We start from the raw sequence: 144,179 nt of genomic DNA, 5'->3' as shown, positions 1-144,179 counted from the left end.
TAAGTTGATGTATCTCATGCGAAAGCGTAATGGACATGATTCAGAAATTGAGATAGATATTGTTGAGTGAAACGAGATGTTTCTTTAGTGAAACCCCTTTCGTAATTTTAGTGCCCCAGAGTCAGAGGAGACTGCCCAACAACTCGGATGCCTGAACCGCGTATCACGCAGAGGGACAGTAATGGCAAGATAAATAAATCACAGTGCTTACGGAAGCTTACATTCATTACTCCTTCGCTCCATATGCAAGTGGAAAAGGGCTGTGCTTCTATAATACTAATGCAAAGTACCCTCTGCCATGGACCGTGCTGTAGGTCGTGGTGCATAGAAACCAGAGCTCCTCCGACAAACTTTCAGAGGTAGTTTAAAGACAACTTCTGAGCATTTTCGTATCAGGGATATGAGGTCTCCGGCAGTTCTCTACAGAGTAATAGTGTAATTATGATTTATTCGGTTTGTTACCGCAATCACCTACTTTCTGTGAAAATACTATCACTAACAGTGAATTAGCTGGGTGGCTGCCGTCGGTACGGTAACAGCTCAGCATAGTGCCGTTGTGCTACTCTTCAATAGCATTCAGTGAACTCATGTACGAGGTGCATATCGGCCACCTCTTCGTCAGTAAGCCTATTCGTAGTAATACCGTCGACATTTCAAGTGTTGTGCACTATTTTCAGTGCAATACAAATACAAAGAAAACTGGAGCAAGAAACCAAACGAAATGTAATAAATCTGAAATGAGCTGCCGGAGACTATGGGTCCCTTATACCAATCTCAGAAAGTCTGTCGGCGAGGTTCTGGTTCTTCAACCTACACATTGAGGATGCCTCCAAACGTCGTATCAGCCCCCCCCCCCCCCCTTTTGCCGGCGTAGTGTGGCAACTCGACATGTTGTGGACTCAGCAAATCGTTGGAAGTGGCCTTCAGAAACATTGAGTCATGCTGCCTCTGCAGCCGTCCGTAATTGCGAGTGTTGCTTTTGCAGGATTTTGTGCACGAATTGGTCTTTCGATTACGTCCCATAAGTGTTCGTTCTATGGGATTCACGTTGGGTGATCTGGATGGGAAAATCATTAGCTCGAATTGTCCAGAATGTTCCTCAAACCAGCCGAAATTACTTGTGGCCCGGTGACATGGTGCACTGATATCCATAAAAATTGCATCGTTGTTTGGGAAGATGAAGTCCATGAATGGCTGCAAATGGTCTCCAAGTAGCCGAACATAATCATTTACAGCCAATGATCGGTTCAGTTGAACCAGTGGATCCAGTCCATTATACGTAAACTCAGCCCACACCATTATGAGCCATCAGTCAGCACAGTGCCTTGTTGACAACTTGGGTCAACGGCTTCATGGGGTCTGCGCCTTACTCAAACCCTACTATCAGCTCTTACCAACTGAAATCGGGCCCCGTTTGAGCAAGCCACAGTTTCTACTTGTCTAGCTTTCTAACGCGTACGTTCTTCGTACGTCCCACATTGATGTCTATGGTTATTTCTCGCACTGTTCCTCATCTGTTAGCTCTGGCAACCGTACGCAAACGCCTCTGCTCTCGGTCGTTAAGTGAAAGCCGTCGGCCAATGCTCCTCCCGTGGTGAGAAATAATGCCTGAAATTTGTTATTCTCGGGAACTCTTGTCTCTGTGGACCTCGGAATATTGAATTACCCTACTATTTCCGAAATGGAACGTCTCATGCATCTAGCTCCAACCACCACCCCACATTCTAAGTCTGTTAATTCCCATCTTTCGGCCATAATCCCGTCAGAAAATCTTTTCACATGAATTGCCTGAGTTCAACTGGCATTTCCGCCAGTACACTGCACTTTTATACCTTGTGTGCGCGATACTACTGCCATCTATATAAGTGAATATCTCTAGCCAATGACTTTTGACAGTCTATATGTCGCAGGAGATTTGTGGAAATTAGCAGTGGAGTTGTCCAGACATTGACGTGAACATTTTTCCATGCGAAATTTTTTAGCTGAACCAACACTCTATGTTTCTGGTTAGGTAACTCACTACAGTATTAAAACTTCAACTGGCAACGAAGCAGGCACTTGTGGAACGAACGCATATTTTATGGTATTTTCATATTGATAACTTTGAGATCTTATGTGTTAGCCTTACTTTTATTGTTTTACTTCAGGCCCATATCTAAAACTTTTCGTCAGATATTTTATTTTCGTTTTCCTCTCAATCCAAGTTGCTGACAGATATGAGAAACGCTCCAATTATATGCAAATGATCTGTACAGACAACAAAAATTGTTCCTGTGGATGGAGGATATACACGAAATAGGTGTTGGGAAGGACTGACACAAGAATAAAATCTCCTAAGGTCGCATATGAATTACTAATAGATAAAACTGTATCTGAATGAGAGTTGTCGGACTCCTTTGACTTGACTACAGTAAAATGTAGATTAGTAGGGAACCTCTAGACAAGTAGAGTTCCGAAGTAGTCTAAGGGTAACGTACTCAGATGAAATGTGATGCGGTTTAATATGGATGCAATGAGAAACATATCGCAAGGCACAAGCTGAAGCCTCTCCTATCATTGAAGCTGAGTTTCATTTACATCATTCTTTCGTTGCAGAAGCACGAAACAAGATATTGGACACCGAAAAGCTCCTCTGTATGAAACAGTTTAACGCAGAAATATCTATTGCGCGAGCATAGCGCATCGTAGCGTAGTGCTGCGAGATCAAATTGGATTTGTCAAGTGATTTATGTATAATACTGTTTGGATTCCTTTTTGCGCTAAGACTGAAACTTTAATATTACATATATTTGAACTGTTTTTACATATCGATATATTAGAAACAACAATGGTGAATAACTACGCCCTTGCCGCAGTGGTAACACAGGTTCCCATCAGATCACCGAAGTTCAAAAATGGTTCAAATGGCTCTGAGCACTATGGGACTCAACTGCTGAGGTCATTAGTCCCCTAGAACTTAGAACTAGTTAAACCTAACTAACCTAAGGACATCACAAACATCCATGCCCAAGGCAGGATTCGAACCTGCGACCGTAGCGGTCTTGCGGTTCCAGACTGCAGCGCCTTTAACCGCACGGCCACTTCGGCCGGCGCATCACCGAAGTTAAGCGCTGTCGGGCTAGGCTAGCACTTAGATACGTGACCATCCAGTCAGCCGACGCTGTTGGCAAGGGAGGTGCACTCAGCCCTTGTGAGCCAAACTGAGGAGCTACTTGATTGAGAAGTAGCGGCTCCGGTCTCGGAAACTGACATACGGCTGGGAGAGCGGAGTGCTGACCACATTCCCCTCCATATCCGCATCCTGTGACGCCCGTGGGCTGAGGATGGCACGGCGACCGGTCGGTGCCGTTGGGCCTTCATGGCCTATTCGGGCGGAGTTTAGTTTTAATTGTGAATGACTGTATGACTGTTGCAATCAAATATACGAAAATACATGAAAGGAGGACAGTTATTTTCCACAGATAAGTACCACAGAGTCGTGTGTTCTGGAATATAATGTATATCGACGACAAAAACCCTATTCTGCGCATCTGAATACTCTGTCCATAGATATTCGTACTCACATACAAGTATTACGTTTACGTGGGGCACCCGAATCCCGTTTTCATAAACCCATTTTCCAATACCGCTTCTAGGTGGTTATGTAAACACTTCAGTTCTGAAAATGCGATATTACCTGCTGGATTTACTCTTCACCAATCACCGAACGTGGTTAGCACACTGAACTGGCATTTTGGTGAACGACGGTCGAAATCCCCTCCCAGCCATGCACATTTAGGTTTCCTATGCTTTTCCTTAACTCGATTATGGCAAATAAAGCCATAGTTTCTTTCAAATGGCACAGTCGATTTCCGTTGAGATCATTCTCCAACCGAGCTTGTGCTCTATCTCTGATGATCTCGTTGTTGAAGTGATGCGAAACTCTTATCTTCTTTTACGTTCTTCCACGGTCGATATTCACTCTCATATAAACACTGTAGCATTTTTGAATCGTGCTTGCGTTCTCAAGTTCCTACTTACTTTTAAAAAGATTGGTTAAAATGGTTCAAATGGCTCTGAGCACTATGGGACTTAACATCCGAGATAATCAGTCCCCTAGAACTTAGAACTACTTAAGCCTAACTAACCTAAGGACATCACACACATCCATGCCCGAGGCAGGATTCGATCCTGCGACCGTAGTTGTCGCGCGGTTCCAGACTGTAGCGCCTAGAACCGCTCGGCCACTGGTTAATATGGACGAAGTGATTGTATGTGGAGTGAGGGAAAAGGAGTATCCCACTGAGCGGTAAGTTATTCACGTCCTTTGTTTAACTGAAGAGGACCATGCATTATATTTATAACATGGAAGGAAACACAGCTGCATCAGGAAAACTGAACTGCGTGGCAGCAACCCCTATATTCTGCACAGCTGGCTAATCAGTAAATTGTTATACCCACTCTCTCCTTTAGTGTGAGAGGATCTAATACGGATTGTAATAAAAATTTGTTAATTCTGTACATAGGAATATGACTGTGTCTTCTCTGATTCAGAATTCTTCAAAATGTTGAAACAGAATAATCTTTTCCAGTGACCGCTTCGCACTCGTGTAATTCTCTTCCTCCTACTAATAGTCACCTGACGTCCATAAGGATATCGTAATCACTGTTCATGAAAACTAATACAAAAGCAATGATAACATCACCTCGGCGTGCGGACAAAATCGGATACTTGATTTACAGACACCATGCTTTGAAAACAATCGCTGCTCGATGACCAATACACTGCTGTCTAGTAAACAAAAAAATACGTGCTGACAAAGGGTCAGGCAAGGTATACGACCACATCAGCGCATTCTTCCCAGATGGGAAACATTGTCAGAGACGAACATATCGAAGGGTGCATTGCAGGAGTTTATTCAGTTCAAATTTATTTGAAAGCTGCCTACAACCTTTCTCTGTAATAGTGCTAAAGAGAGTGCGCCCTTCAACGTCACCCTTGGGCTCGGAGACTCTGAACAGCAGTGTGTCGACACATACCGAAAGATGGCCAGATGTGAGCTGTAAAGTTAGTCAAATTGGCTCCAGATTTCACCATACTTCTGCCCTATGCTACAGTGGACGTGTTACGCGATGGGAAGGTCGTCACACACCCCCTTAACCACATTTCACCTCTTTTCTTGACGCCTCTGCGATGCAGGTCAGAACCGCGATGCCCAGTGTTGAAATTACGCGGCTTTCTCATGGGTGGCTGAGGAAAACGTTTCAGACGCGTCGTCGCTCAGAAAGTGATATAAAAGGCCCCAATAAAACCACCCCTTGCCTACAGGCGTCCATCTACACAGATCTCACGGTGGTAAACGACAGTGTTCCGTGAGATGCAGAACGGAACAACGTTCTTAGCTTTGACACAGCTGATACCCCCAGACTATTCCCCCTTCTCTAAGGACATCATGGGGCTGCAGCCCCATTTCAGGTGATCTGGCTCCTTTGGAGGGTAGTGCGACGAAACTTTTTGCCCCATTATACTGGGTGAAACCACTGTGGACATTCAAAACCTCTCAACAAAGGATGTTTATGGTTTTTCAGCCCCCATGTTTCAGGCCCTCCTTATGGCGTGATTATGGAGGGCGGGGATTGCGACATTGACAAGTGAAATGGCAAACGGTCCCTCTAAGTTCATTCTGTTCAGCAACACCCTCAGTGCCACCTGCTCGTCTTTGTTGAGCACTTTAAAAATGTGCATGTACAGGAACAATCCCTGACTGAGACCCAGGCAGGCAACCCTTTCGATACACTACCACTGAGTGACTCTAGCTAGTCTAAGGGCTGCTTGCAGGCATGCCGAATCTGAGGGGTGTCGAAGGTGTTGCCTGCCCACAGGCGTCTAGGAATCAGCCAAGGGTTGTCTCTGTATATGTACATTTCTAGAGTGCTGAGCAAAGGTGCATGGGTCGGCACCGAACTGGATAGTCCTACAGGGATGCTTTGCCATTTTCTTCATTCACGTTCCAATGTCACAGCTCGCCACCATGATCATGTCACAGGAGGGTACAAAGGAAAAGAACTGAGAAAGCCTAAAAATTTTCTGCTGTCGATCTCATTCAGATTTCTCCGAATGGTTTTGAGTGATCCCTAGTTGTTCCACCTTGTACACCAGAAGAAAATTTGCAGTCACACTGCACTGCAAAGGGGTTAGGTCACCTTAAATGGGGTTGTAGCCCCATGATGTCCTTAGAGAAGGGGAGAATCGTCTGGGGGGGGGGGGGGTATCAGCAGTGTGAAAGGTTGTCAAGAAAGTCGATATGTTGCACATCGAAACACAAATTGTCGTTTTAGGCCGCAAAATATGCGTAAATGAATGTCACAAGAGTGGTTTCATTGACTCCCTTTACGCCACCTGCCAGGGACTTTTCGTGTCGATTCAGAGAGACGTATGCCTAAAGTTTTTCCCTCAGTTATCCTTAAGAAAACCGCGTCATTTCAACACTGGGCATCGCAGTTCTGATCTCTATCGTAGAGGCGTCAAGAGAAGGGGGTGAAATATGGTTAAGGGGGTGAGAAGGGGGTGAAAAATGGTTAAGGGGATGAGTGGCGACTTTTCCATGGTATGGGATGTTGACAGTGGCGTTTGGCAGCATTGTGGTGAAATTTGGAGCCAAATGCGTCCCACGTTACACCTCACGTGAACGTCTGAGTTCTGGTCTTTTCTTCGCATGTGGTGATCAATTGCTGTTCGAAGTGCCCCGAGCCGAGCCCGAGGGTGAAGTCGTAGGGCGTCAAGCTTTTGCACCGTTACAGAGAAAGGTTGTAGGTATCTTGGAGCCAAATCTCAAACATCTGCATCGCAGTGGAGAAAAATAGAGGAGGTTTCAAAAAAAATGACACTTTAATTCTTCTGCGCAGTGTTTTTCTCGTTACATACGCCGCGTTCCGTACCTGACAACGATGTCGATAGGCCGCCATAGTCTGCCAATGACGCCATCTGGGTGCCATGTGAAGAGGCATAAGTTCTGCACACTGCTCTCCTGGCTGTTGTCGGCTTTCCACACCCTGCAGCCGCTACTTCTCGGTAAAGTAACTTTACAATTGGCATCACGAGGCTCAGTGTGCACCATTGCAGTCCTCCCACCAAGGAAAAGTCCCTGACAGATTCAGGAACTGAACACGTTAGCTCTGCAGACTGCCCATTTACAGAGGCGCTCTATAAAAGTATAATGAACAGAACGGCTATACAATAGCGGACTGTATCTTTTGGATTCTTTTTGCCGTTCTCCTTATAATATGAACAAACGGAAGGGAAACCAGCGTTCAGTGTCCCTTGAACGACGAAGTCACTCGAGACGAAGGTAAAGGAACCGTCCCGGCAATTGCCTGGATCCATTCAGGGGAATCAGGGAAACCCTAACATGGATGGTCAGAGCGGATTTGGACCTTCGTACTTCCTAAAACGAGTTATCATTGTATCACGTTGCCCGGCGCTTTCCGCAAATACCATTGCTGTTAAGGTCATGCATGCTGGTACCCTGGGTCTTGAATACGGAGTAACGATTCGAGTCTCATGTTGGAACAAAAATTAATCGTTCACGAACATATTACGGGGACAGCATGCAGAGCTCTATGTCTTGCATAGAGATGGTATTGATATCTACTGGGGTCACTGTGATTAACAGCGAAATCTGACACGGATGAAAGTATACGATAACAACAGCAAAAAAGTTCCAATAAAGATGCGTCAGGAAACGATCCGTTTATGAATTAACTTCGAAAGTGTGGTCACGAGCCACCATTCACATCAGTATCAAATATTGCCATAGTCAGTATGAATCTATATGAAATGCGAAAGTCCTCATCGAGCTGTTCTTTAATTTCGCCCGTGGCCCATGTTAGGTGCATGATGGCGCCCCGATAAGTTTGCTGCTAATGTGAGGCGGCATATAAAGCCCCGGAATCGTCGAAGATCTATAACCTTAGTTTTAAAGATCACTTGAACAGAAAAATATGTTTTTTGTCAGGGTCATCATAAAAGGGTAGTGTTACAGGACTAGCCGTTGACGCACTGAAGAACTGGAACTGTGAACTGTACACTCTAGTCAGGAGTTACGAGTCGATTGATGGAGTGTTCAAAAGAATCAGTAGCTGACCGTAGAGACGAATGCAGTATTGCCTCCAAAAGGGAAAAGGATACGTGGAACATCTCATTTAAAAGGTACGAGAGTACAATGAACTTTAATATGTGACGCTTTGGGGCAATGCTCTATTTCATATTAAGGTAGCCCATGGCTGAAATTTGAACCCAGTTATATGGAAACTTAATTGAAAAGTTTACATTTCAAAAACGTTGTTACTAACTAGGACAACATTTCACACTCAATTCATTGGCGTCCCGTAACCACACAACCACAGTTATCTCGCAAACGCCTCGTTTACAGAACCACATTTACTGAAACATTTCTACTTCTTTTAAAATTTCAAAAAGAAAAACAGCCTTGATTGCAACTAATTGTTATTTAAACCCCGTTTCACCTTTTTGGGGCATCATCACATCATGTAATTTTCTGCCAATAAACCTTTGTCAAAAAACGTGAGAGATAGGACATAGACCTTAACAACACCAGCATCCGCAGAAGTAGCAGAGCGGAAATAGGATCATTCTCACAACTCCCCACAAATAGGACATCTGTATACACAGCAGTAGTCTCCTCAGAACAGACATTTGAACAGATGTGTGTATACACATACATATCCACGTTCGGTTGCTACCGGAAAAGCGACGTCAGAGCATCTGTTCTGTCCAGAAACGAAACAGCGAGAAAAGCAATAGGGAAGCCATGGTACTACAAATCTTGATTGATTTGCCAGAAAACTTGTGGTTAATACTTAATGCAATGTAAAGAGGATACTTCTTATTTATTACCTTGCAAATACTGAAGGAGCTACTTTCATGCGCAAGCCTTTTGTACGGAACCCGTACACAATATGTGGACAAAGGTCTATGATGTAAAAAAAAACAACGTTTATCCAGAGAATACTGCTCTCCACGAAAGTGCCGCGCGGGGTAGCCGCGCTGTCTCAGGCGTCTTGTCACGGTCCGCGCGGCTTGCCCCGCCGGAGATTCGAGTCCTCACTCGGGCATGGATGTGTGTGTCGTCCTTAGCATAAGTTACCTTAAATTAGATTAAGTAATGCGTCATCTTAGGGACCGATGACCTCAGCAGTTTGGTCCCATAAGTCCTTACTACAAATTTCAAAATTTTCTCCACCAAAGTTCAATATCCATCGATATTCCTATCTGGTACAGGTCCACCACATTTTAGCAGTATTCTAGAATTTGTCGCACGAGTGTCTTGTAAGCAATGTCCTTTTCGAAATCATTGCAGTTTTGTAGTATTTTACCTATGAGTCGAAATATGTCTCCTACTTTGTTAATGACTCAGCATATGTCATGTTCCATTATATCTCTCTACAGAATGTCATAATATGATATTTCTGTAAACTGACTGATTTCACTTCTGACTCATTGTTACTGTAGCTATAGGATAGTACGTTTTGTAAAATCCACGATTTTTCACTTCTGAACATTTAACGCATGTAGGAAATCTTAGCACCACTCTGAAACCTGATCCTAGTCTCGTAAGGTTTGATCAACTTCTTTCAGGCGTTAACTCCATCAGCTGCGAAATATCTGTGGTTACTACTACTTCCCGAAGTTCTTAGCATGTTCATAAAAGAGTGTAATCAAAATGTATTTCTGAGTTGGCAATTCGTGTAAAGCTGATTTCCCCAATAATCCTTAAGTACTGTAACTCGGCTGGCCTGAACGGCTTCTTCATGGCAGTATCTATCCCGACTGTTTCGACCTTGGAATGTTTATTGGTAAAATTAGTACTGGCCAGCTTACGGAAATAGTTATTGCTGTAACTGTTGTCACCAGATTTTCTTATAGTAACGTAATGTACTGCTCACTTAAAAGTGGAAACCCATGTTCTCCGTTTTTCGCTTTAAGAGAGATAACTACTTTGAGTCTAGACTAAGACAACTTGTCTGCAGCAATAGGTCAGTTGTGGGATGCTTGCAAATTTCTGATTGGCAACTGCGTTTTGTAGACACAACGGACAGTGCAGTTGAAGAGTCGGAGCTCTACTGGTAGAAGCACACAACTAATGACAGACCAGGGCAAATATACACTCCTGGAAATTGAAATAAGAACACCGTGAATTCATTGTCCCAGGAAGCGGAAACTTTATTGACACATTCCTGGGGTCAGATACATCACATGATCACACTGACAGAACCACAGGCACATAGACACAGGCAACAGAGCATGCACATTGTCGGCACTAGTACAGTGTATATCCACCTTTCGCAGCAATGCAGGCTGCTATTCTCCCATGGAGACGATCGTAGAGATGCTGGATGTAGTCCTGTGGAGTGGCTTGCCATGCCATTTCCACCTGGCGCCTCAGTTGGACCAGCATTCGTGCTGGACGTGCAGACCGCGTGAGACGACGCTTCATCCAGTCCCAAACATGCTCAATGGGGGACAGATCCGAAGATCTTGCTGGCCAGGGTAGTTGACTTACACCTTCTAGAGCACGTTGGGTGGCACGGGATACATGCGGACGTGCATTGTCCTGTTGGAACAGCAAGTTCCCTTGCCGGTCTAGGAATGGTAGAACGATGGGTTCGATGACGGTTTGGATGTACCGTGCACTATTCAGTGTCCCCTCGACGATCACCAGTGGTGTACGGCCAGTGTAGGAGATCGCTCCCCACACCATGATGCCGGGTGTTGGCCCTGTGTGCCTCGGTCGTATGCAGTCCTGATTGTGGCGCTCACCTGCACGGCGCCAAACACGCGTACGACCATCATTGGCACCAAGGCAGAAGCAACTCTCATCGCTGAAGACGACACGTCTCCATTCGTCCCTCCATTCACGCCTGTCGCGACACCACTGGAGGCGGGCTGCACGATGTTGGGGCGTGAGCGGAAGACGGCCTAACGGTGTGCGGAACCGTAGCCCAGCTTCATGGAGACGGTTGCGAATGGTCCTCGCCGGTACCCCAGGAGCAACAGTGTCCCTAATTTGCTGGGAAGTGGCGGTGCGGTCCCCTACGGCACTGCGTAGGATCCTACGGTCTTGGCGTGCATCCGTGCGTCGCTGCGGTCCGGTCCCAGGTCGACGGGCACGTGCACCTTCCGCCGACCACTGGCGACAACATCGATGTACTGTGGAGACCTCACGCCCCACGTGTTGAGCAATTCGGCGGTACGTCCACCCGGCCTCCCGCATGCCCACTATACGCCCTCGCTCAAAGTCCGTCAACTGCACATACGGTTCACGTCCACGCTGTCGCGGCATGCTACCAGTGTTAAAGACTGCGATGGAGCTCCGTATGCCACGGCAAACTGGCTGACACTGACGGCGGCGGTGCACAAATGCTGCGCAGCTAGCGCCATTCGACGGCCAACACCGCTGTTCCTGGTGTGTCCGCTGTGCCGTGCGTGTGATCATTGCTTGTACAGCCCTCTTGCAGTGTCCGGAGCAGGTATGGTGGGTCTGACACACCGGTGTCAATGTGTTCTTTTTTCCATTTCCAGGAGTGTAGCTGCAAGGAAGGTAACTGCGAAAAAGCTTGGATAACAAATCGACGAAAATGTAAAGTAGAAAAATGTTCAAGGACAGACTGGAATACATCAACGAAATAAATAAATAGGAAGCGAAGGTGAAACCACTGCAGAAAAAATAAGTGATGAAACAGAAAAAGAAACCGTCGTCAAAACGAGTATTGTAGGATATAGAAAAGTCAAAACAAACTTCCGTGAAATTAATAACAGGTACTTCAACACTAAGAGTCCAACGGGTATTGAATTCCACTGTTAAACGCAGAGGAGAGAGCGAATAGGTGGACAGAGAACATAGAGATAGCCATGAAGATGAGCAATTGTCTGACGACGTGATAGAAGAAGAGTTGCGCGACAGGGTTCATTATGTATTACAATATACAGAGAAAATACCACCAAGTGTTACATTTTTGCGTACAACAGACCCTTTACACCAAATATAAACAGTTCCACCTCGAGGCCCCTTACGACGTCCACAAATTCCAACTACAAAAGGCATCGTAGTATAATAATGCACTGCACTGTACCTGTATCCTTACTCAAACATTCACCAACTTTGAAAGTACAATAGGCAATGACGTCACGATTATTAAAACTTCTTCAATAGGACAACTGGTCTACATAAAATACGAATTCTTGGTACATTCCACCCTATTGACTTGTTTTAGCACCAGCGGACTTCTAAAGAAGTGCGTCGCTCGAAGGCCCTTCATCCCGAATGAAGAGGATTTAGCAGCCGTAGCTGGTTAATCTTGCAGATATTCCAGAATCCAACTTCTGGGTTCTTCATCTGTATCTACATAAATACTCTGCAATTCACCTGGCAAAGAGTTCATCGAACCACTTTCAGCTGGCTAGTGTGGCCGAGCGGTTCTAGGCGCTGGTCGCAGGTTCGAATCCTGCATCGGGCATGGATGTTTGTGATGTCCTTAGGTTAGTTAGGTTTAAGTAGCTCTAAGTTCTAGGGGACTGATGACCTCAGATGTTAAGACCCATAGTGCTCAGAGCCATTTGAAGCATTTTGAACCATTTTCACCATAATTCTCTACGCCCAGTCTCTAACAGCGCACGGGAGAAACGAACACATAAATATCTCCGTACGACCTCTATTTCTCTTTATTTTACTACAACGATAATTTCTTCCCAAGTAGATAGGTCAAAAAAATATTTTCGCTTTGGGAGAACGTTCGAGACTGAAATTTCGTGAAAAGTAAACTGTCGTGAAAAACGCCTTTGCCCCCCAACTCGCGTCTCATATCCGTGGCACTCCCTCCCCTATTTCGCGATAATACAGAACTAACTCTTCTTTGAACTTTTCCGGTGTGCTCCGTCAATCTCATCCAGTAAGGCTCCCATACTGCACAGCGATACTCTAGCAGAGAACACTGTAGCAGAGGACGGACAGGCGTAACGTAGACAGTCTCTTTAGCAGACCTGTTGCGTCTTGTAAGTGTTCTGCCAAGAAATCGCAGTCTTTGGTTCGCCTCCCCACAACATTTGCTATGTCATCTTTTCAGTTTAAGTTATTTGTTGTTATAGTTCCTAGGTACTTTTTTGCGTGTTCTTCCGTTACTTCTTGGTAGAACAGTTCCATATTTAAGATTGAATAACAGGTACAATGTTCAGTTCTACTGATTTTTGCTTATTTCATACTAGTTTTCGGCTTATTGGGCTATCCTCAGGAAACAACTGACTAGCGTCTGAAAGAGACACTAGTTCTTACGTAACCAAACATTATTAGCAAAGATACAATCCACTTGCATAGAGTTCTATGCATCAAACTTGTTTCTTAACGTTGAAATTACACTTCAAAATGGACTACGTTAACCACAGTAAATAATTAAATTACACAATATTACAGGTTAGATTGTTATAGTTCTAAAGTTTGTGAGATCTTAACATTGGCTAAGAAACTGTTCATCTACAACAACATCTACATCTACGTGATTACTCTTCTATTCACGATAATGTGCCTGGCAGAAGGTTCAATGAACCACCTTCAAGCTGTCTCTCTACCGTTCCACTCCCGAACGTCGCGTGGGAAAAACGAGCACTTAATTTTTTCTGTGCGAGCCCTGATTTCCCTTATTTTATAGTGATGGTCATTTCTCCCTATGTAGGTGCGTGCCAAAAGAATGTTTTCGCAATCGGAGGAGAAAACTGGTGATTGAAATTTCATGAGAAGATCCCGTCGCAACTAAAAACGCCTTTGTTTTAATGATTGCCACTCCAATCCACGCAGCAAGAGAGGGGAAGAAAACCAATGTGCACTCCGTGTGCATACCGGGGGGAGTCATTCCAGATGTGGAAAGGGTCCTTCCGGATGCCATGAAGGGTACAGGGTGCACCCATCTGCAGGTGGTCGCTCATGTCGGCACCAATGATGTGTGTCGCTATGGATCGGCGGCTATCTGATTTGGTGAAGACTGCCAGTCTCGCTAGCGGGATGAAAGCAGAGCTCACCATCTGCAGCATCGTCGACAGGACTGACTTCGGACCTTTGGTACAGAGCCGAGTGGAGGGTCTGAATCAGAGGCTGAGACGGTTCTGCGACCGTGTGGGCTGCAGATTCCTCGACTTGCGCCATAGGGTGGTGGGGTTTCGGGTTCCGCTGGATAGGTCAGGAGTCCACTACACGCAACAAGCGGCTACACGGGTAGCAGGGGTTGTGTGGCGTGGGCTGGGCGGTTTTTTAGGTTAGATGGCCTTGGGCAAGTACAGAAAGGGCAACAGCCTCAACGGGTGCGGGGCAAAGTCAGGACATGCGGAGACCAAGCAGCAATCGATATTGTAATTGTAAACTGTCGAAGCTGCGTTGGTAAAGAACCGGAAGTTCAAGCGCTGATAAAAAGCACCGAAGCTGAAATCGTTATAGGTACAGAAAGTTGGCTGAAGCCAGAGATAAATTCTGCCGAAATTTTTACAAAGGTACAGACGGTGTTTAGAAAGGATAGATTGCATGCAACCGGTGGTGGAGTGTTCGTCGCTGTTAATAGTAGTTTATCCTGTAGTGAAGTAGAAGTGGATAGTTCCTGTGAATTATTATGGGTGGAGGTTACACTCAACAACCGAGCTAGGTTAATAATTGGCTCCTTTTACCGACCTCCCGACTCAGCAGCATTAGTGGCAGAACAACTGAGAGAAAATTTGGAATACATTTCACATAAATTTTCTCAGCCTGTTATAGTCTTAGGTGGAGATTTCAATTTACCAGATATAGACTGGGACACTCAGATGTTTAGGACGGGTGGTAGGGACAGAGCATTGAGTGACATTATAATGAGTGCACTATCCGAAAATTACCTCGAGCAATTAAACAGAGAACCGACTCGTTGAGATAACATCTTGCCCCTACTGATAACAAACAGACCCGAAATTTTCGACACTGTATGTGCAGAACAGGGAATCAGTGATCATAAGGCCGTTGCAGCATCCCTGAATATGGAAGTTAATAGGAATATAAAAAAAGGAGGAAGGTTTATCTGTTTAGCAAGAGCAATAGAAGGCAGATTTCAGACTACCTAACAGGTCAAAACGAAAATTTCTGTTCCGACACTGACAATGTTGAGTGTTTATGGAAAAAGTTCATGGCAATCGTAAAATGCGTTTTAGACAGGTACGTGCCGAGTAAAACTGTGAGGGACGGGAAAAACCCACCGTGGTACAACAACAAAGTTAGGAAACTACTGCGAAAGCAAAGAGAGCTTCACTCCAAGTTTAAACGCAGCCAAAACCTCTCAGACCAACAGAAGCTAAACGATGTCAAAGTTAGCGTAAGGAGGGCTATGCGTGAAGCGTTCAGTGAATTCGAAAGTAAAATTCTATGTACCGACTTGACAGAAAATCCACGGAAGTTCTGGTCTTACGTTAAATCAGTAAGTGGCTCGAAACAGCATATCCAGACAATCTGGGATGATGACGGCACTGAAACAGAGGATGACACGCGTAAAGCTGAAATACTAAACACGTAAGGAATAGGAAATTCTATTGTTTTTATTTCGTGTAGCAGTATGTGACATTGTGGTGGTGGCTGGCTGATTGCGTCATGTGAAGCTTAAAGATAGGGATGTACTCAGCTGTAATTGATCATTTAGAACCACCTGGGGATTTTGAGCTAAATGTTTGTTTACATCAAGTGCTTCTAACAGGCTGAGTTTTCTTCCTTTGTTGGTTATATGCAATTGAACTGCCATCATTTGCATTTGTGTAATTTATCGTGTAACCGAAATTTTACGGATTTCTCTTAGTACCAATGGGGATGACCTCGTACTTTTCATTATTTAGGGCCAATTTCCACTTTTCGCACCATATAGCCATATTGTATAATCATTTTGCAATTGGTTATGATATTCTAATGACCTAACTTAGACGGTAAATGACAGCGTCATCTTCAAACAATCTAAGGTGGCCGTTCAGATTGTCTTCTAAATCTTTCCCATGGATTAGAAACAGCAGAGGGCCTATAACACTTACTTGGGGAACGCCAGACATCCCTTCTGTTTTAATCGATGACCTTCCGTCATACGAACTGTGAATCACGAATCTAGTCGTACAACCGAGACTATATAGCCCATACGCACGGAATTTCATTAGGAGACGTTTGTGACGAGCGGTATCAAACGTCACGGGGATTTCTAGACATATGGAATCAATTTGAGATCCCTGTCGGTAGCACTCATTACTTGATGAGAATAAAGAGCTAGTTGTGTCTCATAAGAACAATATTTTCTGAATCAGTGCTGACAGTCTGTCAACAGAGTGTTTTCCTCGAGGTTATCGATAACGTTCGAACGCATTACATGTTCCAAAATCATATTGCAAATCGACGACAGAGATATGAGTCCGTAATTGGTTGGACTACTCCTACTTATTGTCTTGAGTACTGGTGTGATACAAAGGGAACTTCATAAAAAATAGTGCATATTTTTTCCCAAAAAAAACAGTATTTCACTGACAAGCCGTAAGATGTTCGGCTTTCCTTGAAGAGGAACAACAGCATTTTGTTACAAAATACGAATAGACGTGCAATCATCTCAATCCACTAAATGATATTCTAAGTTGATTTTATGCTCGGAATAAAGCGAGTGGCAAATAATGGATGAGTTGTCCCATTTGGAAATGTACCGTGTATGAAATCCAAATGATGCGATTAGATGACAGGATGAGGCGAGAGTAGACGCGAAAGCTGAGCGGTTTGTTACAGGTGGGAGTGTAGTCGGGTGGCAGCAAGTCCTGTGGTATGCGCCTTTGATCGCGGAATAATAGTCGTTGTGCAACTGATTCATATGAAAGGGTGACACATTTCGTATGAATCAGTTGCACAACGATTAGGATTCACGGTATCCAGTTTTATGGCACTATACGATAAGCTTGTTGACTCGAAAAAAGCGTATGGGGCCTGAAGATAGCAAAATGAATTGCCGAAACTGGTTGCGTTCGAAAAAAAATAAAATAACATAAAGTATACGGCTGGTGCTAAAGTTTATTGAACTGGGATGTATAGTATCTGTTTATGGCGGACCGTGTGACCTAGTAATGGGAGTTAAATGAATATCTACTTGGAGATGATGACGAAGTGTGTTGGTACAGGCAGATGAAGATAGGTGCAAACTAAAGTAGACCAGTCACACAAAACTAGCATTAGGAAAAGCAGATGGCTGGCTAAGATTCAGTGGCAGAATTTTAAGGAAATGTTATTCATGCACGAAAGAAGTGGCTTAGAAAACACTCGTTCAACCGATTCTTGAGTATTGGTCATCAGTCTGGGAGCCTTACCAGATTGTATTGACAGAGAAGATACATTACTGGCCATTAAAATTGCTACACCACGAAAATTACGTGCTACAGACGCGAAATTTAACCGACAGGAAGAAGATACTGTGATATGCAAATGATTAGCTTTTCAGAGCATTCACGCAAGGTTGGCACGGGTGGCGACACCTACAACATGCTGACATGAGGAAACTTTCCTACCGATTTCTCATGCACAAACAGCAGTTGACCGGCGTTGCCTGATGAAACGCTGTTGTGATGCCTCGTGTAAGGAGGACAAATGCGTACCATCACGTTTACGACTTTGATAAAGGTCGGATTGTAGCCTATCGCGATTGCGGTCTATCGTATTGCGACATCGCTGCTCGCGTTGGTCGAGATCCACTGACTGTTAGCAGAATATGGAATCGGTGGGTTCAGGAGGTTAATACGGAACGCTGTGCTGGATCCCAACGCCCTCGTATCACTACCCGTCGAGATGACAGGCATCTTATCCGAATGGCTGTAACGGATCGTGCAGCCACGTCTCGATCCCTGAGTCAACAGATGGGGACGTTTGCAAGACAACAACCATCTGCACGAACAGTTCGACGACGTTTGCAGCAGCATGGGCTATCAGCTCGAAGACCATGGATGCGGTTACCCTTGATGCTGCATCACAGACAGGAGCGCCCGCGACGGTGTACTCAACGACGAACCTGGGTGCACGAATGGCAAAACTTAATTTTTTCGGATGAATCCAGGTTCTGTTTACAGCATCATGATGATCGCATCCGTGTTTGGCGACATCGCGGTGAACGCACATTGAAAGCGTGTATTCGTCATCGCCATACTGGCGCATCACCCGGCGTGATGCTATGGGGTGCCATTGGTTACACGTTTCGGTCACCTCTTGTTCGCACTGACGGCACTTTGAACAGTGGACGTTACATTTCAGATGTGTTACGACCCACGGCTCTACCCTTCATTCGATCCCTGCGAAATCCTACATTTCAGCAGGATAATGCACGACCGCCTGTTGCAGGTGCTGTACGGGCTTTTCTGGATACAGAAAAAGTTCGACTGCTGCTCTGGCCAGCACTTCTCCAGATCCATCAGCAACTGAAAACGTCTGGGCAATGGTGGCCGGGCAACTGGCTCGCCACAGTCACTACTCTTGATGAACTGTGGTAACGTGTTGAAGCTGCATGGGCGGCTGTACCTGTACACGCCACCCAAGCTCTGTTTGACTCAATGCCCAGGCGTATCAAGGCCGTTATTACGGCCAGAGGTGGTTCTCACTACTGATTTCTCAGGATCTATGCACCCAAATTGCGTGAAAATGTTATCCCATGTCAGTTCTAGCATAAATATTTGTCCAATGAATACCCGTTTATCATCTGCATTTCTTCTTCGTGTAGCAATTTTAATGGCCAGTAGTGTATAAGGGGTGGTCAAAAAGTTTACGTTCGAAGGCCGTATAGTCCAGAATCGGTGAGTAAATCAGGTAAAATCACCGTGAGCATTGAGACAATCATCACATCAATGCACCAGGTTCAAGATAACCATTTGGTAAAAGTCCGTGTCCTGCTACGTGAAGAAGGCCGTAATTGTCCGTTGCCCACCCTCGTCCGACAGGAGTCATCGATCCCTCAATGCCTTTTTTTAAGGGACTGAAGGTGTGATAGTCGCATGGGAGGAAATCAGGGCTACAGGATGGGTGTTCGAGTGTCTCCAGGTTGAGTTGGCGTAACTTCTATGTTACTACTTTTGCGATATGTGGACGTGCGTTATTATGAACTTGGTGCACCATTCGACAATGTTAGTTTTCGTCAGACATGCTCCTATGGATGTCTACCGGTTGTCCTTTGGCAGCCAAGGAAAAAGTAACAGCACGTTGGTCCATTTGTTAATAACGTCACCATAGTTCACGTTTCCGCATTAACCGCACGTCTGAGATACACGAATGCCACACTTATTCATTGCTACATGTCGGTGTTATGTCCCCGCATCGGAGTCGCATATACACTTGAACAACGCTCTCAAACGGAAACTTTTTGACCGCCCCTTATACAAAGAAGAGCGGTGCGTTTCGTCACAGTATCGTTTACTTAGCACGAGAGCGTTACGGAAATGCTCAACAACCTCAAATGGTAGATGCTACAAGAGAGGAGTTTTGTATCACGGATGGTTTTACTATTGAAATTTGGGGAGCAGAAGAATCGGGCAACTTATTTCTTCCTCCCACATACGCCTCGCCAAATGATCACAATGAGAAAATCAGGGAAAGTAAAAGTTTACTGACAATCATTCTTCCCATTCACTATTCACATCTTGACCAAGGGAGATGGGAAACTATGGCGGGTCCTGAAGTACCCTCCGCCACACACCGTAAGCTTACTCACGTAGTATAGATGTTATGTAGGTATATCAGAACGCCATGGTTGGAAATTAAGGAAAAAGCGTTAGGACTGTAGATGCCATGTTTATGGCCCCTGCATTGTGCGTGTAAATAAATCTGTAATCTGTCTGAGAGCGGAAAAATGTTCGTGTCGGAGAACATAAAAGGCGAATACGCTCCTGGTTAAAAGATCTTCCTCAGCACCTTCAAAAATTTTCCCAAAAATTTTGGCATGTGAACATATTCGCGCTCTTTTTTAACATGCAAGTTACCTCAAACTCGCACAAGCTTCCCTAGTAGCTCATTCACACCCACTAGTGCATCGCTGTAATTTGCTCTTACCCATCCATTTCCAGCTGCCCTTTCTCAATCACTCATTCAGTCCAACTCATTGTCATCATCTCTTTGCGTCTGTCGTTGTTTCCTGCGTCACAGCCACAGTCTCCTTCGTTCATGTTACACAACTAGCCTCCTCTCATTGCCACTGTCTCCCCCTTATTGCTAATATCCCATTCTCTCGTTCCTACCGCTACTGTCTCTTTTCACTTTCAGTATCTCTCTCTTCCTCGTTGTCTTTGTATATATTCTCTCATTATCACTGTCTCTCACCTACTTCCTCCATCTCTTTCTCTTTATTCCTCCCCTCCCCTCTGTCACTGTCTCCTACATTCTTTTCCTGGCACTATTCAGTCACTGTCAACTATGTTCCGCCGGCCGGAGTGGCTGAGCGGTTCTAGGCGCTACAGTCTGGAACCGCGCGACCGCTACGGTCGCAGGTTCGAATCCTGCCTCGGGCATGGATGTGTGTCGTCCATAGGTTAGTTAGGTTTAAGTAGTTCTAAGTTCTAGGGGACTTATAACCTCAGCAGTTGAGTCCCACAGTGCTCAGAACCATTTTGAACTATGTTCCACTGTCACTCTGTTCCTCAGTCTCAAACACACTCCTATTGTTTCCTTCGCTATTCCTATGCCACAACCATTGTCTACTTAAATCCAATATCTATTATTTTCCCCTCACTTTCCCACTGACTGTTTCCTCCTCGCTCAGCATAAAAAAGCACAAATATGTTCGCATGCCAAAATTTTTGCGAACATTTTTAAAGTTGCTGAGGAATGTAGAGTGAGGCAGTTGGTATCCTATTTTCCAGTCTGTCTTTTAAACATGGGCATAGTCTCTTTTTCTGTGCTTCGATAAGAGCATTTTTCCACTACTTTCCTTCTTTTTCCTGTCACAGCAAGGCATATCGCTCTTATGGAAAGAGCTTTATCGGTCAGTGAAATTTTGATAGTTTACTTATGTGAGACTGAAATGATTTTACATACACAAAAACTATGCTTGTACTTCAGTACTACAACATAGGGTTCCCAGAATCCTTCTGATAATAACGTAGACACGTTCCAGCATATTTCTCCGTACTACATCGTTTTATAGACTAAGTTTTCGCCTCACACCGGATTTTACGAGTACAAGTAGGGCAGCTTTGAATCTCTGTATCTCGGAACCGGATAAAGATATCAAGAAAATAATTTCAGTTGTTCGAGATAGGCATCTTAGGAAAATATCGCAAAAATTACAGCCATTTGCTGCGCACAGCCGTCTTGGAATCCGCGGCTCAGTTTTGGTACCCAAAAACCATGTTTTTGGGGTGTTGGCACTTCTAGACAAATGCCTGGAGAATATATCGTTAAAATTTGAGCAATTTGCTAAGGTTATTTATTTTGATATCAGCTGCTAACGGTGAAAAATGCTGAAAAACTATTTTTTCGAGAACCACCCATGACTTAAATGGTACATCTGTAAGTCTCTCAAGGCGCAATGTAGATCACATCTAATGCAAAAAGAACCAAACACTTTGTTCCATTTGCCTAAGCTGCAGGAAATGTGTAAGACTCAGTCTTTGACCCTTCAGCGTAGGATAGTTACAGCAAGATGATCCTTCTGTTGGTTACACAAATGATCTGTAAGCCAAGGACTATCCAAAACACTTAACTATATTTTTCTATTATTAATAGAACCCGAGGTATATGCCCTGGAAAAAATTAGTTTTTATGCGAGGCAGTTTGGAACATATTGGTAGCGCATGCTGTCGCTTGTGTGCCGATACGAGTGGAGAGATAATTCATATTGAAGTAGGTTGAGAACCAGATTTGATTCAAGTATTTACGGCCCCTGGCTGTACGAATCAAAAGCAACAAGTAAGACAACAGTTAACGAATACGGCAAAAGTGCCGCCTGTCTTTAACATTCGTCGTCTTTGCAGGACGAGAAAGCGAAACGTGTGCAACCTTGTGGCTACACGGTTAAAAGGAAGACTGCTGACGCAGGCGGGTGCGGGCACTATGGCGTTGCGCAGGCGACGAAACAACGGAGCACAAACAGCTTCATCAGCCCTGACGAACGAGCCGCCAGGTTACTGCAAGGCGCCGCTTTCGGGGACGCTCGCGCGCCGGTACAAACGAGTTAGTACCTTAGAACCTTGCAGCCGATGCTTATCGGTAATAACATAGAAAGGAAACTCGTATTTTCCACTCACACCGGCCCTGCAAAGTACAGGTTGTACGGCATCCGAATTGCCAGCAAGAGAAGGGGGCACCACATGGAAAACAGCTTCTGTGTAATTTCAAACATTTCATTGGATGATGCGTGACCTCCACTTTAAGTTCAGACACATTAGCAAACAACTATTTCGCTAATAGATGTGATCATATAATCATGCAGGTCCAGGTTCAAATGGCTCCAAGCACTATAAGACTTAACATCTGAGGTCATCAGTCCCCTAGACTTAGAACTACTTAAACCTAATTAACCTAAGGACATCACACACATCTATGCCCGAGGCAGCATTTGAACCTGCGACCGTAGCAGTCGCGCGGTTCAAGACTGAAGCGCCTAGAACCGCTAGGCCACCGCGGCCGGCGCGACCGAAGCAACAGCGCGGTTCCGGACTGAAGCGCCTAGAACCACTCGGCCACAGCGGCCGACTTATAGGAACAGGTTAAGCTAAATAGCTTAGTTGGGGGGCGGGGGGGTTGTTTGGGGAAGGAGACCAGACAGCGAGGTCATCGGTCTCATCGGATTAGGGAAGGACGGGGAAGGAAGTCGGCCGTGCCCTTTCAAAGAAACCATCCCGGCATTTGCCTGGAGCGGTTTAGGGAAATCACGGAAAACCTAAATCAGGATGGCCGGACGCGGGATTGAATCGTCGTCCTCCCGAATGCGAGTCCAGTGTCTAACCACTGCGCCACCTCGCTCGGTAAATAGCTTAGTGAACGCACCATAGAATGAGTATTATGTCTCGCCGGCAAATGGGTCTTTAGAATCGGAGTGTCGGATTACGTGGGCAAGGAAAGGGGAGAAACTATCTCCGCGATTACTCTAAATCGCTTAGAGAAAGTTGGAGAAGCGAAAACCAGAGTGATCGGCCGGGAATTTGAAATCCCCCCCCGGAGAACAGGCTCATCACTGGGTGGTTCTCAGACTGCAGCCAAACAGAAAATACAGCGGGTTTATATGACGGTAAAGTAGACTTTCAGAGATGAAATAAAACAAAGAAATAATTAAGTGAGGTTTGTTAGTTGCATGTTCCATAGATGATCTGAACGATTCTTTTATCGAAATTATGTGGAACGAATGATTTACAGGGTACGTAAACGGGATTAATGTTAACTTCAATGAATATTTTATTTTTTTATATCCACCCACGCAATTACGATTGCATGCTAGGTGATAGTTTTTTACAAGCTACAAGTTTTTAAATAAAATTTAGCACTTGGAAAAGGTTTTGTCCAGGAGAAATGATTTTAGGTTAGAATTAAAACTTGCTTTGCTATCTGTCAGACATTTTATGTTACTGGAGAAATTATCCAACATGTTTATTGCTGCATGTTGAACACCTTTCTGAACAGTTGTAATTACAGATAATAAAGGTAGTCTTTTCCTCTGTTGTTCTAGGTACTCTTCTCAAATTGTGATGGTTTATTTATGGCGAATTTCATAAGCATATATGTGTCTTGCTATGGTGCAGTTAAAATGTACAACTCCTTGAAGAGGTACCTACGTGACGCCGCGGGTGAACCCCATATACTATTCTTTCTGCACGCTTTTTTACACTCAATTCTTTTTTTCTGAGTGGAGAGTTACACTGGAACATTATTGCGTAAGACGTTATTGAGTGGAAACATGCAAAATACGTCAAAGGAAGATTCGTTAGTTCCAAGACTACTAATTATACAAAGAGCAAAAGTAGCTTATCTTAATTGTTTGAGCAGCTGAGTGATAAGCTTCTTCCACTTCAACCACTTCAACTTTTCATCAAGATGTAAAGTTCAACTTCGGCACATTCTGACCTGTTTACTGACTCTTGTTCATGCGCTACGTCAATTATTGGAGTGACTGTTGTGCGAAACTGAATATAGTGCGTTTTCTCAAAATTTGGGAAGAATCCATTTTCACAACTCCACTTCATAATTCTGTAAAAACATCCTTTACAAATCTTTATATTATTTTCTGTCCAAAGGGATTTGTTTTAACACCGGTATCACCTGCAAAAGTACCAATTATGCATGATGAATGTTGAAGTGAAAAATTATTGACATACATAAGGAATAGGAATGGACCTAAAATTGAATCTTATGGGAGACACAACGTGATTTCTCTCCGGTCACTAAAATTTTTTCCCCTTCCAACATTGTTTATACCGTTCAGCAAAATGTTATTCTTTCTGTTTGTTAAGAATCATGGCGTGTAAAGACATCAGTTCCATAAAACTTTTTCTTCTAAGAATGTAACATAATTTACACAAGCAAACGCCTTGAAAAGATCACAGAAACACTAAGTGGCGATATTTTATTACTTGAGGCTTGTAATATTCGGCGAGCGAATGTATAAATACTGTCCTGAGACGAGCAACCCTTTTGGAATCCAAACGGTGATGTGCTACGTAAAATGTTTCTACTTAAACATGAGACTAGAATTGAGTACGTTAATTTTTCAAATATTTTGGAAAAACACGTCAGTAAGGAAATTAGGTGATAGTTATGAACATCTTTGTCAGCTTTCTTAACAAGAGATTTAACAGCATATTTTAATCTGTCTGGAAAGAATGCCTGTGTCAGTGATTACATATATCTCTAAGAACATTATTTACTAAGTTACAACTTTCCATAATTCTGATTTGAATTCCATCAACATTATATAAGCTTTTTCTGTTAGAACTTCTGTTTGAAAACAGCCTAAGCTTTATGTAAAAGTAGTTAATCACACTAGCGAGACTTTGCAAGCACCCTCAAATGGGGATGGTTGGGCCGGAAGGGACCTACGCAGAGTTCTGAAGCCATACCTTTTAAAATATATTATTTTTTCTATGTAAACTGTGAAGGTGAAGTCTAACAATGTTATTTCATTAATTTAAAAACTAACTGACGCTACACATCTTAATTTTGAGATCTTCATCTTAGCAACGTCATTAATGTTATTCAAAGACTTACAGTTTTAAACATGATTGTTTCTCAGAAACCGTATACTAGTTTCAACATAGGATTATACAGATAACCGGTTGCAAGTAACTGTTTGGTACAATGACTTACGTTTCGACAAGTACTACAGGTGTCTTCACCGCAATGAAATTTTGAGAAACCCTATAAACTAATACAAAGAAAATTTAGTATGACAAAAAAACGCATTAACCAGGATAAAATTGTCATAACGTGCAAAGATAACTTACGTAAAATTACATTGCGAAAAAGCAATGGTCAAAATTTATATGCTCAAGTCTAAAATAAAATAAAACACATTCCAGCATTTTCTACGTGTGCCTAGCTAGGAACGTCATGAGACTGATCGGCCCAGTGGCTATATAAGAAAGCATTTTTCCATTCAGCCGTCCATCGTGCACTTTCTGTACCTTCATCACCTGACAATCTTAATGAAGAAATAAATATAATAAAAACTATTGTAGTTAATAATGGCTATAGTCCCACGTTAGTTGACAATGTCTTCAAAGTTGAAACTGACGCTAAAGTGACCACGTAACCATTTTAGGCAGCAGTGGTGTAAGGAGTACAAAAATATTTTCTCGATTCAATTTTTAGGCCCCTACTTCGTATACGAGGGTGAGTCAAATGAAAACCTTAAATATTTTTTAAAATATTATTTATTGTGCAGAAGTGGTACAAAGCTGTATCACTTTTTATCATAATCTCCCCCACGCTCAATGCAAGTCCTCCAGCGCTTACAAAGTGCATAAATTGCTTTAGAAAAAAATTATTTTGGTAGTCCGCGCAACCACTCATGCACCGCGTGGCGTACCTCTTCATAAGAATGGAACTTCTTTCCTCCCATTGCGTCTTTGAGTGGTTAGAACATATGGAAATCACTTGGGGCAAGGTCTTGTGAGTATGGTGGATGAGGAAGACATTCAAAATGCAGGTCTGTGATTGTTGCAACTGTTGTACGGGCAGTGTGGGGCCTCGCATTGTCATGTTGCAAAATGACACCTGCTGACAGCCATCCACGTCGATTTGATTTGATTGCAGGCCGCAGACGATTTTTAGGGAAAAAAATGGTTCTGAGCACTATGGGACTCAACTCCTGAGGTCATTAGTCCCCTAGAACTTAGAACTAGTTAAACCTAACCAACCTAAGGACATCACACACATCCATGCCCGAGGCAGGATTCGAACCTGCGACTGTAGCGGTCTCGCGGTTCCAGACTGCAGCGCCTAGAACCGCACGGCCACTTCGGCCGGCATTTTTAGAAGATCTGCGTATGATGTACTGGTGACAGTGGTCCCTCTAGGCATGTAATGCTCCAAAATGACGCCTTTTTCGTCACAAAAGAGAGTCAGCATAACCTCCCCTGCTGATGGTTCTGTTCAAAACTTCTTTGGTTTTGGTAATGAGGAATGGCGCCATTCCTTGCTCGCTTTCTTCGTTTCCGGTTGGTGGAAGTGAACCCAGGTTTTTTTTTGTTTGTGGTTTTAGGGCGCAAAACTTCTATGGTCATTAGCGCCCAAAGAAAGAACCCAGGTTTCGTCCCCAGTAACGAATCTTGCAAGGAAGTCATCACCTTCTCGTTCAAAGTGCCGAAGAAGTTCTTCACAAGCATCAACATGTCGTTCTCTCATTTCAGGAGTCAGCTGCCGTGGCGCCCATCTTGCAGACACTTTATGAAACTGGAGCACATCATGCAAAATGTGATGTGCTGATCCATGACTAATCTGTAAACATGCTGCAATGTCATTCAGTGTCACTCGGCGGTTTTCCTTCACTATGGCTTCAACTGCTGCAATGTTCTGTGGAGTCATAACTCGTTGTGCCTGACCTGGACGAGGAGCACCTTCCACTGAAGTCACACAATTTTCCAACTTCCTACTCCATTCGTTGATTTGCTGCTGTGACAAACATGCATCACCGTACTGAACCTTCATTCGTCGATGAATTTCAATAGGTTTCACACCTTCACTACACAAAAACCGTAAAACAGAACGCTGTTCTTCCCTGGTGCAAGTCGCAAGTGGGCGGCCATCTTTATACTGATACTGTGACGGTATGTGTGCATCTGCACTATGCTGCCACCTACAGGCCATTCTCCACGCTGTTTGTAGCACGTTTACCAACTTACAGGATAACGACGCGAAATTTCAATTTGTTATTACAAGTTTAAGGTTTTCATTAGACTCACCCTCGTAAAATTCATCGTCTTCTGATTAAAAACTATGGATTCAAAGTTATCTTTTCCACGAACAGTAACTTGCAAAAAAATCTCAGACACTGTCTCAAGTCTACAGTTGCTTCTATACACAATTCAGGAGTATATAAAGTCACACTTGTGATACGTGTCCGTTTTATTGTATAGGACAAACTGGAAGGTCTTTTAGTGTCCATTTATTATATAGGACAAACTGGAAGGTCTTTTAATGTCAGGTACAAGGAACATTTACAGGGTCAAAAGAGACACGGGTGTATACCGTTCCACTTTTGTTGATCGTTGCTGATTTCTGGACATCCATCTTACACAGAGAAAAGAAAGATCATTGACACGACGAGCGCAAAGAGCTGGAGATTTTAAAGCATATTTCTAAGAACGGTGACCTAATCCTCAACGAATAGTTACATCTACGTAACAAAAATTTTTCAGTGGGTTCAATTCACTGCTCGAGGAATTTTGATTCCTCCACCTTTTACTATATTTTCCTGCTACTGATTCGGAAACATAATTTTCTTCGAAAGTCATAGACGTATGCTACTGAAGTTATCTACGTGCAGATATTTTCTGGATTTTACAGCTGTTTGTATAATTTTTGTATATTATTCTGTCTTTTACGTAATAGTAAATCCTGTATAGCCTAATGAATGATTCTTAGTTGTAATTAATCTGCCTGACTACTGTGTATTTTCAAAAATACAGTACGTTCTCTTCGTTTGTATTTTGTTTTTAAAATTAACTGTTGTTTTTTCCAATTATTTCTGATATAATGTTTCAGATGAGCACATGTCACTGTCTGCGCCGGATAGGAGGCGCAACCAGTATTATTTTCGTGGTAGCAACGTAAGCCACAGGGCCGACAAGACTGATGATGTTCCTAGCTAGGCACACGTAGCGAAGACTGGAACGGGGCTCATTTTATTTTTGACTTCAGATAGCTGCTCTAAATTCGGGCCATCGCTTTTTCGCAATGTAATTTTACATAAGCAACCTTTGTACGTCGTGACAATTGTCATCTTGGTTAATATGTCTTTTTGTCTTACTTAATTTTCCATGTATTATTTTACAGGGTTTCTCAAAATTTCGTTGTGATGAAGACACTCTTAATAGATGTCGAAATCTAGGTCAGCGTACCAGACAGTTATCTGCAACCAGCTGTCGGTATAATCCTATGTTGAGATTATTCAAAGACACTAAAACTACTCATCACAGATGAATTATTAGTTTTATTTAGCTAGGAAGCAAAATTGTAAAACTGAAATAATATTTTTCGATGACAATCTGCTTATGTCGTGCATTCACTGAAACTGACCATGTGATCAAGGCATTCCCGTTCTTGTATTCACCACGTAGGGATAGTAAGGTAGTCACTATTATATATTTGTAAGTACGCTAATAATCTCACCATTAAGCGCCCTAAATCCATAAACAAACACGTACACACGTAGTACCATAACTCGAATTATCAGCAAGCAAAAGTTACAGCTGGCCACATCTAAGGATTGCCTCGAAACTACACTCATGTTCAGAAAAAACAGAACACCTTGGACGACTAGAGATACGACGTTCATATCCACAGGATATATACATTAGTGTGTTCAGCAGAAATGATTAGCCTTTCAGTCAACTCGGTTCAGCAAGTTTGCTTAGGAGGCACAGGGTCTCCCATGGGCCCTTATAACTTGTTCCATGCGTGTAAGTTGCGAATAGCGTCTGTGATATAGCCATCTATGCTGCATTCACCTGGTTCCAGAGTTTATCTATGGTGGTTGTCATTGGGTCCCAGTGCTGCACCCGCCGTTTCATCATATCCTACACATTTTCGATTGGCGGCAAGTCTGGTAATCTTGCGGACCAGGACAAAAGACTGGCATTCTGCGACACAAAGAAGTCACGTGTTTGTGCAGCAACATGTGGTCGTTTATTGTCTTGCTGAAAAATGCCGTGTGGGGTGTTGTGCAAAATGGATACTGCTACGGGTCGCGGGATGTCATTCACGTGGGTCACACTTGTCACAGTGCCCTGGACACACACCAACTGTGATTTGTGGTTGTACCCAACACCACCCCACATCATAAGGCCTTCTGTCGGCGCTGTACATCTTGTCCGAATGCAGTCAATGTGATGTCGCACCCCCTGTCTGCGGAACCTGAATTCTTCCGAAAACACTAAATGATGCCATTCCTGTCCTCAGTGACGACATTACATACACCATTGCCGTTTAGCATGATTCTGAACATTCGTCCAAGGCAGGGGGAGAAGTGGACGACGCGCACCCAACCCGTGCTGTAGTAAACAACGTCGAACAGTCACCACCGATAGTGTACGATGTGTTACGCTGTGTCACTGATGCGCCAGAGCCGAGCAGGCAGCAGTCTATGCTGCAAAGCCATTCGCATGAGGTATCGATCTTCTCGGGAGGTGGTCTGGGTGCGATCTGACCCATCTCGTCGTGTTCTATGGACTTCCGTGAAACATTCTATACATATCAGTTGCACTGCCGAAACACTTCGACCCATATGAGCAACATTATGGCGGACGAATCATCACATTCTCTCATGCCAATAATGCGCCCTGTTTAAAACTCACTGTTTTGACGGTGAGTTTCGCGCATACGCCTGCGAGGCATCTTGCACGTCTGCTCAAGTCAAACTGATCCATTACCTTCGTTTTTTAGCGATAACGAGAGCCACCGGCACATTTTAACTGTAGGTGGTGTTGTGCGCCGCGATATCGATGTTGACCTTGAGCCCGCGGTCCGACAGGGTTCAAACGCTAATCACTTCTGCGGAACATACGCTACTGGCCATTAAAACTGCTATACCAAGAAGAAATGCAGGCGATAAACGGGCATTCATTGGACAAATATATTATACTAGAACTGACATGTGATTACATTTTCACGCAATTTGGTTGCATAGATCCTGAGAAATCACTACCCAGAACAACCACCTCTGGCCGTCATAACGGCCTTGATACGCCTGGGCATTGAGTCAAACAGAGCTTGGATGGCGTGTACAGGTACAGCTGCCCATGCAGCTTCAACACGGTACCACAGTTCATCAAGAGTAGTGACTGGCGTATTGTGACGAACCAGTTGCTCGGCCACCATTGACCAGACGTTTTCAGTTGGTGACAGATCTGGAGAATGTGCTGGCCAGGGCAGCAGTCGAACATTTTCTGTATCCAGAAAAGCCAGTATAGCACCTGCAACAGGCGGTCGTGCATTATCCTGCTGAAATGTAGGGTTTCGCAGGGATCGAATGAAGGGTAGAGCCACGGGTCGTAACACATCTTAATTGTAACGTCCACTGTTCAAAGTGCCGTCAGTGCGAACAAGAGGTGACCGAGACGTGTAACCAATGGCACCCCATAGCATCACGCCAGGTGATACGCCAGTATGGCGATGACGAATACACGCTTCCAGTGTGCGTTCACCGCGATGTCGCCAAGCACGGATGCGACCATCATGATGCTGTAAACAGAATCTCGATTCATCCGAAAAAATGACGTTTTGCCTTTCGTGCACCCAGGTTCGTCATTCAGTACACCATCCCAGGCGCTCCTGTCTCTGATGCAGCGTCAAGGGTAACAGCAGCCATCGTCTCCGAGCTGATAGTCCATGCTGCTGCAAACGTCGTCGAATTGTCCGTGCAGATGGTTGTAGTCTTGCAAACGTCCCCATCTGTTGACTCAGGGATCGAGACGTGGCTGCACGAACCGAAACAGACATGCGGATAAGATGCCTGTCATCTCGACTGCTAGTGATACGAGACCGTTGGGATCCAGCACGGCGTTCTGTATTACCCTCCTGAACCCAGCGATTCCGTATTCTGCTAACAGTCATAGGATCTCGACCAACGCGAGCAGTAATGTCGCGATACGATAAACCGCAATCGCGAAAGGCTACAATCCGACCTTTATCAAAGTCCGAAACGTGATGGTACGCATTTCTCCTCCTTACACGAGGCATCACAACAGCGTTTCTTCAGGCAACGCCGGTCAACTGCTGTTTGTGTATGAGAAATCGGTTGGAAAGTTTCCTCATGTCAGCACATTGAAGGTGTCGCCACCGGCGCCAACCTTGTGTGAATGCTCTGAAAAGCTAATCATTTGCATATCACAACATCTTCTTCCTGTCGGTTAAATTTCGCGAATGTAGCACGTCATCTTCGTGGTGTAACAATTTTAATGGCCATTAATGTACTAATGTACACGTCCTTTGAATATGAACAGCCTATCTCTAGTAGTTCAAGGTGTTCTGTTTCTTCTGAACATGAGAGTACTTATACAGCCCACTGTTAAAGGGAAAATACGTTGCATTATAATCTTATAAAACTTAGACCTCAGGACAGAACAAAATTTTGCGACACACTCCGTAGTTCGTGCCACAACAGTAAAACGTCGTGGCATATCCGTTGGGAATGCTTAATCTACGTTATGCTTAGTGGTGGAATCTGGAAACTTAACACTGCACCATTTGGCAAGAAAGTACGATAACACAGGTGTATCTAAATGAATTCATGACGGAAGCGTGCGTGATAAATTTGCCTAGGGCTGCTGAAACACTGTTGACAGATATACTGTAAAAACGCACTCTGCCTCGGCACCAGATCAGTGAATGAACAATAATATATTAATAGAATCGAAAAACAACACTTATTGTTCTGGACTAGCTCTAATCTCAGTGTAAATAAATAGTCGTCTGACTTTGGGAGCCGTGCGAAGTGGTCGTGCGGTTTGAGGCGTCATGTCACGGATTGCGCGGCCCCTCCCACCGGAGATTTGAGTCCTCCCTCGGGCATGGCTATGTGTGTTGTTCTTAGCATAATTTAGTTTAAGTAATGTGTAAGTCTAGGGACCGATTCCCTCAGCAGTTTGGTCCCTTAGGATTTCACATACATTTGAACATATGTTTTTGAGAGTATTCTCGTTTTCGGACCGCTTTGCTGATGGTTCACATTCAAATGGCTCTGAGCACTATGGGACTTAACATCTGAGGTCATCAGTCCCCTAGAACTTAGAAGTACTTAAACGTAACTACATCGCACACATCCATGCCCGAGGCAGAATTCGAACCTGCGATGGTAGCGGTCGCGCGGTTCCGGACTGAAGCGCCTAGAACCGCTCGGCCACATAGGCCGCTGGTCGGCCTACACCATTTGGTGCGGGGGTACATCAAAAAATGTCATTTGGTGATAGCATCAATATGAAGCGAATAATCTCTCACCTCAGTACATTTTGTGGTACATTTGCAAATAATGTCTTTCAGAAAATTATTAAGTGGTTCTCTGCAAATGGACTCTCACTAAATTTTGAGAAAATGCAGTTTATACAATTCGGTACAGTAAATGGCATAACACCATTGATAAATATAGACTATGAACTGAAATCTGTTTCTAAGGTAGAACACTCAAAATTTCTGGGTGTGTGCATTGATGAGAAATTGAATTGGAAAAAACACATCGATGATCTGCTGAAACGGTTAGGTTCAGCTACTTATGCTATTAGGGCTACCGCAAATTTTCGTGATATACATATCAGTAAATTAGCCTACTATGCCTATTTTCATTCACTGCTTTCATATGGCATATATTTTGGGGCAATTCGTCATTATGAGAGAAAGTATTCATTGCACAAAAGCGTGTAATCAGAATAATAGCTGGAGCCCACCCAAGATCACCTTGCGGACATTTATTTAAGGAACTCGGGATATTCACTGTACCTTCGCAATACACATATATTCACTTATGAAAATTGTCATTAGTAACCCATCCCGATTCATAAACAACAGCGAAGTGCGTAGCTACAACACTAGAAGAAAGGATGAAATTCACTATTCTGGATTAAATCTCACTTTGACACAGAAAGGGGTGAATTATGCTGCCATAAAAATCTTTGGTCATTTGATAAATAGTATTAAAAGTCTGACAGATAGCCAACCAACATTTAAAAGCAAATTAAAAGAATTTCTGAATGACAACTCCTTCTACTCAATAGATGAATTCTTAGATATGAAGTAGTAACTGTAAAAAAATTAATTAATTAATTAATTAATTTGTCTTATGTTAAAGTGACACGTTCCACATCATTACGAAACGTCGTATTCGTGATCTATGGAACAAGGATTAATGTATGTATGTACGTATGTATACATGTATGTAATAGTGCACGCTGGACCACAGTGGAACGGAACATGCAAATAAAACCATCATGCCAATATGTAATACCTAAAACATGGTTTAATGAGACAGTATAACGACGAATGTTTCCTTCAAACGTTCGAAAATATACACAATTTTAACTCCGTGATCTATTACTTCCACTGCTTAAAAAATCTTTCGAATTATATGCACATAGCCAATCATAAAACAGTCTTACTTTCAATTAAAAACTGCTAATGATTAATTCTCCCACAGAAGAAATAGGCGTTATAATGTGGGCCCCGGAAAGCTCGGTACCATTACCATGTGCTGTACGAGAAAACCGTCTGTGCCCTCAAGCAACAAGCAGATAACAGGCAACCGCTTTGACATGCAGTGGGGCATGTCGGAGGGATGGCCAAAATGAGCTTCAGTAGGTGCTATTGCAATACACTGCGGTGGAAAAAGTCTTGGGGTACTTCCTTATATCGTGTCGGATCTCTTTTTTCCCGGCGTAGTGCAGCAACTAGACGTGGCATGGACTCAACAAGTCGTTGTAAGTCCCCTGCAGAGATACTGAGCCATGATGCCTCTATAGCCAAGCACAATTGCGAAACTGTGCCGGTGCAAGATTTTGTGCACGAACTGACCTCTCGGTTATGTCCTATAAATGTTCGATTAGATCCATATCGGCTGATCTGGGTGGTTAAATCATTCGCTCGAATTGTCCAGAATGTTCTTCAAACCAAACGCGGAAATTCTTGCTCAGTGACATGGAGCACTGTCATCCATAAAAATTCCATCGCAAATGGCTGTAAATGGTCTCCAAGTAGCAGAAAATAACCATTTCCAGTCAATGATCGATTCAGTTTGGCCGAGGACCCAGCCACAGCCCATTAACGTCAGATTTTGCCGCAGTGTTCCAGCTGATTCGTTCGTCGTACGTCCCACATTGTTTTCTGTGGTTATTTCACTTAGTGTCACTTGTCTGTTAGCACTATCAACAGTCCGCAAACGTCGCTGCTCTCGGTCATTAAGTGAAGGCCATCGACCACTGTGTGTTGTCCGTGGTGAGAGGCAACGCCTGAAATTTGCTATTCTCGGCACAGACTTGACACTTCGAATTTCGGAATACTGAAGTCCTTAACTACACTCATGCTCATAAATTAAGGATAATGCTGATACATGGTGAAACAACGCTCTGGTGGGCGGTTTGCGGGTTTAAATCACCTCGGGGTATGACCATGCGGTGCTTCTGACTTGCGGTCGTCGCACGGTGGCGCTGGCAGCGGTCCACATGTGCAGAGGTGTATTGGTGCATGTCAGAGTACGGTGCAGCGAGTAAGTGTGCAGACGTTTTCAGACGTGTTAATGGTGACTGTGTGTTGGAAATGGCTCAAAGAACACGTACTGATGACGTTGTGAGGGGTAGAATACTAGAGCGACTGGAGGCTGGTCAAACACAACAGGTCACAGCACGGGCCCTCCGTGTGCCACAAAGTGTGAACTCAAGATTATGACAACGATTCCAGCAGACAGGAAACGTGTCCAGGCGCTACAGTACGGGACGTCCACAGTTTACAACACCACAAGAAGACCGATATCTCATCATCAGTGCCCGCAGACAGCCACGGAGTACTGCAGATAAACCTTGCTCGTGACCTTACCGCAGGCACTGGAACAGTTGTCTCCAGACACACAGTCTACAGACAACTGAACAGACATGGTTTATTCGCCCAGAGACCTTCAATGTGTATTCCACTGACCCCTGGTCACAGTAGAGCCCGTAAAGCATGGAGTCAAGAACACAGTACATGGGCATTGGAACAGTGGTCCCAGATTATGTTCACGGACGAGTCCAGGTATAGTCTGAACAGTGATTCTCGCCGGGTTTTCATCTGGCGTGAACCAGGAACCAGATACCAATCCCTTAATGTCCTTGAAAGGGAGGTCGTGGTTTGATGGTGTGGGGTGGGGTGGAATTATGATTGGTGCACGTACACCCCTGCATGTCTTTGGCAGAGGAACTGTAACAGGTCAGGTGTATTGGGACGTCATTTTGCACCAGTATGTCCGCCTTTTCAGAGGTGCAGTGGGTCCCACCTTCCTGCTGATGGATGATAACGCATGGCCCCATCGGGCTGCCAACATGGAGGAGTACCTTGAAATAGAAGATATCCGACGAGTGGAGTGGCCTGCCTGTTCTCCAGAGCTAAACCCTATCGAACACGTGGGATGCTCTCGGTCGACGTATCGCTGCACGTCTTCAAACACCTACGACACTTCAGGAGCTCCGACAGGCACTGGGTCAAGAATGGGAGGCTATATCCCAGCAGCTGCTCGACCACCTGATCCAGAGTATACCAACCCGTTGTGCGGCCTGTGTACGTGTACATGGTGATCATATCTCATATTTATGTCGGGGGTACATGCGCAGGAAACAGTGGCGTTTTGCAGCACATGTGTTTCGGGACGGTTTACTCAACTTATCACCAATACCGTGGACTTACAGATATGTGTCGTGTGTCTTCCCTATGTGCCTATTCTATTAGCGCCAGTTTTGTGTAGTTCCACGTTGTGTGGCACCACATTCTGCAATTATCCTTAATTTATGTGTATTAGTGTATTTCCGAAATGGAATTCCCCATGTGTCTAGCTCCAACTACCATTCCGCCTTCAAAATCTGTTAATTCCCATCGTACGACCATAATCATGTCAGATACCTTCTCACATGCATCACCTGAGTACAAATGACAGCTCCACCAAAGCACAGCACTTTTATACTTCGTGTATGCGATACTACCGCCATCTGTATATGTGCATGTCGCTATCCCATGTCCTTTGTCACCTCTGTGTATATCTGTACTGATGAAAAGCTCTCAGGATCCCAGCTGAGTGCCAGAGTTAAGATAAAACGACGTTTCTTTCGCACGTATCTGTCCTTTTCGCCAGTATCGTTGCTAGAAGTTAATTCTGTAATATTTAATGTTTATATTCTGTAATATTTAATGTTTATATTCCATCGCCTACCCCCATGAGCCATGGACCTTGCCGTTGGTGGGGAGGCTTGCGTGCCTCAGCGATACAGATGGCCGTACCGTAGGTGCAACCACAACGGAGGGGTATCTGTTGAGAGGCCAGACAAACGTGTGGTTCCTGAAGAGGGGCAGCAGCCTTTTCAGTAGTTGCAGGGTCAACAGTCTGGATGATTGACTGATTTGGCCTTGTAACACTAACCAAAACGGCCTTGCTGTGCTGATACTGCGAACGGCTGAAAGCAAGGGGAAACTACAGCCGTAATTTTTCCCGAGGGCATGCAGCTTTACTGTATGGTTAAATGATGATGGCGTCCTCTTGGGTAAAATATTCCGGAGGTAAAATAGTCCCCCATTCGGATCTCCGGGCGGGGACTACTCAAGAGGACGTCGTTATCAGGAGAAAGAAAACAGGCGTTCTATGGATCGGAGCGTGGAATGTCAGATTCCTTAATCGGGCAGGTAGGTTAGAAAATTTAAAAAGGGAAATGGATAGGTTGAAGTTAGATATAGTGGGAATTAGTGAAGTTCGGGGGCAGGAGGAACAAGACTTTTGATCTGGTCAATAGAGGGTTATAAATACAAAATCAAATAGGGGTAATGCAGGAGTAGGTTTAATAATGAATAAAAAAAATAGGAGTGCGGGTAAGCTACTACCAACAGCATAGTGAACGCATTATTGTGGCCAAGATAGACACGAAGCCCATGCCTACTACAGTAGTACAAGTTTATACGCCAACTAACTCTGCAGATGATGAAGAATTTGATGAAATGTATGATGAGATAAAAGAAACTCTTCAGGTAGTGAAGGGAGACGAAAATTTAATAGTCATGGGTGACTGGAATTCAAGAGTAGGAAAAGGGAGAGACGGAAACATAGTGGGTGAATATGGATTGGGTGAGAGAAATGAAAGAGGAAGCCGTCTGGCAGAATTTTGCACAGAGCATAACTTAATCATAGCTAACGGTTCAAGAATCTTAAAAGAAGGTTGTACACATGGAAGAATCCTAGAGATACTAGAAGGTATCAGATGGATTATATAATGGTAAGACAGAGATTTAGGAACCAGGTTTTAAATTGTAAGACATTTCCAGGGGCAGATGTGGACTCTGACCACAATCTATTGGTTATGAACTGTAGATTAAAACTGAAGAAACTGTAAAAAGGTGGAAATTTAAGGAGATGGGACGTGGATAAACTGACTAAACCAGAAGTTGTACAGAGTTTCAGGGAGAGCATAAGGGAACAATTGACAGGAATGGGGGAAAGAAATGCAGTAGATGAAGAATGGGCAGCTCTGAGGGATGAAGTAGTGAAGGCAGCAGAGGATCAAGTAGGTAAAAAGACGAGGGCTAGTAGAAATCCTTGGGTAACAGAGGAAATATTAAATTTAATTGATGAAAGAAGGAAATATAAAAACGCAGTAAATGAAGCAGGCAAAAGGGAATACAAACGTCTCAAAAATGAGATCGACAGGAAGTGCAAAATGGTTAAGCAGGGATGGCTAGAGGACAAATGTAAGGATGTAGAGGCTTATCTCACTAGGGGTAAGATAGATACTGCCTACAGGAAAATTAAACAGACCTTTGGAGAAAAGAGAGCCTCTTGTATGAATATCAAGAGCTTAGATGGAAACCCAGTTCTAAGCAAAGAAGGGAAAACAGAAAGGTGGAAGGAGTGTATAGAGGGTCTATACAAGGGCGATGTACTTGAGGTCAATATTATGGAAATGGAAGAGGATGTAGATGAAGATGAAATGGGAGGTACTATACTGCGTGAAGAGTTTGACAGAACACTGAAAGACCTGAGTCGAAACAAGGCCCCGGGAGTAGACAACATTCCATTGGAACTACTGACGGCCTTGAGAGAGCCAGTCCTGACAAAACTCTACCATCTGGTGAGCAAGATGTATGAGATAGGCGAAATACCCTCAGACTTCAAGAAGAATATAATAATTCCAATCCCATAGAAAGCAGGTGCTGACAGATGTGAAATTACCGAACTATCAGCTTAATAAGTCACAGCTGCAAAATACTAACGCGAATTCTTTACAGACGAATGGAAAAACTGGTAGAAGCCGACCTCGGCGAAGATCAGTTCGGATTCCGCAGAAATGTTGGAACACGTGAGGCAATACTGACCCTACGACTTATCTTAGAAAATAGATCAAGGAAAGGAAAACCTACGTTTCTAGCATTTGTAGACTTAGAGAATGCTTTTGACAATGTTGACTGGAATACTCTCTTTCAAATTCTGAAGGTGGCAGGGGTAAAATACAGGGAGCGAAAGGCTATTTACAATTTGTGCAGAAACCAGATGGCAGTTATAAGAGTCGAGGGGCATGAAAGGGAAACAGCGGTTGGGAAGGAAGTGAGACAGGGTTGTAGCCTGTCCCCGATGTTATTCAATCTGTATATTGAGCAAGCAGTAAAGGAAACAAAAGAAAAGTTCGGAGTAGGTATTAAAGTCCATGGAGAAGAAATAAAAACGTTGAGGTTCGCCGATGACACTGTAATTCTGTCAGAGACAGCAAAGAACTTGGAAGAGCAGTTGAACGGAATGGACATTGTCTTGAAAGGAGGGTATAAGATGAACATCAACAAAAGCAAAACGAGGATAATGGAATGTAGTCGAATTAAGTCGGGTGATGCTGAGGGAATTAGATTAGGAAATGAGACACTTAAAGTAGTAAAGGAGTTTTGCTATTTGGGGAGCAAAATAACTGATGATGGTCGAAGTAGAGAGGATATAAAATGTAGACTGGCAATGGCAAGGAAAGCGTTTCTGAAGAAGAGAAATTAGTTAACATCGAGTATAGATTTAAATGTCGTTTCTGAAAGTATTTGTATGGAGTGTAGCCATGTATGGAAGTGAAACATGGACGATAAATAGTTTGGACAAGAAGAGAATAGAAGCTTTCGAAATGTGGTGCTACAGAAGAATGCTGAAGATTAGATGGGTAGATCACATAACTAATGAGGAGGTATTGAATAGAATTGGGGAGAAGAGAAGTTTGTGGCACAACTTGGCAAGAAGAAGGGACCGGTTGGTAGGACATGTTCTGAGGCATCAAGAGATCACAAGTTTAGGATTGGAGGGCAGCGTGGAGGGTAAAAATCGTAGAGGGAGACCAAGAGACGAATACACTAAGCAGATTCAGAAGGATGTAGTTTGCAGTAAGTACTGGGAGATGAAGAAGCTTGCACAGGATAGAGTAGCATGGAGAGCTGCATCAAACCAATCTCAGGACTGAAGACAACAACAACAACAACATATTCCATCGCTCATTTCCGAGTAGACAGTTGCATACCGTACCTTATGTGCAAATTAATATATCTACCAAGACTGATAAGCCAAAACATTATGACCACTGCCCACCGCGACGTTGGATACCGCCTGGTGGCGTTGCGGCCACGTGGCGCGCTAACAAAAGTACTGTGAGCGGAGCAGACCCAGACGGGGGATTACCATGGCGAAGATATGGGCTGCAAATGGGGAAATCCATTGACATAAGCGACCTTGACAATGACCAGATTATTTTTACACGGAGCCTGTGAACGAGTATCTCGAAGACGACGAAGCTGGTCTTATGTTCACGTGCTACTTTCGCGAGCATCTATGGAATAAGGTACATCTACATCTACATGATTACTCTGCCATTCACATTTAAGTGCTTGGCAGAGGGTTCATCGTAGCACAATCATACTATCTCTCTACCATTCCACTTCCGTACAGCGCGCGGGAAAAACGAACACATAAACCTTTCTGTTCGAGCTCTCATTTCTCTTATTTTATTTCGATGATCAATCCTACGTATGTAGGTTGGGCTCAACAAAATATTTTCGCATTTGGAAGAGAAAGTTGGTGACTGAAATTTCGTAAATAGATCTCGCCGCGACGAATAACGTCTTTTCTTTAATGACTTCCATCCCAACTCGCGTATCATATCTGCCACACTCTCTCCCCTATTACGTGATAATACAAAACGAGTTGCCCTTTTTTGCACCCTTTCGATGTCCTCCGTCAATCCCACCTGGTAAGGATCCCACACAGCGCAGCAATATTCTAACAGAGGACGAACGAGTGTAGTGTAAGCTGTCTCTTTAGTGGACTTGTTGCATCTTCTAAGTGTCCTGCCAATGAAACGCAACCTTTGGCTCGCCTTCCCCACAATATTATCTATGTGGTCTTTCCAACTGAAGTTGTTCGTAATTTTAACACCCAGGTACTTAGTTGAATTGACAGCCTTGACAATTGTACTATTTATCGAGTAATCGAATTCCATCGGATTTCTTTTGGAACTCATGTGGATCACCTTCGTTATTTAGCGTCAACTGCCACCTGCCACACCATACAGCAATCTTTTCTAAATCGCTTTGCAACTGATATTGGTATTCGGATGACCTTACTAGACGGTAAATTACAGCATTATCTGCGAACAACCTAAGAGAACTGCTCAGAGTGTCACCCAGGTCATTTATATAGATCAGCAACAGCAGAGGTCCCAGGACGCTTCCCTGGGGAACACCTGATATCACTTCAGTTTACTCGATGATTTGCCGTCTATTTCTACGAACTGCGACCTTCCTGACAGGAAATCACGAATCCAGTCGCACAACTGGAATGACTCCTCCAGGAACTGAATCAGAAGGCTGTCTACTCTCGCTATATTATGAACTATTTTCGCTAATCAAGCAGGTACTGTAGAATGACAGTGAAACTACCATTAGATGCTAAATGGTTGGACTTCCACTACTCTTCAAAGATCGTGGGGTTCGGAGGCTTGTCTGCTATGGTAAGTCGGATACATGGTGATCCCTGGCATCTCTGCCGAAAGAGCATAGTGCTGGTGCACGCACAAGTGTTTCGGAGCACACCGTTCATCGTACATTGTTGAACAAGGAGCTTCGCAGCAGACCATCCCTATGTGTTCACATGTTGACCCTACGACATCGTCAATTACGAGATCCGTGCTGCAGTGGTTTGAGGAGCATTATAGTGAGCTCATGTTGATTTATCGGCGACCAGATTCGCCAGATGTAAATCCTATAGCACCCATCTGGGTCGCTGTCGGACGCCATCGACACTACCGCAAATCAGCGGCCCGTTATTTACGCGAATTACATGACCTGTGAGTAGACATTTAACACCACATACCTCCACAAATCTACCAACAAACTGTCGGAGTCCTGATACACAGAATCAGTGACGTATTTGGTTCCAAAGACGGACAAACAAGCTATGATCGTAATGCTTTGGCTCATCAGTGTTTATCCTCAGTTCAGTTGTCTTCTTCTATGCGGAGGAGAAGACAACGAAAATGAAATAAGTTCTTGTGCGCTATTAGTATCGACCAAAGAGGAAACCAAATCACATTAACTATTATGCACATTGCGGAAAGCTCAGTGGTGTTTCAGTATAAAGTACGTTATTCCTTGCTGTTACTAATTAACCATCAGTTCTAATATTATGTGTTTTGAATTTTACCTACAATGTTGCTTATATACTCAGTGTTCAGTTACAAGCGTTACATCCCAAGAGTGGTATAATTACCGCGGGATGGATATACCTCTGTTTATCCTCAAGTTAGAACAGGTTTACAGGGTTGATTGTATTTCACTGCTTATCCTAATACGATTTAATTATTCTAGTTGCAGTGTGAGGTCGCCTGGGTACGTATTGGTGTAAGTGTTCGCTGTTTGAGTGAATGGTGTCTCGGTACTGCTGTCTGTGTTGGTGTACGAATTGGAATTGCTGTCTTACGTGTTTCGTGTGTGTTGCAGTGTTCTTTATACGGCCGTGTCTGTTTTCGTCATTTAATGTCCTTGAGACATCATCAGCGATTTTATTTATTATCTCTCAGTCGCCTTTGTCTCTTATTGCCTGTATCATGTCATTGTCGCACCAAGTCGGTGTCTGGTGTGGTTCTCCCTATTGGTGACATCGGAAAAGGTCAGAGAAAGGCAGCACAGCACGTTTTGTATTATCGTGAAATATGGGAGAGAGTGTCACAGAAATGATACAGGATTTGAGCTGGACGTCATTAAAAGAAAGGTGTTTTTCGCTGCGACAGAATCTCCTTACGAAATTCCAATCACCAACTTTCTCCTCCGAATGCGGAAATATTTTGTTGACACCGATCTACATAGGGAGGAACGATCACCAAGATAAAATAAGGGAAATCAGAGCTCGTACGGAAAGATATAGGTGTTCATTCTTTCTGCGCGCTATACGAGATTGGAATAATAGAGAATTGTGAAGGTGGTTCGGTGAACTCTCTGCCAGGCACTTAAACGTGATTTGCAGAGTATCCATGTAGATGCAGATAGATGTAGATGTGTTCGTCAAAGGACAGTCGCTCGTCAAATTGGACACAAAGATATCTGCGTACGCTAATGTCGAGTAGTTTTATGGTTCGATTGCTTTGTAGTGTTCCTTTGAGTCGTATAAAACTGTTTTGTGTAGAGCCCTCTGAAGTTTACTATGTTTGCGTCACTGGCTGATGCTTGTGAGCAGCTGTGTTGACCGGTGGTCGAGTTGCGCTCTTGAGTCCGCGGAGACCACCATCAGGAGGTCAACTGTGTATGCTATCGCCCCGTTCGCATGGTTATCCACATCCATTTGATGCATCGGGGGTTCAAGGGCAATATCTCAGAAGACAAGGCCGCACATTGATCCTTGCGGGCAACCTCTGGTGATTCTTATAATCAATTTCTGACTTCCCGCGCGGCATTCTAACACCCTGTTTCTACAGTGGTTCGAAAGTCTATCGTAGAGGGCCTTAAGGTACCTGCATCAAACATTGAGAGCCACCAGAGATTATCAAATACACCCAAAATGTAGAAGAATAGCAACTGAGTATTTGCTTCATGTGTTATTAACTGTGGGTAGTACCTTATTTCGTGTCTCGTCTACACAATTTCCCGCCCTGAAGCCCAATTGGTGTGGACTAGGGCCAAGGAGCTCCCTGTGCGATTGCAAGCGATAACACAAAGTCGCTCCTGGAACTCGGCTAAGGTTTTCATTAACCATACAGGCCTATACGTTTTTGGATCTGAGGGATTCTTTTCCTCTGATTTTTTTAAAATTATGTCGGCATTTGCTGTTTTCCAGGCCGCAGGTACCCATCCCAACCGTAGCGCTTCGTTGACTAGATCCGTCAGATATGGAACAATCTGTGGAACGACAGTTGCCAGTGTCTCGGAGTGGATACCATCTGGCCCGGCGGCTTTTTTTGTTTTTTAGTTTGGCTATCGCAAGCGCGACCTCCTCACATGCAAAGGGAATAATGACGGCACCATTTTCATAGCAACAGTTCATTAAGATTCGCTGTCAAGTATGAATCTGTTCTTCCGGCCATTGCTCGTCATCTGGAAGGGGTTTGTTCAGTAGGAATTCCGCAGAACATCTCCATCCCTCTTACGGTACCGTCATCTCGTCTCATCGTTGTTAAGGCAAGTGGCGTCTTCAGATGCTCCGCTTGTATTTTGAAGGATCCCCCCCCAGCGTCGCGCCAAATGTTGGTTTGGAGCTGTTTCTGCACGTGCGTGTTCCAATGTTCTTGTCGTGTTTTTTGTGACTATTGTTTGTAGCGTTGTTCTGCTTTCCTGAACTGTGTGAGCTTCACATCTCTGTCCCTTGCTGTTTGTCGCTCTTTGATACCATTTCCGTTTGTTCCTTGCTCCTTTGCACAACCTTGTTTATCTTCTAGTCCATGGTATGTTTAGCTTGCGTCCTGTGTATCCGGTCGGAACTGCAACCCTTTGTGCTTTTTGTAGTAAGTCAGCCAAAACTTGCACTTAATAATCCAGTGACCCCTCAACTGCATGTAGGGGGAGGGTTCAGTCATTTGTCTTAGTTTTGCCCAGTCCGCCTTATGAAATAACAATCTCTGATGTCTGTCCTGTGTAGGTGAGTGTATCTCAGTATATGTGAGTAGCACCATCCATGACATCCCACCACGTTATAAATGGCATCTGCAATTTCAATTGTTATGTCAACCCTGCTGCTGGCTCCCGACGGCGCTATTAGGTGGGTGGCCGATTCGGATTGTTGGCGATGTAGAGGCTGTGTTCATTTAGCACCTCCTGTACTTTGTACCCAGCGTCATTTGTTTTATCAGAGTGCCATATACTGACCTAGCATTTATGTTACTGCTATCACTAAGTTTGTTATTGGCATAGTCGACAACGTCTCTGATCTGAAATGTCGTTCAATGTCGTGCGAGTAATGCGCGTATAACTACGCAATTATCCACTTCTTGCTTTCGTGCACTATTTTCACTGTTACGAGGTGTTCAGTACATAGGTGAGCAGTGTAACTGTAATGTTTCGATTTGTGACAACAGTAGCAGACTTCGCATTGGATTTAAGGTGGAAGGAGGAGAGAGCCAAACGAAAGTCTCAGTTCTAGGGATGATATGAAATTCGGAAGAAGATAAAGTCTCAGTGAGTCAGCAAGAAGTCACTGAAAAACTTTCAGAGACGGCTGCAACAAAAGGAAATTTACTAAGAGCAACAGCAGGTCTTTTTGACCCTCTGGGATTAGTAACACCACTATCCAAAATCGTAGGAAAAATTCTGTTTGAAGACACTTTGTTGCTCAGGCTAGGTTACCACAAAGCCCTGCCTCACAACCTACCTATCAGATGTCGCACTTAGATGACAAACCTTCCTGAGCTTTCTAACATTCTTCCAAGGTGGCTGCAACTGTCAGATCGAGAGCTCCTGTATTCATGTTTCTTGTGATTCATCTGAGACAGTATATAGTGCTGTCATATATTTTATTTCCGCCGATGAAATTCCAAACTAATGTGTAGTAAGAGTAGATTAGTGCCCGTGAAGAAAATAACACTTCCTCGGCTAGGACTGTTAGCAGCATTGATGGGGACGAGGCTACTACATTACTATCATAAGGTCATAACCTCTAATCTAAACAGAGCGACATTGTGACTGTGTCGTAACACGTGGGTGGATAAAGTATGATCCTGCCACTTGGAAAACATTTGCTTGCACAGAGTCACAGAACTGCAAACACTCGCCACACTACCTGAGTAGACACTATCCAGCAAAGAAACCCTTGCGGATTTAGTTTCGAGAGGATCGACACCTCAGACGTTGTGAATATTGGACGTATGGTGAAATGGACGACCATGGCTATCACAAACTCCTAATTTATGGCCGAGCAATTATCACACATGTGTTGCACCTAGAACATTATCGGAAGTTACAGAGACCTCCTCAGGCTTTTCTCATTCAGACTCCACAACCACTTATGAACGTTAATAGATTCAGCTCTTACTGGAAACTATTACAAACCATTGCTTACCTTCTCTGCTTCAAAGGAGAACTTCAGAAAACAGACACTTGCGAAGAGTTCACTGCAGAGGAAATAGCACAGGCTAGTTTTTGTTGGATTAAGACCGTGCAGCAATACTTGTCATGAGAAATCATCACTTTAAGCAAAGTCCTATCGCTTCCTAGCACATTAAAGATAAAATGCTGCTACCCATATTTAGATAGTGGCCTATTACATTTTAGAGGTCGCGAGCAACATGACAAAGTCTCTAAGAATGGCATCCCCTTATTCTATAAGGAAACCATCACTTCTTCAGACTTCTGATCATGTACATACATCTCAATCTACACCATCTTGAACTACGAGTGTTTGTTTCACGACTAATAATGTCCTTTTGGATACTACAAGCCCATAATGTGATCAAAATGATCCAACATAGTTGTTTTGCCTGTAAAACTCCTCATACTATTGTTGGACAACAGAGAGAAGCACCATTAGAAGCTTAGTGAAACCAGACAAGCTGACTGAAGTTTCCAGAATTTCTTCATTGGGCCCCTATACTCAAAAGCAGGCATCACTATAAGTATTACATTCTATTAACCACTTGTGCTGCAACTAGAGCTATTCATTTGGAACCAGCTAACAACTCAAAAACACACCAATGTTTATGAGACCGTCCAAGGTTTATATGTTGGAATGGCATCACTATTTACAGTAATACCACCCAAATTTTTATGTAGCCAACTTAGAGATAACAGAAATATGGACCACTATCTCTGCTGACAAGACATGCCTGTTTGTCACACAATGGAGTATCACATGGAAATTTATATCATCATAATGTCTTGGTAGGGAGGATGGTGGGAATGTATGTTAGGCTCAAGTAGACAATGCCCCGATAAAATGCTAGGGCTATGGCTAGGGCTAGGGTGCTGTAGCATGAATGAGTTAAGACTTACAAACCATATTTGTGAACACAGAAGTCACCCTTCGTACTACACTTGTCACACAAACTGAGGACAAGAGTGTTCCCTAGCTCACTTTCTCGTTGGAGGAAGACTTACCACATTATCCATGGACCTTGGGCTACCAAAAGCAACAGTCTTGGTAAGGAAATTTAAGCTTGAGACATCTGAGGACTTCTGGAAGCTCTGGAGTGAAGAGAACTTATTGATCCACCAACACACTAAAACTGGCAAACCACTAAAGGTCTGGATTGGAAATATTGCACTTCTATAGGAAGACGTCTTTCCTTGCCTCATCTAGGACTGGGTAAGATTAAAATAATTACAAATAGGTTAAGATTGGCTACCAACGTCTGTCATCCTCGTAGCCACAGATTTAAGGGATGTTATTAAGCCAGCTGCTTAGCCTACTGGAAATTGACCAGGTGGTGAGGATATGGGAGATTAGTGACGCTCTACTTCATTGTCCTGAATGTTCTATCATTGCACTTACATTTATGTTATGTCATTGCTGTCATATTGCTATAGCTAAGTTATTAAACACTTTGGTTCGAGTGATCAGTCTCTCACTTTCTTTTATTTTCAACTCATTGGTAACAGTCTTCAAGCCTGATTCTTCAAGCTTGCATGTCAATGTATTTAAATGTCAGTGGTTTTGGGATACCAACAGGAATTAGGTTTTCATTGGTTGTTATGCATGTGAATACAAAACAAAAATTAAGTGCAGCTTTTATGCTGACACTTCTCAATCTTTCTTGGTGCAATCTAATATTCAGTTTTCTGGGCTTGTAATCAAGTTTATGTAACCACCCAATAGTATTATTATTTTTAGGATACTTCACAGCCTTATCTGTTCGTGATATTCGGAGTCAGGTAGTACTCTCAGGTGTGAAATGCTTTCACAAGTATTACAACATTTATAAGGCACAAAATGGGTATGAACAGAAAAAATAAATTTAAAAGCATACTTTACTATCTAAATGAAATGTATTCACAGTTTCATATATGGACTACCATCAGCAGTATAATGGACTGATGAAAATGAAAATTTGTGCTTTTCACAGGCTGTCACTTTACTACTTGGCTATCCAAGCACAGCCTACAGCCAGACCCACACTTCCCTGTCATCAACCCTACGTCTACAACCTGTACTCTTACATCCATTATGTATATTTCCATACAGGAAAGACAAATTTACTTTAATGTTGCTTGCCCACTGTCAGCAGATAAATATGATATTGGAGTGCCTGCGTTAATCTGAATTACAAAGTAAAGTTCCTTTGGATGTGCCTGAATGTACAAAGGAACTTTACATTGTGATTTGGATTAACACAGGCACTGCAATGTTGTATTTATCTGCCAACATCAGGCAAGTGACTGAAGTAAAATTATCGTGCCTGTATGAGAATGCGCCAATGGCCTTGCCGCATGTGTAACACCAGTTCCTGTCAGGTCACCGGATTTAAGTGCTGTCGAGCTGGGCTACTTGGGCTTGCTTGGATAAGTCACCATCTAGTCTGCCGAGTGCTTTTGGCAAGTGGGGTGCACTCTACCCTTTTGAGGCAAACTGAGGAGCTACTTGATTGAGAAGTAGCGGTCTGGTCTGAAACTGACATACAACTGGGAGAGCAGTGTACTGGCTGCGTGCCCCTCCATATCCGCATCCAGTGACGCATGTAGGCTGAGGATGACATGGCGGCTGGTCAGTACCATTGGACCTTTCAAGGCCTGTTCAAATGGAGTACGAGAATGTACATAATGGATGTATGAGTATAGGTTGTAGACGCACAGTTGATGACATATGGCAGTTTGGGTTTGGCTGTGAATCGTGCGCTGATAGCCACATAGGCAACCACATTTCATTATACAGCTGATCACAGTTTTCATAACAGCTGTAGTTGCTGCAGTGTCTGCTCCTTTGAACGTGCATTACATTGTAAGTCATGTTAACACAGGTACTGCAATAGCATATTGCTATTTGCAAATCCAAGCTTTCAGAATAAATCAATGTACCATATAATGGTCCATTTTGTGACACACTTGCACTTGTAATTAATAGTCTAACTTTCACTAATATAACACAAATACAATTTCTGTACATACAATTTCTGACTATCTGAGCAAGGTAAGCAGCCGACTTTCTTTCTATCAGAATACAAGTCCTAAATTACCACGGAAAAGTATAACACTCTATTTGAATGAGGTGATAATCACTGTGTGTCAGTAATAAATACAGCACACACGAGCAGTTTCTGATACAAGTTAAGAATATTTTAATATATTTCTTTGACTAGTTTAATGTCTCAGAAGAATGCACCGATACATTATCTAACATTTCACACATTTTATTTCCACTATCAATTACATGCATAACTTTATGCTGTAAAAAGGAACAGCTTTTGACTGAATACCATTTTGATTTTGCCTTGGAGAGTTTGTCAGCATAATCATTCCAGTAGTCCTTTGTCTTTTTAAATACAGTACACTCACTTATAAACTTCATGCTAGTGACACTTTCTAATTATAATCAGTTTAGCTAATCTGTTCTGTTAACATTTCAACACAATTTTTTACTGTCTAATGTATTATTTGGGATGTTCCAAATAACAGTTCCATCACAGTGTCCTTCACATTCACTGATTTATTCCTTTTGTTTTCAAATAATTTAGCCTGTCAGATATTCAGAGTTTATTGTACTCATTAATTCCTCTTTGATATTTTTCTAACCAGTGCATTTTTACTATGCACTATCACAACTACTACATAATACTTGTTCAGTGTGGTTTGCTATGTATGTAAATGACATAATACTTATATACTTTGACTTGAGAACTGGATTGTATACTGAATTAACCCACCAACTTTTAGAAGACACAATGATAATTTTTTCAAATATTTTAAAGGAAATTCTATTGAAAGTGTACAAACATCCTACTAATCTAATCTTACAAAAATTTTCTTTGTTTTTAATTGGATTCAGCACTTATGTACAAAATTCAGGTTTCACATTCATGTATGTTCATAAGGCTCTACAAGAACTGTGTAAGAACAACTGAACCCCCCAAAAAATTAGTTTATTTTATTTTAGGTGCACAAAGTCATAATACTAACTCTGAATTCATACAACAGTACAGAAGAGATTCAATAAAGGAAAACACAGTCTGCCCGTTAAAAATTAAGGTTTTTCTTCATCATCAGGGACACGTCTGTTGCTGCTTCTTCTATCAATCATTGTAGTTTTGCGACGAACTAGTCGAGATGTCACATCATTGCGTCTTAGAGACATCAGAATCTGAACAGAAACAAATTTGTCATTAGCCATTTCAACTGTATTTTAGTAGTATATCAAGTATATGTTTAAACTAAATTAAATGCCTTCAATAATTCCATAGATAACTTAAGTGGAGCACTTTGAACATAAGGGTAGTTCATTTCCTAAGCGTATAATGAAATATTTCTGGAGCCACAAACGACTTTTTATATAAAAAATGAGTACTCAACAATACCCAAGTACATATTTATTCTAGTTCTATTAGTCCCCCTCCTCCACCACCCACCCACTCATTTCCGTCCAAGTGTCCCTGCCCCTTCTCTCTGTCCACTTGCTCCTACCTCTTCCCTGTATCTCTTCATCTTCCCTTTCTCTATTTCCTCCTCTCCCTCTCTCCATCCATTTCTTCCTCCAATTATCTATGCCCATCTCATCCCTTCCCCTTTTCTCTTCACATTATCACCTCACCCTAATAGGAGGTTGCTGGTTGTTACTTCCACAGTATTTCTTTTCAGACAGTATGTAATATATACAAAGTATCCATGGGTTTAGCAGGAGCTTTTTATCATGGCTGTCTGCATCTGAACGTGTCCTGTAGTTCACATATATTTAATATATTTCACACACTTTGAATAAAATAATTTTAGCTATTAGGCCACATCACTATAAAACAATAAAGAAACTAAATTACCAATGCTTTGACTGATTATCTGCAGCCCTCTTCATGGCAGTTCACTGCTGGATACTGGTGAATGTCTTCACTTCTATGAATTCTATTTTGGTTACATGGCTGCTGCCAATGTCACATAGCGGTATGATGCTACTTAGTAAGTGATTTAGACAACTCTCCGATTGATAGGCAATAGCAAATCAGCAGCTTGTGTCCAGGGAGTAATTTTTTCCCACAGCAAAGTATCAAGACCACACAGCCCCTCTCTCAGGGCCATTGTTTGTGCTGTTAAATGCTGCTGGCTGGTGAAAATAAATGGTCCACCAGGCTGGAACCATTGGCAGCCATGCCATAGGTGGCTTTTAGCCATCCTTCCTGTTCATGTTGTTGGAGTATCTGATTATTTCAACACCCTCTTATTTTCTGCTGCTACATTCAAGGCTGCTGAGCAAGTTCACACAGTTCTTGGAAACTGATAGAACAGCCAACTTTTTATTCTTTCCCAGTCATATGTAACATTCATGCTCCTACATTCAAATGCTAATGGATCTTCTGGTTTGACCAATGTAGACTTCACCACAATCACACCAATGTTCATAGAGTCTCTCAGTATGGAGAGCATCCACAGGATCGTAAGTGAGCCTCAACAGATCTTTGATCTTGTGGGCCACTGTGGAATATGGGTTTAATTCCTCTGCAATGTAGAACCTTGTCTACATGGTTAACATCACTAATCCAGTGAGCTTGGGCTGTCAGCGTACATAGCACAGTATTCATCTGTCCTCGACGATTCCTGTAGACCATCTTAGTTTACTGCTAGGTGTTCTGTACACCTCCACATCCAGAAAAGGAACCACTCAGTTGTTTTCCATTTGTAGAGTGAAATGTCTGTTCTTATATAAGATGTTGAGGTGCTCATGAAATCTACATAGTTCTGTTTCCTCAAGCAGTCACATGATGAATGTGCCTTCTACGAAATTATGCTAGGAGTGTAGGTGCAGTGACACGGAATTTAGCCATTCGAAAGCTTCCATGAATATGTTGGCTGCTACAGGTGAGAGGGGAAGCCCTTTACATTCTGTTTGTCTCATAAAATTTGCCCTGCCAACTAAAATATGTTGATAAACACAATTGCACCAGAACACAGATGTCTTATGGATTAGCTCCTGCAGGGTGTTTATTGTTTCAGCTGTGGGCACATTGGTAAACAAAAATTTTATGTCAAAGCTAACCATAAGATCCATTAATAGTACTTGCTGTTCCCATATAAGGTGGATGAAATGTTTATACTATGTGTGGCCAACTAGACTGCTCAGTTTGTGGGCCAGATATTTTTGCAGTAATATATGGCAAGTTGATCCCATTGACAACCAGTCTCCAAGGACAGCTTTCCTTGTGAAACACTTTGACAATCCATATATTATTGGCAGCTCTGGAATTTTTGACATGAGCCCCCAAGCTACATCAACAATGACTCAAACTCTTCAGAGGGGCTTGTGCCTGCCTCAGTGTGTTCTCTGTGGAGTCAGTTTTAAGTACTTTGTATATGGAGTCAAACAGCAACTCATTTATTTTGGCTTCATATAGTGTTATGTCCAATACTACTGCAGTATTGCCTTTGTCCACTTAGTGTGACTTTCTGCTTCAGAGACTATGTATGCTGCAGGATTCTAACTGTTTCTTGTTGGATCTTCTCTGCTTCTACTTGGGGCAGTTTCTAGAGCGACACTTCAATTCCTTGTACAATATCCTCTGTTAGTATGTGCTGGAGCATCACAGAAAAGTTTAAATGCTTCCAGTGCCACACAGAATATATGGAGTATCAAAGGTTCACAATCATGCAGTCTGGTTAGCCACAGGGAGTCTTGTTAAGGATGCATTTCATCCAGCTTATATGTGAACAGCAAGTTCTAGCTACCCATCTTGCAGTCAGCTTTGACATAAAACTGTTGTTTACCAATGTGCATTTAGCTGAAACTGTCAACATCCTACAGGAGTAAATATCATCAGACATCTGTGAGCTTGTCCAGTTGTGCTTTTTATCACCATAGTTTAGTTGGCAGTTAAAATTTAATGATCAGACAGAATGGTAATGGGTGTCCCCCTTTCATCTGTATCAACTGACGTATTCATGGAAGCTGCTCTAAATCCATTGTGCCCATGCTGTTGCCTGAGGTACATGGACAGTACATTCATCGTATGGTCACAGGGGGAAGCAGAAGTACCCTGATTTGATGATAACCCCAACAGCTATGTAAGAACATGCAGTTCACAATAGAAATGTGAAAAAACAGAGTGATTCCTTTAGTGGATGTGGAGATGTGCAGAAAATCTAGCAGCAAAATAGGAAATAAGTTCCAAGGGAAACTGATGCATGCCAATGGCTACCTGCATGCGGATTTGCATCACCATCCAGCACAAAATAACACTGTGCTATGTATGCTTACAGCCCAAGCTACCAGATTAGCGACACTAACCATATACAACATAAATTGAGTGAGCTCCAGACAACATTCCATACAAATGTATGTCAGAGACCTGTAATGAGCTATGAGATACAGCAGATATAGTTGCCTAAGATACAGAAGAAACTCTTCCTGTTGTCTTGTTACCTTATTGCCCTCATACCTTCTATGAGAGGTGTCAGTGACCGTGTAGGCAAGGTTCTCCATCATGGAGAAGTTAAACCCATATTCCAAAGTGGCCACAAGATGAGAGATCTGTTGAAGCCCCCTAAGAATCTTGTGGATGCTTTCCACACTGCAGACATCCAAGAATTTGGGTGTGAATGCAGTGAAGTCTGTGTCAGTGAAACTGGAAAACCTATTTGCACTCCTAAAACTGAGCATGAATGTTACCTACTGCTGGGACAAAACAAAAAGTCAGCTGTAGCATGCACACTACCAAGAATGAGGCCATTCTATCAATTCTCAAGGACCTTGCGTGCTCGCTCAACAGTAGTGGAAAATGAGAGGCTATTGAAATAATCAAACACTGTAACACCAAGAACAGGGAGGATGGCTACAAGTTGCCCATGGGCTGGCTGCCAGTGCCTCCAGCCTGGCAGACCATGTGTGTTTGCCCACCAGCAGCACTACCACCACCACTCGACTCAGGTTTACAGTGGCCATGAGAGAACTGCCTTGAGGCTTTAATGCTTCACTGCAGGAAAGCACTAACCCTTGGACACATGCTGCTGATTTGCTACTGCCAAACAATCACCATTAGGATTTGTCTAGCATCAATTACTAGAGTGACACAGGCAATAGCCTGCCAATAAGCTGTTATCTGCCAATTACCTACTATATTTGCCTTCCAATCAGTCACCAAAGAAGCTCAGGCAATAACCTATCATACAAGCATGCTCTACATAACAATCTTTCTTCAAATTGTCCAATGACATCCAACATGCATCAAGCTGGTAGCCACCAAATAACCGAAATAGACAGTATGTAAGGGAGTGTATTCACCAGTAGCTAGCAGTTAGCCACCTTGAACAGGACCGCTCCGAGTCTGCTGAAACTTTGAAAGTTTAGTTGCTTTAACATTTTGTAACATGGCCTAATATTCAAAGTTATTTTATTCGGCATGGCAATGGCTGTAGTAGCTTATAAACTTATAGTTCACATATCTTTATGCACGTATTTCACCTCTATCTCTATCAAAATTTGTGCTGCAGTTTCATTTTCAGGCAACACCACATTTATGACATCATATCTCCTGAATTATGTGTCATACAATGACACAGACAGAGGTGACAAAAGTCACTGGATACCTCATAATACGATGTCAGACCACCTTTTGCCCAACAGCGTGCAGAAACTCAGCAAAGTATGGACTCAACAAATCATTGCAAGTCCCCTGCAGAAATACTGAGCCCTGCTGCCTCTGTAGCCATCCATAACTGTGAAAGTGCTTCCAGTGTAGGATTTTGTGCATGAACTAACCTCTTCATTATGCCCCATAATTGTTCAGTGGAATTCATGTCAAGCAACATGGGTGGCCAAACCATTCACTAAAATTGCCCAGAATGTTCTTCAAACCAGTCACAAACAATTGTGCCTCATGACATGGTGCACTGTCAACCATAAAAATTCCACTGTTTGGGAACATGAAGGCAATGAACGAGTAAGTGGCCTCCAAGTACTCTAACATATCCAGGACCCAGGCCTTTCCATGTAAACACAGCCCACACCATTATCGAGCGACCACCAGCTTGCACAGTACTTTTTTTTGACAACTTGGGTCCCTAACTTTGTGGGGTCTGTGCCATACTTTAACTACTGTTAGCTTTTATCAACTGAAATCGGGACTCATCTTACCAGGCCACAGTTTTCCAGTAATTTAGGATCCAACTGATATGGTCATGAGCCCAGGAGATGCACTGTGGGTAATGTTGTACTGTTAGCGAAGGTAATATTGTAGGACACCTACTGCCATAGCCCATTAATGCCAAATTTTGCCACACTTTCCTAACGGATATGTCTGCATACTTCCCTCATTGATACCTGTGTTATTTCGTACTGTGCTGGTTGTCTGTTAGTACTGTCAGCTCTACGTGAATGCCGCTGCTCTTCGTCGTTAAGTGAAAACAATTAGCCACTGTGTTGCCTGTGGCAAGAGGCAAGGCCTGAAATTTGGTAGTCTTGGCACCATCTTGACACTGAGGATCTCAGAATACTGAATTCCCAAACTATGTCTCTAGCATCTAGCTCCAACTACCATTCCATATCAAAGTCTCTTAATTTACATCATGTGGCCATAATGTCATCAGAAACCTGTTCACATGGATGACATGAGTACAAATGAGAGCTCCACCAGTGTACTGCCCCTGTATACCTAGTGTACACGATGCTACCACTATCTGTGTGTGTGCATGTTCATGTTGCTATCCCACGACTTCTGTCACCTCAGTGTAATTTTGCCGGTACATCCAGTGGTATAAGCAGATATTGCCTCCGAAGTGTGGCATTAACAGAATTAATAGTAAAGAAGTCATTTTTCCTTTCATCATTTAGTGTTGTAAGCAAAGAAAAGTCTGAAAGTTTGAAATTATGTGTGAAGTTTGTTGCAACTCATCACGTGCTCTCATTGTTCAATACTGGATGAATTTTAATGTGGCTGTTTGCACATTGTAAGCCACCCTTTGTTTTCATGTCCACTCATCCTCCCTTTGAGATGTAGATGGTTCTTACCCCCAGAGTGGTTCCTTCCACAGGAAGTGATGTATGCAGCGAAAACACACACACACACACACACACACACACACACACACACACACACACACACACACACGTGTGTGTGTGTGTGTGTGTGTGTGTGTGTGTGTGTGTGTGTGTGTGTGTGTGTGTGTGTGTGCGCCCGTCCTTTTTTCCCCCTAAGGTAAGTCTTTCCGCTCCCGGGATTGGAATGACTCTCGCTTAAAACCCACTTCCTTTCGTCTTTCCCTCTCCTTCCCTCTTTCCTGATGAGGCAACAGTTTGTTGCGAAAGCTTGAATTTTGTGTGTATGTATGTGTCTGTTTGTGTTTCTATCGACCTGACAGCACTTTCATTTGGTAAGTCACATCATCTTTGTTTTTAGATATATTTTTCCTACGTGGAATGTTTCCCTCTATTATATATATATATATATATATATATATATATATATATATATATATATATATATATATATATATATATATATAATGGAAGGAAACATTCCACGTGGGAAAAATTATATATAAAAACAAAGATGAGGTGACTTACCGAACAAAAACGCTGGCAGGTCGATAGACACACAAACAAACACAAACATACACACAAAATTCAAGCTTTCGCAACAAATTGTTGCCTCATCAGGAAAGAGGGAAGGAGAGGGGAAGACGAAAGGAAGTGGGTTTTAAAGGAGAGGGTAAGGAGTCATTCCAATCCCGGGAGCGGAAAGACTTACCTTAGGGGGAAAAAAGGACAGGTATACACTCGCACACACGCACATATCCATCCACACATACAGACACAAGCAGACTCTTTGTTTTTAAATATGTCTGCTTGTGTCTGTATGTGTGGATGGATATGTGCGTGTGTGCGAGTGTATACCTGTCCTTTTTTCCCCCTAAGGTAAGTCTTTCCGCTCCCGGGATTGGAATGACTCCTTACCCTCTCCTTTAAAACCCACTTCCTTTCGTCTTCCCCTCTCCTTCCCTCTTTCCTGATGAGGCAACAATTTGTTGCGAAAGCTTGAATTTTGTGTGTATGTTTGTGTTTGTTTGTGTGTCTATCGACCTGCCAGCGTTTTTGTTCGGTAAGTCACCTCATCTTTGTTTATATATATATATATATATATATATATATATATATATATATATATATATATATATATATAAATAAAATTTTAGACTTTTTCAGAAGGTAAACTTTTTTTAGGCAACAAAAATGTCACAGGTGTATCATTTCTCCACTAGGAGTTTATGAAGGTTTTGACACTAGTCATGTTCAGAGATGGTGTTCAAACTACTATGTTATGAACGTTGTTAGACCACTAGTGTCAAATTAGTGATGGACCCTTGTGGGAAAACAGTGCACTTTTGACATATTTATCGCACAAAAACACACTAAAATTTTGCCCACACCACTATTGTTACATCTTGTGTATATGAAACACAGATAGCGGAAGGACCTCTTGTTGGAGAAGTAAAATTTTCAGTACAAGCAAAAATGTTTAACACACATACCTTCACTTTTTATATATTTTAATAATTTAATTCAGTGTGCACATGTTCATATTTATTTGAAAGTTGTTTGAATCTAACAGGAGTCAATAATATCACTAAAAGTATGTTCTGAAAACAGACCTCTTGTCATTATGGGAAAATAATGTTGGCCCAACAAGAGGCCCCTTTTCTAAATCTCTCAGCTGTGTAAGGAGTGCTTCATGAAATAATATCTACTAAATTTTACAGAGATTTTAAGAAGCTCAGATTAGTTTTGCATTAAACAACATTTTGTGAGTATAATAATACCAAAGAAGACAAGTGGTCCCTTTCTACATGACAGTTGTCAATGTCTATGAAAGTTACCAATTTGCAGCTGGCAGCCTTATAAACACCAAATGACAGCTGACATTACTGTGGCAACAAAATCTACACCTGCAACACACATTAACTGTGCTGTTGCTGCTAGAAATGTAAAATGTGAAGTTGCCATGAATACCGTGAAGTGGCTAAGTCTCTCTAAGAAAAGTAATAATAATAAAGCACCTCACACAACTAATTAAATTCAGTTTCAGTTTATCTTTAGCTAATAGGGTAGTGTACTTAGCAAAACTTCATGCACTGCACCTGTCCCAAAGAAAATGGACGTGGAGGGTTTTCTGATGCAGTAATTCCAGCAGGGATGGCCAGACAACAAAAAAGTTCTCTCTTCAAAAACATCAGGACCTACTGCAAAGAGACATTCTGTGTCCAAGTACAACCAGAACCAGAAATACAAATCGGTGACAATGAGGATCCGGACATAGAATCTGATTAGCCAGATATTCCAGAATAAAAGAAGGCTCAAAAATATTTTAGAAGTAGAAAATCAAATCCTTTGGTCACTATAAACATGGGATCTCAAGTAATCTATTGTGGAGGTTTTATGAATTAAAAATTTTGGTCCCATAAATGGGTCAGAGTGAAAATTTGATCTAAAAGTTGCCATGACAGAGCAAAAATAGCAATATTTTGACAAAAATGTGATGTGCTGGGTACAGTAATTTTCTCAATTTAAAGCAAATTTCTTTTGTTTTAAAATTTGTATACTGTAATTTGCCGTAGGTCTGAAGGGGTTAACCGCTTAATGTGTAATGTTAACTTAAAAACATGTGCACCATTTGACAATGGATATTTTGAGGTAATGTACATATGTAGAATTTGTTTCTTGAACATGCCAAAATAAACAATGGTAATTAAGTGAAACTTTAAAACATACTATCTCAAAACACACCTATTTTTCACCAACAATATTCAATCTGTTGTAATTCACTCAAATATAGAGACAATTTTTTTTTTCAAATTGTTCAGAGTTTAATGCTGAACATAGGAATTACAATACCTCAAAATCCAAAGTGTTTGATGAGAGGCCCCTTTCCACTTTCTGTGTCACATATACAGTTCACTAAACCTTTTTAGGAGTTTGTCCATTCATTCACTTTCACATGTTATAATTGCAAAGTATTATACAGAAGCAGTGTTCCTAATAAATAATCTTGTTATTAACTCATTTAAGATGCTCCTGATTTCTTATCATAAATATACTCTGTATGACAATATCAACAACTTGTAATGAAGCAAACTGGGATCTCTCTACTTCCTCTCTTGTTTTGCCATCTGCCTCCTTAAATTCATTTTATTTTCATTTTTGCCTAATTACCATTAACATGCATGAGTATAACCTGCATTTCCATAAAAGAGAAAGGTTGGCCCTCAGTCTTAAGGAATATAGCACCAGGTCTAATTTTGTGCTTAGTTCTGTGTATGTAATTAATCCCCTAATTTATTTTGACCATTTATAGTTAATATCTTTTGCTACAGATCATTTAAGTGAAATCAGTAATTGTTTCATGACTTAAATTAGTGTGTTAGTAACACACTTCTGTATTTCGCAAAACACTGTTTAACTATAACATTTTTTCTCTTTTCTGGAAAAGATTACTCCCATGCTCTGCAGTGGGACACACTAACATCATCTTTCCGAGTTTGACCTCTCACTCATTATGGAGGATTGCCAACTCAATTTTTCAAACATGTAAAAGGGAATTTGTGGTACACAAACTGGAAACCAAAAATTGTCATTGTGGTCCTGGTGTCATCTGATAGTGTGTTGTGTCATATTATGAAATAATGTCTGTGTAGTCATAAGTATAAAGAAATTAATCAACAGTGTAGCACTAGCTATTTACATTATTAAATAACCTTTACAAAACCAAATGAGGTTGTGCTGTTTTAAAAGGATCAATCAGCTTTGAATCAGGGTGATGGACACTCCAAACTCCATTTGACCATTCTGATTCAGTTTTTCTCTAGTGTGTGTAAATTACTTCAGGAAAATGGCAAGACGGTTCCTGCTATGAGTTCATGGTGAACTGCCAGTCCAGTCCTTGTAAAATTGGATCTGCAAGTATGTGAATGTTAATATATAATTTCTTTTTCTATAAATTGTGCACTTCCACTATTGCTGCTGCTGCTGCTAGTACTAGTACTACTACTACTACTACTACTACTACTACTACTACTACTACTACTAGACCTACTATGTGTATTAGAAGCATAGATTTCATAATGCTGTAGAGATAACCGAACGTGCTCTAAGGTAGTTTCATTCCTCTGCTCATTTCTCATCCTGTTATGCACTCATTATATTCAACTTCCCTAATTATGAGTACACTTGTTGGTTCTAAGATTTTATTTAAAAATAGTAAAATTTTCTTTTTTAATATTGCTTATTATTTTAGTTTGGTTTTAATTTACTTTCATGCCTATTTTCAAGCTTGCTGTATTAAATCTTACCATTATTTTTATGTTTAGGCCAATTGCATTAGAGCTACACAGCATAATGTTTGTTTATTTACTTGTCCATAAAAAGCTTTTTTCAGAACTTATACTGCACACAAGGTATTTGACAGAAGATTCTTTTACATTTTGATACAAAATTTGCATTTGTTTTTCACCAGTATTCTGAATGGTTCTGTGTGGCCCACTATAAATTCCACTCTTTTACCAAGCCCTTCATCTCAGGGTTGCACTTGCACCAACATCCTCAGTTATTTGCTGCATGTATTCCAATCTTTGTCATCCACTACCATTTTTACCATCTTGAAGCCCCCTCTAGTACCATGGAAGTTATTTCAGGACATCTTAACACATCATATCATCTGTCCCTTCTTGCCCGTGTTTTGTTCATGTTTCTTTCCTTGCCAGTTCTACAGAAAACTGGCCATTTCTTATCTTACTAGTCTACCTCAATTTTGAGATCCTTCTACAGTACCATATCTCAAATACTTCAGTTATCTTCTTTTCCATTTTTCCCAGTGTCAATGATCCACTACCATAGAGTGCTGTGTTCCAGGCCTACAATCTCAGAAATTTCTTTCTCAAATTAAGAATTACATTTGATATGGACAGTTATTTTGCCCAATAATGCCTTTTTTGCTTGCACTAGTCTACTTTCATTTCGTTCTTGTTACATCCATTTCATGTTATTTTGCTTCCAACAAGGTTAACTCCCCATTGTAACCCCCCCCCCCCCCCCCCCATCAGATTTCATGATAAGATGACCTATTGCATAGCCTGTCAAAAACAGAACACAGATCAAGCATGAAAACAGAAAGATTTTGTACTGAACTGTGAAAATAAAAGCAGAATCAAAATAACCATTGTATAGTATGACAACTGTCAAGACTATAAAAGGAGAAGACATTAATGATCAGATGGAAAGTTCATAATTTTTTGAAAAACAAAAAAAAATTATGGGGCGTGAGGGACGTTTCAACTCAGATCTCCCATTTCACATTGTAACACTGCAACAACTCAACCATGATACTTACACATTCCTCAATGTTGCACATCTTGAGCTTTGATCATTCATTTTTTCTATTTTGCTTCTTTCATAGTTTCATATACCTTCTTGCTGTTTTCATGCTTTATCTGTGTTCAGATGATGAGGAGATGTTGCTTGTAATCAGATGAGAGATGTTTAAATCATCTGACTGTGGATACAGTCTGGCCCAGGAGCTCTGTCGGGGCAATGTGCAAGGGCGCTGAGGAGTTCCCACTCAGTAAATGGGGCGTTATAGGGTTCACTGTGATGTGTAGTGAACGAGAGGACTTTCTTTCCATCTGTCATTTGAGGCTGCACAAGGCTAGGGGGTAGTTCTCTGATGCAGAGGCTCGAGCATAGTGCTCAGCAAAGTGCTCGGCAATTGCGTTTGCATCGGTAGGTAACATGCCATTGATTTTAATGCCAGGGACACCTGTTGGTGTCTGGTACCAAAAAAGATGTCTGATCTTTCATGCAGACTTGGGAAGGTAACATATGGCATCCAATGGTCGACACGTTCCTCTCCCACCCCTCCTGTTTCCGTCGTTTTATAAGCTGGCAAACGCAGGTACAGAGCCACTTAGAGGCTATTAGGTTCTCTAGGGACGGTGCTGCTTATGTTACTGTAAAGCTTGCTGATGCTTTTTAATTGCCTCAGCGACTTCCAGCAACCACCCAGGGATTATCTTTCGCCAGGGACTCCCTAAAGAATGAGGAATCACGTTTTCCGCCACAGAAATGATAGTTGTAGTGACCTGCTCAACCACAACATCGATGGCACTATGTGGGGGAGATTCAGCGTTGACAGCGTAGGTAAATCTTCCCAATCTGCCATGTTTAATCTCAGTAGGCGTCCATGGGCATGATGCTGGGGGAGCGACAGGAAGATGGAGCGACAGGAAGATGGAGCGACAGGAAGATGGAGCGACAGGAAGATGGAGCGACAGGAAGATGGAGCGACAGGAAGATGGAGCGACAGGAAGATGGAGCGACAGGAAGATGGAGCGACAGGAAGATGGAGCGACAGGAAGATGGAGCGACAGGAAGATGGAGCGACAGGAAGATGGAGCGACAGGAAGATGGAGCGACAGGAAGATGGAGCGACAGGAAGATGGAGCGACAGGAAGATGGAGCGACAGGAAGATGGGGAAGTGGTCACTACCACACAGGTCATCATGTGCTCTCCAGTGGATAGATGGGAGAAGGCCAGGACTGCAAACCAAGAGATCAATGGCCAAATATGTGTCATGTGCCACACTGAAATGTGTGGGGGCACCTGTATTTAAGAGGCAGTTATGACAGTAAATTTTTGACCTCCCTACCTCAGCCAGTAAGCTTGGTGCCACCCCACAAGGGGTTAAGAGCGTTAAAATCTTCCAAAAGTAGGAAAGGTTTAGGGAGTTGATCAATCAGTGCAGCCAATATGCCCAGGGGTACTGCACCATCTGGAGGAAGACATACATTGCAGGCAGTTATTTCCTGTGCCGTCCTTATCCTGACAGCCACAGCTTCAAGAGGGGTTTGAAGGGGCACAGGTTCACTACATACTGAGTTCAGAGCCGCAAACTCCACCTAGCACTATTACAGTCACTATGGTTCCTATAATATCCCTTACAGCCACAGATGGCAGGGGTCTGCATTGGCGGGAACCAGGTTTCCTGGAGGGCAATGAAGAAAGTAGGTGTAAAGCTTAACAGTTGCCATAGCTCAGCAAGGTGGTGGAAAAAACGCCGCAATTCCACTGGAGGATTATGTGATCGTGAGACTGGGAAGGCATGAAACACTCAGTGAGGCAGTCTACGCCTCATGGTCACCTGCTGCCACCAGATGAGTACCTGTGCAATAATGTCCATTGTGTCTGAGGGCCCAGCCAGATCTAGGTCCTCAGCAGACACCAGAATCTCCACCTGATCCTCAGACACAGAGCTTCTAGGTAGTGGTGGTGTGGGTGGCACCACAGTGCCTTGGTTTTTGTGGGTCTTCTTCTTTTTAGGTTTCTCTCACTGCTCCTTAGGTTTGTCTGGTTGGGAGGGCTTCACTGATTCAATTTCAGGGACTGAGGAGGACTGAAGCCCTATGACCAACTACCTGTGGTTGCTTCAGCCACTGGCAGGTATCAGCTTTGCCATTGGTAGGAACCTGGGAAGGGAGTGGCCCAACAAGGGATCCCTTCCTGGCGAGAGGAGCTGAAGAAGACTTAAAGATTCTCTTCTCCAGCTGAGAAGTAGGGACTGACATCCCCAATCATTGGGGGATGGGGTGATCCTGAAGTAGGTTGTGCAGGAGCAACAGGGAGGTTTGTACCACCCACCATAAAGGGGGCAGATGGAGTCTGATGGCTCAGAACCAAATATACACAGTAGAACACAAGATGGTAGAAATGTTGTCACAGCAGCAATGTAGGTTGAAGTCATATGCACAAGATGTTTCCTCTCATATTTTCTCTTAGTTTCAGTACAAGTCAGTTGGTCCAGGGTCTTGTATTCTATTATTTTTCTTTCTTTCTGGAGAATCCTGCAGTCTGGCAAGCAAGGTGAATGGTGCTCTCCGTAGTTGACACAGATGGGAGGCGGGGCACAGGGAGTATTGGGATATGAAGAATGTCCACAATCCGAATAGGTGATGCTGAAAGTACAGAGGGAAGACATATGGCCGTACTTCCAGCACTTAAAGCACCACATCGGAAGGGGGGGGGGGGGGGGGATATGGCTTTATGCCACAGTGGTAGACCTGTCAGCAGTTGACCTTCTTGTGTTATACGTCACCCTCTAAGGCCAAGATGAAGGCACCAGTGGCAACCTGATTATCCCTTGGACCCCGGTGGATGAGCCAGACAAAATGGACACCTCGTCACTCTATATTGGCATGCAGCTCATTGTCAGACCTCAAAAGAAGGTGCCTGTGAAATATGATACTCCGGACTGTAATTAAGCTTTTATGGGGTGTGATGGAAACAAACATCCCCCAGTTTGTCACAGGTTAGTAGTGCCTGTGACTGGGAAGAGGATGCTGTTTTGATCAAGACTGACCCTGACCACATTTTGGACAAGCCCTCCACCTCCCCAAACTTACACATGAGGTACTGGGATGAATAAGCTTTGCTGCCACCTTTAGCCTGGCTTCCTCCCATGGTGTGGCAAGGAGGGTTAGGTTTTGGGGTCTTATTTCTTAGCACTGGAGTTAGATCTTGACTGCTTAGAAACTGCCGGTGTTTGACCACTAGCAAGATACGACTTACTACACTTTATGGCAGTCATCCACCCTGATGCCCTCCACTCCGACCAGGGCCCTCCCCACTGGCACCACCCAGGCACAGGAAAGGCCCCCTGGCAGAATGGCCATTGCCTGGAGTCCCGATGCCCCAGGATGACGAGCATCTACTCCTTGGCATACATGGGGAGTGAATGGTGCAGGCATCAGCAGAGTGATCCCTGTATATCAGGGGGATACAACCAACAGGGCACATGGCAGCCCCACCACAATGGACTGGCTACCATGATGGATATCCAGCACATCAAGCCAAGATGTCCATTATCGTTGGCAGTGCAGAAAGCGATACTGCACAGAGGAGGGAGGAAACTGCACCCAGGTGGGTGACCTCACCAAACACCTGGAGAATGAGCAGGAGTGCAGATCCACATCAATGAAGGATGCAAGAGGTCTCAGCACATGATTGACACTATGCACCATGTAAGACGCCCTTCCCCAATTGGCTCGCTCTTTGGGAAAGTTTTGAAAAATGGAGTTCAAACCCTACAGGGGACCATCACATAAAGGCCGAAATGTGAGAGACTCCTTTCAGTCACCTCTTATGACAGACAGGAATACCTCGGGCCTATTCTAACCCCCAGACCCACAAGGGGGTGGGGGTGGGGGTGGGTGGGAAGGCTGTGGCCAAAAGCTTTTGTGTAAATGTCGTAACTGTGCCTGTCTGCATTTCAATATCTTATCTGTGCAGTGGTATCAACCTATTTTTTCCTACATAATAAATTACTGTTTCCATTTGTTTGCTGTTTTGTAAATTTACAAGTCATTTTTACTATACTGAGAAATGTTATTTTATGCATAGTTCATTTATTTTGATTTTTTATACAACACAGTGTAACATTTTAAAATATCATTGGCAATGCAGTTTTAAATTGTGATTAAAACGCAACTGGAGACATATGTCCAGGAAGGTGCCTGTCAGCATCCCATCAAAAGAAACTAAGAGACAAACTGTTAATGTAGGTAACTAAGAAACAGATCTATTACAATCAACCAGTAATTAAAAAATTGTGTTTTTAAGTTCTTCCATTACATGAATTGAATTATGTGATGCCTTCAGGATGGCAGGAATTAAGGTAGTTTACTTTGAGAAACTGGATGAAGTATCAGTTACGTTACAAGAGAGATGTGATTACACAGTAATGAGTAAGTGATCATCATGGAAACATTTAATCAACTTCCCAGAACAACATGTAATAGGAGTGTGTGGCTGGATTCATTCCTTTCTTCATAAATGGAAAAGGATTTCATAACACCAGGTGTTACCCATTTTTCTGCTACATGATCTCACAGTTACGCATGTTATCTTATTTTGTCTTTACTAGAAATAATGTGAACCTTCAAGATTTGATTAACATTTTTCGAATTTTTGCATGTGACAAAGTATCTTATTCATACAGGCTTGTATAACTGTTCTAAATATAATACTGGATTATGCAGAATAAATAGAGTAACTTACTGATCGATCGCCAGCTGCCACACCTTTCATTTCTGAAAATGAAGAGGTTTTTTTCAGTATTTGGAGAAAGTGTAGTGATATGTTATGAAAGTCTAACAAGACAAAAAAAGGTTGAATAATCTTCATACTTCTCACAGTTTCACGCCTTTGGTTTCGAGTTAGTGGTATCTCTTCTTCACTGTCAGAATCACCCCTAGAAATTAAATGCACATTTATTACGTACATTATGAACTGAAACACTTAACACTAATTTTGTACATTACAGCTTCCAGAACTAATCACTCTCCTAATAGCTAAAACACTCCCAAGTGAAGGACAAGGGGAATTTTTTTTTTTTTTGTTGGGGTTTATGGGCGCTCAACTACTGAGGTCATTAGCGCCCAGTCACAATTGTTAGAGCACATAGAATCCAGTAAAACTCAAGGGGAGGGGGGGGGGGGGGGGGGCACCAGAAAGTCCTTACAAAGATGCAGATAAAATAAGTAAAAGAGTTAGATGTCTTTGGACAAGCCAGTCAAAGTTATAAAATGAAGAACACGAGCAGCTGCTTGAGCGTCATCAGCTAAAATATCCGGTAAAGTAGATGGCAGGGACAGGACAACACGAGATTGACTAAAGCGGGGACCCGACAATAAAACATGGCGCACTGTTAATGCTTGACCACAAGGGCACTGCGGGGCTGGGTCACCAGAGAGCAGGTAGCGGTGGCTAAACCGGCAATGCCCAATCCGCAACCTGGTCAGAAGGACCTCTTCTCGCCGAGATGGTCGGGAGGAGGTTGTCCAAGCAGTTGGGACCAGTTTTACTGCCCGGAGCTTGTTTCCTTGAAGAGATGACCAAGTATCCCACCACAACGACAAGCCTCTTACAAACAACCCCACTAACGTCAGATGACAGGACACAATGGGAGGCTGGCCAAGGGGGCAGCAGGGCAGACACATACAACCCGTACTGACGGTCAAGAGAATCGGCAAAGAAGGACTGATAAGAGGGGTGGTTGGGTATTGACAACAGCCGGTAGGCATACCAACACAGCAGTACGTCGCGCCGGTAGGTCAATGGTAATGCGGCAGCTTCAGCATAAAGACTCTCGACGGGACTAGTGTAGAAGGCTCCGGTCGCAAGACGTAACCCCCGATGGTGGATGGAGTTGAGACAGCGTAAGAGGGATGGCCGAGCAGACGAGTAGATGAAGCTCCCATAATCCAGCTTTGATCAGACTATGGACCGATACAAGTGAAGCAGGACAGTTTGATCCGCTCCCCAAGATGAACCACTAAGAACTCTGAGGACATTAAGGGAACGTGTACAACGGGCCGCCAATTAAGAGACATGCGGAGACCAACAAAGTTTCCTGTCCAATGTGAGCCCTAGAAACTTAGTTGTTTCCACGAATGGGAGAACAATGGCTCCAAAAAGCCAAAAGTTGATACAAACCGTCTTCTCTTCAGAGAACCGGAAGCCATTTCCCACGCTCCATGAGTATAGGCTGTCTAGACAATGCTGAAGGCGGCGCTCCAGGAGGCATGTTCTCTGGGCACTGCAGTAGATCGCGAAGTCGTCGACAAAGACAGAGCCTGAGACATTAGGTGGAATGCAATCCATAATTGGATTGATCGCGATGGCAAAAAGGGCTACGCTCAAGACGGAGCCCAGAGGCACTCCGTTCTCCTGGAGGAAGACGTCGGACAATACGGAACCCACACGCACCCTAAACTTTCGATCTGTTAAAAAGGAATCAGGCGACCGCGTAGACCCCACCTGTGCATAGTGCGGAGGATACCTCCTCTCCAACAGGTATCCTAAGCCTTCTCCAAATCAAAGTACACGGCTACCGTTTGGCGCTTTTGCAAAAAGTTGTTCATGATGAATGTCGACAAGGTCACAAGGTGGTCAACAGCGGAGCGACGGCGACGAAAGCCGCATTGGACATTGGTAAGTAGCCGTTGAGATTCAAGAATCCAGACTAACCGAGCGTTAACCATGTGCTCCATCACCTTACAGACACAGCTTGTAAGAGAAATGGGGCGGTAACTAGAAGGAAGGTGTCTATCTTCCCCGGGTTTGGGTATAGGAACAACGACAGCGTCACGCCAATGCATGGGGACCTGACCTTCTGTCCAGACGCAATTGTAGGTACGAAGAAGGAAGCTTTTGCCTGCCGGAGAAAGGTGTGCCAGCATCTGAACTTGAATGGCATCTGGCCCCGGAGCAGAGGACCGGGACAGTGCAAGCGCACGTTCGAGTTCCCGCATAGTAAAGGGGGCATTATAAGTTTCCAGATTCAGCGAGTGGAAGGAAGGTCGCCGAGACTCTTCTGCCTCTTTCCTGGGAAGGAAGGCAAGGTGGTAATTGGCAGAGCTTGAAACCTCCGCGAAAAAGCGGCCGAAGGCGTTGGAGACAGCCACAGGATCAACAAGGACCTCATTACCTGAGGTCAGGCCAGGTACCGAGGAGTGGGCCTTAATGCCCGACAGCCGGCGCAGGCCGCCCCAAACGACAGGAGAGGGAGTAAAACTGTTAAAGGAGCTGGTGAAAGAGGCCCAACAAGCCTTTTTGCTGTCTTTGATGACTCTACGGCATTGCGCTCGGAGTCGTTTGTATCCAATACAATTCGCCAACGTAGGATGGCGGCAAAAGGTGCGTAAAGCACGTCGTCGAGCACGGATAGGGTCTCTACAAGCCTCATTCCACCAGGGGACGGAAATGCGACGTGAAGAAGAGGTGGTATGAGGAATGGAACGTTCGGCAGCATTGATGATAACAGCCGTGAGGTATTCGACCTGACTGTCACAACTGAGAAAATCGTGGTCCAGAAAGGTCGCCAGGGAGGAGTAAAGTCCCCAGTCAGCTTTCGGTATGTTCCAGCTCGAAGGACGTGTGGATGGGGTGTGGTGCAGGAGACGAACGACACAGGGGAAGTGGTCACTCGAATAGGTATCAGAAAGGACATACCACTCGAACCGACGGGCAAGAGTGGTAGAACAGATCGAAAGGTCCAAGTGGGAGTAGGTATGAGTAGAGTCCGAGAGGAAAGTCGGGGCGCCGGTATTGAGGCAGACAAGATTGAGATGGTTGAAGACATCCGCCAAGAGGGAGCCTCTTTGACAGGATGCAGGAGAGCCCCAAAGGGGATGATGAGCATTGAAGTCGCCAAAGAAATAAAAACGGCGGAGGAAGCTGAACAATCAGGTGCATCATGTCAGCCCGACTAACTGCGGATGACGATGGAGTGTAGACGGTACAAACTGAAAAAGTAAAGGCAGAAAGAGTAATACGGACAGCTATTGCTTGGAGTGGCGTGGTCAATGGGATGGGATGGTAATAGACATCGTCCCAAACGAGCAACATGACCCCACCATGAGCTGGAATACCGTCCACAGGGGTGAGGTCATACCGCTCCGAGGTATAGTGGGTAAAGGCAATACGGTCAGTTGGGTGCAACTTGGTTTCCTGGAGACCAAGGACGAGCGGACAGTGCAGGTGGAGGAGCAGTTGTAATTCCTCCTGATTAGATCGAATACCTCTTATGTTCCAATGTAACAAGGCCATCGATGGTCAGAAAAAAAAGGGGGGGGGGGGGGGGACGAGACGGAGGAAGAGCTGGTCACCTCGACAGCCGCGCAGGGCCAGGTTTCGAGGGAACAACGCTACAACCGGCGGGAGGCGGATCCTGTTCCATCGAGTCATCGCCAGCTGCGGCCGCTGTCCCGGGTTGCGTAGGAGGGGCAGCATCATTTGCCGACGAGAGGCCAGCTGAGCGCCTGGCAGCAGAGTGTCCCGGCGAAACTGAGGACGGCCGGGAGCAGCGACTCACGGATGGAGCATCAGACGAAGCGTGCCGGGGTGGAGAGGTGGATAGAGACTACTTCTTGGAGGCCTTCTTGGAAGTCCAAGGAGGCACAGGGATGGTGGGCTGGACCCGAAGAAGGTCCTCATGCGCAGGGTCCGTTTTGGAATGCCGGACCTCTGAAGCCGGGGTCCGGAACGTTTCCCCGATGGACGCCTGAGAAGAGGATCGCTTCTCAGGCGGCGGGGGGGAGGGGGGTGGGGAGGAGGAGGGGTAGGGTGGCCCCTGGGGCAGAGGGGGCGGGGGCCGTGGGGGAGGAGGATTTGGGAGGCGGAGGCATAGACCCCGGATGGAGGGAGGAGGTGGAGGGGGGACAGGATAGGGGTGAGGATACTGTGGAAGGAGTGGACACAACTGAGGCAAACGAAATTGTCAACGTCATGGGATGGAGGCAGTCATTCTTCTTCCTGGCCTCAGAATAAGAGAGACGATCCAAAGTTTTGAGTTCTTGAATCTTCTTCTCCTTCTGATACGCGGGGCAGTCTAAAGATCTAGGCGAGTGGATGCCAGGACAATTAACGCACCGAGGTGGTGGGGTGCATGTATGTTCCTCTCGAAGAGGACGTCCACAATCGTCACAAAGGGGCTCAGCCTCACACCGTGATGATATGTGCCCAAAGCGCAAACACCGAAAGCAGCGCATAGGAGGCAGGACGTAAGGTCACACGTCGCACCGGTAGCACATCACCTTTACCTTCTCTGGGAGAACTCCCCCTCAAAGGCGAGGATAAAGGCCCCGGTGTCGATGCGACAGTCTTTGGGGCCGCGCTGGACTCGCCAGACGAAATGCACGCTTCGGCGCTCCGGGTTGGCCCTGAGCTCATCAGATTGCAGCAGGAGGTCCCGATGAAAAATAACCCCCTGCGTCCTATTCAGTGCCAGATGCGGGACAATGGACACTGGGATGTCCCCTAGTCGGTCGCACGCCTGGAGTGCCGCCGACTGTGTGGCAGAGGTGCTCTTTCTAAGAACGGACCCCGAACGCATTTTACTGAGAGCCTAGATTTCCCCGAAGATGTCCTCGATGTGCTGAACAAAGAACATGGGCTTGCAGGTGGCGAACGTCCCCCCATCGGTCCGAGAACAGACCAAATAGCGGGGGAAGTACTTCGCCCCAAGCCGGCGGGCCTGTCCTTCCTCCCAGGGAGTGGCCAAGGGGGAAAGGGCAGGAGAACCAGAACCAGAGACAGTACCTTTCTTTTTAAAAGACTTGGCCGCAGAGCGACCTGATACATGTTGACGTTTCATCTGCGAAACATCCGCCCCGATACCACCCACTCCGACCAGGGGCTCTCCCCATGGGTGCCACCCAGCCTCAGCAAGAGCCACCTGGCAGGATGACCATTGCCGGGAGTCCTGATGCCCCAAGGAGATGGGCATCTACTCCTTGGCCGACGTGGGGAGGGTGCAGCTCAGGTATCGGCAGTACGATCCCAGTGTTGTGAGGGGGCTACAACCTAGAGGGTACATGACGACCCCACCACAACAGGCTGGCTACCGTGCTGGATTTTGGGTGCCATGGAAAGTCCATCATGATCGTAGGTGCAGATGGCGACGCACTATGGGCGTAACTTGTACAACCCATCAGGCATTTAGGCCCAATTTGAGGAATAGTGGGTATGGTTACAACGCCGTCACAATGATGAGTGCCAAGGTCTTACTGCACGGAGGACCAGTGATACACCACATAAGGCGTCCTTCCCCAAAAGGCTCGTACTTCTGTAGAATTTTGAAAAATGGAGGTCAAACCCCAAGGGGGACCATCACACGGAAGGCCAAAACGGTTGAAACTCCTTTTAGTCGCCTCTTACGACAGGCAGGAATACCTCGGGCCTATTCTTACCCCGGACACGCACGGGGTAGGACAAGGGGAAGAATAGAGTGGATTTGGTAAGGAGAGAAGCTGTTGGATCATGGTAACTAGAGGAAAATGAAATGGGGAAATTTGTATAACCAACTGTGTTATAACTGCATTTTCCATTTATATATGATTGGTAAGTCTTTCTCTTGGGTCTTTTACAAATCTGAACCACATATGACTAATGGTTAGGAGCAGGAGCAGCATACAGACAAAGAAGTACCGTATGCTCAAAGCCTTGGTAGTGCTGCCCCTGTCAAAAGTGATTGTGTGAAAGAGCAGAGGCTGTTCTTTCATATTTACTCAGTGTGTGTGAATAGATTATTATAGTAATGACCCAGCTGTCTAGAGTATGACATGTCTGAAGTCCTTCATAAGACTGAGAGAGGGAGTGCTTAGCACTGTAGTTGCAACAATAATGAACACCAAGGCTGCAAGAGAGAGATGAGTGATAGCTATGAACATGGATATATTGTTGCTTGTTGGTTTAATATGGACATAGGGTGTAATGGAACCATATGAAGTGAATTTTGATGACCATAAAGGTGTCTCACTAAGCAGAAGACCAAATAAAATTGATTTGAGAGAATATGTTGAGGATTTGACAGAATGAAGGTGTAGTATCTTGGCCATATATCCACTTAGTTAAACTGAATCAGATTACGAATCTAGCATTTAAAAATGTTATTTTCCACCTTTGCTGTTACACTATCAGCATAATTTATATCACATGATCAGCTAAATGAGATCAACAGGAAGTGCAAAATGGCTAAGCAGGGATGGCTAGAGGACAAATGTAAGGATGTAGAGGCCTATCTCACTAGGGGTAAGATAGATACTGCCTACAGGAAAATTAAAGAGACCTTTGGAGATAAGAGAACGACTTGTATGAATATCAAGAGCTCAGATAGAAACCCAGTTCTAAGCAAAGAAGGGAAAGCAGAAAGATGGAAGGAGTATATAGAGGGTCTATACAAGGGCGATGTACTTGAGGACAATATTATGGAAATGGAAGAGGATGTAGATGAAGATGAAATGGGAGATATGATACTGCGTGAAGAATTTGACAGAGCACTGAAAGACCTGAGTCAAAACAAGGCCCCCGGAGTAGACAATATTCCATTGGAACTACTGACGGCCATGGGAGAGCCAGTCCTGACAAAACTCTACCATCTGGTGAGCAAGATGTATGAAACAGGCGAAATACCCTCAGACTTTAAGAAGAATATAATAATTCCAATCCCAAAGAAAGCAGGTGTTGACAGATGTGAAAATTACCGAACTATCAGCTTAATAAGTCACAGCTGCAAAATACTAACGCGAATTCTTTACAGACGAATGGAAAAACTGGTAGAAGCAGACCTCGGCGAAGATCAGTTTGGATTCCGCAGAAATTTTGGAACACGTGAGGCAATACTGACCCTACGACTTATCTTAGAAGAAAGATTAAGGAAAGGCAAACCTACGTTTCTAGCATTTGTAGACTTAGAGAAAGCTTTTGACAATGTTGACTGGAATACTCTCTTTCAAATTCTAAAGGTGGCAGGGGTAAAATACAGGGAGCGAAAGGCTATTTACAATTTGTACAGAAACCAGATGGCAGTTATAAGAGTTGAGGGACATGAAAGGGAAGCAGTGGTTGGGAAGGGAGTAAGACAAGGTTGTAGCCTCTCCCCGATGTTGTTCAATCTGTATATTGAGCAAGCAGTAAAGGAAACAAAAGAAAAATTAGGAGTAGGTATTAAAATTCATGGAGAAGAAATAAAAACTTTGAGGTTTGCCGATGACATTGTAATTCTGTCAGAGACAGCAAAGGACTTGGAAGAGCAGTTGAATGGAATGGACAGTGTCTTGAAAGGAGGATATAAGATGAACATCAACAAAAGCAAAACAAGGATAATGGAATGTAGTCGAATTAAGTCGGGTGATGCTGAGGGAATTAGATTAGGAAATGAGGCACTTAAAGTAGTAAAGGAGTTTTGCTATTTGGGGAGCAAAATAACTGATGATGGTCGAAGTAGAGAGGATATAAAATGTAGGCTGGCAATGGCAAGGAAAGCGTTTCTGAAGAAGAGAAATTTGTTAACATCCAGTATTGATTTTAAGTGTCAGGAAGTCATTTCTGAAAGTATTCATATGGAGTGTAGCCATGTATGGAAGTGAAACATGGACGATAAATAGTTTGGACAAGAAGAGAATAGAAGCTTTCAAAATGTGGTGCTACAGAAGAATGCTGAAGATTAGATGGGTAGATCACATAACTAATGAGGAAGTATTGAATAGGATTGGGGAGAAGAGAAGTTTGTGGCACAACTTGACCAGAAGAAGGGATCGGTTGGTAGGACATGTTCTGAGGCATCAAGGGATCACCAACTTAGTATTGGAGGGCAGCGTGGAGGGTAAAAATCGCAGAGGGAGACCAAGAGATGAATACACTAAGCAGATTCAGAAGGATGCAGGTTGCAGTAGGTACTGGGAGATGAAAAAGCTTGCACAGGATAGAGTAGCATGGAGAGCTGCATCAAACCAGTCTCAGGACTGAAGACCACAACAACAACAACAACAACAACAACCACATTCAAGTGCTACCACTATTCTTTTTAATTTCATATGATTGTACTGTGTAGTTGTATACACTACAGTTCTGAATCAGCCCATGTAGAGCAATAATCTATGAGATATGTAATGATTTTACCTGTTTACCTACTATTACTACTTTTTAATCATTGAAAATTACAGAACATTGTTCTCACTTGAGTCAGCCATGACAGCAGTTGTATATTTAAATGACAAATGCATGTTTGTGTATGCAAACACCTGGTGATGGTGTAAAATTATGATTATATGAGAAGCATCCGACTATGCCACATTGCTGAAATCAATTGGTCATATGGTAGAAATGATGGCATAACAGCCAAGATGGAAAATTTAATTGCCTTTCAATGAATCTGTATCTGTGGTAAGCAATATGGAAAGACTTTTTTAGGATTTCTGGTAGTTTGAAAGAGTTCCTCCACATGGCGCGCACACACACACATGCTGGAATATAAAACCTAGTATGACAGGTTTCATAGCTCTGACTTTCTAATAAACTACTTGTGAGAGCATTATTTCATTAAAATGTATAAAATTCGTTCGTTCATTGAGGATACTGTTGTGGGATTCTTTTAAAGAAATTAATATTTTTTGGAAAACCAAAGAGAATTTTAAAAATAATTAAAAATGCTCTGTGGCAATGAAAATGATCCAATGCCACAAGAAACAGCATGTTTCATTTTTAACAGTCTACATTTAGCAGGAAATGTTACTGATAGTTTCACTATCATTTAACACAATGATAGTCAACTTTTTTCTAGCATTCTTCTGTGTTTTTCACCTACATTTGAATGTCAAGGAAGAAAAACAGAATGAGATATTTCAAGTACGCACTAACTCAGATTCTGTTATATTCTCAGATGAAAAATGACAATATTCTGAGATACATTAATTTTTCAAGAAATACCCATTTCAATTTAGTTTCTTGCTCAACCTCTGTTGCAAAGGCCATTGTTACATTGACAGTGACCATTACAACAACTGCTGTTATAAAAAGGCTAAATTGATGTTTCAGTGTGATAAAATCTGCAAAAAATCTTTGGCAGTATTTTTATTCTCAATGCACCCGAACCTAACTATTTACACAGATCCACTATAGTGTTTTATCAGTTACAATTTTGTCAGTGTAACTATCCAATAATTTACAAATTTCTACTATATTTACTCTCAGTACACTAGATTTTTTTTACAGTAGCAGTACATAAACTGTTGAAATGTGTGTTATCAAAGTTAAAAACAAGTACATTTGTGGAAATTTAGGTAGTAACCTGCACAAAAAGTATTAGTTGTTTCCATTAATGTCCCTTTGTTTAGCTTGATGAAACTATTTTTAGGATAAAAGAAATCTGTCTTGTGATTAAAATAAAAATATGTCATGTAGACAGATGGATCCAAACAGACTTACCTACTAAAGCATTTTCTTTCATTCTTATTAGCTAATTGATGTCCATAGCGATCTGGTTTAAAAGATGGGTAAAATACCACCAAATGCTTCTGATAAAATGTATTATTATCATCTACAGGACAGTAAATACTTTTGAAATTCCAATGAACATTTACACTGGGAGAATCTTCCAGATTTGTAGCATAAGTTAAAGCAAAGTACGAAACAGATTTAACTTGACTTGAGTGAAATTTTGCCAGCTTAATAATTATCTATTTCACTATAATTAGACGAGATCATTATTTCACAATGGCAACTATCCTGTTTCCAGATCATTTGCTCAATTTATGTTGTATCTGAAACTAAGTCTTTCACAACAGTACTGTTGTATAAAACATTCTCTGACTGCTTGCTGCATCAATTCAATTCAGGGTAAAACCTCAAGCTTTTGATAATCACGTCCATTGTCTTCTTCAGGAGCAACTGATTGTCAGAACTGCTTCTGCAGTGGTCTTATATAGCCCTAAGAAGGCTTCTGATTGGTCAGTAATTACGTCATGTTGATGAAGATGATATCAATGTCTGCACTGGTGGCACCCCCACTCCTGCCATAGCATAAACATTCTGATGAACATCTCTGGCCCTTCTCTGCATTGAGAGCTCGCTTCCATGCACCACTAAGATTGTATCCACTGTTAGATATTCTTAGTAGTAGTAGTAGTAGTAGTAGTAGCAGCAGCAGCAGCAGCAGTAGTTTATTCATCCAGTGACAATGTACATTGTATGGTTTTCATCAAAGAACATAGTATAACAAAAAAAAAAAAAGCTAAGAGTGTACAGTTTCCTACAGAATACAATGGCTCGTTGTACCCATTACAATATTTTTGGGCAATACAACTTTGATTACTATAGAAATACAAAAGTATGAGAAGGATCTTTTACATGAAATACATTAGAAGTAAATAATTGATTTAACACTTTTGTTAAGAAAAATTAACACTGAGGCTGTGGCAAGCATTTGATTTATAGTACTATTAACATATAGTAAATTAATATAGTTACTTGCTACAAGGTTACTGCAGATAGTCATTTATACTATAATAGCAGTTGGTCATTAAGAATTTAAATATTGCTTCCTTGAATGTAGTCAACGTTTTTATTTCTTTTAGCAGTATAAAGTTAGATCTGAAACATACAATCCAAATATCAAGAAACATTTTGAATCATGTGCCATAGAGCTAAAATCTGAGGAGAAGCATAAAAAACTAATTGTCATATCAATATACAGGTCGCCACTAGGTGACAAACATATTTCTTAAAAATTTGGAAGCAGTGCTGAACATTCTGTACAACAATGAAGTGAGCTTATTACTATGTGGGGATTTTAACAACAACCTGTTAATTGAAAATGAAGGAAAGAGACAGCTTCTGAGTATCCCAAACAGCTTTCACATGAAACCACTCTTCACAGACCCCACTAGAACAACAGAGTCCTCTTCATCCCTATTAGGCAATACATTTACAAATATCGAAAATGGTGTTACTGAGGCATGAAACGTAAACTTAGGTCTTTCAGACCACAACATACTAGTAACATGCATAAATTCTTCTGTACCTGAGGTGGTTAAATACAAGTGGGAATATAAAAGGAACTTCTACCCAGAAAAGGTTAATACTTTTATTCAGTCATTAGCAAAACACCTGGGAAGATGTATACGCAAAATCATCAACTGATGAATCATTCAATGCATTTTATAATACTTTCATGTCCATATTTGAGATGTGTTTTCCAAAATAACTGACAAGAATTAATTTCATGCCAAGAAACAGCAGCCAGTGGGTAACACCTGCTATCAGAGTATCCAGTCAAAAGCTAAAACTTCCAAATCAACTGGGAAACGACAGCCAAGATGAACACTTTGCAGAAAATGTTAAGACATATAAGAAAATTTATAAGAAAGTAATTGAAACAGCCGAGACAATGCACAATGACAAAGTAATCATAGGGACAGCAAACAAGTCAAAAGCAATATGGGATATAGTAAAAAAGGAAACAAAAAATGTTAAAAAGCAAGATGACATTGTATTAAAAGATGATCGTGGTGTGTTACTCAGAAATGGTACTCTATCAAATTACATAAATTACTATTTCATAAACACTCCAGTCAACCTGAGTAAAAATTTTGCTAGAAATACTAGTACCACTGTTCAAAGAGAGCAAAGTGGTAATTCAATATTGCTATGTCCCACAAACAAATAAGTTCTTGAGATAATAAAAACAATGAAGAATAAAATGTACTGTGGGATTGATGAGGTACCAGGTTCAGTCATAATTAAATGTGCTAGTGTCATAGCAGAACCACTCTCACATACCATAAACATATCATTAACAGAAGGGACGTTCCAACAAAGATAAAAATTTCAAAAATAATACCATTGTATAAAAAGGGTAATATAAATGAAGTGGGAAACTATAGACCAATAGCTTTGTTATCTGTATTTTCAAAAATTATAAAGACAGAAACTATAATTACAAATTATCTCGAAAAATTCAAAGGCATGAGTACAGAAACAGCAATTACCCAATTCATCGAAAACATTGGAATAGGACTTGACAGAAATACCGGTACAATAGGAATAAACTTGGACTTATTGAAGGCATTTGATACTATTGATCATGATATCTTGCTAGACAAACTAGAAGCTATAGGTATACGAGGAGTTGCATTGAAATAGTTTCAGTCATATCTCCACAATAGAAAACAGGTAGTAGAAATTACCTTGGCAAACAATAAAAACCAAAGCATTGTGTACAGATTGGACATGCAAACCATACCAATCAGAGTACCCCAGGGCAGTGTTCTAAGACCTCTCTTATTTCTTATATATATTAATGATATCAAGGTCCCAGTCAATGGTGTGCATGTAACTGTTTGCTGATGACACAAATATTGTAACAGACACAAACAGGGTATTGCCAACATCTGCAACCACAGTTTTCGAATACATACAAAACCGGTCTGAACTGAACAGGCTGACCCTAAATATTTCAAAAACTTATGTGCATTACAGGAAAACAATGATGTCAACCTGAAAATTCAAAATAAACAAATTGAAAGGGTAGCTGCCACAAAATTTAGGTGTGCAAATTGATGAAAATTTACACTGGCAAGCCAACATTCTCTACCTCACTAACAAGTTAAGCTCTACTTGCTTATCATTACACATAATTAGCATTGTGTGTAGTAGAGGCTGTAGCAGAACTGTCTGCTTTGTTTACACCCATTCTGCTACCACCTATGGCCAACCCCTCTGGGGTCATAATAAAACAAACATGAAAACCATCTTCACCCTACAAAAATGAACTGTTGGAATAATTTCAAACAGTACAAGGCTAACACCTTCCAAACAGTTATTTCAACACCTAATTTCTTTCAGAACACACATGTCAGATGATTAATTTCAGAATCCAAGTGGTCATCACCAGAAACAGATTTTGTTCTGTGTACCAAAGTATTTAAAGCTGCTCTCTTTTGAGTGAAATGTTGAAAACTCTGGGGGTTAAGACATAAATCAGTGTGGATCCGCTTATGGTACACTGAGTAGCCAAGATGTGCTTCTTACCTTCATTGTATCAAAACATCTAAAAATGGGAGACTTCCCTCTTTCCCTGTCTCAACAATGAACTGGATGTTTGGGTGCATACTATTCATGTTTCCCTGGAAATGATCAAGAGCTTCTACGCCATCTGGCCAGACTGTAAATGTTTGATCAACATGATGATAAAATGAAGATGGATGAAAGGGACCTAAGGTTAATGCTCATTCCTCAAAATGTTCCCTAAGAAAAGTTAGCCATTGCTGGAGACAACTGAGAACCCATAGCCATTACATCAATCATTTCATAAAATTTACTGTTACACAAGAAGTAGGTGGTCCTTTTAACATATCTGAAAAACTTGATCTTTGCAGGAGGAGAATGCTCTGCCAACAGTTTCAATGTGTACACCACATGAAACTTTTATAAATAGTGAGACCACACCTAGGCTGATTAAAATATCATTTGGGCCAACTCTAAACTGTTTAATTTTTTAACAACTGGCCTCAAGATGAAAGTGTATTATGTTCTCTACAGCGTGATGTGGAAATGTGCGAACAGTATACAAATCTACTTAAGAAAATGATGAGAAGCCTTCTTAGCAATTCTGATAGTATTAACAATGATAACAGTAGTGAATATGTTACACCTAATTCAGTGCATCGTAAACAGTGTGAAAACATGCTTCACACAGCAATAAACATACATATCAGCGCACTTTAGGCAGGTGTGAGTACAGGTAAAACTATGTACAGGGAAGAATATGTTATGTCTAGTGCAGTGCATTGTAAACAGTGTAAAAATATGTTTCATACAGCTGTAAACACAGCGATAAATACACAGAGTGAAATAACTACAGGTAGGCCTACCGGTACTGTAAACCACACAAAGGAACATGCGCAAATTAATACAGTGTTACATTTGCAGATTTCTGAATCAAATGTGTTTATATATATTCTGACAGCCACAGACGTGGTCTTGCTGAAATCTTACGTGATAATTATCGTGTAAATGCAACCGCCAATGTAAAACTGAGGGCACCCATGTCTGAAATCACAACAAACGTGAAAGTCGGAAATCGCTCCAGCACAACTCAGTGTACAATTATAATAGGTGGAGCTAATGATGTCTACAGGAATGAACTTTACAAATCCACTAACAATTTGAAAGAAATTTTGAGCTTTGCTAGAACACCTGTAATTGTTGTTGGTATTCCCCATAGACACCATCTTATGGCTACTTCTATTGTAAATAAAGAAATCATTAAGGCTAACAGACAGTTCAAGAAGATATGCAAAGCATTCCAGAGCTCTCATTTCTGGAGTGTAGATTCACTGGACAGAGAACATTATACCCAACATGGCCTGCATTTAAACAACAGGGGAAAGATTCTATTAGGACAAAAAATCCAAGACTTCCTTTGTTCAGTAGGCAGATGCAAGAAAAGTGAGCCCATTATTCTTCCACCTCCAGTAACCCATTCTACAGCATCGTTTGTAGGACAACAATCACCATCTTCAACAGAAGCACATCAGCCTACACTGCTGGCAGCTTCAACAACAGTACCTACTAAGGAAAGTGAGCCCATTATTCTTCTGCCTCCAGTAGCCCAGTCTACAGCATCTTCTCCAGTACTACAATCACCATCTTCAGTAGAAGCAGATCAACTTACATCACTGACAGGTTCAACAACAGTACCAATTACACCAGCAGAAGCAATGAAAACCACCCGCCCTTTAAGCGAAAGAGAGTCACCACCAGGTCATCTCAAAGATTTTTTATTGGAGGCAGGCAGCAATCAGCCAATGCGGTGAGCACTGCAACAGATGCTAAGCATAAAAAATTAGTAGTTTTGTATCAAAATGTACAGGGTATAATTAGTAAGATTCCAGACTTAGAAGTACTATTGCTTGATGAACTAAAGTATGTTTCAGTTTTATGTGTATGTGAACATTGGCTAAAAGAAAATCAAGCTTTTACTGCCAGAATAACAGGATTTGAAATGGTGAGTAGCTTCTGTAGAGAAACTTTTAAAGGGGGAGGAACATGCATTTATGTCAGACAAGGAATTGAATGTAAAGAAATCAAGTTCAGTAAGATAAACATTGAAAAAGTATTTGAATATTGCGTTTGCAAACTTACAGACCTTAAAATAATTATTGTGTGTGTATACTGTTCCCCATCAGGCAACTTTATGGAATTTTTAGTAAGTTAAGTCATTCTACAGGAAGCATTATTGTACTTGGAGATTTCAATGTCAACTTTAAAATCAACTGTTCAAATGTTACAAAACTGATCAATCTCTTTTGTTCGCATAATTTAGCACTATCTTTGAATACACTAGACAATGAAAGAACTCCAAAACAATAATAGACCAAACATTTCTTGACTTAGATAAACTAGACAAAGTCATAGAAGTGATTGACACTGAATTCTCGGATCATAAAGCACTAAAACTTAGTATAAATAATGTACTCTGTAAAAACTCTAGCCCAAGTGAGACACACATCCACAGGAGATGTATTAATGAGGACAACATTAGGATTTTTAATTCCTTGTTAAAAAATACAAGTTGAGATCTAGATAAACATGATAGTATAGACATGAAGTTTGAGTCATTTCTAGTGATTACAAACATAACTTTGAAATTGTTTTTCCGCTTAAGAAAACGAAAATAAAAGGCAAAATTAACACATGGATAACACAGGGCATAAGAAAATCTGGAGAGCAACTCAGAATGTTAAGTAAATCAGCAAGGCAAAATCCCACTTTGAAACAACGTGTTGAGTGTTATAGGAAATTATACAAGAAAGTAATTACTGCAGCAAAAAAGTTAAATAAAGATTCACATATCAGTAGAAATAATGGCAACAAAAATTAAATCACTTTGGAAATGATCAATAGTAACTTAGGAAGAAGCAAAGTAAGAAACAACAACATTGTTATTAAAACTGAGGACAAAACTATAAATGATCCATTATACATTGCCAATATATTCAACTGTCATTATACAAGTTTAGTTCAAATCCTCATACAAACCCAAAGTAGTACAGGCATCAGTTATAACATCACATTGAATCCCAAAACCATGTTTTTGTATCCTGTAACAGTACATGAGGTAGAGAATGCTATCAGCAAACTAAAAAATAAATTAACCTGTGGCACCGATGGCATTTCAGACAAAATCATTAAACACAGCAGATATATTACTCCTCTTCTTGTAGATATAATTAATGCATCTTTCAGTACTGGTACTTTCTCTAAAAAGCTGAATCAATCAATTTTAAAACCATTATACAAAAATGGGGATTTTTATGATGTAAAAAACTACAGGCCTTTATCAATGTTATCTTGCTTTTTTTTAAATTATAGAAAGAATAATGTGTGGGAAACTCTCTACTTTCCTAAAAAAGTGGAATATTGGTCAATGAACAAAATTGCTTTTGAAAGCATAGATCAACTAAAACAGCTATATACAACTTTTTAAAACTTGTCCTAAATTCCATTGATAATAATGAAGTAAATTGTGGGGTCTTTTTAGATTTATCAAAAGGCCTTTGACGTTATTGATCATATACTACTGCTCGAAAAACTTAGTTGCTATGGAGTCCGTGGTACTGCTCTTGCATGGTTTAAGTCCTACTTATCTGGCAGATGCCATGAAGTAGAAATAGTTCATGATAGTAAGTCATACTTTTCTGGTTATAAGGAATTTAATTATGGGGTGTCCCAAGGTTCAGTGTTGGAACCGCTGTTGTTCTTGATCTTTATAAATGACTTGCCAAACTATTTAACACAAGCTGATTGTGTACTTTTTGCTGATGATACAAGTCTCTTTATTAAAGCTCAGAATGAGACTGACCTTAACAGGAAAATTGAAACAACAACAGTTGAAGCAAGTAAATGGTTCAGGGACAACAGTTTATTTGTGAATGAGAAAAAAAACATTATGGATGAATTACAGACACGTGTCAAATAATGTGAAGCCCGATATAACTGTGAAGCTAGGCCAACAGAATATACTACAAACGCCAAATACAAAATTCTTAGGAATTTGGTTAGATGAGCATTTAAGTGGGACAAGCATATAGATGTGCTCAATAAAAAAATTAAGTAAATGTTTCTATGCATTTAGAATGCTAAAAATTGCTGCAGTGATCAAACAGTATTGTGTACATATTATGCATTTATGCATAGTCTTTTCGATATGGTGTCATATTTTGGGGAAATTCAAGTCAGGCAAAACACTCTTTTATTATTCAAAAACGAGTAATAAGGATCATAAAAGGAGCTGCACCTAGAGATCCATGTAGGGAATTTTTCAAGGAATTTTAAATCAGGACTCTTCCATCCATTTACATCTATGAAAGTATATGCTTTCTTAAGTCTCACCCCCAGTTTTCTTCTTTAAACAGTGAGTTCCATGACTATACAACAAAACAGAGTAATGACTTTCACAGAGAAGTGCATAAGAAAACCCAATACAACAGAGTGCAATATACCACGTGAAAATTCTCTATAGTGCTCTTCCCTTAAAAATTAAAAGGATTCAGAAGCTGAGCAATTTTAAGAGTGAACTCAAAAGAATGTTAATTAGTAATAGTTTTTACAGTGTTAGTGAATACATGAATTCTACAGAAAGGGTAGCGTGCCTCCACGTTTCTTATAATTCACTCATATGCAAACTTGTGTTGTGGGGTAGACTCTTATGTACACACAAAATTTAATTAATTTGTCAATATAGAGTGTTATAATCATTGTTTCTTGTTGCTGTCCATTTTACACAGAATATATGTAACTTATTTGTGTCCTATATTGTTACATATTTATATCATGTAAGCTGTAATTGTTTTTGCCTCTATATTTAATTCAGATTTGTTCACTGATATTTTTTACATAATATGTTATTCATATTTTTTCTGTATGTAACACATGACGAATCCCATATCATTGTACACGATAAAATGAGTGCTCAATAAATCAAATCAAAATGGAAGAGCAACAGTCGTTGAGTAATTACCAGAAGATTCTGCAAATATTTTGGAATACAAATTACCGATGAAGAGAAACACTGCTGATAGTAACAGATGTTTGTAACATCGAAAAGAAAATTATGAAGTGTATGAAAAGCAATGTGATTTTTCTTATCTTTGTTATGCTAGCAGAACAGAATCTTTCAATTGTGATGGTACTATGATCTCGTGAATGAGACTATTCGAGATGCTGAATTTGAAAATGGTTGTTTTATATTCATTAGAAGAAATCATTTCCAACTGGTTATGGAACCAAGCCACACTTTAACAGCTGCAAAGTAATTGTTTTACCTGCAACTTTTTTTCCCTCAAAAACAGGTTAGCAACATGAATCTGCTCATTGTGTTTCCTTCTGAACAAAATGGCTGCTGGCATTGATGACTACAATAGGCAACTGGATACACTTCCAACATTTAGGAATTAGAGTGTCAAGTGCTACTAAGAGGAAACTGCATATGGATGCAAAAGTAAATCAAAGCCATCAATTTCTTAAGTATGTAAGCACATACAAAAAACATTCAACAAAATAGTTAAACTAGCAAAATGTACTGCAAATAATAACTTCATTTCAAATGTAAAAAACAAATCAAAAGCTGTTTGGTCTGTTATAAGAAGCGAAGTTGGCAGTGAGGCAGAGAGAAAATACACTTCTAAAATAGTGACAAATGGTAGAGTTGTTACAGAACCCAGTGCCATTTGTGAATCATTCAATGACTTTTTCATAAACTGTAATAAATTTGGTGACTGTACACCACCAAAAACAAAGCCCAATATGACAGACAGCAATTGCCCATCTTTTAATTTTTCTCAAGTTTCCATCTCAGATGTCATCAAAATCAAAATGTCCCTAAAAAAATTCAAAATCTGCAGGGTAGGATGAGGTCACAACTGAATTTCATAATCAACCAATCTTTTGATGAGGGATGTTTCCCAGATCGATTAAAATATGCAGAAGTTCAGCCCATACATAAAAAAGGCAAACAAGATGAATTGGGCAACTATAGGCCAATCTCACTGTTACCAATATTCTCAAAAATATTTGAAAGAGCTGCATGTGATCAGATCAAAAATGGCAATTCATCTAACAGCATTATCTTAGGCAATCACTATGGTTTCAGGAAAGGCTGCAGCACAATCCATGCGATAAATGAATTAGTCACAAAAGTCAGCAGATAGAATGTGTGTGTCAGGCATCTTTTGTGACCTGTCCAAAGCCTTCGAGACAGTAAATCATGACCTGCTTCTCCAAAAATTGGCACGCTATGGTTTTCAAGGCAAATCTCTTAGCTGGATGTCATCACACTTGGCAAATAGAAAACAAAGAGTACTTCTTCTTCTTTCGATTTCGGCCATCTTTGGACCACGTTCAACAATTCACTTGCCCGGCTTTTTGATCTTTTTTTTCTCTCTTCCCAATATTTCCTCATCATTTTCGAGTGGTTCCTCCTCCACTCTTCCGACCATTTCCTGTTATTATTCTTTAGTTTCGTTTCTTCTGGAAAACACTTAATTTCGTTCACTATTTGTCTAAACTTTTCCCTGTCCCTGATTGACTCACGGGTGACATTAAAATAGGCCAAATCCTTTTTCACCATCTGTATCCATTTATTGTTGGTTTTTTCGTTCCTGTTACTATGTTCAAACACTTTTCTTGTTAGTCTGTTTCCATCCATCCTCGACAGGTGACCATAAAACGTTAGTCTGCGTTTACGCATTGCCTCACTCACTTTCTCAATAGTTTTGTATATTTCCTTATTACTCTTTAGCTTGTACTCTTCTCCAATCTTTCTCGGTCCTAATATTTTTCTCAAAATTTTCCTTTCTTTCTTTTCCATGTTTTCTATTTCCCCCTTTTTGTTAAGAGTTAGGCACTCCGATGCATACAGGCATTCTGGTCTAATGACAGTTTTATAATGTCTTAATTTAGCTTGAATCGAAATGTTTTTTTTGTTATATATGTCTTTGGTTTTTTGAAAAGCAAATTCCATTTTCCTTGCTCTCGCCTGGTTTGCACTCTTGTCTAAACCATTCACTTGAATTATTTCACCTAAATACTTAAATTTTTCTACTCTCTTAATATTGCCGTATTTAGTAATAAGATTTTTCTTGTTATTTCTATGATTAGACATATACACGGTTTTTTCAAATGAAATCTGCAGTCCAGCTCTGGCCGAAACTTCTTGTAGTTTCTCCAGGTAGTTCTGAGCTATTTCTTCGTTTTCTGTAACTATTGCCAGATCGTCTGCAAAAGCTAAACAGTCCACTTCTATTTTTTCTTTTTTTGTTCCAATTCTGATGTCATTCTTGGTGCCTTTGAGTTCTTCTTTCCATATTCTCAATATCTTTTCCAGTACGCAGTTGAAGAGGATTGGGGATAAACCATCACCTTGTCTAACACCTGTTTTAATTTCGAACTTCCTTGAAATTTCACCCATAAATTTAACTTTGGCCTTACTGTTTGTTAGCGTCTGTTTGATAATTTGAATTGTTTTCTTATCGACCCCAAATTCTTCCAATACTTTCAGTAATGTTTCTCTATCTACCGAGTCGTATGCTTTTTTGAAATCTACAAATACTATTGCAAATCTCTGGCCTCTTGAGATTCTGTAACGAATTAGTGTTTTCAGGTTAAATATTTGTTCAACACAGGATCTACCTTGTCTAAAACCTGCTTGATATTCACCTATTTTTTTATCCAGAACTGGCTCCACGATTTGAAGTAATTTCCTTGACAAAATTTTGTATCCTACTGGTAGTAGTGAGATCCCTCTATAATTATTAACATTCATCTTATCCCCCTTTTTGTGTAGTGGGTGTATCAGGGCACACTGCCAGTCTTCAGGAATTCTTTCTTCGTCCCAGATCTTCTTAAACATATGTTCCAAAACTTGTGGGAGGTTGGTATCCATTATTTTTAGGATTTCTGGTACTATGGAGTCTTCACCTGGGGCTTTATTGTTTTTTAGACTGTGTATTATGTGTTTTATTTCTTCAGCGTCTGGAGGTTTTGACTCGGTATTAGTATTTCGGTGGTTTTCAAAACTCATTTTATCTTTGGGTGGTTCACAATTTAGTAGATTCTCGAAATATTTTGCTAATATTTCACAATTAGTCTTGTTTGTCAAACCTAGCTTGTTCTCTTCATCTTTAAAACATAAATTTGGGGATTGGTATTTGGTTAGCTGTTTTCTAAAAGTTTTGTAGAAATCTCTAGAATTATTTCTTTTAAAGTCTTCCTCAATCTGTTCTAGGTTATCCTGAAATTGTCTTCTTTTTTTATTACGGAAAAGCTTAGCTGTTTCTCTTCTCTGGATTTTAAAATTGTCAAGATCTTGAGGATCTTTTGTGGAGTTCCATTTCTGCCACAATTTCTGTCTCTTCTCCAGGTTCTCATCACATTCATTGTCCCACCATGGATGTCTTCTTACTCTTTTCACGAGACAATTTTCTTTTGCTATTTCAACTATTTCGTTTTTGATCTCCTCCCATCCCGCTTCCTTATTTATTGTGGATATGCCATCGCTATCTTTGTGCAATGCTCTTTGAAACCGTTGTTTAATTTCTTCATTTTTTAAAGTTTCTGTGTTATATTTTGGAATTTTGTAAAAGGTTTTCTTCTCTTTTCGAAATGGGAGTGGTCTGAATTTAATCGTAGTCAAATAGTGGTCTGAATCAACATCAAGGCTTTTCAGCACTTTAGTGTTTTGAATTTCTTCTTGACAATGAAGTGAGATAGCCACATGGTCAATTTGGAATTCTCCGAGAAGTGGATTTGGTGATCTCCATGTTTTAGTTTTTCGGCTCAGCTTTTTGAAATGTGTTGTCATTATTTTCAAGTTGAAATGCCTACATACCTCTATAAGCCTTTCTCCATTTTTTGAGGTTCTTTTGTGACCTGGGAAGAGGCCTACTGTTCCATGGTATTTTTTCTCCCTTCCTATTTGTGCGTTAAAATCGCCTACTAACATTTTTATGTTCTTCTTTGAGCATCTATCCAGTTCCATTTCAAGTATCTCCCAAAATTCTTCAACTTTCTCCGGGTTATTTTTGTTGTCCTGGTTTATGGGTGCATGACAGTTGATTATAGAGTATCCTTTGTTTTTACATTTAATCTCAAGAATGGATAGTCTCTCAGAACTCGAGTAGAAGTTAGTAACTGAATCTAAAATTGAGTGATGTACCAGAAATGCTGTTCCCAGGTATGGCATTTGTTTCATTAAGATTTTACCTGGTTTTCCTTTCAATAAACGATAGTTTTCAAAATCTAAAGCAGTTTCATCTAAAAACCTTGTTTCTTGTAATGCACATATTAAAATTTCTTTCTGGTTCAGCTTTTCAATCAATAATTTCAATTTTCCTACTTTAATTAGAGAGTTTACATTTAGGGTTGCAAACATAGTTGCTTTCTTAAATTTCAGTGTTGAGGGCTGCATACATGTTGGTTGGGGTCCTCCAAAATCCTTTGACCCCTTTGCATTGTTTCTACGAACAACGGAGGATTTGCCATTCGGTCTACCTCTTGGAGTAGTGTCTATCTTTGACGACGTTCCCATCATGCTTTGCAGTAATTGTTGGATAATAAATTGGGGGATCGGGTTGCCCCGAATCCGAAATTAAAACCAAGGTAGTAAGCCCTGGAGTTAGCTCTTCCGCTCTCTCTGCCGTTGGGAAATTGTTCCTCTTCCGCTCAACAGCAAGAAATTTCTCTCTGGCGGGAAACACACTCAATTAGGTGTTCCACAAGGTTCAATATTAGGGCCCCTGCTTTTTCTGTATTATATTAATGATATGCCATGTCAGGTCCAGTCTGATACAATCCTCTATGCAGATGACTCAACAGCTGTAGTCTGCTGTAAAAATGAGGTAGACCTAATTCGTCATATTGAACAAACACCTGGGGAAGTGGAGGCATGGCTCAAAAACAATAACTTGACATTAAATTTTACAAAAACAGAATTTTTTCATTTCACCAGAAAACAATCTGCACAGTCTGTCTATAAGTGAAATAAGGTATATGGACAAAAAAAATTAGAGACTGCAGACTGTGTCAAATTCCTTGGCATATTAGTCAATGAAAACCTGTTATGGAGTCACCATGTGGACAACATACTGGGTCGACTGAATAGCCTTGTACATATTATGAATATCTTGTATAGTATTACCGATTTAGCTGTAAGAAAAACTGTATATAATTCATATTTTGTTTCAGTCATTAGGTATAGTATAATTTTCTGGGGGTCTGAAAAAACAAATTTACTTACAGCCTTTAGACTACAAAAAAGAATCATCCAAGCAATGTTGGGAGCAAAACCAAAGCAACATTGTAAACCTTTATTTGTAAAACTAGATCTAATGAGCATTCCAAGCATATACATCTATGAAACTCTCACTTTCACGAAAAGAAACCCACAACTTTTTGAGGGCTACTTCTTCTTGCATCAGTATGATACTAGATAGAGAATGAGCTTCATGTTACCTACCCACTGTTTAAAATCATATGAAAAAAAACCCATACTATATGGGCATGAAATTTGTAAATAAAATATGTAAAGATATGGATGATGCAAATGTAAAAGGTACCAAAAGAGACCTGGAGAAAATACGTGAAAGATAAATGTTACTATAGTGTAGAAGATTTTGTCAATGGCAACAATGCATTTTAATTGTAATTAAAATACCTCTTTGAAGATGTTACACAATATATATTATTAGTTTATTGTCTATTTTTAGTATTATTACATATAGTGTAAAACTGACAAGTCACCTATGTCATAATCTTTGATTGTATAAGGCATGTTATGTGATGATAAAAATTGAATTGAACTGAAAATCAAAAGACTGGGCAAAATGTAAATGCTATGTATCAGGAATACTGCAAGCATATGCACCTGAGAATTTTGTTAACAATACTCACAAATGTCCTGTTAATATGGAAAAGCTACTATAAAACAAATAGTGACACTTCAGCAATGGTTTAAGTGTGATGCAGAAGTGGCAAATACTATTACAAAATTTACTAGCAAAATAATTTGCTTAGCTCATTTAGACATGCTCTGAAACAAGTGAAATTTGGGGCAATGGGTGCATAACTATCATATCAGTATGCAGCAACCCCACATGTTGCTCAAAGGTTTCCTCCTCCTACCCCCCCCCCCCCCCCCCCCCCCTTTCCATATTGAACGTGACAACAAGAAAGACATCAGCACACAATCTGCGAAGTTGCAAAAGCTTTTTGTGGATTTGAGCAATGATTTGAAGAAAATTTTTTGCCTGAACATATTACACACAGCCAATTCTTATCCATGCTCAGCAGACAGCATGAAAATCTTAAGAATTTGTTGGGCACAATTGTGTCAGGAAATCAAACTCTGAACTTGTTAATTGAAAAACTGTATGATTTCTCAATGATATCTAGTAACAGTGGAATCACCTGTGTTTGTTGGCCAAATTGATCCTAAGAATAAAATTTAGTGAAGTAAAGGCAATGATAGTGAAAAATCAAAGTAGAATATTGGAAGTTCTGAATCATAAATGTGGACAGGTACTGGTAGGCTATTGGTTGTAGAGTACCTTAGAAGAGAGTCAGGCCAGCAACCATCAGACTAATAAAAATGTTTTACCTGTCTCATGTTTAGGGTACTTCAGTCAGTAATTATGTTGAAGTGGACAGATTGTACTGTAACAGTGGCACATCAGATCACATTACCATGATAATATTGTGTGTCATACACAAAATTTGTTATTCCTGGAAAAATTTTACCTTGGGAGTGAGATGTAAGCTCTTGAAGGAGCTGTGAAAATTCAAATATTGAATTAAAAGACTTACTGTATGTTTCTTAGGCTGTGTGTGTGTGTGGGGGGGGGGGGGGGGGGGGGTGTGCAAAATTTTGGCTCAATTCTTTCTGGTTCCAGAACTAGGGCCACCCATACCAAATCATGACGTGCACGGGGTGAACAATTTGGCCAACTTTGGTATAGCTTTGCGCATCTGTTATGACATCTATCACCTTGAACTTTTGTACACTAGTACAACTTTTAGGGCTGAATGCAGCTATAGCACTCAAATTGCTCAGAAATTACTATCCCTTATGCTACTTGGTCCGAAAGTGCCTTGTAAAATGTATTGCGAAATATTTAAGTCATACTTTGAGCATCTTTTACTATAAGGGAAAAGCAGCTATGACCTTGACTTTTTAGCTGCTAGCCAATAACCAGGCGCCCACTATACAACAACAGTATTAGCATTTATGAGTATATAGTTCTGATTTTATTGACCCTTGTCTCAAGTGTCAGATTGAAAATTGCAAATTTACAGCATTTTTCAGGATTAGTTTTTAATATGGCTACCATCTCTGATCTTTCTTTAACTGACACCACTGGAAAGAGTTCAAATTTTGCTACAAGGAACATTTTAAAGTAAAATGGTAATTTTCCTTATAAGGTTTTTAAACTAGCTTCAAAGATACCTTAGTTTTTACACATACCGCATGCTTGACAGAATAGCTTTAATGAATGGCATACAAAAATGAGCAAATAAACAACATTGCTGTGCACATAACAAATTTCATGGATCTAAAATTCTCTTCATGTTCTTCACCATGTCTGGTGGCCAAGTGTATCTCCGACCCATGGAATTGGCACTTGGAGCTAGCAAAATGCTCTGGGATTCAGCAGGTGTCTTTCCTTAGGGGTCAATGAAACAGATTAGTTGGACCATGTGGATGCATGAAACTGACAAAGGCATCTTGTTCTTCCAATGATGTATCACAGATATTTCCAATCCACCAATTGTGGTCATAAATGCAGGCTATGTATTGCCCAGATTGGATGCTGTCAACTGGAACACTCTAGAAGTATACTTTATCAACACTTGCAATAAATGACACTGTTATTGGAAACTCTGCTAATTTGTAACTATTTTTCATTGATTGGTCTGAAGCAGTGGTTTTCTCTGGTCCCTGCAACCATGCAACCATTTTCAAATCTCCTTTCCTACAAAATTCTTGCAGCATTAATTTCTTCCTTTGTGATAAAAAGGAATTTGATTGTGTGAACTTTTTCATCACAAAATCTGAGTAGAACACTTGGTGTTAGAATTTGATCCAAAGTTGGCCATTGGGACTTGCTCTTGCTGCTAATCACTTTGTTCTGCCCTCAATACCACCACATGGAGACTTTACATGGCTTGTGGTGAAGAAGTTCCATTAGGCACCAATGCTAAAGTCATTGTAATGCTGATATAGATTCATGAAGTTCTTGAAATTTTTGTATTGGGCATCTGATACATCACTGCAACAGCTGATGAGCTTCAGCATTGGAAAGTGGGTTCACAGCTGATCAATCAGCTTGGAGCAGAAAACATGAACTGCAACTGTATCACGTCACAAGCAACCACTGATTATGCAGAAGCTAAGAGACTCAGTCTTGCCAGGCAAAGTCTTGTAATATATAAGAAAGGAATGTAATGTAGCCTGACTATTTTCCCAATGGAAGCCTTGTACTGCATCCTGCGCAATAAATGAACAATTTTCTGCCAAATCCATCAGAACAACCAGTTTTCCACTTTCCAAATTTTCTTCAGTTTCTCTTAAGTAGTTACTTTGATGCTTTGCTGTATAATGATGGGGGTGAGAGATTCACAATTTTGACTGCTTTGTCTCCAGGGTATCTTGGTCAATGTGTATCCATTCCTTGTATTCAATTGCTTCATCAATGTTGTTCCCTTCAAATGCAGCTTCTACAAATCTTCCCAAGACTTCTAATTCAGGGCATTGGTCACATCGTTGGAGCATGCAATCTTTTGAATCAATATTGCAAACCTTTTTGGCTAACTCTTTTAGTCATCCTTAAGTGGAGTTGTTGCTAGCATCAACTTGACATTTTGATGAGCTGTACAAACACAAAGTGAAAGTGTTACTGCTGAACAACTGCAATGCACCACTGTGGCTGGAGCCCACAAAATTTGGAAAAGCCAACTTTTGGTAAATTTTGTCTGCAATATTCTTAATAGGCTTCTTTCAAGTTACAAAGCAGCAGACATTTCTGCATATGAACTTCTGGGCCAGGTGGTGTCCTTATGGCAACAAAATCCTTTTTCCCAGGGCAGATTTGGCTGACTTCATCACTGTCTTAGAATTTTGCTACACTTTCCTTAATATCTTCTTGCAGAGTCTTTCCTCACTTTGGATCTTGTTTTGCTAATGCCTTTCTCTTCCTTCAGCTTTCTGTCAGCTTTAACCATTCACTCACACATGTAGAATTCTTCCATTTTTTAAATACTTTAACTGCTAGGGGCCAAAGTTAAAATCTGAATTTACTCACCAGCTTTGGACAACTCCACCATTGCTTTAATTCATTGATAAGCACTTTTTACAAAGAGAAGTTGTGGCATTTTTGATCTGGTTGCAGTTCTATGACATCTGCTTTAAGTCACATAACCCCCCCCCCCCCCCTCCCCCTCAATTTCAGCAGTTTTTGTAGCCACAACCATTTGAACTTGCCTTATCTTTCATTTTGCGTATCCACTAGTATCCACGTTTGAAATGCGCTGAAATTTTAGTGGCGACACACCAATTGCTGCCAAGCTAGAGTTCATGCTGTCTGAAGCAACTGTAGCATCATCATCATCAGACTCTGATGATGGCAATGGGTTGGCCTTTTTTTGCATTGATGTCAACTCTACAAGCAGGGCAAAGTTTCTGTCCAGACTTAACATCAACTGTTGTAAGTCATTTCAAAAAGCGGGCTGTTGCCACATCAATAGGACACAGACCTTTGTTGAACACATGATTCTTCTTTTGAAATGGATTGAAGCACAATTTCTGCATATATTGAAACCTGGCCGACAGTTCTGCTTCATGATGTAAACGTAGTTTGGCGTCAAAATCAAGCTGAAATTCGACTTGTCAAATCAGCAAGTTCCGATCCTCCTCAGAGACGTCACTAATTGATTTCAGAAGGTGTTTGTCCTTGGTGAACTCAGTTAAATGACACACAGACTTGTTGATTTGTCCAATAGTGCACTTCTCTAGGTCCATATTTCCATTGTTTGAAGCCGTAGGTTGTAACTTCAGCAATGCTTCAGCAGTGGATTGAAGGAATCAACCAAGCTGCAAGGTAAACATTCACAGGTAATAACCACAAATGATACAATGATTGTCAATTTGCATACAAACATGAGTGATACCCAAATCAAATTACATCTTATATAGTGTGAATGTATAAAATGAGAATGCTGGAGAAAATTCCATAACATTACAGAAAATTCAAGAAGTTTCTATTGCCTTGCTATAACACTGTTGTACCTTCATACAAGTTTCTGGAATCCATGCTTTGTGTTATAAAACAATCATACCTGCATATAAAATATCCAGGAATTTCTGGAACCCCTACCCTGTTATAAAATAGTCATACCTGCATATCTAATTTCCAGAAGCTTCTGGAACCCATTATGAAACAGTTGTACCTGCACATCAGAGGAACAAAAGTATCATGCTGTAAATAATTTGTACTGACAAATCACATCACAGGTGCCTTGATATTCTCCAACATAACAGCTACCAACACGGTAATACATGCAGTAAGCGTAGCATCTTAGATTTCTTTTGAAGTATTTTAAATGCCTTATACAGAAAATTACCATTCTACTTTTTCAAACGTGCTCTTTTTAGTGGTGTCAATAAAAGGAAGATCAGAGTTGATAGCAATATAGAAAACTGATCCTGAAAAGTGCTAGACATCTGCAATTTTCAGTTTGACACTTGAGACAAGTGTCAAAATCAGAACTATGTATTCACAAATGCTAATACTGGTGTAGTATAGTTAGCATGTGGTTGCTGGTCAACAACCCAAAAATCAAGGTTCCAGCTGCCTTTACCGTATAGTAAAGGATGGTTAAAGTAGGGCTTGACACTCTTGCGATAAATTTTACAAGGCACTTTCAGACCAAGTAGCATAATGGATAGACATTTCTAAGGAATTTGAATGCCTTAGCTGCATTCAGCAACAAAAGTTTTACAAGGATACAGAAATTCAGAGTGATAGGTATCACAGAAGATGCACAAAATTATAACAAAGTCAACCAAATTCTTTACACCATACACTTTGTGACTTGGTATGGGTCCACTAAGGCGACTTTAGCTCTGGAACCATTACAACAACTGAGCCAAAATTTTGCATATTGACTTAACACATACATATTTATACAAAAAAATGTTTTGTACAGAATCTGAGATGATCAAGAGGAAACCATTTTTCATTCTACGGCACTTGACATGGAATGACATTTGTTTTGGGTACAAGCAGCTGCACAGAAAGGTTTTTGCAAAAGATTTGATTGCAAAAGAGAAAATTGAAGACAAAGGTACTAGGTAAACGAAGAGCATTCGTCTCTATGTACTTGACTTGCTTATCATTAAACAAATGGAAACTATTGAAATGGATGACACAATTTCAGAGACTTTACTGGTGTCAAACAGATATGATTTTATGTACAGAGACTGAAGCAATTGTGTCATTTCATTTGTTTAAGTACCTGTACCTGGATTTCAGGCTAGCTCGCCATTTATATTCAATGCTGAGGTGTTATTCCAGAACATGGAGTGTCTCAGCAATTCTGTTTGTGTGTAAGGGGGAATTTAAAAAAGTAGACTGAGGCGGCAGTTAAAATTTGGACTGAGGAGAGTGGCATACCAGGGTATTCTGTACAGTTCTGAGAACTGCTGTGCCAGGGTGACTTGTGGCTGAAGCACCTGGCTAGTAAGCAGAACACCCTGGTTCAATTCCCAGACTTGGTACACATTTTCACTCACTGCTTCAGTCTACACACATACAGCCTATTCAAGTAAATTTTGTGACGTCATCAGATATGTTGCAAATATATCATGAGAGACTTGGTCATCAGTACAAAGAATGTATGAAAAGTGTGTTTAAGCAAATGAACATCAATGTGGATGGCTGCAAAGAATATTTTTTGATTGACATGTTCCTAGCAAAAATGTATTGATTATCGTTCAAGCACTGAATAAATTGAACTATTCAAAGATGACTTTAGCAAATTTTTGTAGAATTTTCTTTTTGAAACAGAAGAGAAGTTAGCACTGTTCTGTAATAATTATTGAATGCAGCCAAATATATAGTCTTATAATCAAACAGTTGTGATGCTGTGGTGAGAGAAACTTCAACAACAAGAAAGTTTCAGAATACTGATAACCAGAGACACACAGCATTTTACTACTACACCCTACACACTGCAGCAACATGGCGTTGAACCCAAGCAAATCAGCAAACTGTGGGCAAAAGCATGTCATGCTGCCACAAACCCTTTGAACCATTATGGGAAGCCTTCTGTTGAGAATAAATCATCTTATGATTGTGGTATGAACAGCCAATAGGCAACTGGAATCACCTTATAGTCTTTGAAACAGAATGTTATGTGCACTTTAATAAGAAATTTCATTCAAAGTTGACACCCAGGCTTTGTCTGGACGTTTGGTTGAATATATGTGATGTGTCTTTAGAATCTTCCAGCTCAGATGAAGGTTGTCCTGAGGTAAAAGACAAAGCTTTTCACAAGCTGCACATCAGTGTTACTGAATTTAAAATTCAGTGGAATATTTATAACACAAATTTTAGTAAAAATTAACAAGATTCCACTTTTTAAGGCCACAAATTATCCCGAGTCTCTTTTTTGTATTCTGAAGACGTTTATACTCTGAGTAGCATTTCCGATAAAATGATTCTATGTGAAGCAATGAATGGAACTGAACAGGAAGTCAGTACCACTGTCTCTTTACTTCTTGTAGCCTTTAATTTCCTCAGAGCATAGCAGACTATTTAGAGTCTAACACATCATTACACGTATCTACCATTTCACTTCAAGGCCTGCTGAACTTATATAACTACAAATTTTGTGGCACTAGTTTTTCTACAGTTTTCTCTTTTGATCCAACCCGAAAGTGTTGACATAGATTTTTCTGCTGCTCACTGCAAACTTTTGAAGCTGTATTCAGAGGGTAATAAACCATCATCAACAAAAATACAATACAGCAGTTGCCTACAATGTTACTGTGGTGAGGGAAAAAAAAAAAAAAAAAAAAAAAAAAAGACGTCACCGATACAAATCAGAAAGAGTAATGGATCCAGAATCGTACCCTGGGGAACTCCGTGTTTTATTCGTAACAACTGAAAATAAATTATTGTTTGCGATCCCATTCCGAAATTTTCTGAATACATTTTTGAGCGTATTTGTGTGTATGAACAAGCTGGCTCCTCACTATGCAAGGAATCTCAGAGGAAACAATGTTTTCATTCTATTATCGAATACTGATTTTCATTCTGTTATCGGATACCGATATTGTTTTCGAAATATTACTGGCTAGAAACCTGAAGTTCCGTTTGTAATTTATCGCACGCCGATGCTGTGGCAACTTTCTCCGCTGCTGATTGGCTAACATTCCGTGCAGGTCAAACCGGTCTCCCGTACTGAGTCATGAGCGCCTTGCCCTTTCGCCTAGCTATGAGCTCTGCCAAGGGGCGTTGCGGCTAGCAGTTCGAATTAATGTTCGCTTTAGCTTGCGTGCAGATGCTCAGCTTTCAGGATGGGGGATAAGAGTACAGTACAAAAGCAGTACGGTAACTGTTTATGCGACTGCTCTACCGTAAGGCATCAGTCATGCTGAAATCGACGTGAAATCAGTAACTGATTAACTGCTAACTATCTGAGAAAATGCGAGGTTGTTCTACATCGATCTTTCGTCTTCCTTAATGTTTCCAAGCAAGTCGCCAGTATCTTATACTGCTCCGATATTAAACCTAAAATTTATAAGCGTTCCAAGTGCGGTAGGCATTTCACCGAGGCAAAAAATTTTTCGATGAAAACTACCGCACTACTTGATGAGGGCTCTCCGAGATAATACCGCACCCCTGTATCAACAGCGACAACTCAAAAACGCACTAGTTGAGAAAACTCCAATTAATGTAACAAAACGACTACCGAAACAGTATAAGCTCAAGTAAGTATCGATGCCATTTGGCAATAAGTAAAATTTTTCTTGCACATTAAAGCATTTCACGCGTATTTTTCAGTGACAAACTAAAGATGACGCTTTCGATTTTGTCACTTTTCTTGCTGGGATGCGATATGTGACACGCATAATTTATGTTTCAGAAGAGTCGTGTCGTGAACAGTATAGAAATAACAAAATCATCATCTTCGTCCACACTGTCTTCCACTTCCAGGTAGCGCTCTCTTTTTGTAGGATTCAACCACAATTGGCTCCATTTACACGTCAACAATTTAATGTGAGCTGTCAGCTAATAGAAAGCAAACAAATTCCGACGGAGTGTAATTAGCCATATTGATGAAGCAAAATTATCTATTATCACGAGGATTGGCTTGGACATCATGTGATGAAAACAGATGGTTGTAAGCTATTACAGAGCCGTCATTGGCTGAACTGTCGCATACTAAGGTATTTACAATCAGCATGCGCTATTTTATGAATTGCCATAGACGAAAACAGAAAAAAGCGGCTAAACCATGAGGCTTTCCAATCAGTAGGTGCAATGCTACGAACTGAAATGATAGCTACCCAGCAGAGAACTGTAGCATACGATGATACATCTAAACCTAAACACCACCTCCTGGTACACTAATTAGCCCATTTACGTAGGCCCTAACATGCAAAATATTTTACAGTAATTTCCTAATCACTGTTACAAGGAATTGTAAATAGGAATAGTATAAGTTCGTCCGTACTTAGTAAATGACCGTGCTAATGTCAACAGTTGCATTGTGTTTTGCATACAAGTTTATGAAAAATTACATTAGTATTAACATAAAAATGGCTATTTAAGTTTAGAGCGTGCACTTCAACAGACATCACAAACACAATTTCATACGACAAGGTGAATAAATTCTGAAAATTTTCAAGACGAATTTTCTGTTGCACGGACAGAACTGTCATTCCCAGTACCATTTAAAGCTGACCACGTGCATGGCCTACAAACTAGGCAGCATGACCTCAAACTGTCAGATACAGTATTGACTGCTCCACTTCCGGCGAAGGTTTTTGTGCTGCTGCTGTTTTAGAGCTCAGTGTTCGACCTCAAACAAATTTTCAGTTTGGATCTAACAGCATTTAATATTTTCTTGATGTCATGAGGCAACACGACGTTTTTACTGCTTATGGATAGTGGTAACGACAGATTCTGTTCTAAATTAGAAGTGGTCGAACCAATCACAAAGCTGGATTGTCATGTATGAATTTGGAGTGAATGACGATTCTTAGACCAAATCAGATTTAAGATTATTTCGTTACTTCTGACATTGAACAAAACGTAAAAGAAAAATTACGCGAGCATTGAACACTTGACTCTGGCATTTATAGAATAATAGCCACGCATTTGATTACAAAAGTACTAATTATCGATGAATCTTCACTTTGAACTTCAGAGTTCAATTCATACATGCCACTAGATTATTTCAAAAATGTAGATAAATAAGGAACAAAAACGTCAAACTACTAGAATACAGCAACGGTACTCACATATCAAGCCTGGTACAACAAATCCAAGAGGCGAGTATTTCACAGCAGGACTTCACTATGTGATACGGCCCACAGCACATCCACATGCACAGCTTCTCACAGCTGTTGGCCATCACGTAATGCTGCAGCTAGATCACTTGTGGCCTGGCAAACAGGTTCATTTTCGAAAAGCCATTGTGACGAGTATTAGAAGACTACTTCCTTGCCCAGGAAACAAGGAACATTCTTTGCAGCTATAGGTGTTCCCTGAATAAACAGAGAAAACAAAACTGTTATTCTGTGTTCTTGGTAGTGCTCATCTGGAAACTGCAAATGCGTATTTCGTTTAGAGGTTAAAAGCCTTCGATTGTAATAGTAAAGAAAACAAAGTGTATAGGTAGGAATAACCAAGTTTTGGCATCCCGCCCGCGAATTAAGACTGACGCGCAATAATTTTACGGCTGATTTCGCCAGAACCCGCTTTCGGCCATCGTGGCCCCGAAAAAGATATATGGCACTACTGAGGAGTTAACCGGGACCATTTGTAAATTAAAAGAAACGTAGTTTGTCGTAAACGGACAGCACAGATAGGTTGTCGGTAGTAAACAGACAATCCTGTTTGCTCCAAGAAAAATCTGACGACCATGCACGGTTCAATGTTACTTACAGTACCCTGCTGCACAATTCATTTTAAAAATCTTTTCCAGAGATGGATCAGAGTAGAACTTAGGTTTCATTCGTTTACGATGTTCTGCAGCTAAGGTAATGTGTACCAGCGGTATCATGCGCCAGGCATGAACAGCACCATTACTGCATTTCATAGAACTGGCACTTTGATGCCAGCACGTACCATAACGTATACGGCTTTTATCCTCCATTAATATGTTTCTTTGCAACAGTGGTTAGTAAAGTTTCTTGGTGATAGATCACGGTAAGTGATATTTGGGAGAGATGAAATGATAATTGAACAGTCGAAAATAATTATGACAAAAATAAACATTTAGTGGCATCCTTTTGGATTGAATTGATGTCAAGTTTCCATTTATTTTTTCTTCATCTCTGAAGGTTAGCTGCCTATGCAGAGGCCGATACGCATGCCAATACCATCACATCATCAACGGGATTCACGTCCTCGTCGTCCTTTATCTACCTCCACACCAAAATCTTATCCTTGTTGTGAAACACATTGATTTTACTCTCAGCTGTCAAAAAACTCTTGACTCACAACAGTACTTTTACGCAATGTCTCTTTGGAGGATAGTAAGCTTTTAACGTAATAAATGCGTGGACACTTGCGTGGTGCCTTGTAACTGCATTCTGTACGTTTGAGTACTACTCCGACAACTCTAGATGACAAATCTGAGCTCTGTTATTCCGCTAAATGTGGCGTAATTACAGACCAAGCCGTACTTGCTACTTTTTAATGGAGATTTAATATTCTGATCCGTGAAATTTAATTTTGCTTGCTGTGAGCCGGACAACATTTCCTAGTGACAACAGAGATTTTCAGTACGTCGTTAATCCAATCGTCGTCTTCGAGCGCTATTGCTTTTCTGGAACAGACTGAACATTAGTAGATGAAACTGATCAAACGCAGTGTTCTATCCAGTGTCACTGGTGCATTTCTTACATCAAAAGGTTGTGCAGAGCAGTGATTTCCGTTTTGGATATCTCCAGCATGCTGGGTTTGAAAAAGGTCTGCAACTTTTGTGTTCTTACAATAACTGTGGGGGAAACGCTTTAAGTTTGCTTAGGAAGTTTTTTTATTTATTTATGGCTAGTTTCGGTCGGCTTGCCCATTAACAAATCATCCTGAAGAACAAAATATAGTGGATGTTAGGGTACATAGCACTGAAGGTTTAACAAAATTCCAAATTATTCTAAGGCGGATAACATACTGTGTATATAAGCGGTACTTAACAACTGGGCGTACAAGTTACTGGCCAAAAAACGCACAAACTTTGCAAAATACAGTGTAGCGTCCACACATGAACATCACTGTATGTCGAAACGTAAAATGATGTTAAGTGGTAACTACAGCAACCACGAAAGCGAGGCTAGTGGCGACACGTGTGAAAGTATTGGAGCTTTTTTTTTTAATAAAAATACAGTTTACACAAATCATTTGTAAAATACAATCTTAACAAGTTCTGAACCATCTACATTAATAAAACGTTATAAAATACATCAGGTACTATGACGCCACACACGGCATATTGAGACTACTACAAAGGGAAACAAGGGAAGGACGTATGGCAGATCAACTACAACACATTACAACAAAATGTAACGTGGTATAAGGCGTCTATATAGCGCGGACGTGGTGACTCGTTTTGTACAAAATGGCGTGGTTGTAGTTATGTTCTTCCTGTACATCAAATATAAACATAACAAACCATCCTAAATACAGACACTAAAGTATAAATTGACAAGTAAGGTAAAACAAGGGTTATATGAGACATTGTACAATGTGGTCTGTACGTTTGTATACTGTACAAGGGTTACCACAACCCTTCCTTTAACATTTTATGTTTTAATGTCTGTGTTTAGGTTGATTTACTATTCCGTTTATATTTGATGTGCAGGAGCAAAATGCTACCACGATACCACCACGTCTTCTTGCATAATGTGGGTCATTACACCCGCATGTACAGAGACATATTAAGGTTACAAAAGTCATGGGATACCTCCCAATGTCGAGTCTGACCTTTTGCCCGATGTAGTGCAGCAACTCTACGTGGCACGGACTCGACATCTTACTGACGTCCCCTGCAGAAATACTGTGCCACGTTGCCTCTACAGCCGTCCATGATCTACATCTACATCTACGTCCATACTCCGCAAGCCACCTGACAGTGTGTGGCGGAGGGTACCTTCAGTACCTCTATCGGTTCTCCCTTCTATTCCAGTCTCGTATTGTTCGTGGAAAGAAGGACTGTCGGTATGCCTCTGTGTGGGCTCTAATCTCTCTGGTTTTATCCTCATGGTCTCTTCGCGAGATATACGTAGGAGGGAGCAATATACTGCTTGACTCTTCGGTGAAGGTATGTTCTCGAAACTTCAATAAAAGCCCGTACCGAGCTACTGAGCGTCTCTCCTGCAGAGTCTTCCACTGGAGTTTATCTATCATCTCCGTAACGCTTTCGCGATTACTAAATGATCCTGTAACGAAGCGCGCTGCTCTCCGTTGGATCTTCTCTATCTCTTCTATCAACCCTATCTGGTACGGATCCCACACTGCTGAGCAGTATTCAAGCAGTGGGCGAACAAGCGTACTGTAACCTACTTCCTTTGTTTTCGGATTGCATTTCCTTAGGATTCTTCCAATGAATCTCAGTCTGGCATCTGCTTTACCGACGATCAACATTATATGATCATTCCATTTTAAATCACTCCTAATGCGTACTCCCAGATAATTTATGGTATTAACTGCTTCCAGTTGCTGACCTGCTATTTTGTAGCTAAATGATAAAGGATCTATCTTTCTGTATATTCGCAGCACATTACACTTGTCTACATTGAGATTCAATTGCCATTCCCTGCACCATGCGTCAATTCGCTGCAGATCCTCCTGCATTTCAATACAATTTTCCATTGTTACAACCTCTCGGTACACCACAGCATCATCTGCAAAAAGCCTCAGTGAACTTCCGATGTCATCCACCAGGTCATTTATGTATATTGTGAATAGCAACGGTCCTATGACACTCCCCTGCGGCACACCTGAAATCACTCTTACTTCGGAAGACTTCTCTCCATTGAGAATAACATGCTGCGTCCTGTTATCTAGGAACTCCTCAATCCAATCACACAATTGGTCTGATAGTCCATATGCTCTTACTTTGTTCATTAAACGACTGTGGGGAACTGTATCGAACGCCTTGCGGAAGTCAAGAAACACGGCATCTACCTGTGAACCCGTGTCTATGGCCCTCTGAGTCTCGTGGACGAATAGCGCGAGCTGGGTTTCACATGACCGTCTTTTTCGAAACCCATGCTGATTCCTACAGAGTAGATTTCTAGTCTCCAGAAAAGTCATTATACTCGAACACAATACGTGTTCCAAAATTCTGCAACTGATCGACGTTAGAGATATAGGTCTATAGTTCTGCACATCTGTTCGACGTCCCTTCTTGAAAACGGGGATGACCTGTGCCCTTTTCCAATCCTTTGGAACGCTACGCTCTTCTAGAGACCTACGGTACACCGCTGCAAGAAGGGGGGCAAGTTCCTTCGCGTACTCTGTGTAAAATTGAACTGGTATCCCATCAGGTCCAGAGGCCTTTCCTCTTTTGAGGAATTTTAATTGTTTCTCTATCCCTCTGTCGTCTATTTCGATATCTACCATTTTGTCATCTGTGCGACAATCTAGAGAAGGAACTACAGTGCAATCTTCCTCTGTGAAACAACTTTGGAAAAAGACATTTAGTATTTCGGCCTTTAGTCTGTCATCCTCTGTTTCAGTACCATTTTGGTCACAGAGTGTCTGGACATTTTGTTTTGATCCACTTACCGCTTTGACATAAGACCAAAATTTCTTAGGATTTTCTGCCAAGTCAGTACATAGAACTTTACTTTCGAATTCATTGAACGCCTCTCGCATAGCCCTCCTCACACTACATTTCGCTTCGCGTAATTTTTGTTTGTCTGCAAGGCTTTGGCTATGTTTATGTTTGCTGTGAAGTTCCCTTTGCTTCCGCAGCAGTTTTCTAACTCGGTTGTTGTACCACGGTGGCTCATTCCCATCTCTTACGATCTTGCTTGGCACATACTCATCTAACGCATAATGTACGACGGTTTTGAACTTCGTCCACTGATCCTCAACACTATCTGTACTTGAGACAAAACTTTTGTGTTGAGCCAACAGGTACTCTGAAATCTGCTTTTTGTCACTTTTTCTAAACAGAAAAATCTTCCTACCCTTTTTAATATTCCTATTTACGGCTGAAATCATCGATGCCGTAACCGCTTTATGATCGCTGATTCCCTGTTCTGCGTTAACTTTTTCAAATAGTTCGGGTCTGTTTGTCACCAGAAGGTCTAATATGTTATCCCCACGAGTCGGTTCTCTGTTTAACTGCTCAAGGTAGTTTTCAGATAAAGCACTTAAAAAAATTTCACAGGATTCTTTGTCCCTGCCACCCGTTATGAACGTTTGAATCTCCCAGTCTATATCTGGCAAATTAAAATCTCCACCCAGAACTGTAACATGGTGGGGAAATCTACTCGAAATATTTTCCAAATTATCCTTCAGGTGCTCAGCCACAACAGCTGTTGAGCCAGGGGCCCTATAGAGACATCCAATTACCATGTCTGAGCCTGCTTTAACCGTGACCTTCACCCAAATCATTTCACATTTCGGATCTCCGTCAATTTCCTTCGATACTATTGCACTTCTTATCGCTATAAACACGCCTCCCCCTTCACTGTTCAGCCTGTCTCTACGGTATACATTCCAATCTGAGTTTAGGATTTCATTACTGTTTACGTCTGGTTTCAGCCAACTTTCTGTCCCTAGTACTATATGGGCATTGTGACCGTTTATTAATGAGAGCAGTTCTGGGACCTTTCTATAGACGCTCCTGCAGTTTACTATTAGCACATTAATATTGTTATTCCCTGTTGCATTTTGCCTACTCCTACCTTGCCGCGTCTCAGGAGGCGTCTTGTCGGGCCTAGGGAGGGGATTCTCTAACCTAAAAAACCCCCATGTGCACTCCACACGTACTCCGCTACCCTTGTAGCCGCTTCCGGCGTGTAGTGCACGCCTGACCTATTCAGGGGGACCCTACATTTCTCCACCCGATAGCGGAGGTCGATAAATTTGCACCCCAGATCTCCGCAGAATCGTCTGAGTCTCTGGTTTAAGCCTTCCACTCGGCTCCAAACCAGAGGACCGCGATCGGTTCTGGGAACGATACTGCAAATTGTTAGCTCTGATTCCACCCCGCGAGCGAGGCTTTCCGCCTTCACCAATTCCGCCAACCGCCTGTACGAACTGAGGATGACCTCTGAACCCAGACGGCAGGAGTCATTGGTGCCGACATGAGCAACAATTTGCAGTCGGGTGCACCCAGTGCTCTCTATCGCCGCCGGTAGGGCCTCCTCCACATCTCGGATGAGACCCCCCGGCAAGCAGACAGAGTGAACACTGGCCTTCTTCCCCGACCTTCCCGCTATTTCCCTAAGAGGCTCCATCACCCGCCTAACGTTGGAGCTCCCAATAACTAATAAACCCCTCCCCCCCTGTGCCTGCTCGGACCTTGCTGAAGGAGCAGCCACATGTCCACTCACAGGCAGAGCGGGCGATGCCACACGGCCAGCCTCCACATTGACCCTCCGCCTCGTGCGCCGCGAACGCCGCTGAACCCGCCACTCCCCTTGGGGAGAGGGTGGCCAGTGCACGATTTTGTCCACGAACTGAGCTCTCGATTATGTCCCGTGAATATTCGGTGGAATACATGTCGGGCTATCTGTGTGGCCAAATCATTTTCTCGAATTGTGCTGAATGTTCTTCAAACCAATCGTGACATGGTACTTAGTCACCCATGAAAATTCCATCGTTGAGACGATGAACTCCACGAATGGCTACAAATGGTCTCCAAGTAGCCAAACAACTATTTCCGGTCAATGATCGATTCAGTTGGACCAGAGGACCCAGTCCATTCCACGTGAACACAGCCCACAGCATTACGGAGCCACCACCAGCTTATACAGTTCCTTGTTAACAACTTTGTCCATGGCTTCGTGGAGTCCGCACCACACACTAACCCTACCATCAGCTCTTAGCAAACTGAAATAGGGGCTCAGGGCGAAGCCAATATGGTTACGAGCCCAGGAGAGGCGCTGCTGGCGATGTTGTGCTGTTAGCAACTGTACTCTCCTCAGTCGTCTGCTGCCATAGCCCATTAACGCCAAATTTTGCTGCCCTGTCCTAAAATACGTTCGTCGTACTTCCCACATTGATTTTAGTTTTTAGATGCATTATTGCTTGTCTGTTAGTAGTGACAACTCTACGCGAACGCGGTTGCTCTCGGTCATTCAGTTAAAGCCTTCGGCGAGTGCGTTGTCCGTGGTGAAAGGTAATACCTGAAATTTGGTATTCTCGGCTCATACTTTTCACTGTGGATCTTGAAAATTTAATTCCCTAACGATTTACTTGTGTGTGAGATTGTGATTTTTTAGTGTCTGCGTAATGTGATGAATGTTCTGTGTGTGTCTGGTACTTGCCTGAGGTCAGCGAGTGATAAACATGAATCACATGCCTACAAAACAAAGCGCTGCCCCTTTTAAAAAATGGTTCAAATGGCTCTGAGCACTATGGGACATAACTTCTGAGGTCATCAGTCCCCTAGAACTTAGAACTACTTAAACCTAACGAACCTAAGGACAGCACACACATCCATGCCCGAGGCAGAATTCGAACCTGCGACCGTAGCGATCGCGCGGTTCCAGCCTGAAGCGCCTAGAAGCGCTCGGCCACCGTAGCCGGCTGCCCCTTTTATACCTTGTCCATACGATATTACCGCCAGCTGTATACGTGCGTATCGCTGTCCCATTACTTCTGTCACCTGTGTGTGTGTGTGTGTGTGTGTGTGTGTGTGTGTGTGTGTGTCATGCTACATTTTTTGTACTTTGTGTTTTAGTTGATCTGGCATATATCCTTTCCTTGTTTCGCTTTGTAATAGTTACAGAGTCTGCCGAGTGTGGCGTCATAACATTTTATTAATGTAGACGGTTCGAAACTTGTTGAGATTTCTTTTACAAATGATTTGTGTAAACCGTATTGTATTACAAAAAAAAAGTTCCAATACTTTCACGCACGCCGCCACTAACCTAGCTTACGTGGTCGCTGTAGGTGCCCCTTAACATCATTTTACATTTTGGAATGCAGCGATGTTCATGTGTGGACGCTACATTGTATATCGCCAAGTTTATGCGTTAGTGGCCAGTAACTTGCTTGCACGTCTGTTATCTACCTTAGAACAGATTTGGAATTTTGTTAAGCCTGCATTGCTATGTATCCTATCCACTGTACTCTATTCTTCAGCATGATTTAGTAATGGACAAGCTGTCCGAAACTAGAACTTAAGGCTGTTCTCTAACATATTGTGAAAGATTTTTTTTCTTGTTTTAAGGACTTTTTGTTTGTAATGTTACTCAGTAACTACGAAGTTTCAACATTCTTTTTAGCTGTGTTTGTCCTTTACCAGAGGAGACAACTTTATTTTCAATTTGTGGAAAGAAGTATCTATAGTATGGTGACGTTTCGTAGAATCAGTTTCATTTCCCGAATGTGTTAAATTTTGTAAGGATTTCTCCGGTAGGAAACGCTAGTTTCGTATTGAAATTCTATGCGCGCTGCATTCTCTTTCACGGAAGATGGGACAAAGTCTCGGCGTCTTTCAGAACCTCAGTACCGATTTCGGTGTACCGCTTTTCGGGCGTGATTGCAAAAATATTGTGCTTCACTTTATCACAGTTTCCGGTGAGAAACAAGAAATCAATCTCTTTCAGCTTCTTGTGACTCATATTAAGACGTCAGAAAAATACTTCGCTGGCACACTCGAAGTTTCTGTAACACAGTAGTAATAAGATAACTTTTCGTTGTACACCATTGTACTTCAACAGCACTATTAATTTTAGCAGAACACGTTACACTCAAAATATCTGGCTTCGACATTTCCTACAGCAAAAATCGATCTTACTGAAGAGTAAGTCTGATTTATCAGCTTTCGTATTCACATACAGGCTTATGAAGAGCGGTGACCAAAGAATCTGTTTTAAAACAGACATCTCCAGGACTTATCTGTTTTCTTCATTTTCTGCCGCAGGGCAACCAATGACTGCGCTTAAGCAACTAAATCCGCTTTACGCTTTCTTTAATATCTCTTCGTCTGATTATTTTTATATCTAGTAAACCATCAAATTTCTTTATTTTGTTCGGTTTCTTCCTTTATCATCGGAATTTCCGGTAAAATATCAACTTCTCTAAGTTAGTACATCCAAAAAATTCTGCCTGTATGTACACTTCTTGGTTCCCCTCAATTTAAGTATATCTGCGCACACACTTTCTTTTTTCCCAGATTTGTTTCCTTTTAACGATCCTACAACCATTAGCAGTAACGCTTATGTGAATTCTGGCTGAATCATTGTTTTGTGGCACGGTATTGAACTTTTGCAGTTCTAGACAATAATTCGTTTGTCGTAAATACCGTTTGTTTTGTGTTGTGAAGAAATCACGTTTCATAATGTTCTGATGGATTATGTCTGAACCTCCATTCGGCTATCTTTCTGTACTTTCCTACGAAAACCACCTCACACTATTAGCAATAATTATCGAGTAATTGACTTCTTCCCTATTCCCTTACTTTTGGTCCACGTGTACGCTTATTGCGCAGCTCAAGTACATCGTTTTGCTATTCAGTAGTAAATCTGATCCCAAATAATAGTTGACGCTTAAAATGTCACACTGTGCTGAAAGTTACGTGGTTGATTTTGTTTACGTACGTACTTACTAATAGTGGTAGAGCGTCTAGTGTTGCGTTGTGAAATAACATTTGTACAGTGATCGGCGTTCAAAAATGAATGATCATTGTAACACAAGCTTTTCACATTAGTAACTAACCTCATTTGCAAGAATGAAATGTGTAAACAAATCATTATTGTACACTTGAGATAAACGAAGGAGGTCAATCTGTTTAAAAGAGACTGGTCTTGTATCGCGAAGTAGGATGCTCTTATTTTCATCGAGCCATCCTGATTCAAGTTTTCCATTGGATGGTTCCTACTAAAGGTGTCATGAATTAATAATGTTTCTTTGGCGTTTCTGACGCGTCCACAGTCATTTCCTAGCATCCTGACAACTGGAGAGGTCACCGCTCTGCTTCCAGTCCACCGGGGCGCCTGCAGATTTGGGGTCAGAAGACCTCGCGCCCACCGCCTACGCATTTGGTATCAGAAGTGTTCTAGCCGCCCACTACAGCACTGGCCTGCAGATCTGGTATCTGGAGTCGTCGACACCGCCACTGCAGGACTGACACCACAGAGTTGCGGTCAGAACTGTCGACTCTATGCAGCCTTGTGGTAAGTGCACGAGGCGATTTTTGTTAATAACTATGGATGCACGTTATTTGTTGGGAGTGCACTTTGTGAGACCTGCGGAAACAGCAGATTTATCTGAGTTTAAGGGAAACAGTCGGGAAACGTACTTGGTACCAGTCAGATGTACTGTGTGTAATTTAACGGGGCATGGGGAGCCATGCACGAGGTTTGTACCACTAGAATGTTCAATTTGTAGACGGTTTGGTCACGCAGCGCACAATTGTAGAGAGTGTCGCTGGGCAATAACAAGGCGGAAGGATTAATTTTGTTTAGTTGTGCGTTGTGAGTCTTGTTTGTGTTCTTGTGTGTAGTGCTCAACTGTGACAAAGGAGTTGAGTAGCTAGTGTAGTTATTGTTCTGAGGAGTAAATTCAGTATAGAGTATGTTGTTGGTAATTTGCACAAATCATGCCGGAAACAAGATCCGTTAGTACTAAAGTGAGTATAGATGCTCTGACGGAGCAAGTCTCACAATTGTTAGAAGAGAATGCGCAGCGTAAGTTACGTCATGTAGAATTAATGACGCAAATGGAGACCTTGCGTTCGGCGCAAGAGTCGCAAACGTGTTTAAGTGAGTGCAAGTCAGTGGCAATGTCCAACCTTGCAATATATCCTTCAGTAGCTAACCTCATCACGCCCTTCTCGGGTAAAACAGAGGATGTCACAGCGTTCATTAACGATGTTTTGGCAACAGCTACAATGAGCAATTGGTCGGACGTAACTACGTTACGTATGGCAAATTTGCGACTTGCAGGGGAAGCCAAGACGTTCGTGATGTACTGTGAGACGCTTAGTAAGGTGAGCACGTTTGAAGAATTAGCAGATGGGTTACGACAAAGATATCGTAAGCAGAATAGTGCAAGATTTTTTAGGGAGAAGTTAGCTAATTTGACACAGAAAGTCAATGAGACAGTGGAGTCTTTTTCAGATAGGATACGGAAAATTAATTCGCAGACCTATGAATTATCGGGTAATCCTGATGCGGATCGTGTATTACTACGAGAGGCAGAAAACAGAGCCCTCGATGTATTCTTCAGGGGAATTCCTGCAGAATTTTCTCGTAGGGTTAGGATGGAGAATCCTGGAGATTTAGCTGCAGCACTGCGTATTGCAACGCATCTGCAGGAGATAGACATTGCAACAAGGGTTCGCAATGATAAACGCATCTTTGCGTCGGAGAGGAATTGTTACCGTTGTGGGAGGAAAGGTCACGTGAAGGCTCAATGCAGACAGCCGTAGTGCTGTGCTTGTAAACGCTATGGTCACAAGGCGAATGAGTGTCGCAGTAAGCAGAATGGTAACGGGAATAAACAGGAAAAAGCGTTAAACGGGAACGGGAGTGTTTCGTCCGTCGGAAGACATTCCCGGTAAGCAGAAGTACGGTGAAAGCTAGTACAGAGACGGATTGTTGCTTGATGGGTGTTGTAAGAAATAACAATGTAAGTTTTTGGTTGATGCAGGAGCACATGTATCTGTTGCTAGTCTAGACCTCGTGGGTAGGAAAAGACTAGGTACTCCTAGGTATAGATTACGTGAAGTAGGGAATAATGAGTTGCAATCACTGGGTACAACACAGCTCGTTTTTAAGATTGGAATTGTAGAGTTCGGAGAGCAAATGGAAGTGTTGCCAACTGTGGGACAAGGGTATTCTGTGATTCTCGGACTGGACTTCCTCGATGAACACCATGCCAAAATTAGTCTTTCACAGCGTACAGTTGAACTTAGTGAAAACTTGTTTTCAATGGGTACAACAGCTATAAATGTTTCTACGTCGCGAGGTGCATCCGTTGCTAAGATGTCACCAACTGAACCGCGTACAAGGGCATTAAAGATGATTACGCATGTCAAAGTGCCTTCGGGTACAGGGAAGTTAGTTTGTCAGTAGGTACCGATGTACCACAGCAGAGATTGTGTGTGGTGGAGCCACTGCAGAGCAATGAAGCATTGGATGAAATGCATTGTTTTATTAGGAGGAGCGTTGCGCGCGTAACGGATATAAATGGGGAACTGATGATTCCGGTCAGTGTAAATTTTGGGGTAGATGAAGCAGATCTCCCAAAGGGTTTAGTAGTAGCAAGTTTGGAAATATTCGACGATGAGGATAAAGGTGAATCCCAAGGTGATTATAACGTCAAGCAAACCGTCAAGGCATCTGTACTACGTGATAAGAAACGTCATTCGGAGAATGGTGATCGGAAAGCTATGGAAGCTTTGTTATTAGAGTATTTAGATTTGTTTAATTCAGAAGGTCCATTACCAGCAACTCTTATTACACAGCACCGTATACCGACTGGCGATAGTCCGCCGGTCTATAGAAAACCATACAGGATAGCGAAACACCTACAATCACTAGTGGAAGAATTTATTAATCAACAGCTAAGGGACGGTATTATAGAGAACAGTGAAAGCCCGTGGTCTGCCAACATAGTGGTAGCTTCTAAGAAGTCATTGGACGGTACTAAAAAGTATAGGTTTTGTTGTGACTATCGTTTTTTGAACGCACGAACTGTAACAGATGCGTATCCAATACCGAACATCACGGAAACATTGGACTACCTAGGTCGGTGTAAATATTTTTCAACACTAGATCTAAAGAGTGGGTACCATCAGATAGAACTAAGTCCCGAGGATAGACCGAAGACGGCCTTTACAACAAGCCTTTGTCACTTTCAGTATCGTAGAATGCCATTTGGGTTGAAAAACCCTCCTGCTACTTTCCAGCGTCTGTTAGATGGTGTGCTTCGGGGACTGAAACCGAAGATTGCTATGGTATACCTCGATGATATTGTTACTTTTTCGCGTAATATAGAAGAGCATGTGGAACGATTGAACGAAGTATTTAGTAGGCTAAGAGCGGCAAATCTTACGCTTAATGTCGAGAAATGTCAGTTTGCTCAGACGCAAGTGACTTGTCTTGGGCATATTATCAGTCAGGATGTGGTAAGAACGGATCCTCGTCTAACGTCGGCTGTTCGTGGTTTTCCAGTACCACAGACCACTAAACAAGTTCAGCAATATGTCGGTTTATGTAATTACTACAGACGATATGTAAAGGGGTTCGCAGAAACTGCACATCCATTAACGAGATTGTTAAAGAAAGTTGTTAAGTTTGAATGGACAGCACAGTGTCAGGAGCCATTCGAGAAGCTCAAACAGATACTAACATCAGACCCAGCGTTGATACTTCCTGATTTCGAACAAGAGTTCATACTATCTTGTGATGCCATTAATATTCTTTCTCAGAGGGTTAATGGATAGGAATATCCAGTGGCTTATGCTTCCAGGCAACTGAATAAGGCAGAGAAGAATTATTCAACTACAGAGAAAGAAATGATAGCAGTGATTTACGGTATCTCGTATTTTTGCTGTTATTTATATGGGCGTAAGTTCAAGGTGATTACAGATCACGCAGCATTGAAGTGGTTGTTGGGATTGAAAGATCCTTCGAGTCGTTTAACGAGATGGGAATTTGACTACGAGGTAATTCACAAACCAGGGGTAAAACATACGAATGCAGATGCGCCTAGTAGAAAAATAGCAGCTGTACAAGTTGTGGGCATAAGTGAGAAGGAGTGGATAAAGGCGCAAGCCAATGACAGAGTGTCAATTGTTCCAAACGCAATCGCAGTTTGAAATGCAGGATGGGTTGCTTTGCAGGAAGACGGAGTGCGGACTACGCGTCGTAGTGCCGGAGTCGCTGAGGGAAGAAGTGTTGAAACAAGCGCACGACCATGTATTGTCGGGTCATGGTGGTAAAAGAACGACTGATAGACGGGTAGCTGAAAGGTTTTGGTGGAAGACACGTCGCAGTGATTTAGAGCAGTATGTGCAAAATTGTATACCGTGTGCGCAGAGAGCAGATTTAAGTCATCAGAAAATTCAGTAACAGATACTGCCTGAAGCGGATCGTCTGTTCGCATTCATCGGATTAGACGTAATCGGAGCATTTAACAAGACCCAAGCGGGTGAAAGTTCATACAGGAACGGGGCTCTCTCTGTATGAGGTAATTTATGGTCGGAAAATGCCATCACCATTTGATGTGCTCAAACCTCAGGTAGTCTCACAGGATGAGTCAGTGAAGAATTTCGCCAAGAAACAGAGATTTGACAAAGGGTACAGCGTGCTAATACTGAAGCTTTCGAGAAACAAGAGAGTATTGGGCAAAGAACAGGTACACTGCCGCAATACAGAATTGGTCAATTGGTATTTTGGCAAATCCTTATGTTCCGAAGGGCAAAACGAAGTTTTTGACGAAATACTCTGGACCGTATCAGGTAAATGAAATAGTGTCTCCAGTGAATGAAAAGTTACAGTTACCAACCAAGTCGTCAATAGTTCATGTGAGTAGGATTAAGCCATTTAAGGGCGCAGTGGATGCGTTATCGCAGATTCCTCCAGCAGTAACAAAGGCTATGAGGGTACCGAATCAAAAAGAACGGCAGAGGAACGTTCCTTACGCACTTAGGTCTAGGGATAAGTAGATTAAGTGTCCTCGGGGAGGAACATGTATTTATTGTTATTAGGTAATAGTGTATGTGTAGTTTTTACTTGTCATTTGTGTGTTTTAAACGTGGTAAGGAAGGGAGCGATTGACATGGCTTTCTTTTCCCTCAGGTGCCATGCCAGCATGTGGCCTGGGAAACTTTTCGCCAGTCTGGTACTGCTAAACTGTTACAGAGGAGAGGTGGTGCAGGTGCTACCACTAGATACCGGAATTTTGTTTGCAAGACAATTAGATGTGGCATTGTCAAGCCGCAGGTGGACAGTTGTGTTCACGTATAATATATGGGGAGTGAGGAATGATGTACGAACACTACAGGATAGGTTTACGGCGCTACAGGCGGCCACGGAGAAGGAGGGGTTGTTTCAAGACATACGGAAAAGTATCAGGAATTGAAACTCTCATACGAAAAGCTGAGAAGGCAGCTGCAACAAGTAACAGAAGTGGTCTCGCAAACGCTCTTTCGCAGGAAACGAGGGTGGTTGGATGCAGGGGGAAAATTGCTGAAAACAGTGTTTGGAACCACGGACGAGGAAGATATAAGGAGCTTAAATAGTACGGTGGGGGAAGTGCAGGAGTTGGCGGAGGAGAAAGTCGAAAGTGGATTGGCACACGACAAGTGTAGGTAACATGGAGCAGGGGATATTGAATGTCACTAGAACAGGGAGTTGACGTCAGATCTGGAACGGTAAGCAGCAAATACCAGGAAAGTGTTGAATGGAGATATAGAGGCTATACAGGCGAGATTGAGCCGGATAGACGGGAAAATACAAGTAGCAGCTTTATTGAGGGCATTGGCAGACAGTGTGGATGATGCGCGTGTCGAATTGGAAGCGTTATACGAAGCTATGCATCAGGCAGTGCATGGGTAATTGAGTGCCACTTTGTTAGGTCCAGATCAGATGCTGAAGGCGTTGCTGAAAGCACAGAAAGAATTCTCGGAAGGAGTGCGTCATGTCGTGCCTCCGGCGAAGCGGAATTTACCGTTATTCTATCGCATGTCTAAAGTGAGAGTAATTACGGATCAGGCGAGTATACATGTAGAAGTGCAAATACCAGTGATGGGTATCAATTCGAGGTACCAGTGTAATACAGTACACCCGTCCCGTATCCTATTAGATGGGGTGCACTTGGGAAGTGGGTGCAAGTGCAAACTCGGGAAGTGTTGTTAGTGTCAAGACGGAGGAGTGCTCATATGATGTCTACGGAAGATTTGACAGACTGTTTCAGGGGAAGTGTTTTTATTTGTCCAGCAAAGGAGGTGGCAACCCACAATCATTTTTGTGAGATGCAGTTGTTCTTGGGGGAATATGGGAACCTTGGAATGCGAAAAGGAGTTACTTCCGAGACCGAAATTTCACAAAGTTGGGGAACATTGGATTTACTCTGTGTTCAAACTAGAGACTGTAGGTGCCACTTGTTACAGAAATGATAGATTGACAGATACATCAAAGCTTTAATTGCAGGGCAGTGGGTTACTGATAATGGCACTGGATGTGAAATAGTGGGGAAGCATTTTCACCTACCAGCTACTTTCGAGGGTACAACAATGATTAACGTGACACAGCCTATCTTGTATTATCCAGAGGAACCACCACACATATTGTCTCGCCAGAACCTAACATTTACTAACGAGTCCTTGGATCCCACAATGCTACAATCTTTAGATAGCCTGATTACCTCAGAAAAAGAGCAGATCTCGGTTAATCAACTACTGCAGCACGTGTAGCAATATCGGGAGAAATGTAAGCAAAACGCAATTATATTTGGTGTGTCAACGACTAGCATAATCTTAATTCTAGTGTTTATTTGTGCAACTTACTTTTGTATACGGAAAAAGATGTCTCTTTCTGAAATAACAACCGTACATCAAATACCTATGGGATGGATCAGGAGTAGTGGGACGTAATATAAATAGAAAACCAATGATAAGATTGGAATCAGTATTAAGTGTAAACAGATTATTAGCGGATAAGAAAAGTTTGACAGTGTTGAAGGAGTAGTTGTAAGATACCTGTAGTGTATAAGGAAATATGGCGTGCACAACCAGTAAGTCCAGAATTGTAAAATTTGGGACGAATTTTCTTAAAGGAGGGGGATGTGTAGTGTCGCGGAATAGTAAAGAGTTGGAAACATGGAATATTGTCAAAGTTTCGTTGCCTATGTCGTGAGCCAGAGGCAGTAGGTTAGCCAAGAGGTAAGAGGATTGCACATGTATCTGAATGTGTCGTCATGCAGGGTCAGTGGCCTGGTTACACACAACAGGCCAGAGAGAATTGCTTAGCACGTGGGTTTGTGTTACATGGATACTTTCGTAGAGTGTAAGACAGAGGTATAGCGTCAGATGTACTGCATTTCATAACTTCGCGTAAGTCTGCCGTAACAACAAGTAACTCTGTCACAAGAACACCTAAGGGGCGAGTACGACAGATAAATCAGCAGTATAAGTGGAACGAATGCGTTCATTACAAACGAGCATGATGTCAGGACGTCGCTTGTGCTTCCTTTAAATACGCCAGCTTTGATAGCAACAAAGCACTCGCAGTTAGACTTGCAGTTAGATGTGTACTGGGTCGCTGCATAGCGCTCAGCTCTGTGATCGACATGTTAATCTATTTTAAGCAGATGTTGCAGTAAGGGCGGCCCATCCACCAGCAGACGTGAGGAGACAGTACCAGCTCTGGTCCTCTCTACTGCCACTATCGATCATCAACCCAGGATTAGCAGACATCGCGGCAGACTCACTCGCCGCAAATGCTGACCACATCAGTGAGCTGTCGTCGAGATCGTGCGGGGCCTAGGCCCTGTGCATCCGTCGTCACAACCGTGAGCCGACGACGCTGGGGGACTGCAGCCTGTTTCACCCGTCCACCGCAGACGAGCCACCAGAAGGAGCAGGGAAGAAGATGGGCGGGATAGAGTACACTCCGCACAACGAGAACGCCTCTCATGCCGACAGCGCCGGGACTCCAACCCGGAGCCTCCTACGCGCAGCGGCCTGCTGTCCGCCGCCGAGTTGGCCGGCCAGCCGGGCGGGCGCCGCCAGCCAAGCGCGGTCAAAGTAAGGGCATTCCACCGCTACGTCACAGCACGCAGCGCTGCGCTAGCAAGACTGGTGCTGTCCAGAGCTGGTGTCATCGCTCCGAGTCAGCGAGGACTCTAGGAAGGTCGTTGATATCACCAAGCTCAGCCAGCCTGTTACGCGGGCCACATTGTACTCGGCAGGAAAAAAGGTGTCATGAATTAATAATGTTTCTTTGGCGTTTCTGACGCGTCCACAGTCATTTCCTAGCATCCTGACAACTGGAGAGGTCACCGCTCGGCTTCCAGTCCACCGTAGGCAACCGAGACCACTGGGGCGCCTACACTACTATAAGGCCATGGACCACCTCCCAACCGTGTCAGACTGGACCTACAAATATGTAAATGCCTATATATAGGCTTTTTTCCTTTTATCTGTAATACCACGATACAGTAGAGTCCCGTTAATCTGAACTAACTGGGGCCGGACCTCGTTCAGATTACTGATTTGTTCGTATTAGCCGGAATTACGGTGACGAGTTCCTAGAATGAAGTATACCAAACAGGTAAGTAGATACACCATGGTAACAAATGGGAACAAGTGTGGGGAAAAATGGCTCACTCACTCCTTGCCCTTGTTGTTGTGCATTGTTGAGACCTTTGTAGTGTCTGAGGTCAGAGCGCTGTCAGTTGGCTCGCAAAGCGCTTGGCTATGTTAGTTATCGATCGCTGGCACGAGTAACAGTTGTATTGTATTCGTTCAGGTGTAGTGGTGTACGTATTTTCGTCATGAGTAAACGGAAACATACAACGTTAACTCTCAATGAAGAACTGAATGCTCTGAAGCGGATACACAATGGTGAAAATGTATCGAAATTGGCAACGGAACTGGGTGTTGGAAAAGCAACCATTTGTGATTGGAAGAACAGAGCGAAGCTTGAACAGTCCTGTGCAGCGGCTTCGGGAAAAGCGCACTAAATTCGACAGACTTTGAAAGAGGCACAGTACGAAAAAGTGGATGAAGCTCTTTTCCTTTGGTTTATGCAGGAAAGAGAAAAGGGAACTCCTTTGAGTGGAGCACTGGTTCAGGAGAAGGCAGTTTACCTGAACAAGTTAATGAATGGTGAATAGTCTTACTGCGAGTACGGGTTGGTTGGACAGATTCAAACAACGTCATGGAATCAGTCAGCTAACAATTAATGGAGAGGAGCTTTCTTCTGACCGTGATGCAGCGAAGGAATACTTGGGTGACTGAAAAAATGATAAGAGAGAGAAAGTATTCTGCCCAAAAAATTTATAACGCTGATGAGACTGACCTTAATTTTAGGGCATTGCCAACAAAAAGCCTGGCATCAAGAGCAGAAGACCATGCTCCTGGTTTTAAAATGCGCAATGATCGTGCGACTATTAGCGTGCAGCAACGCTGCTGGTAATTACAAGCTGCTTTTAATGCTGATCGGCAAATCTGCTAGGCCCACAGCTTTTAAAAACTGCGACATAAAGTCCCTGTCCGTATATTATCGCAACCAGAAAAAGCACAGATGGATGGTAAGGTGTTCAAAGAATGGTTTCACCGCCAGTTTGCTAAGGAAAATCATTTATCTCCTCGTGCATACCTTCTGATTGATAACGCGCCATCTCGCCCCATCGCTGAGGAGTTATGTGATGGAGAAATTGTGGCGGAGTTTTTGCCGCCGAATGTTACACCACTTCTAAAGCCCATGGACCAGGGAAAACATTAAAACTGATTTAAGGAAAACTATTTTTAAGAATTCTGATCCAAAATGATAGCATTCCTTTAGTGGGCAGGCGCCAGGGATTAGCCGAGCGGTCTGTGGAGCTGCAGTCATGGACTGTGCGACTGGTCCCGGCGGAGGTTCGATTCCTCCCTCGGGCATTGTGTGTGTGTGTGTGTGTGTGTGTGTGTGTGTGTGTGTGTGTGTGTCCTTAGGATAATTTAGGTTAAGTAGTGTGTAAGCTTCGGGAGTGATGACCTTAGCATTTTTTGAACTTTAGTGGGCAAAATGAAAAATACCAATGTGAAGGATGTTTATTGGGCTGCTGAGGCATGGCAGAATATTTCAGAAAATTCTCTGAGAAAATAGTGGAGAAAAACTGAATCGAATCTCTTGAATTTCAGGACAACCTAATTGAAAATGAAGAGGAAAATTTACTACGAAGGATACAGACAATTCCTGGATGTGAAGAAGCTAATGAAGGAGACTTAAATTAGTGGATAGCAGCGGATGGAGCATGTGTGGAGAACCTTACCGACGCTGATTTAGTTGCTGCTGTGACTTAAGACCAGGAAGAAGTGGACTGCCGTGACGGAAGTGACAATGAGCCTGAAAGCGGCAAAGGACAGAGCTGGTGCCGTACAGTGACATAGCAGAAACCCTTCGCCTCGTGCTACGTTATTTGGAGCAACAGCCCACTGCTACACCTGCTTATTTGATGTTTATGAGACGATGTTGCAACTATGCTTCAGATAACAGACTGTCTTCATTACGCCAAAAAAAAACGAGTTTTGGTCATGTAAAAAGTAGGGGTAAATGTCCGCTGTATTTTAGTAAGTTTGACAGCTTTTCTTTCATTGTTATGCTTTGCTTAAACCTAATGTTTTCTTGCCAATTTTTCTAATACGTGTTTACTGTACTGTGTAAATTAAAATGGTATATATGAACAGTAGCTTACCGCACAGTTTTCCATACTTAAACTAACATTTTTCATGTTCGGATTAACCGAACGTTCGGATTAGCGGGACTCTGCTGTATGTGGTGTTCCACAGATGAGTCAAATACTAGTGCTACTATCACTTCTTCAACGAAGCTAATAAATTTTAAGAAACTGTATATAAAGCAGCAAAAATCGATAACACCTTTCACAAAAATGCAGATTTTATTTTTTTGTCGAAGTTTTCGTCGATGAAGTGGGTTAGATTCTTAAAGCACCATAGAGGGAGCAGATCTAACTGGACTGTTCGCTATGTATTTTTAACGTATTCACTCGCGAGTAGCCTCGCCTTGGGACGGGTGTTTCAGGTTATTCTGGATACAGCTTTAATGAGTACTGCCAGATGTTCCAGCTTCTTGTTCGCACCAGCGTTGACTTTTATTTGTCTGTGGAGCGAAGTTTCTTGGCTCTGAGTCCGACATGCCGCGAATAACTTGTCTACACAACTATCACTTTTCTCATCCTGCCCAATAGTTTCTTGGTATATTTGTGTAATCAGTAGTGGCATCTTATGAAAAAATGAAACAATATTGTGTTTTGTTGCGTTCGCACTATAATGAGCCAGATGGCTTGATGTCAAGACAAGTATTCTCGATGATGATGATGATGATGATGATGATGGGTTTGTGGGGCCCTCAACTACGCGGTTATCAGCGCCTGTACAAATTCCCAACCTTTGCTCAATCCAATCTGCCACACTCATGACTGATGATATGATGAGGACAACACAAACAGCCAGTCATCTTGAGGCAGGTGAAAATCCCTGACCCCGTCGGGAATCGAACCCGGGACCCCGTGCTCGGGAAGGGAGGAGGCGACCACGAGCTGCGGACAAGTATTCTCTAATATAGAGGTGATGGCCTGAAATACTTTCTGGTCAGTCTGATTTACGGCGACTTCAACAAGATAATGGCTAATGCCCTGCCTATCTTTGTCAGATTCAGTTAACGTTCCTTCTGCGATATGCTGTCGATGAAACGTTAAAGACAAATATTTCAGGCTCTGTCTTTAGCGGATAGAAGATGCCACGTCACATGTTCTCATTTCTCAGGTTCTTCAGCGAAGTGGGTGTTACCTTTTGGTGCCTATCTCTTGCAGGTTAATATAGAAATAGTTACAGCATGCGTTTAGATTCTACACATTGTGCGGCTTAATGTTTTTAAGCTGTCTTCCAGTTGTTACCAGATAAATGTGGCCGGGTGGATTACTGGAGTTCTGTTTGTGTGCATGACAGTTTCGCAGCAGCTTTTACAACCAGTTATTACTGATTTTGGCGTGTTAAACATACCGTAATTAATAAGTATTTGAAAACAGCAGCGTTTTGCTTTTATTTATAAAGCATCTTCTGTGGCTCTTGGTTTTACCATTGTTTACTACTCTTCCTTTCACTGTTAGCAGTGTGAGGTCGAAAATTGATCGTACATTCAGTCTTGCCAGTTTTTCGCCTTGTTTGAAACCACATTTTCTTACGCTCCATTGGGGGTACTCCCTTTTTACCTCTTTTAGAATTTCTCACTGAACTAGAGTTGTAGTTACAAGCCCTCCACAATCAACACGGTGAACAATTGCCTGAGTGAATGTACAACCTAGTTCTTTTCGATGTAAACCTCCGATAACAAGGAAGGAAAATGCATTTGTTTGCAGAATATGTAAACAAAAGGCAGCGACATCAATAACCACAGAAGATGCTTTATAAATACAAGCGAAAAGCGTCTCGTGGAAACTGCTTTTTAGTTGCAATAATATTAGGAAGGATAATAACCATAATAATAGTAATAATACTTAACGAATTACTCGTATGCATTTTAGATTTCAAACTCTCAAGTTCAGTAGCATTTGCTTTGTGTGTAACTACGGATTTTGGAGATAAAAGTATCATAAAATTAGGTTCCTTTGCATACTACCATTAATTGATGTAATATGGAATCAATTTTTTCTGGGGCACTTCCTCAAATTGACACAGAGTAATGATACAAAGAAACATGCTGTGAGGATGAGATCTGATGTCCATATAGGAAAGTTAAGAACAAGAACTAACTACTGTCTCACAATACAGTGACACACTATGAACTTCGCTGGAAGAATCGTGTATGATTGGAAAATGATAATGGTGATCATAAATATAACACGAGGAACAGAGCCACCACTAGCCACAACTTAACAGAAATCTTGCACAAAAAGGAGCGAAGTTTACAGCCATAAAGAAAGGAGAAAGAATTATCACCATCTCCTGTGCAGTAAAGGAGCCGGTAGCTAATAGAAGTTTTTACAACGAATCGAAATCATTTCTGCTTTACTATTCCCACTACTCCATGGACGATATTTGGAACAGTTAGTTTGAATGTAGTTGATTAGTTTTACCAAATATTGTTTTAAATTAAAGTTAATGCGAAAAAATCTATTTATGGATGGCCAGCATATTGCCACGTTTTCACAGAGGCAATTATTTGTGACCCTATAGACACGTTCACATTATGGCAAGTTATCAACAACATGATTGACAGAACAAGCGAAAAGATCTAAAACCATCTCGCTTGCTCACACGTGCATAGGGGCTAAAGAGGGAACTAGAGAAATCTGTTCGGAAAGCTCAGATTTCTACGCGGAGGATCAACAGCGTACACTGAAGGTAAGAAAATTTCAAAGTTGCTTGGTCAGAACGTAAAACTGAAAGCGTGATCGAAAATCTTATTTATGGGGCAAACTGAAAACCAATCAATTCACTATGACTTGACATCGATCAAATGTCACTTTCTGATTTTTATTTAATGTTCTATAAACAGCTTGGTAATCAGAGAGGTATTAAATTAATCTTATCTAATGCGGAAGACAGTGCCTGGGACTGTTAACGTCTTTTTGAGATTTACAGTACATTACGTAATAGCCTGGTGTCTTAGTGACAGTTCAGAATCAGGCAAATATTTCCCAACGAAAGGCATAGGAAACCGCATAGGAGAACAAACTGCTCACTCACCTGACAATTCTCCATTGACACCAAAACTGTGCTTCACGATATAATATACTGTTGCATTCAGCCAAGTATTCTTGCTTTTTACTTTACGTTTCAGAGCGTGGTCATTATGTTACACATACATGTAGCTTTGATGTTCAGCGTTTCTGCTTCTGCCCCAAATGCCTGTCGGCCTTTGTGTTGGGAAATTGGACATTAGGAAAGAAAATGAATATGTCGCACTGATGGGACATGACTATTTACTGTCCTAAAATATTGATTGCATTACAAATTTGAATTCACAATAATGCATTGCTAATTTTATTTATTAGACAGATTTAGTGATGTTACAAATTTTAATGGATGAAGCAAAAGAGTAAATATATAGTTGAGGTAAGGGACCCTGTTCCATAACCGACAGAGTCCAAAGTAAAAGCGAAAACGGTTTTGATACTTCGTACAGTGGATCTCATCTAATACAAGCTTTTCGCTTGCCATGTTTTGAGAGGACTAAAACAAGAAAATATTGGCTTTAAAGTGCATACCTTAGGAGCTATGAACACTTTTTGATCTTTGTTACTATGAAACATTTCTCTTATACTGAATAAGTGCTCGTAACTCTTAGCGTATTCGCTTTAGAGCCCATGTGTACTGGACAATTTTTTCTTGTTGTGGTCCATACTACCTCCATTGAAAAATGTTCAAATATATGTGAAATCCTAAGGGACCAAACTGCTGAGGTAATCGGTCCCTCCGGCGGGAGGGGCCGCGCAATCCGTGACATGGCGCCCACGTCCGGGCGTCGCTCCACTGAAAATACGGAAAGCAAAGAGCTTGCAGTAAGAAAAGATCCACTGTCAGAGGGATTAGAATGATTTCGTTTATAACTTTCGACTCTGTCGTTTCCAGACCAGGGGGCCCTTACCTCACAGACACATTTACCCTTCTCCATCAGCCCCGAAAGTGTGCAACATCACCGAATCACCGCATACAGAAATTCATTGCTTGAAACGGTGAAGTGACGAAGTCGACCGTAAGACGAACTGTTGACTTGGAAACACACAAATCGGTACTGACGTGAGACAAGAGAACCACTAAATTCGTTTTTCCGACACCACAGTTTTATATAGATCCAATCATTACTTGCTTATTTATATAGGGGCCACAGAAATGGAAGCACACAGAAAAGGAGGAGTCTTGAAATTTGGGTTGTGGGTCTCTGAGTTGCATAAAGAAAACGGCCCCAAATTTTCCCCACTAGAAGATCCATAACAAACGTTGTCGCGAATCCGAGAACTAAGGGTTTTATAAGCCGACCGGCCGACATGCTAGGAGCCTCACATCTCGCCCCGCAGCGATCACCCCGCCGCCCTTCTGGCCGATCTTTCTTTGTGTTAAGTTTGTTGAGGTGTTGCTCGAGATGCCGATTAGCACAACAGAGAGAAAAAAAACTAGGATTTTTCTTGGTGTTTTAGAACTGACAAGCACAAAAAAGGGGAAAAAGCTGTGGGCAGAGAAATGGCTTCAATGATATGAATTCAGCCGCACTTCGTTACTGAAGGAGCTGGGATCCGATGATATCTCAAATTTTTTACATATGGCGAGAAATGAGCTGGTAAACCTCGTCAAGCGACAGTTGGGGAAAAAGAATATTAGGATGAGAGAAGATAAAAACTGAGGGTTTTTTTAACTACCTGATGGCAGGAGACCACCAAGCTTTTGCAGCCCTATCTCCACAGTTACTACATCTACATCCATACTCCGCAAGCCACCTGACGGTGTGTGGCGGAGGGTACCTTGAGTACCTCTATCGGTTCTCCATTCTATTCCAGTCTCGTATTGTTCGTGGAAAGAAGGATTGTCGGTATGCTTCTGTGTGGGCTCTAATCTCTCTGATTTTATCCTCATGGTCTCTTCGCGAGATATACATAGGAGGGAGCAATATACTGCTTGACTCTTCGGTGAAGGTATGTTCTCGAAACTTTAACAAAAGCCCGTACCGAGCTACTGAGCAATTTTTTCTTGTTGTGGTCCATACTACCTCCATTGAAAAATGTTCAAATATATGTGAAATCCTAAGGGACCAAACTGCTGAGGTAATCGGTCCCTCCGGCGGGAGGGGCCGCGCAATCCGTGACATGGCGCCCACGTCCGGGCGTCGCTCCTGCAGAGTCTTCCACTGGAGTTTACCATCTCTGTAACGCTTTCGCGATTACTAAATGATCCTGTAACGAAGCGCGCTGCTCTCCGTTGGATCTTCTCTATCTCTTCTATCAACCCTATCTGGTACGGATCCCACACTGCTGAGCAGTATTCAAGCAGTGGGCGAAGAAGCGTACTGTAACCTACTTCCTTTGTTTTCGGATTGCATTTCCTTAGGATTCTTCCAATGAATCTCAGTCTGGCATCTGCTTTACCAACGATCAACTTTATATGATCATTCCATTTTAAATCACTCCTAATGCGTACTCCCAGATAATTTATGGAATTAACTGCTTCCAGTTGCTGACCTGCTATTTTGTAGCTAAATGATAAGTGATCTATCTTCCTATGTATTCGCAGCACATTACACTACGTGAAAGTATTCCTGAAACCTACAGCGGAAATACAGATGCCTGAGGAAATGCGTCACGGCAAAGAATAACAAAACAAACGATGATCATGTAAACTTAACGTATTTCTTTATGTATGTGTATGTAGCATAAAAGAGGTCCCCTGCCAATTTAAGAAACTCATTTCAAACTATGAACAAAAAGAATGCAATTGGCTGTGGCCACGTCACGTAATAGAGTAATAGACATACAAGAAATTGAACTGACTGATTGAAATAGTAAGGAAGGAAGGGGTGGTTCATATGGAGTTAGTGATGTCCACCAGAAAGAGAGAGAGTGGTGCAATCTAAGCACTGAAGGCAATAGAAATAATGTAGCTGAGAAATAATTTAAGGAGTCCAGCTGGAACGTACAAGGGGTGGACAGTGTATGGAAGCACCAGAAACTCAACACATTACCACGCCTAACAAGGTGTAGGAAGCCGTTTGCATTTTAAACAGTTTCCGGTCATCTCTGAATGGATATATAAAGGTTATGCACTATTTTCAAGGCAATCTCATACAGTTCTTCCTGCAAAATCGTAATTCAGATAACAGTGATGGAGATGAATAACGATCACGCATCCTTGTCTCCAACGTAGACCACAAGGGCTCAGTAGTAGAGAGATCTGGTGTATGTGATGGCCTGAAGAGATACGACAGTTCATCTTCGTGATCACATACCTAGTTTTGGACTATGAGATGTGGAAATAGGGGCTCTGTTGTCTTGGAACATGGCGTCACCATTGGGGAACAAAGATTGTAGCGTGGGATGGACTGATCTGTCAAAATAGCCACATAGTATTTGGCACTAGTGCGACCTAGTTGTGCAACCGTGGGGCCCATGAAATATCACTGTATGGCTGTCCATATCATCACCAAATCTCCGCCATGTTTCACGCTTGGGACGTAAACTGAGCCAGAAATTGAAAATAGTCTGAAACAAGACGTCGAACCAAATGAGTTTCTTCCATCGTTCCATAGTTCAGGTTGTGTGGCTTCGGCAGGACGGTTTCCCATTATGGGCATTAACATCATTGATGAATGGTTTTGGGATTCCAGCTCGCCTTGCAGTTCCCTGCCTTCTGAAGCTCCCTTCGTGTTGTTTTGATGCTGACAAGGAACGCGAGTGCGATATTTAGTCCTCTTCTTTTTTGCCACAACCCTCTCCAACGACTGTTCGTTATGATCAGTCAACACACACTTCCGTCCGTGTGGATAATTCCCACTTTTCCTGTATACGGCATAAATCTTTGATATGGTGCCAAGTACTTCAGCTGCCTTGGTTACGGAAGCATCTACTACACGAGCACCAACAATTTGCCTACATTCGAATGCACTGAGCTCTGACAGAACGCACTCACAACTACACAGAACAATGTTCTCACCACAACTGACACTTGCAACGTATTGAGGATATTTCACAGGTGTAGTTCGTGGGCAAGTACAACAGCGCAACCTTCAGGTGTGGCTAGGCATTTGCATTTACGTTCAGGCATATATTTCTCGCGTTGTTTCCACATTTTTGTCCATCCCTGTAGGTCAGAGCGGAAGACTGGTCTCCTGGGCTCATCTCTTGAGAGAGGAAACCAACCCATATACGACACTCGCCAACCCGATTAAGGACGATGGCCCAGTAAAGACTACCTGTAGCCTTAAGATTCGTTAATAGTAAAAATCAGAATATTAGAAAAGTAATGGTTGTCAGTTGGACCATCAATAATACAACAAGGTGAAAGAAATAACCAGGTCAGCAGGTGGGTGGGGCGAATCGAGTGTCCTCCTGGGCTTTCGCGGCCGTCCCTCTGCCCCCCTCCCCTTTCCCCTCTCCCGATCTGTTACCGCCAAGGCGTTAAGAAGAGGCACTATTCATTGGAACGCTACCTCTAAAACGGAAAACAAGGAGCAGCAGAAAAGGGGCTGGCTGCATCAAAATCAATTCGGATTAAAATAGGGATGATCAAGGCAGCTGCTAGGAAAGAACGTAGTATCGGGAGTTCCCCAGATGCAGCACGCGGCGGGGGTCACCCAACTCCAGCCACCACATCCCCACCCCTCAAGTAGTTTAAAACATTATGCCTGAGAATTAAAAAATACACTTTCAGGGAGAAAAAAATAACTACTTCAACCAGCCGAGTCTTCGGTCAATATAAGGGGCAAACTATCCAGGAGACCATGCTCAGCACGGAGAGCGAGAAGGACGACATATTCTACCAGGATGTGAGCTGCTGTCTGTAAGGCTTCGCAACCACAACGTGGGCGCGGCTCGTTACAGAAAATGAAACAAGTGATCGATCCAGCATGAAATGAAATGAACGTATGGTATTTTTGACATAGGTGTCCCCTTCTAGGGACTTCGGCTGCCCGGTGCGGTTTAAAATCAGAGACGTAGTATCGACGGCTATTGAGAGATGTATGCCGAATAAATTAACAAGAGATGGTACTGATCCCCAATGGTACACAAAACAAATGAGACCATAGTTGCCGAAACAACGGAAGAGCATGCCAAATTAAAAAGAACGCAAAATCTCCAAGATTGGCGAAGTTTTACAGAATCTCGAAATTCAGCGCTGTCTTCAATGCCAGATGTTTTTAATAGTTTCCATAACGAAACTATCTCGAAATCTGGCAGAAAATCCAAAGAGATGGTGGTCGCATGTGAAGCACACCAACGGCAAGACGCCATCAGTACCTGCACTGTGACGTTACAGCTTCCTTCACAAAAGACGACGAAGTAAATATTCCAGAATTCGAACCACGAACTACAAACATTAGCCACTTAGAAGTAGCGGAGCAACTTAAAACAATAAATGCCTCTGGTCCAGATAGTATACCAAGTATATCAATCAGGTTCCTTTCAGAGTATGCTGATAAAATAGCTCTATACTTAGCAATCCTATACAACTCCCGCTCGTAGAAAGATCCGATCCAAGGTCAGGAAAGTTGCACAGGGCACTCCAATACTCAGGAAGTAGAAGTAATCTGCTGAATTGGAGACCATATCACTAACGTAAATTTGCAGTAGGATTATGGAAAATATACTAAATTCGAACGCTATGAATTATCTCTAAGAACATGATTTATTGACAAATGGCTAATATGGACTCAGAAAAGATCGTTCTTATGAAACAACAACCTACTTATTCTCAAGAAGTAATGAGTGATACCGACTTGCGACATCTAATTGATTAATTATTTTTAGATTTCCAGAATGTTTTCGACACCATTGCTCACAAGCGACTTCTAATCAAAGTGTATGTGCATATAGTATCGCCTCTGTTGTTGGATTCGTGATTTCCTGTCAGAAAGGTCACAGTTCGAAGTAATTGAGGGAGGTCATCGAATGTATCTGACATTCCCCGGTGAAGTGTTAGTTCACCTGCTTTTTACGGTCTACATAAACGATGACATTTTCCACACCACGAAAATCGTCTCATTTTTGGGTCTGTGGAACGAAAACTTTAATCTAGGAGAAACTGAGCAGCCGACTTAGATTGTTTTCAGATGACGCTGCCATTTACCGTTTATAAACTCATCAGATGATCAAAACAAATTGCAAAATAATTAAGACACGATGTCTATATTGCGCAAAGTGGCAGTTGACTTTAAATAACAAATTCATACAAATACTAGAAGAAATCCGCTAAATTCGATTACGTGGTAAAACACACAAATCTGAAGGCTGCACATTCATCTAAACACCTAGGGATTAAAATAAAGAGTAACTTAAATTGGAATGATCATGCAGGAAATGTTGTGCAGAAAGCGAACCAACGAGTGCGATTTATTGGCAGGACACTCAGGAAATGCAACAGGTCTACTAAAGAGACTGCTTATACTACGCTTGTCCGCCTTCTGACTGCCGCACAGTGTGGGATCTGCGTTAGAGAGGATTGATGGAGGACATCGAGAAAGTTCAAAGGAGGACAGCTCGTCTTGTATTATCACGAAATAAGGTGGAGAGCGCCACAAACACGATACAAGAATCGGGGTGGCAATCATTAAAACAAATGATGTTTTTCTTTGCGAGAGGAAATTTCACTCCTCATGAAATTTCAATCAACAGGTTTCTCCTCCGAATGATAGAATATTTTGTTGGCCCCCTTCTACATAGGAAAAAATGATCACTTAATAAAATAAGAGAAATCAGGGCTTGAGTGGAAAGATTTAAGTGGTCGTTTTTCCTTTCGCCGTTCGAGAGTGAAAAGGCAGACAAATAACTTGATGGTGGTTCGATGAACTCTGACAGACGCTTAATTGTGAACTACAGAGTAACCATTTGGATGTAGAAGTAGGAAACTTAGAACTGTGTAGCTGGATTAGGCTTTGGATGTCTTTCGAACGCCTCTGCGTAAAGGTCGACGGACTCTATGTCACGGAACGGAACTTTGAAATATTCTACAATGCAATGCATCTCAAATGGCAGACAGGCCGTGAACAGAGGGGAACGGATCATCAATGTGAAGCATTTCGGGAAAAAAAAAATGACATCGGCGATGGTGGAGGAGAATGTTGTCTGCTAAAATAGAAAATTAGCCTGTTTTCGCCGCAGTCACTGATATTATCTAGTAGTGGAATTTGTTTTGTTGAGTCTTTTTAATCTATTTCGTTGAAGTTTCCGAACATTCCATGAAGACTGATATTACAATGGCCAAAGGCACCCAGCCGCAAGCTTGTGGGTTTTTAACCACTTGATACGCCTGGGAACTCGAGAAAATTTTATTAGAAAAATACAACTCAAAAATTTGAACAGAGTGCTGCTTATGTGACATATGTACGAAGCTTTCCCGAACTCCTTAGGTTCAGAAATAAAGATGTTATTACAGGGCGCATACGCCACGGGAAATCCGGTAAAAAACCAGGAATTTTTGTATCCAGGAGAAGACCGCCAAAAACCCGGGATTTTTTTAGAATTCCGGGAATTTATCATTGTTCTAGTTTTCAGCAAAATATTTGTTATTTTGACTGGTAAGAACTGACACTGTGACAAAGAACTTCACTGTATCCCGCCACCGCAGAACAATATTGCGGCCATGAAACAAATAAAAAAAAGTAAAACTTAACCGAGAGAAAACCAAAATAAAACTCAAGTGGCAAGGGAAATCAGCCATTTACAACAACGGAACACAATTCACACACAAGCGTCTGCCAACAGCAAAACGTGGCAAAGCCCTTAGGACGAAACTATGCAATTCTTCATAACAACAAACTGCTTCCGGTGAGCACGACTTCATAACTGTTCGCAATAAGGTCGCTTGAACAGTTGCCAGCGGGCTCATGGCCATGCGCAGTTCAGTCGCGTGTGAGCAGTACCTTCTCCCGCTTTTGTGTGGCTGTTGGCTGTATCAGCAGTAGCAACAAGAAGCCAGATGCTACCCGGAAACATTTTTCTGACGCAGCCAAGCTGCCAGATTCGCACGTTCGCAGAGTAGCCTGAGTTATAGTGGGTAGAGGGAGTAGTTTCCACCTGCCCAGTTTCTACTTTCAGTGATTTTGCTGTTTCCTCTTCACTTACAGCTCTCACGTCAAATGAAAACAAAACAGAATTCTATGGCCGGAAGCTATCAAGTGAATTAAACTACAATCTCATAATTACGGAAGGCTCAAATTTGTTTTTAGTTTCAGTTTCCTGATTTGATTTTATTTCCAAGTTTTTGGCAGTCAATCATTAATCGTCTTGCAGAACAACGAAGTTGTTTCTGTCGATTTGCTAAAGAAATTTGCCTTTTATTAGTCTTTCTCCCAGTGTCAGTTACTTTATGTGAAACTAAGAGTTTCGTTCCACACCATTGACCAATTTCAACTGTGTGCTTAATTTCAAATGCACATTTACATCTTTCAGCACGTATGGCATTTTTGTTGTTGTGGTCTTCAGTCCTGAGACTGGTTTGATGCAGCTCTCCATGCTACTCTATCCTGTGCAAGCTGCTTCATCTCCCAGTACCTACTGCAACCTACATCCTTCTGAATCTGCTTAGTGTATTGATCTCTTGGTCTCCCTCTACGATTTTTACCCTCCACGCTGCCCTCCAATGCTAAATTTGTGATCCCTTGATGCCTCAAAACATGTCCTACCAATCGATCCCTTCTTCTAGTCAAGTTGTGCCACAAATTTCTCTTCTCCCCAATCCTATTCAATACCTCATTAGTTACGTGATCTACCGACCTTATCTTCAGCATTCTTCTGTAGCACCACATTTCGAAAGCTTCTATTCTCTTCTTGTCCATACTAGTTATCGTCCATGTTTCACTTCCATACATGGCTACACTCCATACAAATACTTTCAGAAACGACTTCCTGACACCTAAATCTATACTCGATGTTAACAAATTTCTCTTCTTCAGAAACGATTTCCTTGCCATTGCCAGTCTACATTTTATATCCTCTCTACTTCGACCATCAGTTATTTTGCTCCCCAAATAGCAAAACTCCTTTACTACTTTAAGTGTCTCATTTCCTAATCTAATTCCCTCAGCATCACCCGACTTAATTCGAATACATTCCATTATCCTCGTTTTGCTTTTGTTGATGTTCATCTTATACCTTCCTTTCATGACACTGTCCATTCGGTTCAGCTGCTCTTCAAGGTCCTTTGCTGTCTCTGGCAGAATTACTATGTCATCGGCGAACTTCAAAGTTTTTACTTCTTCTCCATGAATTTTAATACCTACTCCGAATTTTTCTTTTGTTTCCTTTACTGCTTGCTCAATATACAGATTGAATAACATCGGGGAGAGGCTACAACCCTGTCTCACTCCTTTCCCAACCACTGCTTCCCTTTCATGCCCCTCGACTCTTTATAACTGCCATCTGCTTTCTGTACAAATTGTAAATAGCCTTTCGCTCCCTGTATTTTACCCCTGCTGCCTTTAGAATTTGAAAGAGTATTCCAGTCAACATTGTCAAAAGTTTTCTCTAAGTCCACAAATGCTAGAAATGTAGGTTTGCCTTCCTTAATCTATTTTCTAAGATAAGTCGTAGGGTCAGTATTGCCTCACGTGTTCCAAAATTTCTGCGGAATCCAAACTGATCTTCGCCGAGGTCTGCTTCTACCAGTTTTTCCATTCGTCTGTAAAGAATTCGCGTTAGTATTTTGCAGCTGTGACTTATTAAACTGATAGTTCGGTAATTTTCACATCTGTCCACGCCTGCTTTCTTTGGGATTGGAATTATTATATTATTCTTGAAGTCTGAGGGTATTTCGCCTGTCTCATACATCTTGCTCACCAGATGATAGAGTTTTGTAAGGACTGGCTCTCCCAAGGGCGCCAGTAGTTCTAATGGAATGTTGTCTACTCCCGGGGCCTTGTTTCGACTCAGATCTTTCAGTGCTCTGTCAAACTCTTCACGCAGTATAGTATCTCCCATTTCATCTTCATCTACATCCTCTTCCATTTCCATAATATTGTCCTCCAGTACATCGCCCTTGTATAGACCCTCTATATACTCCTTCCACCTTTCTGCTTTCCCTTCTTTGCTTAGAACTGGGTTTCCATCTGAGCTCTTGATATTCATACAAGTGGCTCTCCTTTCTCCAAAGGTCGCTTTAATATTACTATAGGCAGTATCTACCTTACCCCTAGTGAGGTAAGCCTCTAAAACCTCACATTTGTCCTCTAGCCATCCCTGCTTAGCCATTTTGCACTTCCTATCGATCTCATTTTGAGACGTTTGTATTCCCTTTTGCCTGCTTCATTTATTGCGTTTTTATATTTTCTCCTTTCATCAATTAAATTCAATATTTCCTCTGTTACCCAAGGGTTTCCACTAGCCCTCGTCTTTTTACCTACTTGATCCTCTGCTGCCTTCATTACTTCATCCCTCAGAGCTACCCATTCTTCTTCTATTGTATTTCCTTCCCCCATTCCTGTCAATTGTTCCCTTATGCTCTCCCTGAAACTCTGTACAACCTCTGGTTTAGTCAGTTTATCCACGTCCCATCTCCTTAAATTCCCACCTTTTTGTAGTTTCTTCAGTTTTAATCTACAATTCATAACTAATAGATTGTGGTCAGAGTCCACATCTGCCCCTGGAAATGTCTTACAATTTAAAACCTGGTTCCTAAATCTCTGTCTTACCATTATATAATCTGATACCTTCTAGTATCTCCAGGATTCTTCCGTGTATACAACCTTCTTTTATGATTCTTGAACCAAGTGTTAGCTATGATTAAGTTATGCTCTGCACAAAATTCTACCAGACGGCTTCCTCTTTCATTTCTCTCCCCCAATCCATATTCACCCACTATGTTTCCTTCTCTCCCTTTTCCTACTCTCGAATTCCAGTCACCCATTACTATTAAATTTTCGTCTCCCTTCACTACCTGAATAATTTCTATTATCTCATCATACATTTCATCAATCTGTTCGTCATCTGCAGACCTAGTTGGCATATAAACTTTTACTACTGTAGTAGGCATGGACTTCGTGTCTATCTTGGCCACAATAATGCGTTCACTATGCTGTTGGTAGTAGCTTACCCGCACTCCTATTTTCCTATTCATTACTAAACCTACTCCTGCATTACCCCTATTTGATTTTGTATTTATAACCCTGTATTCACCTGACCAGAAGTCTTCAAATGGCTCTGAGCACTATGGGACTCAACTGCTGAGGTTATTAGTCCCCTAGAACTTAGAACTAGTTAAACCTAACTAACCTAAGGACATCACAAACATCCATGCCCGAGGCAGGATTCGAACCTGCGACCGTAGCGGTCTTGCGGTTCCAGACTGCAGCGCCTTTAACCGCACGGCCACTTCGGCCGGCTTGACCAGAAGTCTTCTTCCTCCTGCCACCGAATTTCACTAATTCCCACTATATCTAACTTTAACCTATCCATTTCCCTTTTTAAATTTTCTAACCTACGTGCCCGATTAAGGGATCTGACATTCCACACTCCGATCCGCAGAAAGCCAGTTTTCTTTCTCCTGATGACGTCCTCTTGAGTAGTCCCCGCCCGGAGATCCGAATGGGGGACTGGTTAGTGTTGCAAGGCCAGATCAGTCAGTCATCCAGACTGTTGCCCCTGCAACTACAGAAAAGGCTGCTGCCCCTCTTCAGGAACCACGCGTTTGTCTGGCCTCTCAACAGATACCCCTCCGTTGTGGTTGCACCTACGGTACGGTCATCTGTATCGCTGAGGCACGCTAGCCTCCCCACCAACGGCAAGGTCTATGGTTCATGGGGGTAGGGCAAACATTTTTAAGGTAAATATATGTTTTGTTCTCTATCAAAATCTCATTTGCTAAGTATGCCTCTCAGTAGTTAGTGCCTTCAGTTAGAATCTTTTATTTAGCTGGCAGTATTGGCGCTCGCTGTATTGCGGTAGTTCGAGTAACGAAGATTTTTGTGAGGTAAGTGATTCATGAAAGGTTATAGGTTATTGTTAGTCAAATGGCTCAGAGCACTATGGGACTTAACGTCTTTGGTCATCAGCCCCCTAGAACTTAGAACTACTTAAACTTAACTAACCTAAGGACATCACACACATCCATGCCCGAGGCAGGATTCGAACCTGCGACCGTAGCAGTCACGCGGTTCCAGACTGAAGCGCCCAGAACCGCACGGCCACAACGGCCGGCTATTGTCAGTCAGAGCCATTCTTTTGTAGGGATTATTGAAGTCAGATTGCGTTTAGCTAAAAAGATTGTGTGCCAGTTTAGTGTTGATCAGAATAAGTAAAGAGAGTAATGTCTGAGTACGTTCAGTTTTGCTCAGCTGTTTGAAAATCAAGGTGACTGTACACCCCCTCTCACCCGAGAACGGAATCAGCGCACCCAATCTTTCTGCTTCTGGAATAAATCCTCTGTCCAAGCGTGAGAAAGTTTTCTAAATGTTTATGTAGGTGTATCTGAGGCAGGACGTGGGAGCCAGCCGGGTATTCACCTAATGGAAAGTAGGAAACCGTCTAAAAACTACATGCAAGCCGAACGACCTACCGGTATTCGTCTGTTACCCTAGAACACTAAAGGGGAGGAACGTTACATAATTACTAAACCATCATAAATTTTACTATATATTTTACTTGAAGAAATTTTGATTAGTAGTTCATGCACTAGTTATTTTGTGACAAAATAAGTACAAAATGTTTGTTTTGTACACTACATTGACAATACCAAGTTCACGTAGAACGCGATTTGTGACATACTGCAACAGTAACAGGATTTAGTAATCTGGAGTTAACCCCGTCGGGAGGATTTGATTCGGAACAGGCGAGGCTCCCTGTCCCGGAAGAGAGCGTTTTAACGCTCACGGCATTCCGGGCGGGTTGCAAGCATACAACCACCACGAACAAGTTTAACGTTACACTTTGAGGACTAAAGGGAGGTTTTGCTGGTAGATTCTATGGGCACAACTATTCTTGCTGCGGAAAATGAAACGCGACGTTACAAGAGAAAATGCGAGGCCATTTCTTTCCGGGGTTGTTCCATCCCAGATGGTTGTGTGGCTGCCTACCGCTACAACAACACTAACAAAAACAACTGATTGAAGCTTTGAGGTCTGCGCTTTTTATTCAGCTACTTTATTGCTAAGATGTCACTGAGGGACTAATTTTTTCATGGGATATTCCTAGACTCGCCATGAAAGTTTATTGATCAAACTATTCTAAGTCTTCGATAGTTGTTAGAAGTCTCTTCAAGTGTCTCTTAGTTCGAATTATATTTTGCTTCAGTTCAATAAAGCGTACGACCATATGTGCTACTCTTTCATGTGTGTTCGATATAGGTGCTTATTTCAACATGAAGTATTTAATAATGAAATTCCACCATTCAGATACTGAACACTTCCATGGTCCTATTGCTAAAACATATTATTGCAGTTGGCCGTTATTGGAAACACGTGGTGACGTTAAAGTAAAGAAGTCCAGTGGTGACAAAGAGCGCATCGCATTGTCAACCCTTTCCAGTCAGTTGTGCATATACTATCAATCGCAATTGCGCGCTTGCTCACGATAAGTCGACCGAAGCACCCTTACACCCAGGCCCAATATATTGTGGTCAACTAACACATATGAACCGAAACGTGCGATCTTCAGAGATTAGCGCTTCACCTCAACAGGGAGCTAGGATATTAGAAATACCGTGTTCCTTGTGCAAAACACTACAGCTTGGACAAACAAGGAGAGGCAAATCTGGGACGAACTTGGGGCTACTAGTAGGGGGCCACTGAAAAGCAAGTCCTGCGAAGAGGCTTAGGTCACAACGCTTCAGTTTTTGGAAAAAAAAAAAAAGAAAGAAAGCTGAAAGGTCCTGACTGGGCCAGGTGGACTCTTTAGAAGAGTCGCAAATAAGGAAGTTCTATTCACACATCCCACCTGCAGCTTCACAGTTTCCAGTTAATCGAATTACTGATTTAGACCCATTACATATACACTTGAAAAAGATAAGGACGTGCTAACTGCAGCTTCAGTCAAGTGGTACAGGAATTGCGTTCCTGTCTCAAGAAACTAAGGCGCGCGGGTTCCAATTTTAGTTCTTACAATTTATGTCTCAGTTCTCTTTAGTAAGCGTATGGAAACTGTCACCAAATTTACATATTTTAAATAAATGCTATTGTAAACAAGAGGACGGAAGTGATCAGCTAATATTTCTCTACTTTCCCTGCTTCTATGACGCATACCACCTGAGACACTAATGCTTTCCAAAATACGGAAAAAACTGTCAGTGTTCGAGAAACAGGAAGGGGAGGGGAAATGAAGCAGCACTTTGTTTCTCTTTTCATCTTCACACTCCCTAAAACGGACACCATTATCGTGCCTAGAACTGAAGAAAAAAGAATTGGAAGAAGTTAGATTCGAACCCATGCACATCAAAGTTTCCTGTGATAAGGGAGGCCTTACAAAATTGGCTGCCGCCACAGTCAGAAAGAGCTCTCCCTCCCCCTCCTCAATAATGCGTACCTGCAACTGATGGAAATAATTCAATTTCTCGGAAACCATTAGGTTGCATACCTCATACCTAAAAGTAAATTTCCTAAATTTCGAGGATTCTAATGATTCGACCTTGTCCGACTTGAATCATGTATCATGAATGTGACTTAACTTTTTTCGGAAGCAGAAGCTTGGTGACAAACACTTTGACAGGAGTCACTTTTGAGTGGCCGTTAACTAAAACGTCGAAGCTATGCGAAATGGTGGGTCGCAGTACCTCTCCTCTACTTGTCGTAAGTTACTCATACCGACATTAAATTTTCCAGGAAAATTCCATTCATAAATCACTAATTTTAAGATTTTTCGTTTCTTAATTACTTGGAAGTATGTAAGTATTTAAAGCTGCAATATTATTAATCGTTATTAAAAATAAGAAATAATAAGTATCACATTCTGTTCATGTACAATTTCATATTGTGAAAGTGCGACCTGTCTTAGTAACGAGATGGCAGGTCATTTGTAAATGACAGTAAATAAATAAATAATTTTTGATAATGTTGCATAAAATCTGTGCTGTGATGTTACATTCTCCCTTAACACTAAAGAAATTATAAGTACCACAAAATTTGAATATAAGTGTCGAACGAGAACGTCCGAAAAAATATCTTAGCTTGACTGTTCACACTCTGTTCGCCACAATAAGATGTCGAGCGAACGGAGCGTATGCGAAGTAGCCACAAGCACTGAAAGTATGTGTCACTAACTAACAAAAATTCCTAAACAGTAAAGAATGTATGTTGTTTTGTGTTACCTGAGACTCCTAGGTTATGTACAACGGACAGGTCAGCGCCACACTGCTTGCCAGGTGAGTTGCTTGTTGTGGAGCCCAATTCAAGGAACCGCGAGTTTCCGCTGACAGGAAATGCCACGGCCCTCTGCGGTTGCCCCGACAACTATCGCACCGAATGTTTCACTTGCAATCGCTGCCTGGCGTGTGTGCGTCATTTATGGGAAAAAATTCTTTTCGGTTTCTAAAGCATTACTTGTTCATCAGATCTTGAATTCTCATAATTCGACTGCAAGCTTTTCGTTCATGCATTTTCATATTCCCAGACCTCTTCATAAGATGCAGAAGTTTACAACACGTTTGCAGCTATTGCTTCGACACCTGCATCTATACTGTATACACCACATGAAAGTGCGTGGCTGAAGGCACTTTTCACGTTAATGTTGCTTCCCGTTTCACTCACGTTTTGCGCAGTATGTTTCACAGTTGCTGTTATAGGCTTCTACGGATTGTAGAGGGGACTTAATAGATACGGAACGCAGGTCTAGAAACGAACCGTCTGGTTATAAAATAAGTTTGAAGATTGGATCACTTTCAAATCCTGGTAGACACACAGCGGAGTCAAATGAGCTCCGACCTTTGTGCTCTACAGGTGTGGCTCGACGCTGTGACTCTGCTGTTCGTTGCACAAGTTGTATCTGCGACGCATGCTTCCACAAACACTGGTGAGCGGCCGTGGAACGCAACAGTCAACCCTCCTAGTCGTGAATGTACCACTTTCTCGCAGATGTCGTAGTCGGACGAAAATGGTATGCGATGGACTAAGGTGATCCGGAAAATGTTCTCGATACATGCGTTGGTGTAGCTCTGTCATTACCTACCGTACCGTGAAGCGGGAAATTTGAAAATGATCAGATCTCCAAACGGTTCATTTCCGGACATGGGCTCCTCGCAAAAACTTAATGTCCTAATTTCGATCTACAACTCCTAACAACCTGTAATGGGAATTGTGAAACCTAAATTTAGACAACATTGTCTACGGAGTGGTGCTATATATAGGGTGAAATCAACAGTCGAGATCATAATAATATTTGAAACTTCCTGGCAGATTAAAACTGTGTGCCCGACCGAGACTCGAACTCGGGACCTTTGCCTTTCGCGGGCAAGTGCTCTACCATCTGAGCTACCGAAGCACGACTCACGCCCGGTCTCACAATTTCACTTCTGCCAGTATCTCGTCTCACACAGTTTTAATCTGCCAGGAAGTTTCATATCAGCGCACACTCCGCTGCAGAGTGAAAATATCATTCTGGAAACATCCCCCAGGCTGTGGCTAAGCCATGTCTCCGCAGTATCCTTTCTTTCAGGAGTGCTAGTTCTGCAAGGTTCGCAGGAGAGCTTCTGTAAAGTTTGGAAGGTAGGAGACGAGATACTGGCAGAAGTGAAACTGTGAGAGCGGGCGTGAGTCGTGCTTCGGTAGCTCAGATGGTAGAGCACTTGCACGCGAAAGGTAAATGTCCCGAGTTCGAGTCTCGGTCGGGCACACAGTTTTAATCTGCCAGGAAGTTTCATATCAGCGCACACTCCGCTGCAGAGTGAAAATATCATTCTGATAATAATATTTGTTTATTTTCCCGGTTTTAGCTTATGTTAAAGCCACCTGCTGATGCGTACGATCGTGGTATCACGAAAGAACCGAGAAGCCGCCTGCTCCAGCCTTAGGAGGCCAAAAATTCTGAAGATGGCTTTAGCGTAAGCCATCTCGACTGCTGATTTTAACCTAAACTGTGAAACAGCGTGTATACCTCCGTGCGTACCATTGTTTTTCCTTGCGGTTCGTAGGGGGGTAACAGGCACACGGCTTGAGATCATTCGTAATATCCGCTCTGAAAAAAAGACCTTTGAATTTTTCAAGCAGAGTTTTGCTCGGTATTAGGCTGTTTTTCGGTGTCTGTTAGTTAAGATAGATAAATGAGATAAATTTAGGTTTCACAATTCCCATTAAAGGTTGTTAGGAGTTGTAGATCGAAATTAGGACATTAAGTTTTTGCGAGGAGCCCATGTCCGGAAATGAACCGTTTGGAGATCTGATCATTTTCAAATTTCCCGCTTCACGGTACGGTAGGTAATGACAGAGCTACACCAACGCATGTATCGAGAACTCATCATAGGTAAACCACATACAACTCTCAATTACTTGAGCAGAACTATGACACCGGTCCTGCAAATGGTTTACAGGCAATCTGTTTCGTAGGGATGCTACAGTTTTTTAATAACCTACAAATGAGTTGCTACCTATATCGAGTTGTTTCGCCTACAAATGGAGCTATGCAATAGTACCACTTAACAGCCTCACTACTTCCTACTTCCAGGTACTTGTACGAAATGTGAGTGAAGATGTATTTAGATTATTATATAGTCCAAATGAATTAAGGAAGGAAGATTAGGGTCTAACGTTACATCGACTGCGAGACTATTAGAGACGGCACAAGGTCGGCCTTAAGGGCCGAGCGAGGTGGCACACTCGGGACTCGCATTCGAGAGAGTGATGTTTCAAATCCGAATCCGACCATCCAGATTTGGGTTTTGTATGATTTCCATAAATAGTTCCTAGCTAATGCCGGGATGATGCCTTTGACAGGGCACAGCCGATTTCCTTCCGCGGCCCTGAAACATTCTTAGCTTGTACTCCATCTCTAAGGACCTCGATGTCACCTTTTCTGACTGATGAAGCGTGAGGAAGGGAAACGGCAGCGCCTTTAACGGAATCATCCCGGCATTTGCCTTAAGCGATTTACGAAAGTCACAGAAAACCTAAATCCGGATGGCCCACATAACACAACCTTCGCCTGTCTCAGAGGACCCATGATCATACAACCGCCCAAAAAGGGCTTGAAATGCTGTGTTATGTGGTTGGTGTCTGTGAGGGTACATGTTTTGGTATAGCCCGGCTGCCTCTCGACCGTTTCCATCTGCTTGGCCGTAGGCAGACACCATCTCAGCTCCCCACTTGAATACCGGACCATTCTGCTGCTCCCAGTACGCTGCGTCAATCACACAGTCTGCGACATACAAGGAACATATGGCACGTGATCAGAGGAACTTTCATTCGTCAGCGTCATCTATCGTGACAACGATGCATTTTCGGATACGTGTTCATAGGACCTTTCTTCCTCCATTTCCCGTCAGGAATCCGGCCCCGCAGTTTGTCGGTTTTATTAACGTTCGCCCTGTATTTCGCCAAGATGTAACTGAACACTATTGCAATTTTTATCGATAAAACCTCGTTTATTTATAACCACAACACACTCGAAAGGTTTGAGAGTGCACACTATGACCATTGTCATTAGAACGTTACCATCCATACAACACGAACTGGCTTTCGCACGCTACTTGATTTCCGGATCAAATACTTGTTAATGAGAAGGCTGTTTCGTTCCAAATAGGTAATTCTGTTAGGACTCAGAATACATTGTAGAACTCAACTACAGATAAAACTGACAGACAGAGCACAATAGTTCTTTGAGTCAGTTTTGCTGCTTCTCTTTTGATGAGTGTTACCTCTCCTGTTTATAAGTGTGGCCTGTGCTTACTTCTAATCACTGGAAACATCTCCCTAAGAATGTGCAGTAAATTAGGGTTAGATGCATAAAGAGTGCAGCTAATTCACTTACAAATTCCGTACAGAAACTTAAAGGAATTTGTCGATGGTCCGTGCAGAATTTTTGAGTTTTAGCAATTTCAGCTGCTTTTCAGCGACACTAGTTCTAAGATTTATATTATTTTTCTTTTCAGTGATACAAGGGTGGCAGCAATCTTAGCCTTTCCTGGAAAGAAATAACTGAAAGCAGGTTATTCAGTAATTCATTTTGAGATTTTTCTATTTTCTATTTCGGTACTTGTGCCCTCAAGAAATGTCATGGGACCAATTTCGTACCACAGACACTCTTGACATACGCCATTGTAGATCGCGGAGTAGGTCCCTACTATTGTTTTGTTTTATACTGTATTGTTGCAGCTGCATACTCTTAGGTCATCTGTATCGTTAACCTCTGTAGACTGAAGTCGTCGAAAACGCAAAATCAATTGAAAGTATATATCCGTGGCAGTGACCGATATTACTTCTTAATGGAATTATTACATTCATATGGGAAACCCGAAGGATAAAGAAAAACCCAGAATGCATACACAGAGTAAATGGTTAAAGAGAAAGCCTTCGACAATCTACTATACAATAAGATACTCGAAATGGTGAGAAGCTAAACGATAAAGTACAGATAGGAGTAATGTACAATACCAATAAAATTCAAGTTGATGAAATAAAATTAGCCAGTTGTGAAAGATTGGGTTGTGGCAATCCAAGCGTAAGGTATCATTACAGATTATCTTTCATGTCGAAATTAATGGGGATGTGCAAAAAGTTAGAACAGCTACGAAGTTCAGCATCAACGGATCCCAAAGATATGTATGTTTCACAGACTATAGACCTCTTCGTAGCAATTAACTATCGAATATTATGATCAGCATAATTAGAACAGAATGTGATTAAGGAAAACAAAGATTAAAGTAACGAAAAGTAATAGAAAAAACTTACTTCCTTGACGTCAGAATTGGGGAGGTCAGTGAAAGAAGTGAGATCTAGGACGCGAAACATATCTGCTCGCTCCTGATTACAGTACCTTCAAAAATCGGAACTGCGGAACAGGATTTGTGGATAATCACGTTCTTAACAAGGTGTATTCTGAGTAATCCGACACGTGCTTGTGTGTGCGTGTGCACACAGGCTATTTTGGATCTCTCTTGGACAACGTTCTCCCACTGAAAAAATTATTGGTCGCTTCTCTACTAACTTCATAGAATAGTGGCGCATTCGTTAAACCCAGTCATTCTTGTTTTTCTTTTTTTTTTGTACTGGTCAATTCCATCAGTTTCATTTCGCAATATAATCGTAACAGACAGATCCCAACGTTTCGTTCCACACTTCCAGTTCATAAACAATATCTCGACTGTCCCTAAGCTCTTTTTCTATTTTTCGCCGCGCGGGATTAGCCGAGCGGTCTCAGGCGCTGCAGTTATGGACTGTGCGGCTAGTCCCGGCGGAGGTTCGAGTCCTCCCTCGGGCATGGGTGTGTGTGTTTGACCTTACGATAATTTAGGTTAAGTAGTGTGTAAGCTTAGGGACTGATGGCCTTAGCAGTTAAGTCCCAAAAGATTTCACACACATTTGAACATTTTTTCTACTTTTCGCTACGCTACATCCAAATGTAGCTCTGGGGCCTGTAGGACTCTCTTAACAGTTTCAGATTTGAGCTGCATTCGTGTTTTGAGGCATCATGTAAAAATAGACTCATTCCTGTAATCGCCTAAATTTCGTATAAGCTGCAATTTGCAGTAAGCGTTCAACAACCTGGAATGTGTTCAGCCTCTTCTGTCAAAAGCTGTCCTCCATAAAAACGTTTTGGATTTAGCTATCCCAGCAGAACGATACATATTTCCATTTGCTCAAGGCGGAAATTCTCAGACTATAGATGAAAAACACATCACTGAAATGATAAATCCGATAACTTAAGAGATGTAATAAGATAGCATTTGCTGTGGACGACACAATTAAAAAATAATCCATAAAAGCCGCTTTTTATCTGCCAAC

General features: G+C 42.0%; 1 protein-coding gene across 2 annotated transcripts; it reads right to left on the bottom strand.

Annotated features, from left to right (window-relative positions):
- Positions 1 to 47,958: 47,958 nt before the first annotated feature.
- Positions 47,959 to 138,613, bottom strand: LOC124793277. Of its 2 annotated transcripts, XM_047258007.1 has the most exons (5): positions 138,557 to 138,613; positions 99,996 to 100,241; positions 66,259 to 66,323; positions 66,131 to 66,162; positions 47,959 to 50,196 (listed from the first exon to the last, which is right to left on the bottom strand). In XM_047258007.1, exons 2-5 carry the CDS (start codon positions 100,106 to 100,108, stop codon positions 50,080 to 50,082), a joined length of 327 nt encoding a protein of 108 aa, XP_047113963.1. In that variant the 5' UTR covers positions 100,109 to 100,241; positions 138,557 to 138,613; the 3' UTR covers positions 47,959 to 50,079. The 2 variants fall into 2 exon arrangements, with proteins under 2 accessions (XP_047113963.1, XP_047113964.1); XM_047258008.1 differs by lacking the exons at positions 99,996 to 100,241; positions 138,557 to 138,613 and adding an exon at positions 97,831 to 97,920.
- Positions 138,614 to 144,179: the final 5,566 nt, after the last annotated feature.

This window comes from Schistocerca piceifrons, chromosome 1 (assembly GCF_021461385.2).
Source record: "Schistocerca piceifrons isolate TAMUIC-IGC-003096 chromosome 1, iqSchPice1.1, whole genome shotgun sequence".
NCBI classification, from domain to species: Eukaryota; Metazoa; Arthropoda; class Insecta; order Orthoptera; family Acrididae; genus Schistocerca; species Schistocerca piceifrons.
This window is presented reverse-complemented; position numbering and strand designations above follow the sequence as displayed.

Coding starts and splice junctions, on each gene's coding strand:
- LOC124793277 (XM_047258007.1), bottom strand. CDS start 100,108: ATGGCCAACAGCTGTGAGAAGCTGTGCATGTGGATGTGCTGTGGGCCG. Junction 66,324..99,995: donor TGTTGTACCAGGCTTGATAT/GTGAGTACCGTT, acceptor TTTAATTTCTAG/GGGTGATTCTGACAGTGAAG. Junction 66,163..66,258: donor AAGGCGTGAAACTGTGAGAA/GTATGAAGATTA, acceptor CTTCATTTTCAG/AAATGAAAGGTGTGGCAGCT.